This window comes from Myotis myotis, unplaced genomic scaffold (genome assembly GCF_014108235.1).
Source record: "Myotis myotis isolate mMyoMyo1 unplaced genomic scaffold, mMyoMyo1.p scaffold_m19_p_1, whole genome shotgun sequence".
In the NCBI taxonomy this organism is placed as follows: domain Eukaryota; kingdom Metazoa; phylum Chordata; class Mammalia; order Chiroptera; family Vespertilionidae; genus Myotis; species Myotis myotis.
The window spans coordinates 222,981,337-223,121,026 of record NW_023416313.1 but is presented as its reverse complement, the minus strand read 5'-3'; the positions used below and the strand labels follow the sequence as shown (position 1 = coordinate 223,121,026).

Sequence of the window (139,690 nt, the reverse complement as noted above, 5' to 3'; positions counted from 1 at the left end):
CCCTTGTGGGGTTCAGGCCCCCAGTGGGCACTCCTTCCTCTCCCTCCCTCCTGGCCTTCCTCCCTCTGTGTCCTGCCCTCTGGTCCCTGACCTCAGCTTTTAGTTGCCTCAAGTGTCATAAGTAATGGTTATCTAGGTGGTTGAATAATAAATGTTACTTGCAAATTTGTCATCCTTTCTCTAAAAAGATTTTTTAAAAACCCACTAAAATTAGTATCTTCCTCAGGGACTAAACACCACATTCATTCAATCAAAGACAATGTCCTCAAATCGAAGGGGGTGCGTGCCCCCCAGGAGACAGTTATTGTCGTCACAGCTGGAGGGGAGCTGTGCGTCTGGTGGACAGAGGCTGGGGGGCTGCTAAGCATCCTGCAAGGGACCGGCTGGCCTTCCCACAAGGACGGGCCCCAGGTGTCCACAGCGCCGGCGGGAAACCCTGGTCGGACACCGAAGCCCCGCATGCTCTGCAGCGCCCCCCTTCGGGGACCATCTGGGGGAAAGGTTTGCCTCTGCTGAGTCTGGAAACCCGTGCCGGCAGGAGAAGCCTCCGCATGCACGGCCGTTCTCCCAGGAAACACGTCCGTCTCCGCGTCGGAGGCTCAGGCCTCGGGGCCCAGAGGTGCAGATAGGGCTCCCATCCCCTCCAGCAGCTGTCTGCGTGGCGTGGGCCCCGGATGAGGGAGCTGCTCACGGTTCCGGGTCCCGGGCAGAATGGATGGTGTGAAGCCTGGAGAACCCGACGGCTGGTGCTGCCACCAGGAGGGGTCTGGGCTCTGGTGGAGGAGACAGAGTCCGCCTCCCACCTGCACCCACTTCACTCACCAGGTGAGACAGCGGAAACGCAAATGCGCTATTTGCATGCGTTGCTTCTCTCTCAGAGGCCTCGGGCAGATTTGCAAGTTAAATGCACCTGTTACAGCTGCACCAGGTAGGCAACCACCTTCCTTACTGAGTGGCCAGCTGCCACCTAGCAGAGCTCCTAAGGACTATCCCACTGACTTATAATGCAGTGGAATGTACTAGAACTAGAGGCCCGATGCACGAAATTCGTGCAAGCATAGTCTTCCCCCGCTGCCAGCACTGGCTTCCCTCTGGCGCCTGGGATCCGGGCTCCCCTCACAGCCCCGGCTTCATCTGGTAGGATGTCCGGTCTACTTAGCATATTACACTTTTATTATTATAGATATGATATGATATGATAGTGATGGACAATGTAATTAATATAAGTATTTTTTTTTTATCTTCTTCTATAGTCTGATAGCTTGTTCCACTCTAAATGTGGACGCTCATGCACACGCAGGGTGGCCAGATAAGATGCAGGACACACGACGTTTGAATTTCAGATCAACAATGAATCATTTTTCTGTCGATGTCCCATGCAATATTTGGGAATGTTTATGCCAAAAAAGTATTGTTTGGGTCTAAACCTCAAATGCAACTGGGCACGCTATGTGTTTGTTTGTCACATCTGGCGGCCCTGTGCACACACCTCTCGCACATTCCTGCACGTGCCTTCACAGGCACACACCGTGCACACGGACACGCTCAGCACAGGAAGAGCTGCGTGTCCAGCCGTGGAGCCAGCACCTGCCCGTGCACAGGAGACATCTCATCCCCCGCTGTTGTCCAGCACATTGGGTCCCCAAGTGCCTCAGGGTTCCGTCTACACCCCCAGGGCCTGGGGTTGCTTCCTGGGGCCCGTTCCTCCCCAGTTCCTCTGGGAACCCGCCATGGCTGGCGGCCTGGTCGGGAAGCAGAGGCCTGGACCACGGCTTCCCCTTGGCCCAGCCGGCCGCAGCCCCCCTGTCCCCGGGGCCTGTCTGTCCCCCACAGCGTCTCTGTTGCCAGCTGGCCGGCTGGTGGCCTTCCTCCGAGCAGGCCTCTTCCCTCCGGCTCCCCGGCTGCTCATATCCTGGTTTACGGCCCCCCTGGCAGCGCGAGGGCCTGCAGGCGGAATGTTCTGAGGTTTTTATTGGCATCTCCGTCAAGATGGGGCGGGGGTCCTTGGGGCCTTCCGGAGACGATTTATTGGGGCCGGCCCTCCAGACGGCCCCCCAGACGCCCCCGACGGCCCCAGACGGCCGGCCGCGATTTCCAGGGGAATCTGGTTTCTCCGGCCGCGGCCTGTGTTTGGCTTGGCAGCGCCTCCGGCCTTCTCGCTGCTCACCTCGCGGGCCCGAGCGGCCTCTGGGTGGAGGCGGTGGCGGGGAGCCGTCCCCCACGGCCGCAGGGACACAAACGCGCTTTGTGTCTGTGGAGCAGGTGGAGAGGAGAGAGCTCGGCCCTCGGTGCTCAGGGGACCCTCCGGAGCTGGAGGACGTTAAAACGCAAATAAAAACCACGCCACGCCGGCTGCACCTTGGGAACCTGCGCTCGCTCGCTGGTGAGACTGAACGGCTGCCTCTCAATTACCGCCAACTCCTCGGGACCCGGGGAAGGGCAGGTGGGATTAATACTCTGCAGCGGGGCTTAAAGTTAAAAAACCAGCGGGGGCTAAGTTCACTCTCAGCGCAGAGCAACTCGGGGCAGGGGTGGCCCCGGCGCCTGAGGCCGAGAAGGAAGAGGCCCCCCCCGGGGCCCCTGCAGCCCCTTCTCCGTTGGGCTGGCCCCCACACCACACCAACATCCACCCTTTTTACAAATGTATGGTTTTTATTCATTTTTAGAGAGAGGAAGAGAGAGGGGAGAGGGGGAGAAACATCAATGATGAGAGAGAACCATGGATCAGCTGCCTCCTGCACGCCCCGCACTGGGGATGGAGCCGCAACCCAGGCCTGTGCCCTGACCAGGGACACGGCGACCTCTTGGTTCATAGGTCAACACTCAGCCACTGAGGCACGCGCAGGGCCATCCATCCTATTCGTAATCAAAGACTCAAGGGGAGTATTATGGACTGCATGGTGTCGCTCAGACCCATATGCTGAAGCCCTGACTCCGCCCCCCTCGCCCCCCCACCCCATCCCAGCCCCGCCCGGAGTGTGACTGCATTTGCAGATGGGGTTTGTAAAGAGGTGATTACGTTACAATGAGGTCACTAGGGCAGCTCCGAGTCAGTATGACTGGGGTCCTTATAAGCAGAGATTAGCACACACAGCAAGAAGGAAGACCCGGAGAGAAGCAGGAGGAGGCGGCCTGCTGCCAGCCGGGGAGAGGCCTCAGAAGAAACCAGCCCCGCCGACACCCTCATTTTGGGCTTCCGGCCTCCCGCGCTGTGGGGAAGATAAATGTCTGCTGTGTACGCCCCTGGCCCACGGTGCTCTGTGCTTGGCCCCCACGGACTAACACAGTCAACAACAAGGAGTAGCTCGCAGACCAGCCGGCGTGGCTCAGGGGTTGAACGCCGACCTATGAACCAGGAGGTTCGATTCCCGTTCAGGGCACATGCCTGGGTTTCAGGCTCGATTCCCAGTAGGGGGCGTGCAGGAGGCAGCTGATCAATGATTCTCATCACTGATGTTTCTATCTCTCTCTCCCTCTCCCTTCCTCTCTCTGAAATCAATAAAAAATATATATATTTTAAAAATAATATTTTTTTTAAAAGCAGCTCCCAGAGAGAACCCTACTTTTATTTGTTATGCGTGACAGAGTTGAGGGGGCCTCCGGTCCCTGGGGCGCCGGGTGGTGCCTCCCCCACAGTCTTGCAGGTCCTCTGAGCTGTCCTTGCTTTCGTCCTTCATTCACTCGTGGTTTGGGTGCCCCGAGAAGTGGACCCCGAGACTTGGGTGTAACTGGCTTGTTGGGAGGTGGCTTGTGAAGCAGGAGAGGGAGTAGGGAAGGAGACATGCCCAAAGGGCGAGTGACTGTTGTGGGCATGGAAGCTCAGTCCTGCTGGGACCCTCGGGGACAGACACACTTAGGAGCAGCCCTCAGAACTGCCCGCCAAGGGGCAGGAGGCGGGGCTGTCCTTCCAGCCGCCCCCCCCCCCTCACTATTGAGGGCTGCCCTGTGTGTTTGCCCCAGGGTGACCCGGCTGAGAGGTGGCCAGCCCAGAGACAGGGGAGGTGGCCTCCGGGGGCAGCCCAGGTCCTCCTGGGGTGGCCGAGGGCCGGGGTGGGGCCTCTGCTCACCTACTGACTCGCTCGGGCTCCCCTGTCTCCCCGACCCCGGGGCCTCTGTGCTGGTCGAATCCGAGGCCTGGCCCCTCTCGCCTCCCGGCTCCTCGCGATGGACCTGCTGCGGCTCCTTCTCACCCCGACCTTTCCCTCCGACCTTGTTCCCGCACCAACGCCTGGGCCTGGGCCAGGTTGTTTCCCCAGCTGCCCGCGCTCCTCCTCGGACGGATCCCCTCTGCCGTGGGACGTCCCACTCCCCGATGCCCTGTGACGCCGCGTGTCTCCGTGAGGCTGTGCGGCTGTCCCGGACCTGCCCTCAGAGAGGTAACCTGTTCCCTCTGTATTTGGGGAGCACCTACCGGCAGCAGACACTAGTGCCTGCTTGGTGCCCAGCGACGTGCCAGGTGGTTACGTTAAAATGCCTCTGCCCTCGAGGGTCCCAGTCTGGTGGCGAGGGCCAGCTCTGCCCCAATCCCTCTGCAAACGCGGGCCCGCCCAGCCCAGCCCACACCGCCTTCGGAAAGTCTAGACCTGCGCCGGCCCCCGTCGGGCAGGCTCCCGTGGGGTGTTATGTCCCGAGTCCTCACAGAAGGTGCCGTGGACTGGGCCGCAGCCTGTGGCAGCCACCTCTACGGGCCCCCTTGAACCGTCTCCTCCCGCCCCTCACCCCTGCATCCGGGCTCACCTCCCGATAAACCGCTCACTCCAGCCTGCATGTCCGCTCTGCTTTCAGAGAATCCAGTTAAACCCCATCTCCGTGCCCCGTGCTGGGCGTGGCAGGGTGTGGGCAGCCCTGATGCCCCTGCTGTGCCCGCTTCGTGGGGGAGGGGAAGTACCAGGGACCCCGGCTGCGGGCACCTGGCTAAGCTGTGCTCTTTGATCTGCCTATTTCAGTAATAACCCTGATTCTTAAAAATATGTTTTTATTGATTTCAGAGAGGAAGGGAGAGGGAGAGAGAGAAACACCAATGATGAGGGAGAATCATTGATCGGCTGCCTCCTGCACGCCCCCCACTGGGGATCGAGCCTGCAACCTGGGCATGTGCCCTGACCGGGAATCGAACTGGACCTCCTGGTTCCTAGGTCGATGCTCATCACTGGGCCACGCCGGCCGGCTTCATGCAATGTTTTAATTTTCTGACTCTCCTCCTCCCTCCTGTCTGCCGTCTCTTTCCGTCACGTGGTTCCAACCTCACTCCATCTGACTCAGGCTCTGGCAGTTTCTTCTCAGCGTGGGCGCAGCCTGTGCTCCTGCTGATACGCAGCCGGACACGTGGAGGCCCCTGACGCTGAACTCTGCCCGGAAATCTCAGAGCACTTCTGCAGGCGAGGGGCCGGCCTGTAACTGACAAACAGCACAGGGGCGGCAGCGGCTCTGCGTGTGTGACGAACGTCCCTCCACGAGAAATGAGAAGACGCTGACCCAGAAGAGACAGGCAGGTCGGCCCAGACGGGGCCAGCCAGCGGGGCTGGGATTGAGGTGGCCACGAGCAGGCCCATGGTGGCTGTATGTTCTGGGCCAGCCAGCGGGGCCGGGATTGAGGTGGCCGCGAGCAGGCCCATGGTGGCTGTATGTTCTGGGCCAGCCAGCGGGGCCGGGATCGGAGGTGGCCGTGAACAGGCCCATGGTGGCTGTATGCTCTGGGCCAGCCAGCGGGGCCGGGATTGAGGTGCCATGAACAGGCCCATGGTGGCTATATGTTCTGGGCCAGCCAGCGGGGCCGGGATTGAGGTGGCCGCGAGCAGGCCCATGGTGGCTGTATGTTCTGGGCCAGCCAGTGGGGCCGGGATTGAGGTGGCCGTGAGCAGGCCCATGGTGGCTGTATGCTCTGGGCCAGCCAGTGGGGCCGGAGTTGGAGGTGGCCGTGAGCAGGCCCATGGTGGCTGTATGTTCTGGGCCAGCCAGTGGGGCCAGAGTTGGAGGTGGCCACGAGCAGGCCCATGGTGGCTGTATGTTCTGGGCCAGCCAGTGGGGCCGGAGTTGGAGGTGGCCGCGAGCAGGCCCCCGTGGCCCTCTGTTCTGGGCCAGGCGTGCTGCACGCGCCTTGTGGGGGGCTTTCCGTGGATGTGGGGCAGACGCGCAGGGGCACTCTGAGCGCTTGACGAGCTGGTTGTGGTCATGGCTCGCCTTTCCATGAGGCTAACATCGCGGGGAGCGTCTGCTCTGGGCAGGCCCCGTGCTAAGGGCGGGACCACGGGACGACGGCCCGAGAGTGTCCGCTCCGGGGAACCCAGTCCCCTCTGTCCCTAGAAGGAGGTCTCTCCAAGCCCCTGCCAGCAACGTGTGCTCTGGGAACGACCGCTGAGTGTTTAACCTTGAACGCAGGGGCCTCATGGAAGGTACCTGCCCCGCTCTCTAAGATGCACGCACAGGAACAAACCAACCACGGTGCTCGCGGCTGCGCTCTGGCTGTCCTTTTCTCTGCTGGGGCGGCGGACCGAGTTTCTGAGGCGGTTTAGCAGCGGAGGTGGGGGCGGGGGGGCGGGGGGTTTGCTTTGCAGGGAACGGAACGCTCCCTCTGAAGCCCTTGTCTCGCTCCAGTGGGGGTATCTCTGGCTTCTGAGCAGATGTGCTGTGATCCCCGCGCCGGCCGGCCACCCCGGGCAGGACCCTCTGAGATGCGATAAGGGAGGCCCAGGGTCCCCCTGTGTCCAAGGGCTTGCGGGAGCTTCACAGGAAAACGAACTCTCACCTGAGGGCTCGCTGGCAGGAACGAAGCCCCTGGGGAGGGGACAGGGTCACCCCTTTCAGTCTCTTGGTTGCCTGCAATTAGGGGAGCAGGAGGCTCCACAATAGGATTCGTTGATCCAATGGCGCCTCTGGCGGTTTTTGCCCCGAGTCCACGAAACCCCCCTGTGCTGGGGGCCGGCTGCACTCCCCCTGCCCCGGCTTTCACAGCAGGCGGCGGGGGGGGCGGGGGGGCAGGGGGCGGGGCGGGGGGGAGAGACAGACAGGCACTGACCGTGGGCATCAAGCCTGGAAGTGACCCAGGGACGACCCAGGTGAGGGAATGCAGGGGGCTCCCAGGGTGGCCCAAGGCGAAGGCAGGACTCGGCCAGTCTGCCTGGGCCCAAGGCTCCCACTGCAAGAGGTCCGGGCAGGGGAGCGGGTCCCGCAGTCTCGCTGTCCCCGAAAGTGCCGGGGGCAGTGATGGCCTCCCAGCAGACCAGCGTCTCTGGTGGAAGGAGTCTGAGCCAGCCAATCCTTTCCACGTGACAAAGAAACTGAAGGGGGGGCGGGGGGGGAGCGGGCGTGGAGCATGGATTGCTCTGCAGCAAAGGGCAGAGAGGGACCCGCTGCTTTTAAAGGGCCCAGGGGTGGGGCCCAGGGTCCCTCTGAAAACCCGCTTCTCCCTTCGCTGCCTCTGTCCCCAGATCCGGCTTTTCAGGGCGGGGCTATGCCCCGCCTGCCTCTCACAGCTGCCCTGCCCTGTCTCAGACCCCGTCTCCCCTCCACCCAGACTGTGGGTCCCTGGTGCTTTCAGAGTCGGGGCTCACCCGTTCCTGTCTCACCTGGGCTGCGGGCTGACCCCTCACAGGCCCCGTTTCTCCCCCGGCCCCTGCAGACCGCACCCCACCCCAGCCGCCCGCCGGGAGAGTGGGGGGCTTGTGCAAGCAGAAGCTGATCACGCAAGCCCTGCTCAGACGCCTCCAGGGCTCAGGCCTAGAGTGTGGGATACCCGCCCCCCACACACACACACCCCGCTCCTGCTAAACTGTGTCCCCCTTCTCGTGGGGACACAGGTTAGCCCTAACACCTCTCACACCCACATGCACACCCGCCCCCCACTCGCCCGGGCCCAGAGCCCAGCGCTGCGGGCCGGGCGCAGTCTCCGGAGGCCCAGCTGAGAGCTGTCCTAATCCACCAGGAGAAAGGCTCCCCGCGTGTCTGCTCGGTTGCCATGGCTTTGCGGTTTGCGTCAGGCGCTGTCAGACTTGACAATGGGCTAGCGTGTTTATTTTTAGGCCTGGGTCACCGGCTCTTTTCATTCTGCCGCTGGGCTCGCCCCCGCTCCGGACTCCGGGGAGCTGGGCTCTGGGTGCCCGGGAAATGAATGGCTTGGGCAGGAAGCGGGGTCTGGGGTGCTTGGAGCGGGACACTGTGTCCCCGAGCGAGAAGCCTCGTGCCTGTGGGGCTCCGTCCATGTCTTGGCAGAGCACGGGGATGGCAGCTGGGCTTGGCCCAGACGTGGGTGCAGCCATGCCCATGTGGCAAGGCTGGCACCATGGGAGGGCAGGTGGGCAGGGTGGACCTGCTGCGGGTGGTGGGAGGATGTCCACGTGGTCAGTGGCATGTGGTGAGGGGGACAGGGAGCAGGTGGCCACTTGGACAGAGAACACGGGAGGCCCAAGGTGGGCAGCGAGGGTGGGTGGGAAGAGACCATCAATGAACTTGAATGCATTCAATGGGGTGGTGAGGGCCTGGGGGTGTGCGGGAACGTCTGGAGGAGGTTGATGGGGGAAAGGAGGACCTATTGGTACTTGCAGCGACAAAGAGAGTTTTAAGGTGGGCAGCAGGCACTGAGTGGAGGCAGCAAGGCGCTCTCAGGGGCTAACCAGAGGGGCATTCAGACACGAGGCCCTCATACTCCGGACGAGGTACAAGTCAGGCAGGAGCGCAGCTGCACCCAGGCTCCGAGCTGAGCCCCGCCTCCTGGCGCTGTTTGCATTAGGAGCGGATGGTACTTGTCGTGGGGGCCGCTGTGTGCTGCTGGGTGCCAACCTCCCCGCCTCTGCCCACGAGGTGCCCACGATGCTCCCTCCGCAGGTGCAACAACTGAAAATATCCCCAGACGTTGCCAAAGGTCCCGGGCAAAAGGGCAGTGTGTCCCTGGTGGAGGCTTAGCGGGACCGGAGGCTGAGTAGGCGTGGGGTGTGGGGGGCAGACTCAGGTGCTGCAGATAAACAAAGACCAGTCATTGGGACAGACGGCAGCTCCTCGGCTTGCCGCACGCGGGGCGGGGCCTGTGGTGGCCGGCAACAGACGTCCGTTCCGGCTAACATGCCCCAAGGGAGGCAGAGGAAGGGGACAGGGGAGGAAGGGGACAGTCCTCAAAACCAGCAAGAGGCTGGGCGATGTGGCTTGGGAGTGGGCAGTGCCGCGGCAGCCTCAGTTTCCCGGCCTGTACAATGGGACGGTTCCTAGAGGGGCTGCAGGGATTGGGGAGTTGGGACTCATGCCTGCCACCTGGCATGTGAGGGTGAGACCAGCCACTACAGCTACGCCTGGTGTTTGATCTTCATGACATCCCTGTCCCTGGCCTCCACGTCTGCCCACCCCCTCGCCCCCGGCCCCGCACGTCAGCCATCCCCAGGCAACGCCGGGTCTTTCTGATGCCGAGCCTTTCACAGCCGCGCCAGCTGAAGAAACTGCCACGGAACTTGTTTCAAGTTCTGATGATGTTTCTTTCCTGTTCAGATGCCGAGGGGGCCCCACACGAAGTTGCGGTCCCCGGGAATCCGGAGAGGGGGCCGCTGCCACGGGATGTGATGAGCAAGGGACGGCCTTGGAGAGGGGGACAGGCCGGGGCCGGGGCAGAGAAAGCAGCCCTCACCCGCCACTCACCACTCGGAGACAGCGACACACACCACCGCTGCCTCTCGGCTGCTTTGAGCTTGGAAGAGAGGAAAATCCAGGCCAAGGGGTAAGTCATGGAGAGAGCAGCTCAGAGCGCTCCCAGGAGCTTGCCACGGCGGGGCAGGGGGAGGAGGGGTGCGCCAGGGGCCTGCCCAGCAGAGGCAAGAGCGTGAATGTCCGGCCAGTCCTGGGGCCGGGAGGCTGCGGACAGCTCCCTGGCGCTTCTTCCTCACCTCCTGGAAGCCAGGGGTGAGGACGGAATAACAGGCTTCTCAGGACAGACGGACTCGGGAAGGGAAGGCAGCGTGAGTGACAGGCGCCTCCGTCCCGGGGGAGGCAGGGGCCTGCACCGGCTGTTGAGTTTGCGTCCTCATGAGGCTGGACCCCAAACTGTTATGCAGAGAGTAGTCCCTGCGGGCGAGTAGACATGTGTGCCCTCCTTCAGCAGCAATTTCCATTTCCTGAGGAGCTGACCCCATCAACCTCCCCACCCTTCCCACCTCTGCGGGCAACAGCCCGGCCTCAGGTGGGCCCAGGACAACGCCCACCGCTGGTCACCTGGGGCGGCCCCAGCACGGCGGGCAGAGGGGAGCCAGCCCTTGACCACAGCTCGTTTCATGCTCACAGGAAACTGGGGGTTAGGTTTCTGATGCTGTGGTAAGAAACTACCACCTGTTTGGTGGCTTGAAATAACATGGATTTGTTATCTTAAGTTTGAGAGGTTAAAAGTCTAAAAGTGGGACTAAAATCAAGGTACAGTAGAGCTGTGCTCCCTCAGGAGGCGCTAGGGGCAGCCATTCCTGGCCTTTTCTAGCTTCCAGAGGCCATGGGCATCTGTTGGCCTGTGGTCCCTCCCAGCAATGGGGATAACGGGATGGATGGAAGGATGGATGATAGATGGGTGGGTGGGTGGGTGGATGGATGGGTGGATGGATGGGTGGGGGGTTGCATGATGGATTGATGGATGGATGGATGGATAGATAAATGGATGTATAGATGGGTGGATAAATGGATGTATGGATGGGTGGATAAATGGATGTATGGATGGGTGGATAAATGGATGGATGGATGGATGGGTGGATGGGTGGGTGGATGCATGATGGATTAATGGATTAAGGGTGGGTAGGTGGGTGGATAGACTGACAGATGGTAGAAATCCAGAAGGTCTTCTGTCTCCTCTAGGTTCCCATCTCCATGCCTGAGACTCTTGTGAAGCCTCTCTCTGTCCCACCCCCATTCCCTAGAGCTGCCATTTTTTTCTACCTCCATCAACACCAGGATGCTTTGGCTTCGTGGGGGAGAGCCTATTCTCTCTCTTTTTACTTTCTCTCAAAGGCACTACTTTTATTTATTTATTTTTTTATAATATATTTTTTATTGATTAAGATATTACATATGTGTCCTTGTCCCCACGTTACCCTCTCCCCCCCGCCCCCGCTCATGCCCTCACCCCCCCGTTGTCCGTGTCCATTGGCTAGGCCTATATGCTTGCATATAAGTCCTTTGGTTGATCTTTCCCCCTTACCCCTACCCTCCCCTACCTTCCCTCCAAGGCCCGACAGTCCAATCAATGCCTCTCCGTCTCTGGATCAGTCCTTGTTCATCAGTTTATGTTGTTCATTATATTCCACAAATGAGTGAGATCCTGTGGTATTTATCCGCTCTCCAGTTCCATCCATGCTGTGGCAAATGGTAAGAGTTCCTTTTTCTTCTTCCTCTTCTTAAAGAATACCTTTCAGCATTTCATATAATGCTGGTTTGGTGGTGATGAACTCCTTTAGCTTTTTCTTATCCGTGAAGCTCTTTATCTGACCTTCTATTCTGAATGATAGCTTTGCTGGATAAAGTAATCTTGGTTGCAGGTTCTTGCTACTCATCACTTTGAATATTTCTTGCCAGTCTCTTCTGGCCTGCATGGTTTCTGTTGAGAAATCAGCTGACAGTCGTATGGGTACTCCCTTGTAGGTAACTGACTGTCTTTCTCTTGCTGCTTTTAAGATTCTCTCTTTGTCCTTTGCTCTTGGCATTTTAATTATGATGTGTCTTGGTGTGGTCCTCTTTGGATTCCTTTTGTTTGGGGTTCTCTGCGCTTCCTGGACTTGTAAGTCCATTTCTTTCACCAGGTAGGGGAAGTTTTCTGTCATTATTTCTTCAAAAAGGTTTTCAATATCTTGCCCTCTCTCTCCTTCTGGTACCCCTATAATTCTGATGTTGGTACGCTTGAAGTTGTCCCAGAGGTTCCTTACACTATCTTCATATTTTTGGAATCTCTTTTCTTTTTTCTTTTTCGGTTGGGTATTTTTTGTTTCTTTGTATTTCAAATCTTTGACTTGATTCTTGGGATCCTCTTGTCTGCTGTTGGATCTCTGTAAATTATTCTTTATTTCAGTCAGTGTATGCTTAATTTCTAGTTGGTCCTTTTTCATGTCCTCCATGGTCTCACTATACTTATTGAGGGATTCATTAAATTTATCGGCGGTTTCCATAAAATTCTTGAAAAACCTTATAAACGTGGCCTTGAACTCTATATCCAGTCGTTTGCTTTCCTCCATTTCTGCCATTTGTGACCTGTTTCTTTGTCTCCGCATTTTGGCTGCTTCCCTGTGTTGATAGAGTGGCCCTGCGCGCCAGGTGTCCTGTAGGGCCCAGTGGCTCAGCCTCCCCAGTTATCTGGGGTGGACACTCTTGGTGCACTCTTGGTGCCTTGGTTGTTGTAGGATCACTGGGAGGAATTGACCTCCAGGCCAATTGGCTGTGAGAATCAGCTGTGTCTGAAGTGGGAGAGCTTCTGTGCTGAAGACACCCTTCTGGGGCAAGACTTGCTTCAGTGGGGCTTTGGTGCTCACTGAGTCTGCTCCCTGAGTGTGTCCCTTATGGATCTGAGGAATTGCAATCTGGATGGTCCCACTCTGACCACTGGGTACAGTGGCTCCTGGATCTAAGGAGGTGCTAATTCAGCCTCTGCCTGAGGCCACACAGCAGGAGCCACGAAGAGGCTCAGCTGTGAAGCAATGCAAGCTGCTGCGGGGCCTTGGGCCTTCTCTTGGAAGTTCCGGGTCTGCCTGGTTCGGCTGCAGTTAGGTACATTCACATGCAAAAGCCTCTGCCGCAGCCTGGGTGGGGCGGGGTCTCAGGGAATCAAAGGGCGGAGAAAGCAGCTATGGCCGATTCTCTGCCCGGAGTCGCGCGTCTCGGAGTCGCGCGTCTCAGTGTCCCATTAGTGGCTGCAAGCACCTCTGAGGGAAAGCCGCACTCAAGTTCGCCCGCTGCCCGAGAGTCCGCTCCTCCCCGTATGAGTCCTGGGTCCCCAGAGACTTCCCAGAACCGGAGTTCAGAGCAGTCAGGAGCTTGTGATTCAAAAAAACAGCCGCGTCCTCAGGTGCCACCCCCTTTCCGCCCGCGCGCGCGAGCCGCCGTACCTCTGCACTTCACCTCCGCAGCGCCTCTCAGCGTGCTTTTCTTTCCTTCTAGTTGTAGAATTTACACTCAGCCAGCCTTCCTGTTGTTCTGGGTGATGTCCACTCTGTCCTTTAGGGTATTTTTCAATTGTTGTGGAACGGCAATTTCCCGGTGTTTATCTATGCCGCCATCTTAGTTTCTCTCCTTTTCTTTCTTTTTTTAAAATTAAATCTTTATTGTTCAGATTATTAAAGTTGTTCCTCTTCCCCCCCCCCATAGGTCCCCTCTACCCAGCTCCCACCCCACCCTCTGCCCTTACCCCACCCCCACTGTCCTCATCCATAGATGTACGATTTTTGTCCAGTCTCTTCCCACACCCCCCCACACCTCTTTACCCCCCAAGAATAGTCAGTCCACTCCCTTTCAATGCCCCTGATTCTAATTATAATCACCAGTTTATTCTGTTCATCAGATTATTTATTCACTTGATTTTTAGATTCACTTGTTGATAAATGTGTATTTGTTGTTCATAATTTGTATCTTTACCTTCTTCTTCTTCTTCCTCTTCTTAAAGGATACCTTTCAGCATTTCATATAATACTGGTTTGGTGGTGATGAACTCCTTTAGCTTTTTCTTATCCGTGAAGCTCTTTATCTGACCTTCAATTCTGAATGATAGCTTTGCTGGGTAAAGTAATCTTGGTTGTAGGTTCTTGGTATTCATCACTTTGAATATTTCTTGCCAGTCTCTTCTGGCCTGCATGGTTTCTGTTGAGAAATCAGCTGACAGTCGTATGGGTACTCCCTTGTAGGTAACTGCCTTTCTTTCTCTTGCTGCTTTTAAGATTCTCTCTTTGTCTTTTGCTCTTGGCATTTTAATTATGATGTGTCTTGGTGTGGTCCTCTTTGGATTCCTTTTGTTTGGGGTTCTCTGCGCTTCCTGGACTTGTAAGTCTATTTCTTTCACCAGGTAGGGTAAGTTTTCTGTCATTATTACTTCAAATAGGTTTTCAATATCTTGCTCTCTGTCATCTTCTGGCACCCCCATAATTCGGATGTTGATACGCTTGAAGTTGTCCCAGAGGCTCCTTACACTATCTTCATATTTTTGGATTCTTTTTTCTTTTTGTTTTTCCGGTTGGGTGTTTTTTGCTTCTTCGTATTTCAAATCTTTGACTTGATTCTTACGATCCTCTAGCCTGCTGTTGGAACTCTATATAATATTCTTTATTTCAGTCAGTGTATGCTTAATTTCTAGTTTGTCCTTTTTCATATCCTCGAGGGTCTCACTAGATTTCTTGAGAGTCTCACTAAATTATTGGCAGTTTCTAGAAAATTCTTGAAAAACCTTATAAGAGTGGTTTTGAACTCTATATCCATTAGTTTGCCTTCCTCCATTTCTGTCATTTGTGACCTGTTTCTTTGTCTCCACATTTTTTATGCTTCCCTGTGTTGATAGAGTGGCTTTCTGTGCTAGGTGTCCTATAGGGCCCAGTGGCTCAGCCTCCCCAGTTACCTGAGGTGGACACTCTTGGTACACCCCTTTGTGGGCTTTGTGCACAGTTTTGTTGTAGTTAAGCCTTGATTGTTGTTGGTATCACTGGGAGGAATTGACCTCCAGGCCAATTGGCTGTGAGAATCAGCTGTGTCTGCAGTGGGAGAACTTCTGTGCTGGAGACACCCTTCTGGGGCAAGACTTGCTTCAGTGGGGCTTTGGTGCTCACTGAGTCTGCCCCCTGAGTGTGTACCTTATGGATCTGAGGAGCTGTAATCTGGATGGTCCCACTCTGACCACTGGGTACACTGGCTCTTGGATCTCTAAGGAGGTGCTAGCCTCTGCCTGAGGCTACCCAGCAGGAGCTATGGAGAGATCTGCAGATTCCTCTTCTTTGTTTGGGGTTTGGAGGTGCCTAGATGAGGCCCAGCTGTGAAGCAATGCAAGCTGCTCTGGGGCCTTGGGCCTTCTTTTGGAAGTTCTGGGTCTGTCTGGCCCAGCTGCAGTTTGTTAGGTAATTTTCAGATTGCAAAGGACCAGGCCTTTCATATGTAAAAGCCTCTGTGCACAGGTTGGGTGGGGCGGGGTCTCAGGGAATCAACAGGGTGGAGCAAACAGCTATGGCTGCTCCTCAGTCTTACCCTAAGAGGCCCCGCATCTCAGCATCCCGGTAATCGCTGCAAGCACCTCTGAGAGAAAGCTGCCCTCGAGTTCTAACCCATGCCAGACAGTCCAGTTTCTTCCCGTATGAGTCTGGGTCCCCAGAAACTCATCCAGAACTGGAGTTCAGAGCAGTCGGGAGCTTGAGACTCCCTCCTGATTGAAAAAGACAACCGTGTCCTCAGTTGCCAGCCCTTTCCACATGCGCCCCCATACCTCTGCACTTTACTTCTGCACCTCCTCTGAGTCTCAGTGTGCTTTTCTCTTTCCTTCTAGTTGTAGAATTTCCACTCAGCCAGCCTTCCTGTGGTTCTGGATGATGTCCGTTTTGTCTTTTAGTTGTATTTTTGAAGTGGTTGTGCGAGGCAGCAATTTCCGGTGTTTACCTATGCTGCCATCTTGGTTTTTTCCTATTCTCTCTTTTTATAAAAATACTAGAGGCCCAATGCACGAAATTTGTGCAAGAGTATGCCCTCACAGCCCTGGCTTTGACCAGAAGGTCATCCAGACAGTTGTTCCGCTGTTCGGCTGTTTGGTCTATTTCAGTGGTTGTCAACCTGTGGGTTGTGACCCCTTTGGGGGTCGAACGACCCTTTCACAGGGGTCGCCTAAGACCATCGGAAAACACATATATAATTACATATTGTTTTTGTGATTAATCACTATGTTTTAATTATGTTCAATTTGTAACAATGAAATTGGGGGTCACCACAACATGAGGAACTGTATTAAAGGGTCGCGGCATTAGGAAGGTTGAGAACCACTGGTCTATTTGTATATTACGCTTTTTATATTATACACTAGAGGCCAGGTGCATGAAAATTCATGCACTGGAGGGGGGTCCCTCAGCCTGGCCTGCCCCCTCTCACAGTCTGGGAGCCCTCAGGGGCGGGAGGCGACCTGGTGATCAGGGGAAGGCAACACCCTATCACACCTCTGCTGCTGCCACTGCCGGCAGCACAAGCCTCGGCCGGCCCTGGTTACCTGAGCCTCGGGCGGCCTTGGGAGGTTGGGGGGCTGAGGGGACTGGGGGACTCCTGAGGCAGGCGCATGGTGGGGCTGAGGGGATTGGGCACCGCAATCTTGTGTCTGTGGGTGCTGCCATCTTTGAGGGCGTGGCAGTCAATTAGCATATTCCCTCCTTATTGGCTGTGGGTGCTGCCATCTTTGCGATGGCATGAGGGTCAATTAGCATATTCCCTCTTTATTAGATAGGATATTTGTATTGATTTCAGAGAGGCAGGGAGAGGTAAAGGGAGATAGAAACATCAATGATGAGAGAGAATCATTTATGGCTGCCTCCTGCACGCCCCCTACTGGGGATCGAGCCCACAACCGGGCATATGCCCTGACTGGGAATCGAACCCTGACCTCCTGGCCCACAGGTTGATGCTCCACCACTGAGCCACACTGGCCAGGCGAGAGCCTATTCTCTTTACAAACCTCCTGCAGAAACAGCCTCCTCCAGTTATGAGAAAAGCATGTTGTTTAATCACCAGTGATGCCGGCTACTAACCTGTAACAAAGAGGTTAGCTCTGCTTTTCTTTGTTGGTACAATGGAGAGCATGAAATATTTAGCAGCCCTGAAATGCGGAACAGATGGGGAAGATACCACCGTTCAGGGCCTGTCCCTCTCTCCCACCTTCCAGCGGCAGCCAGAACCAGGCGGCCCTTTAGGACAATTTACGGGCTGGAAGGCAGCCAGGGGCTGCTTGCCCAGAGGCCTCGGGTCCCCGCCCAGCCCTGCTAACCCTGCTGGGCTGTTCATGGAAGAGGATGAAGTTACAGTCCGCCTGCACACTGGACAGGCCGCCGTAGAGCCAGACGCGACGCTGGGTGGGTTCAAGCCCTGGCCAGCTTTACGTAGTCACCTGTGTTTGGAGAGTGTTTTTCCACGAGCGCTGAGCGTGTCATGGAATTCCCACCTACGAAGCCCAGAAGCTGGGAAAATCAGCCCGGAGTACATTTTGGTTTGGTTCTGTGCTATGCAACCTTGGGCAAGTCTGCAAGCTCTCTGAGCGCGCTGGGAGAGTCATTGTGAAGCCTGAGTGGGATCATGGCTCACAGGCCTGAGATCAGGTGCTCAAACTGATCTCAGACCAGGTGGGTAGGTGACCAGGCGTTGGATGACAGGCCCACTGAGAAGGGATGGCATGCCTCCCCGCGGAATTTTAGACACTTTGAACTGAAAGGCATCCTGGGGTTTTTTAGACCAGGGGTGGGGAACCTTTTTTCTGCCCAGGGCCATTTGGATATTATCACGTCATTTGCGGGCCATACATAACTATCAACTTAAAAATCAGCCTGCTATCTTGGCCAAACATTTAATTAACTCACTCCTAGTGCCTTGGCAGGGCCAGACGAAATGATTTCTTGGGCCTTGTATGGCCCGTGGGCAGGACACCCTCCACCCCTGATTTCGACCAAAGGTGGCAAAGTGAGGGCCTGTGGGCCACATCCAGCCTGCACACACACACACACACACACACACACACACACACACACACACACACGGTTCACACACACATACACGGTTCACAGTTCACACACACACACACGGTTCACACACACATACACGGTTCACAGTTCACACACACACACACATGGTTCACACACACATACACGGTTCACAGTTCACACACACACACGGTTCACACACACATACACGGTTCACAGTTCACACACACACACACACAGTTCACACACACATACACGGTTCACAGTTCACACACACACACACGGTTCACACACACATACACGGTTCACAGTTCACACACACACACACACACACACACACACGGTTCACACGGGTATTTCTTAAGTATTCAAAGTAGTTGCCAATTGAAAAAAATCTTTGACATTAACATGTAAACTCCTGCACCATCTCAAAACCATGAGACTCAGGAACCCATGGGCGCACACCGGCATGGCAACGACCGCAGCCTCCGTCACGGTATCTTCTGTGGTGCGGCCTCTCAGTGGGGACCTGACCCCAGAGCAGTGTGTTTCCTGTCTGGGTTCTGGACGCATGTGGACTTATGGGCCCACCAGGAGAGCAATCCCATCACTGTTATTGATAAAGGAACGAAGGCTAAGGACTCCCAGTGCACCCTGCCCCCACTACCGGGTAGACATCACCAAGGGACCACGGAGCTCGGAGCTCACCTGCAGCCTCAGAGTCCTTCTTAACCCAGCGCTCAGGCAGCCCCTCAGGCAGCCCCACAGGCAGCCTCCTGGGGCCTTGGGCTTTTGTTCAAGGTCCCCTTACTCAGCCTGTTAACCCCGAGACCCTGTTCTCTCTTCTGCATCTAACAGTCTCTGGAATCAGGAGCAATAACACCTTTAATGTCTATTGTAAGAACCAAATGGAAGAGCAGGTGGGCGAGCCCAGCAAACTGTGGCTGCTGCATTAGTAAGCCTGGGACCACTACCCACCAGACACGGGGCTCCCTCCCCGCCTTCCCCTGTCCTGCATCCGTGCGGTTGGATGCTTCGCGTAGCTTGTGGGAGGTGTTCTGGCAACCTTGACGGCGCATTTCGTGTTTGGGCCTGGGCGTCTGGTCAGGGATGGGCATGCCTGTCAGCAACAACGTGATTGTAAGAAGATGTGTCTTTAATTAAATGCAATCTCTCTCTTCATAGCCCCCGCACACTGACCCCTCCCTGACCCCAAAGGCCAGGCTTGTGCGTCCTCAGATGCTGACTCTGACCGCTCCACCCCCGCCCCGAAGGGCCCACCGAATGCGTGTTAACCCACACGGCAGTGTTGTTCTTTTCACGCCCAGCTTTGAAAAGGAGACCACAGTCCACTCTCCCTTCCTTGCCCAGAGTAATCCTCAAATTATGCACAATATCCGGGACAGAGAAAGGGCCTCAAATGGAATGTTCTGGTTTCTGAAGAGCTGACTCTCAGTCTGAGAGTCGCAGAGGGCTCCCCAGGGATGTGCCCCACTACTCTGAGGGGTCCCAGTCTAATGACCCCTGTAGTTCAGTCGCAAAGGCTGGCCAGAGAGCCACACGCGTGTGACCATGTGGGTCTGTGCGTCTGTGTGTGGTTTGCATGTGTGGCAATTGTGTGTGGTGTGTGCCTGTAGCTGTATGTATCACTGGTGTCTCTGTGTGGTGTGTGTCTGTATGTGTGCATCTATGTGTGTGTTTGCTGTGTGTATGCTATGTGCATGCATGCATGCATTCAGGAGCATACAGGGTACATGTGTGAGAGTGTGCATGTGTCTGTGATGTGTGTCTGTGTGCGGGGTGTGTGGTGAGTAGGTGTGGTGTATATGTGCAAGCATGTGCATGTGTCTGTGGTGTGTAGCGTGTGTCTGTGCATGTGCGCCTCACCCATGGCCCAGCGTGAAGGGTTAAACACGGGCTGGGTCCTGAGGTCCCTGGGCGCTGCCCGCTGCGCCGCTCTCTCCACGGGTTCCTCTGCTTGTGGGGACGATGGCTGAAGAGGAGGGGTGCCGCTGGTGGAGATCTCCAAAGTGACTCCCATCCCAGCTCCCCACCTGACAGAGAGGGGATGGGAGGTCAGAGAGGGGCTCGAGTTACCCCAAAGCTAGTGGGTGGCCATCCCTGGGGCCCACACCAATTCCTCCGATGCCTGGTCCATTGTGCTTTCTCCCTGGTCCCCTTCAGGGCGGTCAGGGCCAGCCTGCCAGGGAGCTGGTCTTATAGAAGGACCTGCTGGGATCGGGTACCTGCTGGGATCCTGGCTGGGGTTGGGGACTGGTGGGGTCGGGGATCTGCTGGGATCAGGGACCTGCCAGGATTGGGAAGCTGCTGGGATTGGGGAGCTGCTGGGATCGGGCACCTGCTGGGATCAGGGACCTGGCACGGGAGCTCCCAATAATTGGGCATTTACTGTGTGCCAAGTCCTGTGCCCACCCCGTGCGCATGCTGTTCATCTGTCCTCACCACCACCGCCCTCCAAGGGAAGCATCGTTCAGGATTGGAGACCTTCCCAAGGTCAAGTACCTCGGAGATGCAAGGTGGTTGGGAGCAAACACAGAGGAGGCTGACCCCACACCTGCTCCAAGAACAGGTTCATCCCAGTTTTACAGAAATCCTCACCCAAGAACATGTTTATTGATTCTAGAGAGAGAGGAAGGGACCGAGCGAGAGCAAGAGTGAGAGACAGAGAGAGGGCAACATCGTGCCCAGACCGGGGACTGAACCCACAACCCAGGTATGTGCCCTGACCAGGAATCAAACCCGCAGCCTCTTGGTGCCCGGGACGACACTCCAACCAACAGAGCCACACTCTAGGGCAAACTCCTCCCCACTTTTATTTTATTTTTTAAAAATATATTTTATTGATTTTTTCACAGAGAGGAAGGGAGAGGGATAGAGAGTTAGAAATATCAATGAGGGAGAAACATCGATCAGCTGCCTCCTGCACACCCCCTACTGGAGATGTGCCCACAACCAAGGTACATGCCCTTGACTGGAATCAAACCTGGGACCTTTCAGTCCGTAGGCTGATGCTCTATCCACTGAGCCAAACCGGTTAGGGCTCCTCCCCACTTTTAAAGAAGCAAGTTAAGGACAAAGAGAACCCTTACATTTTTTCTAAGGCCACAAAACAATTTAAAAAATAAAATTTTTATTGAGAGTATGTTAGAAAAGTGCAAAAAGAGCACCACCTTTCCATAGACCCTTAACCCAGCCTCCTCCAGTGTTCACATCACACGACCATTGGACACTTGTCCAAACCACCAAGTGCTACGGGGACGATAAGGAAACCACAGACTCCGTTTACCTGTCATGGGGTTTTCCGCTAACCTCCTCTTACTGTTCCAGGGTGTGACCAGGGCACCACACTGCGCCCAGCTTTTCATTTTATTTTATAACTAGAAGCCTGGTGCCCAAAATTCGTGCATGGGGGAAGGGGGTCCCTTCATCCAAGCCTGTGCCCTCTCCAATCTGGGACCCCTCTCACAATCCAGGACCGCTAACTCATAACTGCGCACCTGCCTGCCTGATTGCCCCTAACTGGCTCCCCTGCCAGCCTGGTCACCCCCAACTGCTCCCCGCTACCGGCCTGGTCGCCCCACGCAGCCTGCTGCTCAGTCTTTTGGTTGTCCCTTACTAACCCCCCTCCCAGCCTTGTGGCCCCACTCAGCCTGTTCGGTCGTCCATTCGGTTGTTTCGGATGTGACGGCCCCTGGTTCTTTATATATATAGATTTTACGTTTCTTTCTGTCATCCCATCACCTCCTTCCAAGGCCAAAGGGACCGCAATTATTCGCACATGCCCAGGGCGGGAAGCGTCTGCACGTGAGCGAGGACAATTTGGAGCAATTTCCCTGGATGCCCATCGGGAGGGGCGGCCTCCTGGTGGGACTGGCAGCTGAAGGCCATGCAAAGGGCCGGGTGCTGGGAGCAGGGCCTGGGTGCTGGGAGCAGGTCTGGGGGGCACGCAGCGTGCGGTGCCAGGGGGACCCAGCAAAGGAGCCCGAGGGGAAAGCAGGGGAGAAAGGTCACACAGGGCGGTGGGTGCCAGGGCTGGCAGGCATGACAGGAGGGGCCGCAGGGCCAAGGAGCTGAACCAGGCTCGCACCAAGGGGTTTCCGCGAGAAATGATGAATCTCTCCCATTAAGCACGTCATGGCCGGGCTTGAAGTCGCAGATGAAAACAAAGGTAAGATAATTACTTCCATAACACGCCTGGCTGTGAAAAACCACATCCGCATAAAAGTGTGTTAATCTCCCAGCCAGGAGTGGGCAGGAGGGCTCCATGAAGGTGTGCAAACTGCGCCCGTGTGTGTGTGTGTGTGTGTGTGTGTGTGTATGTGTGTATGTGTGTGTGTGTGTGTAACGTCACAGTGGGCTGGGTTCCCAAAAAGGTGTGACATTAAAACAAGGGAGAGACTGAGTCTAGTTTCCCCCGAGACCAGGTTTTAACACCAAAGGTCCTGACCCCAGATTCAAGGCCTCTGCTGTGGAAGTAACACAGACACCACGATTGGTTATTATACACTAGGGGCCCATGCACTGGGCGGGGGGGGAGGGGTCCCTCAGCCCAGCCTGCCCCCTCTCACATACTGGGAGCCCTCAGGGGATGTCCTAGTGACGGCTTAGGCCCGCTCCCTGCTCCCCTTGGGGATAGGGCCTAAGCCGCAGTCTGGCCTCCCTTTGTGGGAGGTGACCGGGCTGATCAGGGGAAGGAACCAGCCCCATCACCCCGCTGCTGCAGCCACTGCCAGTCACCGCAGCCAGCAAGGTGTTTTCATCAACACGGACTCCAGTCCCTTCACCATGAAAAAATGACAACTTTCTTTAGGCATTTTCAAGATGTGTCTTTCATATAATAATAATTTCTTTATTATTGTTTTTATCCTCACCTGAGGATATGTTTCCATTGATTTTTAGAGAATGTGGAAGAGAAAGGGAAAGAGAGAGAAACATCAAAGTGAGAGGAACACTTTGATTGGTTGCCTCCTGCATGAGCCCTGACCTGGGCCCCGGCCAGGGAGGAGCCTGAACCTAGGTACATGCCTTTGGCCAGAATTGAACTCAGACCCTGCCATCAGCAGGCCAAGGCATTATCCACTGAGCCAAACTGGCTAGGGCAGGATATGACATTTCTTAGCCCTCCAGCAGCACACCTTCGTTTTTTTTTCACCAGGAGTGTGGTGAAAAACCCTAGATCACCTTTTTGGATTCTTATTACCCAAGTTACTAAGAATATTACCAGTGGTATACAGGAAGCTTAACCAATGAGCGGTCAGAAAAGGTGTTTTCTCTGTAGTTCACACCAATCGCTGGCTTGCCCCCCTCCCCCACCCTCACCCATGCCTGACACCTTGGCCAGAGGTGTCAGGCCTGGGCAGGGGACCCCCATCTCCCTCTGATCGCCGGCTCGGCCCCCCGCCCAGGCCTGACGCCTCTCGCCGAGGCATTAGGCCTGGGCAGGGGACCCCCAGATCCCTCTGATTGCCGGCTCCACCAACTACCCAGGCCTGATGCCTCTGGCCCAGGCTTCAGGCCTGGGCAGGGGACCCTCATCTCCCCCCCAACCACTGGCTTCTAGGCGGCTTCTGGGGCTTCTGGGGCCGGCCTGTGGCCCAGGATGGTGGCACGCGCTGGTGACTGCACTGTCCCTCCCTGCCTGCAGTATGCAAATTCGCTGCCATCTTTGTTGGCGATTAATTTGCATATCACGCTGATTAGCCGATGGGAGGCGTAGCGAAGGTACGGTCAATTACCATGTTTGTCTATTATTAGATAGGATGATGCACACGCACTTTCACATTACACAGATGAAGGTTTTCTAAAATCAGCTAAATGGGCCCGGCCAGTGTGGTTCAGTGGTTGAGCATCAACCTATGAACCAGGAGGTCACGGTTTGATTCCTGGTCAGGGCACATGCCCAGGTTGCAGGCTAGATCCCCAGTGTGGGGCGTGCAGGAGGCAGCTGATCAATGATTCTCATCATTGATGTGTCTATCTCCCTCTCCCTCTCCCTTCCTCTCTTTGAAATCAAATGACAGATTAGGAACTGGATTGTGTGCATTGCTAAAATGATGGCAGGTTTTTTCGGTTTGAGGGGAATAAATATGCAATAGGCAGCCTTTCTGTTTCCAATCCCGCTCCTCACAGAAAGGGGTCTGAACAGAAGTGCACCCCTTGGGCCTCCGTCTCCGATTCTGGACATAATTGTCCTTTTCGTGATGAGCCAGGCCATTGCTAGGAGCCTGCCGTCCCGAGGGGCGGGCACTGGTTCCCGGGCCCGTCTCTCAGGCCTCTCCTCGCATGTGGTGACAGTGTCCCCGGTCCCCTGGTTCTAACCGCATCCCCTCGGCCTGCAGCGGCCGGAAGCTGTGGGCGGGGACACCGGATCCCAGCCCTCAGACTCCTTAGTGAAACCAAGGGTCTTAGTGGCCTGTGGCCTCCTGCTACCCACCCTGGCTCTGTCTGGGGCCATCTCTCTACTCAGAGCGCATCCGGAATTTTCAAAATCTGCTTGGCTTGCCCCTTACCCTCCCAACCCCCCCGCGTCCCCCCTCCCTCCCCAGACTGCGACCCAGGAGGCCTGGGCGATGCTGGCCTGGCTGTTGAAGATGCTTCCCAGGCGATGCTGATGGTCACGTGGGGTCCCGGGAGGCTGCGGCCCTGAGTCCAGCCTTTGCACAGACCGGGCACTGGTTGGGCCCCGGAAGGAGGCCAGCGTCTAAAATCCAGCGGCCCAGTCGCGTGTCCTCGCTCTCCTCCCACCTCCTCGGGCAAACCCCTTCCCTTACGTCCGAAAAAATAATTTCCAAGCCACACATGTCATAGACCAAAATAGAGATTTTTATTTCCAAACGTAGAGCAGATATGTTTTCAAAAACATGAAGCAACGACGAAAACCTCCAGCCGCCTTTGAGAGCACCGACTTCCGACGTGGAAGCGGCGAGGGGGGCCGGGGCGAGCACTTCCGCGGGGCTTTACGGCGCAGCTGGGGAGAAGCTTGGGGTCCCCGTCCCCCCCGCGCGAGTGGGGGAGGCAGGGCTCCGCGGGCTGTGGACGGGATGCGAACCCAGATAACACACACGGTTCCAGGACGGCCACTGGCTGCGGCTCGGCGTGCCTTCCCAGAAGCTGAACGTATGGCAAATGCGTGTTTTACAGTCACAAGTAGCATGTCGGCGGGGGTATGGTCCCTGTGTGCGCTGCTTACATATTAGAACATTTCAGACAACGAAGTTAATTTGCTTTTGAAGTCAAAACCCACTTACCTAGTTTACACACACACACACACACACACACACGTGTACACAGTGCACACACACACACAGACACGCGCGCCTTCCTCTGTCACTTCTCTGCCAATGAACCTTCTAAAACAGGCACAGCCATGGTCTCTGGAGAGAGAGGAGGGAGTCAGAGCTGCCCCCAGCAGTGCTCGCCCAGCCCACTCTGCACCCCGCCCCCCCAGCCCTGCGAGGGTGGCCTGTGCCTCCAGGGGAAGGTAAGCACCGGCCTCCACCCACTGAGCAGAGGAGACGCCTGCTGTGGCCCAGCCCGGGCTGCAGAGGCTGCGCCTGGAGCACCCTCCGCCAATCAGGACAGACGGACCGGGTCAGACCCCACGTCCGCAGGGCCAGCGGCGTTGTGCCCTCAGCCCCAGCGTCCTCATCTCAGACACGGAGGAAAGGAACACCCACCGGAGCGTGTGGGGATTGAGGCCAACGAGGCGTGTGAGCCGCAGCACCACACGGAAGGCTGTTTCTGAGGCCGCCGCCCCCTCCGCCCCTGCCCGCGCGCCCGGGTCCACACCTCCCCTTACCCCACAGACCCCCCGGTCCCGCGGGTCCTTCCCACTCAGAGCCCAGCAAACCGGGCGGGAGCCGGAGACGGCTCAGCAGGTGACCAGCAGCCTGGACCGTGGACCATGCTCACCTGTGTTTCTCTCCCCTTCTCTCCCCTCTTTCTCTCCCTCTCTCCTTCTCTCTCTGTCGCCCTCTCTCCTCCCCGCCCCCCCCCCCCCCACAGCTGGGCTGAGCAGGGACACTCCCCTCTTCCTCCTCCTCTCCCTCTTTCTCTCCCTCTTTCTCTCCCTCTCTCTCTCCTTCTCTCTCTGTCGTCCTCCCCCCCCCCCCCAACAGCTGGGCTGAGCAGGGACACTCCCCTCTTCCCGCCCGGCACAGTAAGGCCCTTTGCGGCTCTTGTTCAGGAAGCCAGACGTCATGAAAACCCTGATTGTCTCACGCACTCTGCGCAGAAGAGATTACACTTAGAGCACTAGTAAGTGGTTGTTCGATCCCATTACAACTGCATTTATATAAAGTAATGAAAATATCAGGTCTCCTTTTTAGAAAAAGTTATGCAAACAAGCAGACTAAGGCATCATCATCAAAGTTTACAAAATATACAGACACTCCCGCCCGCCAGCCCACACGCTCCACACGGAAGCACCACGTTCCCGCTCAAAGCCCTTGCTTCTGGAAGTTACTGACAAGGCGGGCGGGGGGCCTGCTCCTGGCCGTCCTGGGCAGGGTGCCCCCTGGGGGCGGGGTGCACCCTGGGGGCGGGGTGACCTTGCCCCCTTGCTGTGTGCCCACAGGCAGGTAGGTCACTGCCCCTCTCTGGGCCTCAGCCTTCTCCCTGTGAAGGGGGAGGGGCAGTGGAGACACTGAAGGCCCTGCCAGCTCGGACCGTCTAGGGTGGACGCACAGGGCCCCCTGCACCCGGCGTGGCTGCTGGACTGAGGTCTGGGTGGCGCAGCCCTGACCCAGCAGAGGGTCGCCCGCGGGCGGCTTCTCCCTGCGGCGAAGCGGGCTTTCTGCTGGGGGCCCGGCACGGTTCCCAGCAGCACCGCCTTCCCGCGCCCGAATGTCCGGTTCCTTTTGGTTCTGGGACCCCGGGTCCAGCGGCGAGAGCTGTGCCCAGGCCGGGCCTGGCGAGAAAGGGAGGCCAGTGTGCCGGGCGGAGGCGGGGGGCATCGCACGGGGCCAGGGCTCCGGCGCCTCAGTTTCCCCCGGCTTCCGGGGCTTCCAGGGTCTGTCACGCCTTCTGGCTCCACAGCCCCGAGGAGCTGCCCTGGGCCTGCGGGTAACTGAGCAGACCGGCTCGATGGGTAAAGCGCGGGCGCTGGGCATCTCTGAGAAAGGAAAGCTTCGTGTTGATTTAGGGAAAACACGATCCAGTTATAGCGCTCAGGAGCCCCCGGAGTCCCCGGGGAGGAAGGGGCCTGTTTCCGGCCTCGGGGCCCAGCAGAGAGAGGGCCGGCCCTCCCAGATGGTGGGGGGGCCGCGGCCCAGGCCTGGCGGAGGGCCAGGTGTGGCGCCCGGAGCTGGCTCCCTTTCAGGGGCACGTGGGGGCACTCTTGGTCCCGAGGATCTGCCTCTGTCCAGAGCCCCTCCAGGGAGGAGGAGGGAGAGCCTTTCCGGCGGCTGAGCCGCAAGGCTGACCCCTCACCTCTGTCTGGGGCCCTCACTTCCTAGTGTGACGGGCTCCCCTCCACTCCAGGGGGGACAGGACCAGCTCAGCCCAAGAGTGACGGGGGGCGGGGGGCATCTTCCCTCACGGGAGGCGGCTGCTCACAGGGCGCACCCCTCGCTCCACGGAGATCTTAGCCCTGAGGTCTCTCCCTGAACAGGACACGCAGGCGCCATGGAACTGCGACTCTCGCCCTGGTCCGTGCCATCGGGGCCCGCGGCGCCCCATCGGCCTGCCCCTTGGTCCTTCCCGGGCTGCTCTTCCAGGCCCCGCCCTCCCTGGAGGTCACTCTTCACTGCCCTCGCTGGGCCTGCCAGTGAGCGCCCCCATTTCTGCTTCTGTCCAGTTGAAAATGAGACAAGCATGTCCTCCGTCATGGTGCCTAACACAGGAGCCACTGGGCCTGAGCGGGCCCGTCCGAACGCCAAGCAGAGGCCTCAGTAGCCCTGGGCTGGGGGTGGGCTTCTGGGTAGGAGGTCACCCCGAGCGACATGCTGCGTTTCCAGGGCTGACGGCAGACCCCCAGTCCAGGGCAGCCCTTTCCCCACCCCGAACAGATCCTCCCCCGAAACCGTCCGCACGAGCCTGCACATGCAGCGCACAGAGTCCTGTACGTCGGTGCTGGTCCCGCCCAGCGCACGTGCAGCATAAATAGACAGACAACACCGTAGAAAAAGTCGTTCTGTGCTGGGAGCACCCGCACAGTCTTTGTCCCGGCAGCTCTGCCGTCCACCTGCCCATGTCCAGCGTCCCCGTGTCCTGAGGAGGCCGGAGGAGAAAGTCACCGGTGAGCCCCGCGGCTAGGTGGGCGGGGGGCCGCTGTAGCGGAGCATGAGCCTGAAGGAGCGGGCGAAGTTGTTGGCCAGTGTGCAGCTGCGGGCCTCCTCGCCCACGGGGAGCAGGAGCAGCAGCAGCAGCAGCAGCAGCAGCAGGAGCAGCTGCAGGGGCAGCGCCACGCAGCACACCCTCCGGAGGAAGCCGCCGGGTCCTCGCCGCGGCCGGGCCTGCGGACAGAGCAGGTGTGAATGGGCGGGGTGCTAAGAGCAGGTGTGAATGGGCGGGGAGGACGCCGGGGGAAGCAGTGGGCCTGGGCCACCTCTCTGACCGCACGGCCTCAGTCTTCCCATCTGTGAAGTGGGCCCAATGTCAGTGTTGCCAGAAACGAAGATCTCTCGTTTTCTCAAACCATTGGAGGCATGAGAGGAAGAACAAGCACATAGAGTTACGGGCTCTGCCAGTTACTATGTGAATCTTTGCCTGGCTGTGAGTCCTAGGCGTGACTCTTGAGAAGGTCACTCAACTTCTCTAAACTTCAAGTCTCTCAACTATAAAAAGGGGTAATAATGATACCTACCCAGCAGAGCTGTTGTGAGAAATAAATGAGACAGGGCCTGCAACATAGTGGGTACTTAAAACTACTGTCATTATTATTATGGTGCATCACTAATATCATCATCTACACCAGTCACCGCCACCATCACCATTAGCTTCATATCATCATCATCACCACCGCCATGTTCATCATCATGTGTGTCAACTTCACTTTATCCTTCTCCTTCACCACCATCTTCATCATCAACGCCATCCATCCTACAGAAGGACACCCCAAATCCTAGAGGGGCTGGCCGGTTGTGCCTCCACGGGAGTGCAGGGCCAAGAGCTGGCCGCTCAGGGAAGTGGAGGCCCCACGGTCATGAGGCAGCACGTGCAGGGCCGGCCCAGCTCGCGGACACCTGGCTGACTAGGATCCGCGGCAGAGGCTGTCACACACTGGCGAGGTGACCCTCGGCGAGTTAGCAACTTCTCTGAGCATCTGTTTCCTTCTCTGAAAAATTGGGATAAAACAGTGATGCCCATCCCCCATTTGCCGGGTTGTGGTGAGGACTCAACGTATATTTGCACACCAATTAAAAGGTAAATAAGCTCTTAGTAGCAGTACTATTATTGTAGAATATATCTGTTGGCTCCTTGTAGAACCAAAAGTTCGCTCTCCAGGACACCAGAAGCTATAATCAAGTGATGATGATGATGATGATGATGGTGAGAATTATGAGGATGGTAGTAATGATGATGATGATGATGATGGTGGTGGTGATGGTGGTGAGGACGGTAGTGACGATGATGGTGATGGTGATGCTGATAGTGGTGAGGATGATGATGGTGATGATAGTGGTGCTGGTGGTGATGATGGTGGTGGTGATGGTAAGTATGATGAGGATGGTAGTGATGATGATGATGTTGATGGTGATGATGGTGGTGGTAGTGATGGTGGTGGTGATGATGATAGTGGTGAGGATGATGATGGTGGTGGTAATGATGATAATGGTGAGGATGATGATGATGGAGGTGGTGATGATGAGGGCTGTGGTAACGGGCAGGAAACAAAACTCTTTCCTGTGAACTTGAACCACAGGCTGGAGCTACCGGAGGTTGGCCGTCTACGTTTACACACTCAGCGTGGTCCACACAGAAACAAAACGAAACACAAGCCGCAAGCAGAGATTTTAATGTAAAGAAATCTCGGGTGGCCAGTGTCCTGGGGTGGAGAGAAGCCAATTCACATCCTCACGGGAAGAACTTGATTGAAATCAGACACCCCAATTTGGGAGATGTGAGAATGCGAAAAATTAGGAGCCTTAAAACTATAAAATGTGGTCAAATAAGCCACCCTTGGGCCCTCCGCATCTGAATCTACATCCCACTGAGCCAGACTACATCCCAGAGCCACAGTCGCAAACGCTCTCCCTGCCCGCAGGCTGGCGCACAGGCCGACCCGTTCACCCAGGCAAGCGAAGCACCGAAGAACCTGGTCCCTCAGCTCACGGTTTGCCTGGGGTAGGACGCCCCCCCGCCCCCCGGGCCCCCCCCCGACCCCCCCGGCCCGGGCCAGGGCAGAACTCAGCTGACTCACGGCCCCGCTGTAACTTGAAAAGCAATTACATTTCATGTGTCTGGACGCTGCAGCCAAACTTCTCGTGGCTGAGCTGGCAAGTGTGTGGGCAGCTGTGAATTTAATAAATCTTAATTATTCTGTTTATACAAACAAGCAGGCTGCAGCCCTGGACGCAGCGGGGGCCTCCGATGGCCTGGCACTCGGAGAGAAAAAAGGTGCGAAAGCAACTGCTCATAAATCATTCGCTTCGGGGCAGGTTTCCCTTCCCTTCGGGATACAAATAATACGCGCAACGTTTCTAAGTTGGCAAGGTGACAGCCTCTGAAGACAGCGCCGGGTCCTCCCTGCCAGGCTGCGTGTGCATGTGTGCACGTGCTCACACACCCTCACGCACGCACGTGCGCACACGCCGGCCAGCAACGGGAGCACCAGAGCCAAACCACAGGGAGGCCCCCCGACAGAAGTGTCACTGACCCCTTTGTTCACAGAAAGTGAAGCAGGGGCGGTGTCTGCAGGAGTCTCCTGGGCCCACATTTACATGGCAATTAAGAACCTACTATGTGTTCGACTAGTGTGGCTCAGTGGTTAAGCATCAACCCATGAACCAGGAGGTCAAGGTTCGATTCTCGGTCAGGGTACATGCTGGGGTTGCTGGCTCGATTCCCAGTAGGGGGCGTGTGGGAGGCAGCCAATCAATGATTCTCTCTCAATCATTCCTCTCTCTGAAATCAATAAAAGCTTAAAAAAAAAAGAACCTACTATGTGCTGGTGGTTACAAGAAATTTTCCCATCATGAGCTCGGTGGACCCTCCTTTTTTTCCACTGGAAAACGGGGTAAGTGCTCTCCAAGGATCACACACCCGACTCCGGTAACGAGCACACAGCTGTGAAGGAAGCAGCTTGAGCTCCCCCTGGCAACTTGCTGGAAGTGCAGGCTCCAGGCCACCCGAGACCTCCTGAACCCGAAGCTCTGGGGGAGGGACCCAAACGCTGCATAAACAAGCTGCCATGGAAATGAGCCCCGAAGGCTCCCGCATATGGGCCCCCGGTGCTCACTGCTCCATGGTGGGCTGAGACCTGTCGGCCAGGCCAGCCAGCGCCAGATTCAAACATTCACACAGCCGCTTGTTTTAATGTCGCCCAGGGCAGCAGATTTGGGGGGCCATTTAGAGCCTGCCTGCTTTGCATATCCCATGAAACTGTGCCCCACATCTGCCAGTCATAGATAAAAACAACAACCCTGCAGCTATAAAGACCCCTAGGCCGTGCCCGGCTGGCGTGGCTCAGTGGTTGAGTGTCAACCTATGAACCCAGAGGTCAGTTTCGATTCCCAGGCAGGGCACATGCCCGAGTTGTGGGCTCGATCCCCAGTGTGGGGTGAGCAGGAGGTAGCCGATCCATGATTCTTTCTCATCATTGATGTTTCCATCTCTCTCTCCCTCTCCCTTCCTCTCTGAAATCAATAAAAATATATTTGTAACCAGACCCCAAGCCGCTGCTGCCTTTCGAAGCTGCCTGACCCAGAGCCTGGCCGCTGTGCTCAGCAGACCAGCTGGACACGTGCACCCCCTCCCCCCACCCTCTCCGCCCGGCCAGCACGCACAGCCGGCCAGCGCAGGGCTTCGTTCCGCATTCGCTGGGTCTCAAGTGCCTTCAGCAGTGCTCGGGACAAAGTCAGCGCTCAGCAAATGCGTGTGACACGAATAAGTGAATGAAGGAGGAGAGAGCAGATAAACACAGGCTGCGCACACTATCCTGACCACAGGTGGCGGGGCACCCGAGCCGCGCTGGAGGCTGGAGTCGGCCACCAAGAGGCCCCTTCACGGAAATGTTTAGCGAGCACTTACGGGAGCGCGGCCCCAGGGGCCCCAGACATGGCTCCCCGCGGACCCCCGCCCGGGAGCTGGATAGATGAGGACTCCCACCCAGCGAGGGGCTTAGTGTGTGAGCGCTAGAGGCAGCCTAGAGGCCTGGCCCCATGTCCCCCGTGTCCCCCTAGGAGCCACCAGGCTGGACACTGGTCCTTCCCCAAGCCCCTCCCTGCCTCTCTGTTTCATAAGGAGGCTATTTGTTACCCTAAACTGGGGGCGGGGGAGGGGCCTTGCTCTGTAAAGAACTCCTACAGACTGCATTCCGTGACCTTCAAAACCAGGCCAGCGTTAACAGTTCCATTTTACAGATGGGGACAGTGAGCCCCAAGAGGCGAAGCAACTTGTTCCAGGCCACAGTGCTGAGCAGCATGGGGCCCAGAGCACAAGCTCGGCCTCATGATGGTCCCACCCAGTCCGGGCGACACCCCCTCTTCCAAAGCAGGAAGACCTGAGCACCCTCGGGAGACTGAGGAGACGCCCCGTGTGCAAAGCATCCAGACACAGGCTCCGTGACACGCGGCCTCGAGGACCCAGAGCTCTCGGAGCAGCAGGCCGGAGGCTCGTCCCCTGGGCCAGGCTTGGCAGGAACCCACCTGCTCCCCTGGGAAAGGCGCCTGGGACATGGGGTACAGCCGGCTTCCTAGAAGCGGGCCCACCAGGCCCAGGCGCTTTCTTGGCGGATGTGAGAGGTGAAGACGGCTTTGGAGGCAGAGGCTCCTGCACAGCCTCCAACCCCGCCCCCTCCCTGCAGAGAGTGGGGGTGAGGGTGCCCTGGGGTGGCCGGACGTCCCCTAAACACCCGGCCAGCAGTTATCACACTGCCCGCACACAGTGGCTGCCAGGGGGTGGCATCTGGAGTAACAGTACTTGTTATCATGATGATCTCCGCCGTTATTGTTATTGCTTTGACCTGTACGCCCACGGGAGTGTCCCTGAGCGCACCTCGGGGGACCTAAGTGGTAACACCTGCCTGGTCCAATATGAAAGGCACCCCCCTTCCTCTCCTGTCCCCCACTGAGCCCCAAAACCTGTCTACCCTTCAGGTGGCCACGTAGCCCAGTTCAGAAGGGCCCGGGCTGACCCCTGCTGTCCCAGCAGGATTATTAAGAGCATCCTTGTTCCCTTGTCACCTCGTCCTGGGGGGGGGGGGGAGACTCTAGGGTCCCTGCCACCCTGTGCCTGTCACAGCTCAGGCCACTCTGCTCCCCCAGGGCTTCTGAGAGTGAGGGCCTGGGGCCCAGCACGGGCAGCCCAGAGCTGGTCCTGCATCAATGTTCACTCCTCACAGAACCTTCCAGGAGGCCCAGGAGGCCCAGCCCAGCCCCCGGCCCACCCACCCTCCCGCGTGGGGAGCAGATGGCGGGCGCCATACCTTCTGGAATCCAGCGGGCTGCCCTGCAGAACTCTGCGTCTGTTATTTTAGGGAAGGAGAGGAAAAGGGAAAAAAAGTTAAGTGAGTGAAACTTAAATCCCAGCAGAGCCCATAATGGAATATTCATTTTGTCAGGGGAGCGTTTCTTTAAAACTCCCGGTCATCTGGACAGGCTGAGCCAGCAGGTGATTCGATTTAATGAGCTTTTTAACGCACTCCGGGCCCAGGTGGGACTGTCTGGGACGCCTGGGCGAGGCTGGCGGCAGGGCCACCGGCTGGGGCTGGGCTGACACCTAGTGGCCGATTCAGCCACTGTGGGGCCAGCAAAGGGGGCGCGTCAGAGGTGGGGTCCGGGGTCCGAGGGCAGCCGGGACCCTCAGAAACATCTCAGCCGCCCCCTGCTCTGCTCAGCTCAGCTCAGCTCCAAGCCTGTCTCCTCACCGCTGGTGCTCAGGGAATCCTAGCAGTCCTCCCCACAGGGCTGCTGCGAGCCGTCGCACGTCGTCACGGCTCTGGTGAAGCTATCAGTGCTCCTCCAGAGGAGACGCGGGGCTGCAGCGGGAAGATGCTCGCTCGCTCGGAGTCCCAGGGCGGGTGGTGCCGGCGCCGCCGGGCCCAGGCCTCCCCCGCTGGTGTGTGCCAGTGCGGCTCTGCGCTCACAAGCCCCGGGACTGCGGGCGAGTGTGAATTCTCAGGGTGTCAGTGCCCCTCGGGGGACTGCAGACACAATTCCCTGGGCAGAGGCTGCTGGGAGGACTGACAGGATGATGGCGTAAAGCAGTGGTTCTCAACCTGGGCTGCACATTAGAATCCCCTGGGCATCTTTTTAAAATCCTGATTTCTGGGCCTCATCCTCCGGAAATTCTGTTTCTTTGTGATGGGGTGGGGCCACAACATGAGGAACAAAGAAACAGAATTTCCGGAGGATTGCCGGGAGCCGGTCCATGCTTGCTGTTTCAAGGGACCTGGCATATATGGCATACTGTTCTTAATATGTTTGCTCACCTTCTTGGCACTATGTGTTTTAACCAAGGTCTCTGAGAAAGGTTGTTTCCCCAGGTAGGGATTTTCCCCTGAAGTTAGGGAGGGAATAAAACCTCTCAACTAAGTGCCAGGCGGGTAATTAATCACTTTAACTATGAACAATCATGCTTAAGCTACATAATGGAGATAAGAAACGCCCTAACCTTTGTAATAGAGATTGATAGGATTGAATCAACTGGTATAAATACAGTTGTAACTAGACAGCAAGAGTCAGAACTTAGAACACAGACAGAACTGAGAACACAGAACTTAGAACACAGAACTTAGAATACAGAGCTTAGAACACAGAACTAAGAAGACAGAACCTACACAGAACCTAGAGACAGAAGAACTTCGCTGGAGAGAACATGGCAAAAGATCCTGGACTGAACCTGACTACAGAAATTGGCAAGAGAACCTGACTAGAACCTGGTGACTGAACCTGGCTGGAGAACCTGGACAGAACCTGGCTGGAGAACCTAGCCAGGGAATATGGCTACAGAACCTGCCTGGAGAACCTAGCAAGAGAACATGGCCACAGAACCTGGCTGGAGATCCTAACCAGAACTTCGCTGGAGATGCTGACCAGAACTTGGCTAGAGATCCTGGCTAGGCTGCTGATCAACTGAACGCTGTCTCCGTGTCATTCCTTCTTTGCTGACTCCGTCCACACCTTTGGGGACCCCTGGACCTGCTGGGGTTGAACCCCAGCAGAGGATGAGGCCCAGAAATCAGGATTTTTGAAAGATTCCCAGGGGATTCTCATGTGCAGCCAAGGTTGAGAACCGCTGGCGTAAAGGTTGCAGCTCACGAGGCAGCACAGCGCTGCTCAGACCTTAACTGTGAGGTCACGGTCACGGCTGCTGTTACTGGAGCCGGCCTCACAGGGTGGCCTCACAGGGTGAATGAATGGCATCTTGCCATCCAGCGCCCGGGACCTGGGAGTCTCCTCCCTCCCTCCCACCGCGCGGTCCCCTCAGTCTGGTCCCTGGAGGCACAGGGCGGGTGGATGTGGCCCAGGTTTCCCCGGTGAGCGTGGCTCGGCCGCAGTCCCACCCCCAGGCTGGGACCTGCCCGCCTGCACCCACCAGCAGTTGCCCGGAGTCCTTGAGCTTGGACTTGTACAGCATCCAGCGGTAGCGCAGGTCCTCCAGCTCCTCCGAGGCGCCCCTCGCCGGCCCCAGACGGAGGAGGTCCTCGAAGAGATGCTGGCCTTCAGGGACCCGAGCCTCCAGCTCCTGCGGGGAAAGGACCACGTCAAGGGCACCTTCCAATGGCCCAGACGCTCGCCTGGCCGGCAAGGAGCAGCCAATCGCATTCCACTTGGGCTGACAGAGCCATTGAATGAGAATCCTACTGGGGAAAGCGGGCTTCTCCTAAAATGCTTCAGCCAGACTCTGCCATTGCTGTCTGCCGCGTAGCAGAGCGGGCGCCTGCAGGACAGGGTCAGCACTGCTGGCCGTCCGGTCACCTCCCGCCCTCACATTCGCGTCACCGCCATCAAAGCTGCCACTGCGGACCCCCTTCCTTCAGCCTAGGCCTGGCAGAGTGATGTCCAAACAGGGATTTTCCTCCCAAATCTACCGCTGTGTCCCGCAGGGGGGCCCCTTCGGTCCGCGGGGTCCCTGGGAAGCGGTGTGAATGTGGGGCTCCGGGCGGGAATCCCAGGAGCCGGGGTCCGCGTCTGCCTATCTCCTCAGAGCCTCGGGGATGTGAGCTCTCCACAGACAGGAGGGTCCACCGGGGGAACCCCAGGCCGTCTCTGATCTGGATGGAACTGGGGGGGCGGGGGGGGGGGCGGCAGGAAGAGAGAGGAGTGACTGAGCAGGAGGAAGGGGCGGGCGGGAAGGACTGCCTGCCATGGTCAACCAGGCCATCGGCCCAAACCGCTCACAACTAGGAAAGAGGGCCGCACATCCAAAACATCTGAAAGGCATTACAGGCGCAGGACGGTGCCGGGGAAAATGACAGAAATGGGAGGTTTGATGACAAAAATTAAAATAAAGGCGCTAAAGAGCCAGCAAGGAGCCCATGGGGCTACAACCAGGCCAAGGAAAAACCAGGGAAGGCGGCCCAGCGTGCAGGCTGCTTTGCCAACAGGCCGCTGGCCAGGCTGGAGGGACCGCGGTGAAAGCGCAGGCTGCGGGCAGCCCCTCGGGGCCGTGGAGGGAAAGGTCAGAGTCGGGGCCCCGCGGCGGTGGAGGCCCGGCGACCAGTCCCTCTTCCGCGGGGACGCCCGAGGCCCGTAACTCAGGTCCAGAAGGTACGTGCCCAGATTAGACAGGGGGCGTGAGAGGGACAGAAGCAAAAAATCCCCAGGAACCAAGCAAGGCGTAGCGGCTAACTCCACGCGGGAGCGAAAGAGAAAGATTTGTGGTGGGAGACTGCCAGCCGAGCCCGCCCGAACCGCCGGCCCTCAGAGCCAGGAGCGAAACGGAGCTGCTGCGTGGAGCCCCCGGCTGCGGGAGGCTCTGTGTGTAGCCAGGGCTCGGAGACCCCGCAGCGGCGACTGGGGCATGTTTCCTCAGCCGGGCAGGACGGGGCAGGCTGAACAGAGGATGAATGCTTCTCCTGAAATGCTTCAGCCAGACAAGCTCAACGACCATTACGCACGCACAGGCAAGGACAGCTCACGACGAGGTACGTGCTCCTTGTTTTGAAGAGCTCCCTAGGGCCCTGGCTGGTTTGGCTCAGGGGAGAGCCGATCGCCTGTGGACGGAAGAGTCCCGGGTTCGATTCCAGTCGGGGGCATGTACCTTGGTTGCAGGCTTGATCCCTGGCCCTGGTCGGAGAGCGCGTGTGGAGGCCACCAATCGACATGTATGTCTCACATCAGTGTTTCTCTCCGTCTCTCCCTCTCCTTACCTCTTTCTCGAAAAGTCAGTAGAAAAATGCCCTGGGGGAGGCTTCACAAAAATAAATAAGTAAGTAATCTCAGTGGGAAAAAAGGAAGGGCTCCGTCGTGGCAAACACTGCCGGCCCGGCTGGCGCGGCCCCGAGGGGGAGCCTCAACCTGTGAACCTGGAAATCACGGTTTGATTCCTGGTCAGGGCACGTGTCCAGGTTTCAGCTCCATACCCAGTAGGGGGCGTGCACGAGGCAGCCGATCGATGGTTCTCTCTCATCACTGATGTTTCTCTCTCCCTTCCTCTGGAATCAATGGGAATTTTTTTTTGAACCATCCATGGTGCCGCCCCTCAGAAAGGGGCCTTTCCTGGCACGCACCTGCAGCTTCGTCTCTCTGGCCCTGGCGGCCTCGGCCGTGGCGGTTCTCATGGCGATGACTCTCACCAGCTTGGCGTTCTCCACCTGCAGCCACCGCTCGAAGTCACCCAGGAGCTGGGGGAAGCCCTCGGGGCCGCCTCCTGCTTCCTGGCGCGGGTCTGCCTGCCGGAGTGACAGCGAGGCCAAAGCATCAGCGGGGAACCCAGCTTTCCGGCCTCGTGTCCTGGGATCCCACCGGGCGGAGGGCGGGCACGAGGATGCCCACGGGGATGCGAGAGGCCTGGGGGCAAGGAGTGTCTGCTCAGCGTGGCCGCAGTGTGGAGGGTCCGGGACATTCCTCGGCCCCCGGCCCCCCTGTGGCAGCCCCACCACCCGACCAGGACGCTGGTAGGCTGGGTTACCCGCCGGCCCTTTGCCCCCGCGGCTCTGCGGCCGGAGTGGGCTCTCTCCTGCCGTCACTCGGCTGAGCCCTCCCTTGTGCACCCAGTGGCTTCTCACACGCCTCGATGTGGCCCAAGGCCTCGGGGCGGCTCTGCCTGTCTGCGGCTCGTCCCACCTGCCCGTTCTCCAGCCCGAGCGCTCAGACCTGCCTGGCACCTGGCCCTGCACTTTCTTGGGGTTTTGCACACATGCCTCCTCTGCAAGGAACAACCCCGCCCCCCGCCCCCCCTCCCCCCACTCCCTGCCTCCATGGTCCCCTCGCATTTTCCTCTGGGAGGGCTGCCCTGGCCCAGCCCCGGGTCACGGCCTCTCTGCAGGCCCCACAGCCCATGGCCCCTCTGCCATCGCACCCCGCTTTCTGGAAACCCCGATTTCATGGCCTGTGGTTCCCACTGCCTCATCTCTCACGGGGTGCTCCGAGGGGCTTGCAGACAGCAGGCTCGGGGCCCCCAGACCTCCTGAGTCAGAGCCCGCATGGTAAGCAGCGATCAGGTGCAGGCACAGCGGGCATGGCCCTGCGCTGGGCTCCAGGCTCTGCTGGGGGGAAGGGTTTCTGGGTGGTTCCCAGCTGGGTCCCAGCCCCGGCACAGCTCCGAGCGGTAACACCCCATCAGTGCCTCGCGGGCGGAGAACAGGATGGATGGGGTGACGCTGGCTTTGAAGAGTGAGTTTCTCTTCACTGCGCTAGCTTCTCGCCAATGCGCTGCCTTTTGTGAAGGCATCTGGGGGACAGGACGGCTGATACAGGGCAGGGAGCTTAGTTCTTTCTACAAAATACAACTCACGGCACCAAAACCTGCCCACCCTCTGTGGTTTCAGTTTGCAGCCTGGGCTCGGTGGGAAGCGCTGACCCCTGGCCTCTCCTCCCTGCGGGGGACGGTGTTTCTGAGGGGCGAGGGCGTGTCTGTCCAGGGGAGCCCGGGGCCTTCCCCAGGGCCTGGGTCTGGGGTCTCTGAGTCCGTCTGTCCAGTGGCCTGAGGGACGCCTGTGACACGCAGGGCCGGCTGACCGAGACCGGATGGGGCCCACTCCCGAGCGAAGCCTGTGGCCCCGGTTGGGGGGCTTTGCCGGAGATCCTCCCCCGCCCCCATCACTGGCCTGGGATCTGGCCCCTCCTCCTGGAAGCCCTGCCAGACTCACCTGCCGGTGCCGCCTGGAGAGGGGCCCCGTGGGGGTGAGGACAAAGCCCCTCTTCGGGATGTTGTTGGTGAAAATCGGGGTCTTCCCGGAGTCCACGTCCAGCCTCTGCAGCTGCCGGTTTCTGATGAGGCTGAGGAAACAAACCAGCCGTCAACGCCGGACCCGGGAGGGGACTCACCTACTGAGACCCCTCACAGTGATGGGGGAGCAGGTGCCCAGTGATGGGGGTGCTGAGACCCCTCACGGTGACAGGGTGGGTGCAGGTGCCCAGTGATGGGGGTGCTGAGACCCCCTCACAGTGATGGGGGTGGGGTGCAGGTGCCCAGTGATGGGGGTGCTGAGACCCCTTCACGGTGATGGGGGTGGGGTGCAGGTGCCCAGTGATGGGGGTGCTGAGACCCCTTCACGGTGATGGGGGTGGGGTGCAGGTGCCCAGTGATGAGGGTGCTGAGACCCCCTCACGGTGACGGGGTGGGGTGCAGGTGCCCGGTGATGGGGGTGCGGCCCGAGCCCGGGGCGGGGGGGGGCGGGCTGGAGGCTCACTCCCAGCTGGGGCAGCTCCCTGCTCTTCTGGACCTCCAGAATGCCAGCTGGGCCAGCTGGGAGATGCCCAGGCCCCTGGTGCCACGCCTGCCACAGGCAGAACCCCGGCCCCTGTCCCACGGCACCACTGAGCTCCGCGCTGTGGGGAGGGGTGCTGTCCCAGACCAGGCCGAGGGCCAGGAGGCCCCTCACCTCAGCAGGCTTTGCTCCAGCAGCCTCAGGGCCCGCCACGCCCCCGCCAGCTCCGCCAGCTCCTCCTGGACCTCGGCAGCCCCTTCCGGGGAGGACTTTTCCATCACCAGCCGGCCGTGCGCTTCGACCAGGGGCAGCTGGGCCTCCTTCTCGGGGAATTCCGCCAGCAGCCCCTGTGTACACACACACACACACACACACACAGTAAGTCCTGGCGGTCTCCGCTCCCAGTGTGGGTGCTTTGGCCTCCCGACCTGCCTGGGGGGTGCACCATCTCCGCAGGGAAAGCCATCTCACCTGGACTTCGGCCTCGCGGGCCTGGGCATCCCAGGGGCCCGTGTCCCCCAGGTAGGACTCCAGCTTCTGCGTGACCACGGCCACCCACTGCTGCAGCTGCAGGAGCTCGTGGCTGAAGGCGCAGTGCTCCCGTGTGCTCCGCTGGCTGCCGTCCACCAGGTCCTGCGGCACAGCCGGGGCCAGGGCGCCTGAGTGCTGGCTGAGGCCGAGACCTGGGCCCCCAGGCCTGCCCGGGCCCCGGGGTGTGCTCCCCTTTAGGGCCCCCGACCCAGCAGGGACCAGGGCGCGGGTCCGCCCTCTACATGGTGCAAGGCATGGGCCCGGAAGACAGCTTCTGGCGAAAAGGGCTTGGAGCCTGTCTCGCTTTCCCGCTCAGAGTCTGGGGCAACCGGATCTCCTGTCCACCCCATGTGGGTGCATCGGCACAGCCACTTGTGAAAATGGTGGGTCCACAGCTCCTACCCGGAACATGGCAGCCCTGGGACGCGACCCTTTCACCCCTGGGTACACACCCAGCAAAGCGAACACTCTTCACCAAGAGGAATTGTGGGAAGCCGCCCATTGCCTTCACTGGCAGAGAGGTGTGAACAAGGAGCCGGGAGGCTGGTGACCCTTGAGCCCTGGCAAAGGTCAGGGCTATGAACCCACTGTTTAGTCGAAACAATGGTAGCTGAAGCAACTTCCCCACCAGACAGTCATATAAATCCTCACTGATAAGATAGTCTGCCTGTTACTGGAACTTGCCTGCCTAAGGGCTATAGGTAGACGCCAAACTGAATAAAAAGATGGCGAGGCCTGAGCCCATTACTGGCTGTGGGCATGAAAGCTGAAGTTTGCTGCCTGGCCGGCATGGCTCCGTGGTTGAGCATCGACCCAGGAACCAGGAGGTCACGTTTTGATTCCCTGTCAGGACACACACCCGTGTTGCGGGCTCGATCCCCAGTAGGGGCCGTGCAGGAGGCAGCCGATGGATGATTCTCGCTCATCATTGATGTTTCTCTCCCTCCCTCCCTCTCCCTTCCTCTCGCTGAAATCAATAAAAACACGTGTTTTTTTCATTATAAAGCTGAAGTTTGCTGCGTCTATGGGCTCTGTGGCACCTAAAGGGGTGGGGTCAGTGGTTCTTATTTCCCTACGCCCCCTGCCTCAACCTGGGGACCAGTAGCTGCTAACTTAGTAAATGGAGTGAAATGAATCCATCTAGACCTCAGCCCTCATGCAGACCGGGGGCCTAGATGGGTAGGGCTGTATTTCCCAAATCTCAGGGGGGTTTGGGTTGCCCTGCTGGTGACGGGGTGGGTGCCAGCAGAGACAGTGGGAATGTGGGGCGTGGAGGGTCCTCTCAGGCCCTGCCCACACCCACGTTTATTGCGGCCTGAGCTTAGAATCTGCCTCCAGTTACCACACAAACACGAAGAGACGTTGGGAGCTTTAACGACCATATGGACTGCGCGGGAATGCGCTGCTCCGTAAGCGGATGGAGGACCGCACATGGGGTTGTTCGCCTCCCAGAAAACCTCGCGGCTGGAGGCACCGGAGGCCGCCCCCTGGGGAGGGCGCACTGCCCGCCTCCTCCCGCCTTGGTGTGGCCACTGCGGCCACTTACATTTTGAAAGACACTATTTTTTCTAATAATTACGTTCCTTTTATTTACATTTCCTACTGTAGAAAGGGCATTATATTAAAGTGTTAAGTGGTGTGGCTGCTGACACTATCTGTGAGTCTCAGGACTGCGAGGAGGCTGTTAGGAACACTTGTTATTAATGAGCGCATGTCAGCCGTAGGGTGGGGAACCCTCAGACTTTTCCTGAGTGAGGCAGCCTGAGGGCCGGCTGTGCGCTCCTGGGGCCCAGGTGACAAATGCAGACCCGGGGCTCCATCTGCATGGGGGTCAGGGGGTGGCTGCAGCCCGCATGCATTGGAACGTGTCCTCAGGGGGATGTTGAAGGACCTCAATCCCCACTCCCACCGCTCACAAGGGAGTCAGCCCTCCGTAGCACCAGAATGACCCAGGCGGCCACTAGAGGGCACTGCAGGCACGGCGCCAGGCCACCAGGTGCACCTTTCAACCTCACCCTAGGGCAGCAAACGTGTGGGCCACTGCCCGCTGGGCTTCGGGGAGCACCTGCACGGTGCCCTGCTCTTTGGCCCCGGCCCAGGCGGAATTGTACGTTTACTTGTTGGCTGCCCACTCTGTCCATCTACCCCCTGGAACGTCACCCGGGAGAACAGGGGCCTTGCCCGCTGGCTCAGCTGCCCTTGCCTAGGGCCCTGATCACTGCCTGGCATACAGGAGGCGCTCAATGATGGTCTGATGAGTAGGTGAGGGAGGGAAGAAGGACAAGAGAAAGGAAAAGAAGCACTGGCAGGAGGGAGGAAGAAGAGGGGAGGCTCGGGGAGGGTCAGGTCCAGGCCGGTGTCTGCACGGCCCTTACCTCCAGGGACCGCTGCAGGGCCTGGCAGTCGGCGGAAAGCTGGTCCATTCTGTGCTGGTGGTTGGGGTTCCCCTGGATGAAAGGCCTGGTGGCCTCCACCTGCACGCCCAGGTCCAGCCCCTCTTCCTGCAGCCCCTGCAGCACAGGAAGCAATGAGGGGGCTGACCTTCCTGCCTCTCGCAGGGGTGCTGATCAGGGTGGGGGGACTCTGAGTGGGACGCGGTGGAGGGTCTCAGAGGGTGGGGCTCCCCAACTCCTGCGGCTGCACCTCATGGCCATCTGGTGGCCCACTCTCAGGACCGGTGAGAGTTTTAATGCGATGGAAATATTCTGAGGCACCATGAGAATACAAACTCCCATCTGGACTCTCACTGGCGGCCAGCCCGCGTTATGAAGAATCCACCCCAGCTCTGGCTGGAAAGCCCCACACGCACCACTTGTAACACCTTCCCAAGAGCACTCGCAACTTGCACATGAGCTGTGCTTGGGTTCAAAGGTACTCGTTAGGAGCCAGCAGCTCCTCACCCAGCGACAGTGGTCACCAGCGCCGAGGGACGACCCCGTGTGGTTCAGAACGTTCCCTCTCAGAGCCAGTAGGTTTATTTAACTGGGGGCCTCTGCACTCACAGGAACACTTAGCAAAGCAACTTTAAAAACACGGCCAGTGTGGGACTTTGGAACCGCGGAGTAAGCAGAAAGGCAGCTTATCGTCTTGGAAGCTGGAGAGTCAGCAGTCTGGAGGCGCTGAGGGCCCTGCGAGGCCAGGAACCCCCAGGAAATCAGCCGAGGTGAAAGGTCAGGGTGCAGCGAGGGTCTAGTGTGCGGCTGGGGCCGGCGCTGCTTGGCCGGTTTCTAAGGAGGGGCTGCCTCCTGGTGCTCGGAGCACCTGAAGAGGCGACCCAAGCCCCGCAGACCCCTCACCTGCAGCCTCGACAGCTGGGCCTGTTTCCCAGGAAGGTCCCGCTGAAGCCCATTCTCGGCTCGGGCCCTGGTCTGGAGGTCCGAGAGCGTCCTCTGCAAGGGCTCGATGGCAGCCCCGAAGTCTTTGTGCTGAGCAAGCAGGCTCTGGGGACACAGAACGGGCAGCACAAAGTGGGGCACTTTCCTCCCAGCCCAGCTGCTTTCTCCGGGGCCGCTCACACTCACTCAGGCGGCGCCGCCTCCAAGAAGCCTTCCCAGAGCTCGAGGGGGCTGAGCGCCCTCCCCAGGGTCACCATAGCGCCCTCACACACAGCTCTGCCCACCGCACAGAGGTCGGCAGACTACATCTCTACCCACACCCTAGTCCCCCCAGAGGTCTGTTTGTTAATAAAGTTTTACTGGGACACAGCCATGCCCACTCCTTTGCAGCTGCTCTCTTGCCGCAGTGGCAGAGTTGAGAGCTGCAGCAGAGAGCGTCTGCCTTGCAAACCCTAGAATGTTCGTTACTGGGGTCAGTGAGATCACAGATGTGCAGTTCTCAGCATGTGCCCGGCCCTGTCAGTGCCTCACAGACCACAGTTATCACCACCATCTCACCATCACCATCATCACCATCATCATCACCACCATCACCTTTATCACCAACATCATCACCATCATCACCATCACCATCATCACCACCACCACCACCACCACCATCACCACCATGACCATCATCACCATCATCACCATCATCACCATCATCATCATCATCATCATCATCACCATCACCATCACCATCATCACTATCATCACCATCATCACCATCATCACCATCATCAGCATCATCATCATCATCACCATCATCACCATCATCACCATCACCATCATCATCATCATCATCACCATCACCATCATCACCATCATCACCATCATCACCATCATCAGCATCATCACCATCATCATCATCATCACCATCATCACCATCATCAGCATCATCACCATCACCATTACCATCATCACCATCATCATCACCATCACCATCATCACCATCACCATTACCATCATCACCATCATCATCACCATCACCATCATCACCATCACCATTACCATCATCACCATCACCATTACCATCATCACCATCATCATCACCATCACCATCATCACCATCAGAGGCGCAGCAAACATGTGCAGAGAGAATAACCTGTCTGCAGCGTGCCACATTGCATCTGTGATTCAGTGCAGTCATTTGGAAACGTGTCCCTAATAAGAACAGCTTCCAGTTCACCAGGTGTCAAAAGCTCACATTTTTTCCTGCATTTTCTCATTGGACACCCCAGTCCCTGCGGAAGGCAGTTCAGTGACTGCAGTGCAGCGAGGGGACCGGAGGGCAGGATCAGGGGCAGAGAGGCGGCCATAGACTAATCAGAACAACCACACAATCATCCCCCCCAGTCGATAGACGAGGAGCCCTAGGTTGGGGCAAAGGGATGTGCGCGGGGCGCACAGTGCACGTGCTGGGGCTCAGGTCCGAACGCGGCTGCCGCCGGGAAGGGTGGCCGCCCTCGGCGCTCACCTGCAGCTTGCTTTTCCTCTGCAGGAGGCTGTTGTGGAGCAGGTCCCTGTCCCGCACGGAGCTCGTCACCTGCTCCAGGAGGGCCGTGGCTCTGTCCTGGCCGAAGACACTGCCCAGCAGGTCTGTCTTCAGCGGCAGCATGGTCAGCTGCTGCTTCAGGCGGGAGCTCTCGGCCAGGGCCGCCTGCAGAGACAGGCTGTGTCAGCCACGGGCAGGGCGGGCAGCGGAGCCGGGCACCCGCGCCGGGAGCGCACCTGTTTGCTGCGACCGCCCGGGCTCTGAGGCAGCAGCAAACCGAAGAAACAGGCCGGCAGGAATGAGCGAGGGAGGCCTGAATTTCAGGGTCAACTGGGTTCCTCTCACCCCACACACCCATCTTATTATCAAAGCTGAGCACCCTCATCAGCAGATGCTCAGCAAGTATCTATAATAATAAAAGCGTAATATGCAGATCGACCCAATGCCGAACAGTGGAATGTCCATCTGGACGACTTCACTATGACACCCACCTGCGCCAGGCCAGCCAAGGCAGGTGCGATGCGACTGGTCACGGGCCTGGCCATCGCCCCATGATTGCCCTGCAGAGGAGGCCCAAGCCACCAGCCAGCAGGGCGATTGATCAATTGGGGGGCTCCACGATTGCCCCAAAGAGGGAGGCCCAGCACGGAGCCCCAGCCAGGTGGGCAGAGCCTACCTCTTTAGGGCAATCCATCGCGGGGCTCCTGGACTGTGAGAGGGCACAGGCTGGGCTGAGGGAACCCCGCCCCCAGTGCACAAATTTCGTGCACTAGACCTCTAGTTTGTAACATAGAGTAAGCTGTCACCCGACCTGCATGTTTTGGAAATCTGTCTCTCCATTCCCACTGCCACTGTCCTCACTGCAGCCAAACCCAACCAAACCAGTCTGATCCTCTACCCAGTGATTCCTTCACCAACACCTGGGCCACCCCCAGGTGGTCTGGAGGACATTCTGAGGGGGCTAAGGGCCTATGGGAGCACAACCAGGGGGAATTCAGGACGGCTCCCCAGAGGAGGTGGCACCTGAATGGAGTCCTGATACATAGGAGCTCACCAGGCAGAGAGGACCTAATGGGACTCAGAGGCCTCCTTGTAATGGGCAGCTGCTCCCACACAGCCTGACCTCTGCCCAGCCTCCTCCTCCAGGAAGCCTGCCCTGACCACATTCCCAGCTACACTCACTCTTCCTGCCCTAAGCCCTTGCCAAGCCTCAGGCTCCTGCTGATTAGCCAGTTGTTTGGGGTAAGGCCCAGAGTCCTAGAGGCCAGGGGCCTTGTTGTCAGCAGGCCAGCGTCCTTCCATTTTTACCTGAGGATGTTACTGAGACACTGAGCGAGGCACAGGGCTGGGACAGGGAGAACAAAGCCCAACCCAGGCAGGTAATTGCAAGCCAGGCTGACAGTGAGTGTTTTCCTAAAGTTTCAACTGAGTGGGTGTTCAGGGCAGGAGTGGATTTCCTGGGTGGGGAAATCCTGGAAGGCTCCTCAGAGGAGGCAGCTCTCACAACCTCCCTGGAAGGGCCACGGGAGTCTCTGGAGGGAGAGCAGCATAAACATGGCTGACACATAAACACGCGTGCGTATCCTGCGGATGAGGGCATGCGCTTTGTGATCGACCACCCAGAGGTCAGGCCTCAGGAGGTAGGGGTCACCTGCACCCCCTTTTCACCAAACCCAGACATAACAGCACAGGGTTCAGCATGCAGGCTGGGGAGCTATGACCATGAATTGGACTATATCCTAGCTGGGAGGCCTTGGGCAGTTCTGAGCCTCAGTCTCCTCATCTGTAAAGTAGGGGTGCTCACACCCCAGCTCGTGGGGTTGTCATGAGGCCTAAACGAGACGATGCCTATGGAGCCCTTAGCGTGCAGGACCCACTGCGGACACACAAGGAAAGTCAGCCCTTCTCAGCTGCAGCATTTAACCAGCGGCCCTGGGTTGAATTGTGTCCGCCCCCAAAGGTTTGGAGAAGTCCAACCCTCCCCCACCTCAGACTGTGGCCTTCCTGGGAGGGGGGTCTGGGTGGAGGTAGCGGGTAGAAGGGGGTCACCCAGGCACCAGATCTGCCTCTGAACAGGACCTTTGTCTCCCGTGTTGGTATGTCCTGGGCACACGGGACTCCTGTGCCAGACCCGGGCCAGTGAGCTCCGCCCAGATGTCAGAGGGCCCCGGAACACGCCCGCCCTGCGAGGGTGACAGGTGCCGCACTTGGCTGGTGGCCGCCGGCTTCATGACCAGCCCTCCCTCTTACCTCGATCTGCGGCAGGAAGGTGTGGATGGAGGGCAGGTCAGGCAGGCTGGCCGTGACGTCCAGGAGCCGCTGGGCCAGCTCCCGCCACAGCTGCAGATCCTGCAGAGGCCGCTGGAAACGCCGCCACAGCTCCACGCCCGCGGCATTGCGCAGCCGGGCGCTCTGCCCTTTCATGCTGCGAGGGCCGAGGAGGGAAGCCAGGCGGGAGAGACGGTCAGTCCAGGAGTGCGCTCCGCCCCGACCCCAGGGAGCCCGGCCTGCCTTGCTCCCTGGGCTGCTGCCCGGGCGGTCCCTCTCCTATGGCACCGGCTGCTGGGGCGTCTGCACCGCAGAGGCCTCGCCCGCTGGATAACAGTGCCCTCGAAACAAGGCAGCCCTGGCACAGGCTTGCAGCCCTCCCCTCGGCCACTGCCCGGTGGCCCCAGCGCCCGTGTAACTGCACAGGGAGACGGGATGGAAGCGGGGAACGAGCCACTTCGCACGGAGGAAGCCAGCGCCGGCCTCTTTTGGGGAGTGAAATGTAAAATACTACATTTTAGTATAGTGACCGGCCTGGCTCAGTGGCTGAGTGTCCACCTATGAACCGGGAGGTCACGCCTTGATTCCTGGTCAGGGCACAGGCCCGGGTTGCGGGCTCCATCCCCAGTAGGGGGTGTGCAGGAGGCAGCCGATCAATGATTCTCTGTCATTATTGATGTTTCTCTCTCTCCCTCTCCCTTCCTCTCTGAAATCAATAAAATGTATTTATTTAACAAAAAGGGACCATGACCAAACAGAGCAGGCTTACCCCCTGGACGGCCGGGCGCTGAGAGGTGCGAGAAGTACGCATGTTACCAGGTTGCAAGAGAAAGCAGCCCGCCTCCTGGAAGCGGCCTCAGATGGGGAGGGAGGGCCCCGAGTCCCGCCCCCGGCCCCCAGCCTCGCCCTCGGCCCCCAGTCCCGCCCCGGCCCCCACAGCCCCCACACCTCTGGAACTCCTGGATGGCCTCGACGACGCTGTCGGGGAGCTGCTGCAGGTCGTGGGGGAAGGCGATGAGCTCCCTCAGCTGGGCCTGCAGCCGGTCCACCCGGGGCTCCTCTGTGGCCAGCGCCGCCCGTGTCGCCTGCGGCACAAACGCCCCCCAAGGGGGTGGTGAGTTCCGGGACAGGACAGGGTGTGTGCTCAGGGCGGTGAGCATGGCTGGTGGGAGGGGGCCCGGGGGAAACTGCTCCCGCACCTCCCCACCGCGCCTCTCGCCAAGCTGGTCTTTCTCATGATATCACCGCCCCCAGCGTTGTCACAAACGCCAGCACCTAACAGCACAGGTGCCATCCCTCGGAACACTGACGCCGTGCTGCGTGCTCTGGGCGCCTCATTCACTTGAGCCTCTCACGGATTCGGGAGGGCAAGTCTCCGTGTCCCCATTTCATATGCAAGGAACCTCGTCTAAGAGTTTTATTTTTTTGTTAATCCTCACCCGAGGATATTTTTCCATTGATTTTTTTTTTAAGGGAGAGTGGAAGAGAGGAAAAGACAGAGAGAAGCATCGATGTGAGAGAAACACATTGATTGGTTGCCTCCTGCATGAGCCCTGACCAGGGCCCGGGCCAGGGAGGAGCCTGCAACTGAGGTACGTGCCCTTGACCGGAATCGAACCAAGGACCCTTCATTCCCCAGGCTGGTGCTCTATCCACTGAGACACACCGGCCAGGGCTCTAAGCACTTCTTGTTTTCCGGAGTGCGTAAGGAACCATGGGGGAGGGCTGTTACCAGCACCCCAGTTCCGCCTTTGAGATGAAAGTCATTCTCCCGAAGGCATCTCGTTGGCAAGGAGAGGAACCAGGGCTTGAACCCAGCAGTGTGATCCCAAAGCCCTCGCCCCTAACCACTGACCACCCCTCCACCTGGGGCCAGGCGGCCAGTGCTAACGGGAGACAACTCCCTGTGCACGCAGTTGGCCATCGCAGTGGCACGGGGCTTAGATGAGGGGGAGTGGGCCCTGGAGGACGTGTGCCTCGTGCCTACCCCCAGGAGCAGAGTTCCGCCTACGGGCGAGCATTAGGGGGAGAGAACACAGGACAGTGGCGAGTGGACGGGGCCTGGGCGGGCGGGTTGCTTTCAGACAGTTCCCCGAACGGAACTGACGCTGAGCGAACCCGTTGAGTCAATATTACCAACAGGAATGGGGAGGTGTTTACCTTTATTTTAAAAATCTCTCTGTCCACAAGTCAGGCCTCCTGTGCATGGGGGTGTGTGTGTGTGGGGGGGGGCTCTGATTGGACATCACGTCTAAGTTGGAACCCACGCCCACCCTCCCCAGGGTGGGCATGTCTGCTTGTCTCCCAGACCCCCTGTGGGTTGGTCACCATCTCTAACTGGGAGCTTTTCCTCTGACCTAGCACTCTGCTCCGTGCTCAGGAGGCCCACCCACATCCACCTCCAGGCAGGGACGTGCGGGCCCGGAGACAATGCGCCTCTGGTCTCAGTTACCCGCGGACTCATCACAGGATCCTAGGATGGTGGGGACAAAAAAATCCCTCCAGGCCTCAGTCTACTCTCCTGGCAAATGGGTGCAAACACCCAACGTGGGGTAACACCCCAAGATCCAGGAGAAGCGGAGTGTGTTTAGGGCTCACCGTGATCCTCCCACCGCGAGGGTAAGCTCCAAGGGGCGACACCCAAGCCGCCTGGACCGCGTGGCTTACCGAGTAGAGTCTCCAGCGGGCCACCAGCTCGTCCTCGGTGCCCGCCTTCGCCGCGGGCTGCAGGCCCTCCTCCGCCAGCCGCCGCAGGTCCTTCCGGAACTCTCCCAGCTCGGCCTCCAGCTGCGCCCTCTGCTGCTCAAAGGCGCCCGTGGACGCCAGCAGCCCGCGCAGCCGCCCCTCCTCCTCCTCACGGAGGCCGCGGAGCTTCTCCAGGACTCTCCGCATCTCCTCCAGTTCCCGGGTGATCTTCTCGGCACCCAGAGGAGAGGTGTTCCGGATGACCCCCTCCGCCTGCGCCTCCAGCCGCCTCAGAGACTCCTCGCCCCTGGGGACGTCCTTGGCGATGTCCTGGGAGGCGGGGGGCGCGGGAGAGAGAAAGCCACTGAGGCCCAGAGCCCGGTGAGAGCCGGCGGCACCGGTCCACGGGGGACTGTCGGCCGCAGTGGCCCTGGCGCACACCGTGAGGCTGCCACTCCCCACCCACCTCCTTCCCAGTCACCTCAAAGCCCAGGAGCGCTTCGTCTCGGGGGGGCCCCGTCTTTAACACCCCGGACATTGGCTAGTCTGCTGTCTAACAGGCAGAGCCGGCTCAGCAGAGCCTTCGGCCGCAGCCGCGTGGGGCCAGGCAGAACCCCACGACCCCATGTGGTTGCAATCAAGTTTCTTTTTAAAATAAATGGTCATTGGCTTTTAATCTTTAAAAACTTGTTCTACAAACACCTTTAAATCTATCTTATTTGAAATTGCCTTTAAAATGAAGTCTACAGGCCTTAGGTGTCACTGTCCAGAGTTTTGAGAAATATACATGCTCATGTAGTCCACCTTGTTATCAAGACATACAGCATCTCTAACATCCTGGGAGATTCTAGAACTTATTTGAAATCATAGGAGACGTTATCTATTGGAACTGGCTTCTTTCACTCAGCATAATGCTTTTTCAGATTCTTCCATGCTGCATTTCAGTACTTCATGCCTTCTAATTGTAATATTCCTCCATATAAATATAAAGAGTAATATGCAAATTGACAGAATAACCAGAACGACCGCTCAACCAGTCGCTATGAGGCTCACTGACCACCTCTTGGTCCCTCCCCCGGCCAGTAGGCTCCAATCGCCCAATGGCAAACAGGGAACTGGGGCCGGGGGCAGGGGGAGAGTAGGCGGTGGGGGGCAGGGCCAGCTGCCGGGGAAGATGGCCCCGATCACAGGCCAGGCCTAGGGACTATACCCACACATGAATTTTGTGCGCTGGGCCTCTAGTATATATATATGATATTACATTTATTCAATGCCCTACTGACACGGATCCGAGTTGTGTCCATCTGGGCTACCCTGACAGGCCCCGTGCGAGACCCCTGGTCTAGGGAGACCACCCTGCCGTGGCCCTGGGCTTCCAAATGCTCTGCTGGCTCAGGAGTTTCCATGAGGCGGCCGAGGCCCCAAACATTCGCCACCAGATTCCACGCTTCTCCTCGCGTGGGACCTGTGGGCGTGGAGGTCTGCACCTCCCTTGGCCCCGGCTCCCCGTGACATAAACGTGAACCTGTGCGGGCTCCCTGGCGGCCCTCGGTGGACACAGCCCAGTTACCTGCAGCGCCGAGAGCCGGCGGCCAGCGGGCAGCGAGCAGCTCCGCCCCACGCAGCCGTTCACCTTCGCCACCACCGCCTGCAGCCACAGCTGCAGCTCGTCCATGTCCGCCTGGAAGCGCTCATGCTCCTGGGTCACCTGCTCCAGCAGGTCCACTCGGTCCTGGGGAGGGGAGAGGACTGCCATGAGGGAAGCCTGGCCGCCTGGCCTTGGGGCCTGTGTGTGTGTGCGTGTATGTGTGTGCGCGTGCATGTAGAGGGTCTGGGATTCTGGGATATGTCAGCCCTTTTGCTGGAAATAAAGAAGTCCCAGACACCCTTCTCTATCTTTTTTAAAATATATTTTTATTGATCTCAGAGAGGAAGGGAGAGGGAGAGAGAGAGAGAGAGAAACATAAATGATGAGAGAGTATCATTGATCGGCTCCCTTCTGCACACCCCCCACTGGGGATCGAGCTCACAACCCGGACATGTGCCCTGACTGGGGATCTAACCGTGACCTCCTGGTTCATAGGTCAACACTCAACCACTGAGCCACACCGGCCGGGCTCTTTTTCTCATCTTCTTAGACCCAAGCATTCGGGGCTGGGCCTGTCCCGGGAACAGCACTCAGTCGGGGGCCTGGTAACAGCAACTGCTGCCCCAGACACTCACCCGAGCGTCCCCGCGGCGCCAGAGCTGCTCCAGGAACAGCACGGACAGTATCAGCTCCCCGAACCCTCCCAGCCACCCATCCCATGGCAGTACTGCTAACCCAGTCCGACCGACAGGGAAACTGAGGCCCAGAGAGGTGAAAGGCTGTCCCAGGTCATCGCCTGCCGGGAAAGCACCGAGGGGCAAGCCCAGGCGGTAAGGCTGGTCCTGGGGTTTCCGCCCGTGACAATGGCGTGTGCCCCATTTCCTCCCAAGGACGGGGAGGGCAGTTCTACCTTCTGATAGTCCCACTGAAGTTCAGCCCACACGGGGGACAAGACGGTCGTCTGAGGGGGACTGACCTTTGGGAAAATAACCATGTTCCTGACAGAAGACCTACTGTGCGCCCAGGAACTCGGTTTTTCCAAAACACACCTCTGATCACGGCACCATCTCTTTAAACCCCTCCCTGGCTCCCTCCTGCCCCCAGGCTCAGGTCCAAGTGCCACAGCCTGGAGGTCAAGGGCAGATGCGGTCCCCATCCTGGGCTGGAGAGCCCACTGCTGCGACTGGAACCCTGGCCCGCCTCGAGCCTCCCCATCGGTGTGGTGTGTTAACAGTACCCGCCTCACTGGGTGCCGTGGACTGAACGTCAGAGCCGCAGCTCCCGCAAGCAGCACCGGCAGCCGCGAGCGCGAAGTGACGGAGCACCGCTGGCCGGCACCGCTGGCTGCTCTGCGGGGCTACCCTGCAGCCCCCCTTCTCTGAAGAATCGCCCGCTGCCCGGGCTCAGTGAACAGCCTTCCCTGCTGTGGCTCCTGCTGGGGGACCGAGGCCCCCACAGACAGGCTGCCCTCGTGGGTTAGCCCCGGGGGCAGCTCAGGGCAGCCATGTGAACGCTTCCCCAGCGGCAGGAAGAGTGCAGGGGGCATGCCTGCAGCGGGGTTTTCCACGGGGGAGCGAGGGGGTTTCCATTTCAAAAGCAGGTAAAAGCGCCTGAGGGCCGGCCGGCCTGGGCAAGCATAACCTTCACCACAGCCACCAAACCCGCCGTCACGCCCACGTCCAGCTGCGAGGCCACCCGGCTCGCACAGGGCCTTGGAGCCAGGACTCACAGGGCCCGTGTCGGGCTCCCCGTCACAGCTCTAGACCAGGCGTTGGCCAACGGCAGACGGTTTGCTTCACCGCCCCGTGGTTTCTGTCGCAGCTACTCCACCTCCCAGGCGCTGCTCCTGCCCTAGCAGCTCAGAGCAGCCCCAGGCACCACACCAAGGTGGGGTATCTTCTGGTAAAACCAAAATTTTTACTTCATATTTATACATGTCATGGAATATTCTGGTTTTTATTTTCCCTGCAATCATTCAAAAATGTAAAAACTGCCCTAACCGGTTTGGCTAAGTGGATAGAGCGTCGGCCTGCGGACTGAAAGGTCCCAGGTTCCATTCCGGTCAAGGGCATGTACCTGGGTTGTGGGCACATCCCCAGTAGGGGGTGTGCAGGAGGCAGCTGATCGATATTTCTCTCTAATCGATGTTTCTAACTCTATCCCTCTCCCTTCCTCTCTGTAAAAAATCAATAAAATATATTTTAAAAAATGTAAAAACCACTTTTCGCTCACAGGCCAGGCGAAATCAAGAGGTGGGCTGGATCCGGCCCGAGGGCCGGGGTTTGCCGAGCTGAGCTCTCGGCCAGGGGGCCAGCCCTGCCCAGCAGCAGGTACGAATCAAAGTCAGACGTTCTCAGCTGGGAAGTGTGGACAGACAGACTCAGATGCTTTCCTGCTGCTGCACACGGCTTGAGAGGCTGCTTGTAAATGCAGAAACACCGATCCATTCCTTCAAACCTTCGCTACCACCATTGCAAGGAGAAAATGCCCCCATTTTAGAGACGGGGAAACCAAGGCACAGGGCCACGCCTTCAGCGGAGAGCTGAGAACCCTCTAACGGAAGCCAGGCTCGCAGCTTCAACAGCTCACGCGCAGACGGGAACACGCTGCTCAAACGCCAAAGGGGACTAGCGACAGCCGCTCCTTCGCGCTGCCCTGCGGCTGCCCCTTCACGGGCCATCTGCCTCCATCCAGGCTTCCTCCTCCCGCAGGAAAGGCTCGTTTATGAGACAAAGCGGCTCGGGAAGAATGCGCAGGGGTCAGTGCGGGTCGGCTCTGACGGTTACAGATGCTGTAATGAGGCAACTTCTCCAATGAGCGTGCGGCTGGCTGGCGTGCGAGTGTGTGTGTGTGTGTGTGTGTGTGTGTGAGATGAGGTGCTGGCACCTGGGACAGAGTAAATAAAGCCTCGGGGAGAGGCCCCGGACAGGACCGCGGCCAAGCAGGGCAGCCATCCAGGCGAGCTCCGTGCCAGGCGGAGCGAGCAGAGAGCACGGTCCAGCCGCCGCCGGGCCCCACGGGGGAGGATGACAGGGTGACAAATGGGAGAGTGCGCAGCCTTCGCTCGTTAGACCAAACAGTGAAGCCACCTGCGGCTGGCAGAGCTGTCAGGGTGTCAAAACCCAACCAGCCAACCAGGGCGGCGCGGACGCAGCTGGGCACGGGCTGCGCGGACGATGTGATTCCTGCCCAGATGCCGGACGAACGCCCCTGTGAGACAGGAAGCAGGGGAAGAGGATGCCGCCATGGCCCTGGCCCTTCAGGAAATGGAACCGCCCGACTAAAACCCCTCAGCGAAATAAACACGCAGGACCCCACCGGCTACCAGCCTGCTCTCTCCTCGCTGAGGGCAGTGCTCCTGCTCACCCCCCGCACCCCGCGACCAGGCGTCCTCATCAAGAATCTCCCTCCAGCCCAGCCAGTGTGGCTCACTGGTTGAGTGTCGGTCTATGAACCATCGGTCAGTAGGTCAACCACACACATTAAGCACCACCTGTGTATGCAGCACGGAGTGACACTGGGTGTACGGATGGTAGACAACGGGTCGATGGGTGGGTGGGTGGTGGAGGGATAGTTGGATGGGTAGACAGAAGATTGGCAGGGGGGTAGTTAGGTAGTGAGTGGGTAGATGAGCAGATGGGTGACAGGTAGTGAGTGAGTAGGTAGGTGGGTGAAGGGGTCAAGAGTGGTGGGCAGTCATAGTGGAGAGATGGATGAGTGAGCGGGTGGGTGAAGAGGTGGGCGGGTTGATGAGTAGGTAGCTGGCTGGGAGGGGGAGTAAGTGGTTGTCAAGACGAATAGGAGATTAGTTAGGTTGGTGGTGAGCAATGAGAAAAGAGATGTATGGGAGGGTGGGTACTTGCATAGATGGCTGGGCAGGTACGTGGAGGAATGAGGTAGTGAATGGGGGGACAGTGAAAGGGAGATTTGGCAGTGCAGTGGGGACATAAGTGGGCGAGTGGACAGGGAGGTGGAGAGATGGATGAATGCCGGTGGGTGGGTGCTGGTGGGTGGGGAGTCGATGGGTGGCTGGATGGTTACTTAGCAAATGGTGGGGTAGACGAGATGGGAAAATGGCGGGAGGGTAGACAGCCCACTGCTCCCCCACCTGGGCTCTGGCCTTCACGGCCTCGTACTCTGCCTTCATCCTCTTCTGGGCGTCCTCGTCCACGCTGGGGTCCCCGATCCTGTGGAACAGGGAGGCCGCCTCCTCCAGCAGCCGGTCCAGGAGCATGGCCTGGTGGCCCACGTCGTGCAGCAGCACCTGGGCCTGGCCCAGCTGCCACTGCTTCTCCTTCAGGCCCAGCTGCAGCTCCACGGGCGGCGCCAGCGCCACCGTCATCCTCTGGAACCAGCGGTAGAACTCGTCGCGGGCCAGGAGGTACTCGCTCCAGTGCAGCCACACCCACTCGATGCGGCTGTGGGCGCAGAGACACGGGTCGTGACCAGCCGCTCAGCTGGCTCCGGGGATGAGGGGCTGTGGGAGGGGACAGGGGGACGCCCTCTCGGGGCCTCGGCGCCGCCTGGGCAGCTCACACTCGGACACTCGGATTCCAGGCCTCTGTTCAGTCCTGCCGGCCCGGACCCTGTGTCTACGGGGTAAGCTCCCAGGGGCTAAGGGTCAGGGTGGCTCAGTCCCAGATCCGCTCTGAGACCCGCAGCCTTGCTAATGCGGCTTATGGGGCCTTAGCTACCAGCACCCCAAATTCCAGCCCTAAACCCCACTAACAGACACCAAAATGCCGCCGGGAGTGTGTCTGATCATTTGCAGGGTGCAGCAGTATCTGTGGGCTTGTCACCCCACAGTGGGGACAGAAGTTGAGGGCCTGCGTGTGGGTTCCAGGGACGCCATAAACTTGCTGCACAACCCTGCCTCCTCACTCGCCTCAGTTTCCCCAACTATAACATGGATGTGGCACTGTCTGTGCGGTCATATCGAGCCACTTGGGAATTCCAAGTGACAAGGGATGAAAAGCAAAAGTGAAAGTTCCCCCAGCTCACTTAGCATCCTGGTTTTAAGATGGTGCTTGGCCGGCATGGCTCAGGGGCTAAACGTTGACCTGTGAACCAGGAAGTCACAGTTCGATTCCCAGTCAGGGCACATGCCCGGGTTGTGGGCTCGATCCCCAGTGTGAGGCCTGCAGGAGGCAGCTGATCAATGATTCTCTCTCATCTCTCTCTCTGTCCCTCTCCCTTCCTCTCTGAAATCAATAAAAAATATATTAAACAAAAATGATGGTGCACCCGTTTGCTGAAGGCCTACTGTGTGCTTTGCTATCTCCCCCTTCCATCCTCCTGACAGCCTTCAAGGAACATCTGATTATACCCACTGTCTAGATGAGAAGCCTGAGGCTCAGAGAAGTCAAGTAACTTTCCCAAGGCCATACAGCAAGCAGCCGCCAGAGTGGGAGGCCCCCCTCTGTCCAACCCCCATCCGCCCGGCCTGGCTCCCCACAGGCCGAGAAGCTGGGCTAAAAGGCTAGCAGGAGACAGCCTCCCTCCCTCCTCCGGGGCCATTCTCCCATTCGGGGCCATTCCCTTCTGCTGGCGATGGGCACATGACAAGTCAAACCAGAATTAATTGTTGGCAAAACAAGCTGGGCTCCCACCGTCTATTCTCATCGTTAAGCTTGAATATAATTAGAACGAGGCAGGCAGGGCTGGCTAACATCCCAAGAGAACGCCCCGTTCCCAGCGAGCCCGGCACTGAAGGAATGTCCCTTGGGCGGGGGTGCCAGGCCAGGGTGGCAGTGGGCAAGCAGGGTTGGGGCAACGGCAGACAAAGCCCGCCAGGTCCCCGGCGGCCCTACCTGTGACAGTGAATCATGTAGGTGACCGTCTCCTCCCACTGGGCCTTGATGTCCCTTAGCCGCGCCAGGACCGCGGGCTTCTGGTCCTCGGGGCAGCAGGCCAGGAGCGCCTCGGCCGCCTGCAGCACCAGGTCCACCTTCACGCGCCCCTCCGGCTCCAGCTGGCATATTTTCTGTCGTGGGCACAAAAGCCAGTTTTCAGGGGTTAAACAGAGTGCGAGCGGGCAGAGCCACAGCCGGCGTGTGATGGAGGAGCCTGGACGCTGAGCCCGGAGGTGCTGGGGTTCGAACAGTGGCCCCCGCACCTTCTCCGGGGCCCGGGGCAGCCTGCGGCAGCTCTGAGGGTGGGCGCAGGAGCGAGGGTTATGTAGGAAGCGGTCAGCTTGTAACGGAAATGGTTACTGAATTTCCCAGGGCAAACAGAGCAGCGGGAGGAGGGGAGAGGGTACAAGAATGAAGAACTCTGTACATGACCAGCAGCACATTTTCCAGGAAGATCTGCCCGCCATGACTAGACAGAGGGAGGTGGAGACAACTAAAAAAAAAAGGCCTCAGCCCGTATTTTTAAATAACCCAATAGGGACAATAAGACCGAGGCGACATGGGGGGAGGGGGACTGTTAACCCCATAGTGCTCCACCGATGAGGAACTGGGGAGGGAATCACACCGCAAAGATAAACAGCCTGTGATGGCGGCTCTGAGTGCGCCTGCTCAACCAGACACCGCTCTTGCAAGACCGCATTAAAGGTCTCGTGTTCGCCATACGTCATGGCTCCGGGCCCGCTATTTGAATTCGGACAGGTGAGCGTCTCTCGCAGGTGAGCACGGAAGGACAAACTGTCTGATGCCCTGAGTTCCCTCCCTTCCTCGCGTGGCCCGTTCCTTGCTGTGTGAACTCAGACAAGTTTCATGATCTCCCCGGACTTGGTGTTACCATCTGTAAAATGGGGATGTCCAGAGTACTTAGCTCTCAAATTCTCTTTTCAGAATTAAACGACAAAGTACGTGTCACCGTGTGAAGCTGTGAGACTGTGCTTCGCGGGTCTATGTGGGGAGCGGAGCTGACCTAGGGCCCCCGCCAAGGCTCCAGAATCATCTGAATTTGCACCAAAGCCTCGCCCCTCAGCTGCTCCCACCAGGGACCAGGCAGGAATGCTGAGGGAGGCCCGTTCCTGGGGAACAGCGGGCTCCAGTGAGGGGTGTCTGGTTCAGGATGACCCACGGCCTTGCCAAACCCCCTCAGAACGGTAAGGCAGTCTGAGTCGCTCCCCCTCCCCTGGACTCAGGCCGGACCTGCATTGGACGGGCCTCCTCCCTCCCAGCCTCTCGGGCTCCGGCCCCAAGAGCATCCTGCAGGTAATCTCACCCCGGCTTGGGCTGCTTGGAGGACCAAGTCTAACAGACAACGTGCTAGCTATTGTCACTATTAACCGTGATCATTCTAGTTCTTTGGCAACTAAAGCTTGGCCCAAGTCCAAGGCCACTCCCTGGTACTCCCGCTCCAGGCCTTGACCTGGGAGATGGCGGCTCTGCCCCAGGGCTCCAGGGAGCACAGCCACAGGGAGCGCGTCAGCACTGGCCTGGCTCACAGCACACTCGCCAGGGCTGACTGCTCACTGAGATCATCGTCTCCTTACCTTCGAGTCTGCATGTACCTAAAGCTCCCGCCCTCCCCAGCTGATGTGCATGAAGGGGGCTGGCAGTCACGTTCACAGGCTGATGTCCTCGGGGGCTGGCTGTCTCTGACTCTCCCTGTGGGTGCGGTGGGGGAGGAGGCCCACGGGTAGCTGTGTGATCCCAGGCAGGTCTCTCGACCACTCTGGGCCGCCCTTTCTCACCCTGAGATAACCATCCCTGCTTTGTCTACCTCACTGGGGCACTGCACTGGGCACATCTGTGGGCACTGTGCTGGGCACTGCGCTGGGCACAGCTCTGGGCACTGCGCTGGGCACAGCTGTGGGCACTGTGCTGGGCACTGCACTGGGTACAGTTGTGGGGTCTATGCTGGGTACAGCTGTGGGCACTGCTCTGGGTACAGCTGTGAGCACTGCTCTGGGTACAGCTGTGGGCACTGCTCTGGGTACAGCTGTGAGCACTGCTCTGGGTACAGTTGTGGGGTCTGTGCTGTGTACAGCTGTGGGCACTGCTCTGGGTACAGCTGTGGGCACTGTGCTGGGTACAGCTGTGGGCACTGTGCTGGGTACAGCTGTGGGCACTGCACTGGGCACTGGAGTCCAGGAGGAACAAACATGGCAGTGCCTGCAGGCTGGGGGGTCTGCAGACAGGAGCACAGAGGCTGTAGAAGGGCCAGGAGATACCATGTATTGTTGGAGCTCCACGGAGGGGCGGGGGGTCCAAGAGGGCTTCCTGAGCAGGCGGCACTGGCACGGAGCCTCCGTGATGGGCAGGCGGTTGAGATGGGGCCTGAACAAAGGTGAAGCCAGCAGGGCACGCACAGAGCGTTTAGGGACAGAGCGTCCGGCTTTGGGAAGCCAGGCCCCAGGAAATGCTGGCACCCCCTGACCAGAGGGCCCGGGGCCGGCTGGGAGGCACCTGGCTGCGCAGGCCCAAGGGCAGGTGAGGAGGCTGGGAGCAGACGGAGAGATGAGCCGGGGACCTAGGAGCTGCTCCCGAGGCCCCAGGTGGCAGGACGGTCCGCGTGCCTGCACCCTGCACCAGGGCCACAGAAACAACGCCTCGGTGGGCGGCTCCGCCGCGGGCCCTGCACCGTGCCAGGCACGCCAGGCATCCTTCCCCTCGACCCTCCCCCTCCTGCAAGGCAGCACCTCGCCCCTTCCCGGGAGCACGCCGAAGCCCGCAGCTCAGAAAACTCCCCAGGGTGCCACCGCCATAGCCAGGACTCAAACCCAGGCCTGGGCCCCGGACTCAGGCTCTCAGCCTCTGTGTCCTGCTTCCGGGACCAACAGCCTCTCGGGCTCCCACCCAGACGCCTCACCTGCATGAGGGTCCTGGAAGCTCAGCCCACGAGGGCCGAGGGGTTCTCCCGTTTCACTGATGGAGAACCAGGTCGTGGGAGGGCACGGGGCTCGCTCCCGGCCACACACCTCAGAACTGAATGGACGCGCACCTCCCGGCCACCCAGCCGGCGGGCCCTGGGCTGGGCACCACCGAGCTGGTGGAGGGGCCCCAGGGAGACGCTAGACGCCGGGGGAGGTCCCGGAGCCGGAGGCGAAGAAGGCACCAGCCACTGGCTTTCACCAGACCACAGGAGTGAGTGTTTTTTTTATTGCAAAGTCGGTTTTGAAATGTCAAAGCACATCGCAGATCAGCGCCCCTGAGCCCGTGGGAGAGCACGTGAGCTGGGGGGAGAGCCCCTGGGCACACCCAGGACGAGGCCCGCTCCCAGGCTCCAGGTCAGGTTCTGACCCCCCCACCCCCCAATGGAAGCGCTCCCTCGGCCTCCAGGGCCACTCACCCTGGCCTCGCCAATGGCTCTTCCTGAGAACCATGGCTTCCCTGAGGCCAGACCACCAGCCAGGTCATGACCTGCTGCAAAAGGTGCAGGTTCCAAAGGGACCAGGCTGAGACAGTGAGTGCACCACCAGGCGGTGGTGTCTGCAGGCAGAATCCCAGGGGCGGGGGGCAGAGGGGGGCTCAGGAGAGATGCGGGCAGGGAGTGTTTCATTTCACACCCACACCTGCACCCAAACCAAAGGTGTGCCAAGTAGAGGCAGCAGCACAGACAAAGGTGTAGTGATAGGCAGTTTAGGAGGTTTTCTGCCGACAGGAGGAGGCAGTGCTTGTAAGGTGGGGTTTTGGGGATGGGGGTGGGGGCAGGGCGTGAGGCTGGAAAATAGGGCTGTGCAGACAGTGAGTGACTTTCCAGGTGACATTGGTATTTTTTCGGTGGGCAATGGGGAGCCACGGATGGTTGTAGAGGAGAAGAATAACATCACCAGATCCTTGCTACGGATGGATGTTCCTCATTCGTGCTTGTGTGGCCGCCCAGACCATGTGCACACCTGTGCCCTGTTACACTGTGAACCTGAGCACAGGGCCTGCCTCACCCACCTCCCCTGCCCAGGTGTCCGCACTCAGCCCTGGATTCAAGCCTCAACCAGATCAACGCCTCGGATTTGGGCCCGTCACTGTGTCTATGAATGCGTCTCACTATTGAAAAGTACGAACAATAAAACCACCCTCACAGGGCTTTTGTGAAATGAAACTGGAGCCCGGATAGTGCAGCCGTGAGCACAGTGGGTGTTGAATGAGCCTCAGCTCCCCGCTCCCAGTGCCCCCGGGAATAATCGTCCGATCATGAGGAGCCTGCCGTCTGAGGAGGGAAGGGGCTCTGGGCTGCCAACTCTTCTCCCTCAGTCCCCGACCTTCCAAACCTCCAACCCACTGCCCCTCTGTTACAGAAGAAGGTCGAGGGCCTCGGCTGGTATTCCAGGCTGCCACCCTCTTACCCCGCCCCCTCTGCACCACCATACGCCCTGAGCCCTGCTTGGTGCATGGGGGAAGGGGGACCAGGCCCTGGAGAAGCCAAAGGAGTCACTCTCATGGGGCACAGCCCCTCCCCAGGCCCCGAAGGCCAACCTGGGCCCTCCCAGATCTGGCCACAGGGAGGAGGGGAGCCAGGGCTGGGCCAGCTGGGCTGGGGACCCACCTGGCTGTGCGTGCCCTGCTAGGCCAGGAGGGCCAGAGGGGGGCTCTGGACCCTTACCCTGAAAGTGGCCCAAGGAGCGGAAGCAGTAGGTCCCCTGGTGCATCTCAGAAATGCCACCCTCCGGGATCAGAGCCTGCACTTAAACCCCAGTCCCCGGGAGACTGAACACCGGAGTCTGAGGAACACAGGCGAGTCCCCCCACCCCGTGACAGTCCCCGTAAACCTGGGGCTGAGCTGGAGGGATCCCGGCCCAGCCACAGGGCGAGGCCAGGCCTCTGCCTACCTCGGTCTCCCGCAGCCGGGCCTCCAGGGCGGCCCGGGGCCCCTGGGTGTTGTCATTGATCTGCAGCCGCTCCTGCACCGCCTTCATCCACTCCCGGGCGTCCTCCACGCTGCCCTCGAAGCCCTCCTGGGGCTGTTGAGTCATGGCACCTGCGGGCTGGAGGCAGGACCAGGTGAGATGGGGCAGGTGGGCGGGACGCAGGGGGCCCAGGGCAGGTGGGTGGGGGGCAAGGCAGGCAGGTGGGTGGGACACAGGGGGCCCAGGGCAGGTGGGTGGGGGGCCCAGGGCAGGCAGATGGGGGCCCAGGGCAGGTGGGTGGGGGACCCAGGGCAGGCAAATGGGGGGCCCAGGATAGGCAGATCGGGGCCCAGGGCAGGCAGATGGGGGGCCCAGGACAGGCAGATGGGGGCCCAGGGCAGGCAGATGGGGGGCCCAGGACAGGCAGATGAGGGGCCCAGGGCAGGTGGATGGTGGCCGAGAGGGTGGGGGAGACTGTGCCTATGGACAGGTCCACCCCACCCCTGTGCTCAGACAGGGGGGCATAGTCCGGGTGATTATGTTTGTCAAAGAGCCAAGGCCTGGAGACAGGCAGGAACGGCGCACAGGCCTGGCTCTCCTGTCGGGGAGCCCGACAGCGGGCCCAGGGCGCCCGGGAGGCGGGGACTCTCTCTGGCCTCTCAGCCTCCCTGCTCAGGGCTCACCGACCTGGGGACACAGGGGACCGCCCTCTGACCCTCAAACACAGTGGCCTGAGGTGTCAGCAACAGATAATGAATCTTGATCTGAATGAATCAAAAGCCTCAATTTCAGAAACCACTTTTGGCATCAGCCACGCTGACACTCGCCCCTGAAAGTAACATGCCAGGCGGGACGGCCTGTTAGCCCCGGGCCTCGCCGAGCCACACACCACCTGCCCTGGCCGGCCGCCGCTGACACCAGCTGCCTGGGAGGCCTGCCTGCTGGTAGGTGTCCGGCCTAACCAGCCCCTCTCTGCACTGCCCGCCCTCCCTCACCCTCCCCTCCGCTGTGGGTGAAGTCTCTTTCTCTAAACCCCTCCAAGCGCTGGCAAAACTCCCCTGGATGCCAGTCCTTGTTGTCTGTGTATGGGAACTCCAAGCTACTTTGGATTAAAATTCTTTAAATCTGCATTTTAGGTAAAGCATGTGTCTAGCTTAATCTCTAGTCTCCCATAATGCCTTGCCTTCAGAGTAAGCCTCCAGCGAATGTCGTTGAAATAGCCCAGAACTGGTATAAAGTTTCCTGCACCCGAAACCGGCCACAGCATTAGTTAAAATGGCAAAACAAGACAAAGCAAAACTAGAACAATCCAGCCGCCCGATACCGGGGGCGGCGTAAGCAGAGAAGTGCTCTACCCGTGGGCTTTGGAACGCTGTGCAGCCAGCGGAAGGATGTGCTGCAGGTGAATTTGCGATGGAGAATCCTTAGCGTCAAACGACAGCACCAAACCGAGACAAGACGGCACATGTCGTGGTCACAGCGCTACAGCCAATACAAGCAAAACAGAACCACCACCGCATACAGACGGTAGAGACAGGTTGGGAGGCCTTGCCGTTGGCGTGCTCATGGGCCGGGCCTGCGTGAGGGGCGTGGGCAGGAGGGCGAGGCCCCGCCCCTGTGCCCCCAGCCTCTCCCTGGCACGGTGTCTGGAGGCCCCTTGGGGAAGGACAGTTGTCTGTGGTGGATGGAGCCACAGCTGGAAGGTTCTGTTTCCTTATTTTCCTCTTAGGCACTCTGTGAATCTTCCAGAACGGGCAGCCATTGCTTAACAAACAAACTGCTCTTAACGTCGGCTGAGCTGTTTGCCGGCCCTTTCTTCGCAGCCACCAGTGGGCTGTGCAACAGGCGTGGACTGGACTCTGGGCACCCTCCCTGGGGCCCTGCACGGGGCGGACTCTGCCCTCGAACCGCGTGGAAGGGTGCCTGCGGCGAGGGGGAGCGGGTGCCCAGGGAGAGCCCACGCACCCCCACCCCCCACCCTTCAGGGCTCAGCCTCCCAACCAGGCTTCCTTTCGGAGGCTTGGGTTTCTTCTCACAATTTAATTCGCTCCCCGCAGCCACGCCCAGGCTGTGAATGCTCCTGGGAAAAGCGTCTAACGTGGTGCCTGAGGCTTTCACCTCTCATCCAGGGGGTGGCTTGATCGGCTTCCAAAAGCTCCGCTTTCATTTGTGTAAAACGAGACCTGGGAGAGCGGAGACAGGCTCCCAGGTTTCAGCCGCCAGGCGATGGGAAGCTCTAGTTACCAAGAGGCAGGGGGTTTGACGGCCCTCCCAGCGGGATGCCCGGGCCCCTGAGGCCTGGAGGTTTGGGGACCCCGAGGTACATCAAATGGGTGCGGTGGGGCTTGGGCGGGCCTCCGACCCACGGATCAGCCCCGCGGACGGGCCTAACCCCCTGGGGTGTGGTGAGGTGGCGGCAGAGTTCAGAGGCCGGCTTTGTTCCTGCTCCCACAAACCCCTCCCTTCCAACTCAACGAAACCCAGGATGCGGCAGGTGCTCCCAGCTGGCCTCCACCACGGCCACGGCCACGGCAGCAAATGCGGCAGCGCCCCTGCCTGGAGATGCCCCGAGGGAAAGTGCACGTGGAACAGGGTGGGGGCTGCGGTGGGTGAGCTAGACGCCGGTGGGGGCTGTGAATGGAGTGGGCTGGGCTCTTAACCTTTCCTGTGGGCTCCTCAGAACAAAGGCTTGGGAGGCGGAGAATAAAACGCGGGGGGTTACAGGGGAAACCGATGCTACAGCAGTTACCGCAACCGCCAATGGAACTCCTGCGGCCCCTCCACACACTTCTTCATGAACGCGTTCCATCGCCAGACCTGTCCACGGGGCGCTATTGAAACAGGCTTTCTCTCTAAACGCACATCCACTCGCCCACTTCAGTGATCTGTGGCAGCGTGGTCCACCCACTGGCCCCCGGGCCCCAGCGTGACCCGTTTCCAGCCCCTCACCACCAAGCCCAGGCCTCCTCACCAGTCGGCACAGCCAGCACCGGGCACGACCTCTGTCCCCTCTGCTGAGAGCACGCTCCCTCCCCAAAGCCTCGCCATCCCGGTGCCAGTGGGCGAAGTGACCGGCGCTTTGGGAATGTCAACTACAGAAACCAACGAGCAAAGCAAACGCTGTGCAGTACGAGGCCGAGGGGGCGGAGGGGCCTCCTAAAATCAGACAGGAGAGGAGAGGACCCTGGCCTTGGAGCAGGCGCCGCGGCCTCTCTGGGCCTCCGTTTCCCCTCTTTCCCCTGTGAGTGTGGACCAGGGCATCTGAGGAAGGGACCGCTGAGGCTGTGGCTTGAGATCTGTGAGCCAGGCCGCGCCTGGCCCTGAGCTGGGCCGGGGAGTGGCCTCCGCCCTCAGCTGTCAGCCTGATCTGGCCGGGCCCCTCGCTCCCCGGGGCGCCCCTCCTCCACCAGCGCGGACCAGCACCGGCCCCTCCAAGGCAGGCCCAGAGCCTTCCGGGCGCTGCCCAGGGACCTTCACATCAGCCGGGCTGCTCTGTTTTTGTTTAGCGTCGGACAATACATATTTTTAGACTTTGCAGGCCACATGCAGTCTCTGTTGCACATTGTTTGATTTTACAGCATATTTTTGCTTTAAAAATGCAAGACCCGTTCCACATTCACTGGCTGTTTACTAGTAAAACAGACGGCCAGCCCATGTGGCCTGTGGCTGTCCCTTGCCACCCTCGCTTTCGTGGTCCAAGGCTGCAGCCAGCGGCCGCCAGGAGCCACCGTGGCCGGCGGGCGGCAGGGGTAGCTGGCGGAGGGTAGATGTCAAGGCCAGAAGGACCTAGGATTGGTCCTGGGAGCCCCGGCCCAACCATTTTGGCAAAAAAAAAAAAAAATGTGCTTCAGGATTTAAAAAAACACAAACTTTCCATCTCCAGGTCCCAGAAGCAGCTCTGGGTGCGGCTGCGGGCGTGCCGCTGGGCAGAGGCCACAGCCCTTTCTGGTGCCAGCTGGCGTGGGCCTGGGAGGAGGCAGTTAGCACGGAAACGGCCTGGTTCCCAGCATCGGTGTGGTTATCGCGAAGGACAGCCGGGCGCACAAGGACTTTATTTTCCCGGATGCAAGGTTGGGCCAGGGCAGGCGGTGGCACGGTCACGACAAAGAACATCCTCAGGTTGAACCTGGATCAAAGCCATTGGTCAAAAACAGGACCTTTGTAATACTTTCAACAATAAAGATTTATTTTTAAAAAAGCCACTGATCGGCCTGTGAGACTGACCGGTCCACAGAAGGTGGGCGACACCCGGGGGCACCGCTGGGGACACGCTTCCCCAGGAACGGACTGTGAGGCCGAGAAGCTTCCAGAATCTGAGTCATCAGCTCAGCAGGGGGAGAGTTTAATTCTTTTCCATTATTTAATATGTTTTTTTAATTGATTTCAGAGAGGAAGAGAGAGGGAGAGAGACAGAGAAACATCAATGATGAGAGAGAAACGTTGATCGGCTGCCTCCTGCACACCCCCTACTGGGGACCGAGCCCGCAACCTGGGCCTGTGCCCTGACCGGGAATGGAACCATGACCTCCTGGCTCATGGGCCAACGCTCAACCACTGAGCCACACCGGGTGGGCAGGAGCGTTTAATCTGAGTCATAGGGAAGGTTCAGGGTGAATAAAGCGGTAGAAATGTCATTTTTTAAAAGCGTGTGGTGGACGGAAAGGTGCTGGAGAAGGCGACATGGACGTAAACCAAAGAGCCAGCCAGGGGAGAGGCGGCCCTGGCATTGCCCCTTCAGTCCTGGGCGTCTGAGAGGCAGGTCATGGTCGCGGTCCTGCAGGAGGCAGCAGGGGGAGCAGGGAGGCTGAGCAGGGTCAGCGGGGGGACCCCAGAGCTTCCTCCCCCACCTGCTCCTTCCTCTCAGGACGCTGCGGGCATCGCGGGGCACCTGCTCAGGACAGGGCTGCCCTCACCTTCCCCATCGCAGGCACGGACGCCAAGACTGAGTGACCGGCCGGGGACGCAGAGCTGTGGCAGCATTAAGGCTTGAACCTGGCTCTGTCGGATTCCAGCGCCTGAGGTGGTCTCACTGACCACACTGGCTCCAAAGGCAGGTCCGACTCCATCACCCATCAGAGCGCCGAGCAGGCCTGGGAGGACTGGCCAGGGTCGCACCCCGAGGGAACCCGCTCTGAGTCCAGCTGTGAGCCAGGGGCACTGGAGCTGCCAGGGGAGGAAAGGGGACCAGGATCGGCCCCTCCCCCACCCTGGTCCTGGGGGATGGTGCTGGGGGGAGGAGGGACGACGGGAGGAGGTGGCATTACCAGACCCCGCAGGGCTGGGGGCCGCGGAGCAGGCCCCAGGCCCCAAAGGAGAGCGGCCCCAGGCGGGGAGGACAGGCTGTCGCTGTGGGAGAAACCCCTGGGCCGGCAGGGAGCCTGGCTCTGAGCCCAGGGGCTGCCCCTCCTGTGCCCGGGGCAGAGCACAGGGCAGGAAGAGTGGCTGTGAGGCCCCAGCCAGGCCGGCCCAGGCTGTCCGTCTCGAAACTGCGAAGGAAGCAGCTCCTTTTGCCCTGATTTGGGGCCCCCTGAGCCGCCGGCTGAGCTGCAGCTTGGTCTCCGGGGAACCAGCCTTTGCAGGAAAAACCACAGGATCTGGCACCGACAGGAATCTCCTGGCACTGCCCACCAGCCGGATCAGCCATGACTGCCAACTGGGGCTCAGAACTCTGTATCCTGGGAGTGGGCTGGCATGAACCCCCCCTTCTCCTTCCTGGGCCTGTGAAGGAGGTGCAGGCGGAGGTCCATAGTGGGTCTGCGGTGCCACCAGGAAGGGGCAGACACCCCATAAGGGCCAGGATGGAGCAGCCCCCACCTCGATCCCTCCGACACATTCCCGGGAAATGTGCAGACCCCAGACCACCACTGCCATCCGGTGATCCCGGCCCCCCAAGAATCCTGCTCAGACTTAACCACACTCAGCAGGGACACCCCTACAATATGTCCCCAAAACCCTTCCAAGCAGAGACGGGGTGGAAGTCGGGTTCCCAGAGTGGCTGCCATGTGGCCGGTATCACCATGTTATAAAAATGGCCGCGGCCCTGACTTGTTTGGCACAGTGGATGGAGCGTCGGCCTGGGGACTAAAAGGTCCCAGGTTCGATTCCGGTCAAAGGCATGTACCTTGGTTGCGGGCACATCTTCAGTGGGGAGTGTGCAGGAGGCAGCTGATCGATGTTTCTCTCTTATTGATGTGTCTGACTCTCTATCTCTCTCCCTTCCTCTCTGTAAAAAATCAATAAAATATATATTTTTTTAAAAAATGGCCGCAAGCCTGCCCGAAGTGGTGGATCCAGGACTCGCCGGAATAATCGTAACTGCCAACGTGTCCCTGGCAGCCTGTGTGCCTGGCTCCGTGATAAAGAGTTACCGCCCCCTGTAGAGGCCCAGCGGGATGCTTAGTCCCATCCCTCCTTTAGAGCTGAGAACGCTGAGGACCAACCATAGGTATCCACAGAGGATGGTGAGGGGCGGGGCCGGGACTTGACCTCGGGGTGGCCTGAGTCCAGAGGCTTTGCTCTTCAATACCACAGTGCGACCTGGCTTCCACGCCCTGCCTGTACCCCCCAGAGCCCACGGAGAGCTGCCCATGCGTGCGGGAGCCTGGGGCAGCCAGCCCTCCACAGTCACCTCCGTCCGTGCTTCTAGTTCCAGCAGCCGTCTCCTGGACATGCATGGGGCCTCCGCTTACACATCTAGCATTGGAAACAATACAGAGGCCCCAGCTGCCCACACGGGGCCTGGCCGCTCGGCCCTGTGCCAGCCCTGCTACCCACGGGCATTTGGTTCTGGGACCCAGAAGCCTTTAGGAGTCAGACCTGAGTCAACTCCCGCTCCCACAGCAGGCCGTGACCGCCTGGCGTGCCTGCTCCCCCAGCCTGGCCCGGGGCCCTCACCCAGACTGAGCCGGAGGCCAGGCCCGGTGTCCTCCCATCCCGTGACTCACGCCTGCGCTGCCACACAGTTTCCATCCCCCGTTCCCACTGCTCCTCCGGGCACAGATGGAATGTCAGGGACTGCGTGCGGCTGGTTTGCACCCAGCGCTCGTCCCAGTGGCTGCTGGGGCCGCGTGTGTTTACTTGTCACGGACAAGGTTCTGGAGAAGCGCCGCTCGGAGCACCGCACAGGCCGCAGGAGGGTCCCGGGAGCTCTCTGTCCAGGGCGTTTGCAGCGGTTCTGAGAGCAGGGAGCGCAGAGGGAAGGAGGGAGTCTCTGCAGCGTCCTAACACCTTATTCTATGTCACAGCCTCCACGGGAGCTGAGCCCAGGCGGAATAATTCGGGGCTCTCCCGCCTGAGAGGTAACCCCAGGCTGTGCCAAAGCCACCCCAACAGCAGGGCGGCTCCCCCACCCTCTGCCATTGGCTGTGAACGGATATGCAGGAGCCCTGCACGGGGCTGGGAGGGCCCCTACCATCCAGCCACAGAGGGGATGGGCCGGCGGCTGCTTTCCTGACACGTGCTGAGGGCGGCTTGCCATCAGCTCTCCATCACCGATAAGTGGGGTTTGGCCGTGAAAACCAGCTCTCTCTCTGGTCCAGCGACTCCCCCGTATACCTTGGCTATAAAGCAGCATTTCCCATTGCTCTGACATCCCCATCCAAGCTCTCCTTCACTGATAAATGGGGTGTGGCCTAGCGACTCCCCCGTATGCCTTGGCTATAAAATGGCATTGCCATCGCTCTCAAATCCGCTAAACCCAAGCTCTCCATCAAAAGGCCGAGTCTGGAAGACAAGATTTCCGCTCTGTAAATGCTGTCCTTAGCACTGCATCGCCAAATAAATATACCTCTGGGAGGGAGAGAAGGCACAGGACAACTAAGAGAGAGGGGGTGGGGGGGGAGGTGGAAGGGGAGGGGAACAGAGGCTAGACTGCCCAGAGAGGAGAGGCGATCAAAGGCGGGTGCTTGGCTCCAGGGCTCCCAGCCGTGGTTCTGAGGGAGCCTGGCCACAGGGTCAGAGCCGGCCGCTGGCAGCATGGCTGCCAGGGAAGGAGGGTCCTATAGTCTGGGGGGCAGGGTCTGGCCATTGGTTGCAGGTCAGAGGGCCCTGGACAGGACATCGGGGAATGGGTCTGGGCCTCGAGACACTGATCACCTTGGACCACAGGCGAGAGGCTGGGCAGGGGGAGCAGGCACCCGCCGGCCTCAGCTTCTTCAGAACAGCGAGCGTCGCGTCGGTGCTGGGGTCTCGCACTGCAGGTCACACCCCAGCCCCACACTCAGCAGCCACAGCAGCCCCTGCACCCCAGGTTCCTGCACAGCTGCCCCATGTGGCCGGTGACAAGGCCCCTCCCTGAGACCACCTGGCCCGATATGGCTGAGCCTCCGGGATGTCAGCAGCCTTCCTGCGCCTGCCCTCGCCTTCCTGCCCAGGTGACCACAGCAGTGTCCCCACGGCATGGCAGAGCCTCACTGGCCCTGGGGATCACAGGTGCCTCCCGCCTTCTCTCAGGAGGAATCGTCCCCACAGGCATCAGTCAGACCGAACCCACCAGACCTGCCTGGCCGCCTGGCCACGCCTCCCTCCGAGCCAGCACCCTCTCCCTGCACTGTCTGGGCCGCAGCCCAAGGCAGCAGGTTTGACCACACACACCTCACCACACTCCTCCTGTGTCCCCTGCATGCAAAGCCCATGTGAGCAGGACTTTCAGAGAAAATGCTGGCTGCACAGGAACCCACCCTCGGAACCGCTCTCCTCACGGAGGGCCTCAGCATGAGGGCCGTCTCCGATGAAACGATGAAACGTCTTTCCTCTCAGAGCACTGCCCCAAGCACGGGCCTTTTCCTGTGCTGTTGGCTTTCATTAGAGGAAACAGTCAAGACTTCTCACAGAACTCCTGTTCTCCAGAGAAATCCCTCAGGCCCTGGAGAAACCGTGGCTGGATGACAAAGCCAACACTCACCAGTGGTCGGCAAATTGCGGCTCGGCAAACCGCGGCTCGCGAGCCACATGAGGCTCTTTGGCCCCTTGAGTGTGGCTCTTCCACACAATACTGGCTCTTCCACAAAATACCGACTTCTGCGCATGGGCCACGAAGTTTCAATCGCACTGTACGTGTGCGCCTGCACGTGGTATTTTGTGGAAGAGCCACACTCAAGGGGCCAAAGAGCCGCATGTGGCTCGTGAGCCGTGGTTTGCCGACCACGGGGCTAGACGCTTAGGGTCTGAGTGTTGCCTCCCCAGCTAGTTCTGCCTGGTAAGTCCTCCCGCACCCCACCCTCCTCACCAAGACATCACCCTGTCTCCTTTCAAGATCCAGTTACAGCCACTCGAGGGGGACTTCCCAGTTCCAGCCACCAACAGAAACAGCCCCTCCCTTCCTTGGGTCCCCTGGGGCCCTGTGTAGCATGCTTACTAATCTCGTTACATGGATTTCCCCGCATTCTCCCCACAACAACCATAGGAGGTAGGTACAAGCATCGGTCCCCTCTCACAGGGAGAACACGGGGGGCTCAGGGGGGCACGGTGAGGTCAGCAAGCACAGGCAGGCGGGCCCAGCTCCTCGACCGCCCTGTCTGGACGTCACTCTTCCTATTTGCTGGCACAAACCAGTGCATTCTCTGAAGGAGGCCAGCCAGGTTCCTCTCAGTGACTGGTGGGCTGCAGGGGGGTGGCCTTCACTTTTAACAGCATATGGAGGCATCACTGAAAAACAGTAAGTGCACTCAAATTGTACAAACTGACAAGTTTGACATCTATACGCCCCTAAAAGCCTCACCCCGATCAATATAGAGAACATATACATCACCCCAAAATTTCCTGACCCCATTCTAATCCCTCCCGCCTGCCCACACCCCGTCCCAGCACCTGCGGGGGTGCTCACTGTCCCTAGAGGCGAGTCTGCACTTTCGGGGGTGGGGGGGGTGGTTTACACAAATGGGAGGCACAGTACGGACTCCTTCCTGGTCCGGCTTCTTCCGCTCAGCACGACTGCTCTGAGACTCAGCCACGCTGCTGCCTGTGTCAGTGGGTCCTTCCTTTCCGTGGCTGAGAAACACTCCACGGCTAGGAAACCACGTGTTTCTTCACTACCCACTGGTGGGCAGTGTGCGGCTACTGCAAACAAAGCTGCTCTGCCCGCTGTGTGCGGACATAAGCTCTCACTTCTCTTGCAGAAGCACCTGGGAGCGGAGCGGCAGGATCATCCGGAGGCGTGTTTACATTTTTAAGAAACTGCCACAAAGCCGCCACACCTCTTTACGTGGCCACCAGCGCGTGGGAGCTCCGTTCCACACATGCCCCTGCGCCCAGTGTTTAATCCTAGCCCGTCGCATCTGGGCGGCCATAGCTCACTGTGGGTTCAGCTGGCGGTCCCAGGTGGGGCAGCGCCCCATGGACTCCGCGGGTGTAACTTCAGGGCACCTGACTGGGCTCCGGGCTCTGCGCCAAGCACGCCCAGGCCCTGCCTACTTGAAGGCTATTGGTGGGCTCAGCTCCAGCTCATTCCAGGCTCCTCCTACTTGAAGGCTATTGGTGGGCTCAGCTCCAGCCACCCCAGGCTCCTCCTACTTGAAGGCTATTGGTGGGCTCAGCTCCAGCCACCCCAGGCTCCTCCTACTTGAAGGCTATTGGTGGGCTCAGCTCCAGCCCACCCCAGGCTCCGCCTACTTGAAGGCTATTGGTGGGCTCAGCTCCAGCTCATTCCAGGCTCCGCCTACTCAAAGGCTATTGGTGGGCTCAGCTCCAGCTCATTCCAGGCTCCGCCTACTCAAAGGCTATTGGTGGGCTCAGCTCCAGCTCATTCCAGGCTCCGCCTACTCAAAGGCTATTGGTGGGCTCAACTCAAGCCCACTGGCTGGAGGCTAAAGGACTGAGGGGCTGAGTGACAGGGACACGTGCAAGCGGCAGGAGCCTGCTCTAATTCCAAGGGCTGCCAGAGGACTCCTTGAACAGGCGGAGGGTTCTCTGAGGACAAACGAGGCACCCTGAGCCAACAGCCAAGAGCCTGTAAGAACAGATAAATGAATGGAGTCCCGTGTGAGTGTGTGTGTGTGTGTGTGTGTGTGTGTGTGCATGTGGTGTGTGTGGCGGGGGGGAGGGGGGGGCTCTCTGAGCTCCCAAAGAGCGCTCCCTGTTAGCAAGGGGCATGCACACTGCCAAGGAACCCTGCTCTATCAATGCGCAGGACTGCAGCGATCACCTTCCGTTCTGGCAACTTAAAGCAACTGCACCGTGTCACCATGTTCCCACATGCCAGAGCCCTGGGCTATAATAAGCAACACGGGGCCACAGCACCTGGAGTAAAGGCTACACCCTTCCAACTTACAGTGCTCTGGAGCAAATGTCCCACAGGGAGGTGCCACTGAAGCTCAGCGATGTGAAATAATTTTCCAAAGCATGCAGAGCTGGGACTGAATCTCGGGCAGCCTGTACCTGGACACAGGTGGTCAGCACCCATGGTCCACGGGGTAGGGCGGGCTGAGGAGCTAAAGGAGCAGTAAGGTCATTGCCCTGCTGGATGGCGGATGCCGTTACCTCACCTGACCCGGAAGGCAACTACAGTGGCTGCCCCACAGCTCAGCCTGACAGTCTTCGATGCTGCCCAGGGCACATGCTGACATTCGGGCCAGTGTTCACACGTGGCCCGGCCCACACAGCTGTGTTTTGCCATCCGCCCACTTGCACCTGCAGCCCTGTGACTATTGTGGATGTTTGTCTTCCCATTAGGCTGGCGCCCCGGGGCGGAGGCTGTGTCTCATCTGCTGTGTGTACCCCTGCCTGGAGCACAGCAGGTGTGGAGGAGGACGATGCTGCTCACTAACTGAGCACAATATCAACGTTCTTGGAGAGGCTGGGCTGGCTCTCACCGGGCCGGGCCGGGCCGGGCCGGGTGGGGAGTGGCTGGAACTGCCCAGCTGTGAGACTGGCTCCGATCTCAGGCCGCCGGACTGGGCCTCACGGGAGATGGGACACCCCAAGGAGCAATGAAGGTTCTACGCCCTGAGGGGAGTCTCAGCGTGTCACAGTTGGACCACTGCTTAGGAATCCTTCCATCTAGCTGTGCCATTTTACAGATGTGGAGACTGAGGCTTAGAGAAGGAAAGAGACCCACCCAACCCCTTGTAGCGGCTCAGTGTCAAGCATGTGGCCAGGATGCCTTTGGCATAAGGACATCCTGTGCCTCGGATGGGGAGGAATATACTTCTGCAAAGCGACCCACAGATAGCCAGCCACCATATTTACGAACAACTCATTTTCAGCAAGGGCGCCGAGACAACTGAATGGGGAGAAACAGTCTTTTCAACCAACGGTGCTGGGACAACCGGACATCCATATGCAAAACCGAGGCCAGCCCTCCCAGTCACTGAGCATGTATGAGGGGCCAGTCAATATACCCCTCCCTCTGCAGGCACCCATTACCCCACCTGACCCGTAAGGCCACTTTGAAGGTTGGCGTCACTGTCGCCATCGCAGAGATAAAATAACTTGACTTTAAAATTTCAGAGCTGGTCCCCGTTACTGCCGAGAGGGGATTGAACTCGGGACGACTGGACCCAGAGCCGCAGACGACCCAGTTGCTTCTAGCCAGATGCTTCAGAGAACCCGACACCATCCCAAGTCCAACTGGTCTTACAGGCATCACATGCCGGGCAAGAAAGTTTCCCATCAAGCGATGGAACAGAGACAAAAAGAGAGCAGAGTGTGGTCTGACAGGATGGACCAAACGCTGGCGTGGGGGTGGGGGGAGCGGCCTCCAAAGACGGCATTGGCCACGGCACTGGCCACGGCATTGGCCACGGCATTGGCCACGGGAGGCCCATTGCCTCTGGGCAGCCTCGGAGGAAGCTGAGCTGAGCGAGGCCCCCGGAAGCAGCCAAGTACCCTCGGCCCAGTCCCGGCCCAGGATGCTGGCTGCGCTTGGTGTCTGGAATCCGTGTGAGATGCTACGCAGTTCCACGCAGCTGCCTTTGCCGAGTTAATAATACAAACACCTTTCATACTCGGCAGACAGGCGTTACCACTCACGTCCACTTTACAGAGGGGGACGCTGAGGCTAGAGAAGTGTCACAGCCTGCTCAGGGCCCCAGAGCTCATGGTGGGGAGACAAGGAGCCAAATCTCAGACCGTGTGACTTCAACACAGATGTGCCCGGGGCTGAGCCAGGCGCGGGGCTGCGGTGACCACGCTCATGGTCTGCGTGACCCTAAATGAGGTCGCTATGGTGTGCCATGGAGAGACACGCCCCAGGCTCTGGGAGCCCAGGGAACGGAGCAGTGATGCTGACCAGGGGGCCCAGGGAGGGGCTCACAGAAGAAGAGGGGACACCCCGGCTGAGAGGCAAAGGATGAGCAGGGCCTGGCTAAGAGGAGAAGTGGGAAAGAGTATGACAAGCGGACCGACCGGCATGAGCAAAAGGGAAAGTGCCCTACCACCCACCAAGGCAGAGGTGACGGCGCCACCTTGCAGGCGGGGAAACCGAGGCTCAGAGGGGTCCACTCTGCTGCCCGGCCTCGGGACCAAGCCGGCCCGTGTGGCCCAGCCCTGTGCCATGCTGCCAAACGGCCAGTGAAATGAGGAAGCCGGTCAGGAAGGCAAAAGAAGGGGTTCCTTTCTGAGTCAGAACAGGATTTCCCATCACACACCCGACTGGCTGCAGGGACAGGGGGTGGGGGTGAACCCCAGTGGCTCAGACTGACGAGGAGCCGGGCCAGGCAGCCCCCCACAGTGTGTCTGACAGGGCGAGGAGCCCACGGGGCATGCACGGCCCGGGGCGACTGCAGATGGGCCCGGCGGCGCCTCCCCAGGAGGTCTCTTGGGTGCGTGGCTCAGAGGGAGTCAGGACGGACAGGGACACCCATCCCAGCTGCAGGGGCCCTGGGCCTGGGGTTCCGGGAACTGAGGCTGAGAAACCCCAGCTCCCTGGCCTTCTCCCCTTCGTGCCCTCATTCCACCAGAGGAAGGGGGTGGCCTCCAAAGCCAGTGCACAGGCAGAGCCGGGCGGGGCTCCCCTCCCCCCGGGAAGCACACCAGGTGATCCCTGCCCTTCCGGAGCCTGGGAGACGCTCGCGTCCTTTATGACAGATCCTGTTCCAACACCTTCTCCGCACCAGGCGCTCGGCAGAGCTGGAGAGCAGGGCGATGAATGACACGGCCAGGTCCCGCGCTCCCGGGGACTCGGCGCCTCCATCTCCCATCCCCTTCAGGGGGTGGGCCCAGCACTAGGGGCCTGCTCAGCAAGCTGGTCTCCCCGCCACCCCGGGCTCCACAACATGGCACTGCTCACCCTGCCACCGCCTGGAACCCATTGGCCCACAGTGTCCCACGGCAGCACCCCCGAAATGCACCTTTAAATCGTCTCTGGGGCCCAGGGCTTACACTGCCCTTCTGACCACGTGTGTGTGTGGCCAGACCGGCATGAGGGCCCCACGAGCCCCGGAAACGACATGTGGGCCCCGGCCCCTGGGCAGGCCTGCGGGCCTCCTCAGCTTCCCACGGGCGACTGTGGTGTGAGTCACTAACATTTATTTCTCCTGGTGAATGACCCAGAACACTCCACGGGGAGGACGTCACCAGCTGTCCTCCGCCCTTCCCATTGGCCAGACAGTTATGTGGCATTTGTCCTGCTGCTGCTGCTGCTGCTCTCTCAGCCCTAGAACAAAGGCAAATAGGTCACTTCTTTGTAACAGCGAGCAAGCCCTGGGCCCCTCCGGCCTGGCCCACTCTTGTTATGATGCCCAACGGTATTTCTGACCCGGAGATGCCATTTTCCTCGGCCCTGCGTGTTCCTTCCGTATCCGCAGCAGCCTTCTTCCCAGCCCTTCTCCACAAAGCTCCAGCTGCCTGCTGTACCGAGAAAGACCAGGGAATCAACCAGACCTCCGGGCTGGGCCCAGCAGGGCAGGGCTCCCTCCTGGGGCGTCACTGCCTGGACCCCCACCCTCACCCACAGTTGCAGAGGCCTGCCTTTTTGGGGACCCTTCCTACGAGCTGCTGGGGCTCGGGAGCAGCCCGCTGAGCAGGTTCAGAGCTCGGTCAGCTGCTGAACATCCAGGCGGCTGTAGCCAAGTGGATATGGCTCCCCGGACTTCACTCTCCCATCTGCAAAATGGGGCCACAATAACATGACCTTCTCACCCCGGTCTGAGCATTCAGCGAGTGCTGTCGGTAATCGCTTAGTAAAGTAGGCGTCATTGAAGTGTTTAAAATAAATAAACTGCAAACGTGACCCTTCCGAGAGGAAAACAAAGATGTGATGGGACAGCCAGGGGAAAGGAAATGGTGAGGAAGAGCTGGTGATATCCATTCCGTGGAACATTCTGGGCCGTTGACAATGAGAAGTGTGGTATTCACACCGTGGACTAATGCTGTGGCTGACAAAAACATGTTTTTACAGTGTGTGGCAAAAGTCCGTGCACACGGGGCCGGCCCTTTCCCGGGAAGGATGGGAGGCTGAGGATGTTAGGCTGAGAAGCTGCATGGGCTCGCCACCACCACTCCCACCTGCAGCTGTGGTGCGAGAGCAGGGACCACGTGGACAGGATCAGCATGGCTGTGCGCCAATCACTCCATTTACCAAAGCATGCAGCGTGTGGCCAGCGGGCTCTAGCTTGCCAGTCCCTGCTGTGCAAATTATACAGAAACTGTCAAGAAGATGGAGATCGAAGAATCTGGAAGAGTTCTCCTCGAGCAGTGGAACCATGGGTATGTTTTTAACATTTCAATTTCCTTAAGGTGCAGGTTTTTTTTAAAAATTAAAGGACTTGAACATTATATACATTCTAATAAATTAAGAGATTTCACAGTCCTATTAGACTTTCAAACTAAGTTAAAATGAGTATAATTAGTATTAATAAGCCCCGGTGTTCATTTTGTACAGAAAAAGTAGAGACTTTGAAGTATGGCCAGTAGGGAAAGAACCTGGCTTCTCCATCTACTGGCTGTGCAGCCTTGCGAAAGTTCATTACCCTCTCTGTTCCTTGTTTGCAAAGTGAGGCTAGCAATGACACCAACAAGCAGGCACAGTCCTAGCACTGAGCCTGGGGCACAGTGGGCCCTGAATGCAAAGACCCACAGGGACCCACCTGGGCCAGATCCTGCTGCCGCCCGGCCACGTCCTCCCCAGACGTCATCACCAGGACCCGGACAGACTAGCAGCCCAGCCCGCTTTACTTTCCGGCTGAGGAAAGCGCCGGCCCTCCGCTCTGTGCGCGTGGCTCTCAGTTTGGCTTATAAAATGACAGAACAATTTGAGCCTCGCTGTTCAGTTAGTAAAAGGCACCACAGCCAAGGAAGACCGGGTTCATTCCACACGGAAGTTCTCGGAGGGAGGGGTGCCTGTGGCTGGACTCACTGGGGAGACAGACCCCCCAGCCCATCAGGGCCAATCCACGCCCGGCCCCGGAAGCCCAGGCACCAGGGTTCGTGGACTCCTCCCCCAGGACATCGGCCAGTCTTGCAGGAGGCAGAGCGACCCGAATCCTCTTTTTTTGGCAGAAAGGGGTATTTAAGGGGTCAGGGTCAAAGGCCTTTCTGACTTAAACCCTCCAGTGTTCCCCAGCCCCCACCCAAGAAAGTCCACAGTGCTTAGTGGGACCACTGAAGTCCTTCCTCATCCATCTCTCAGCTCCACCTCCCACCATTCCCACCGCCTCGCCTGCAGCAGGAGCTCCCCCTCCCTGCTCCTCTTTGCCTGGCTACACTCACCATCAGCTCTGGCATCACCACCTCCAGGAAGCCCTTCAGGATTTTTCAGGGGGTAGCCAGCCCCTGGGAACTAACATTGCTAAGTGCGACCTGCTAAGTGCGCACGGGTGTCAGGCATTGTGTTAGGTGTTTACACACACCAGCTAATGGAGGCCTGCAGCCACTGTTCAGTAGGAATGTTTGTCTTCTTTTTATAGATAAAGGGATCCAGGTTCAGAGCTGGTTAAGTAAACTGCCCAAGGTCACACTGCGGGTGATCCTGCTCATTCTCCCCAACAGCCCCGCAGCGGGGCCCAGAGGGTTAAAATCATCCCCAGGTGCTGGAGGGCGAGGTGCTGTCCCTGAGCTGTCTGGAAAGTCTGTCCCTGTATCACCAACCCCTGTTGGCCATCACGTATCCGGAAGCCTTGCAGCAGCCGGGGACCTTGCCTCCAGGAACCGGCCCTCCCTGGAGTCCAAGGTCGCTGGCTCACGGGCTGCGCAGACTGCAGTCGGCACATGCCCGGTCCTGCCTGGGCTTGGAGACGCCAGCTTTACGAGGTGACTGTGAGCACGAAGGCACCTGGCCTGGCCGGACTTGTGTCCTGTGGTCTCTGGGGTGGGACCACGAAGGTGTTGCCAGCACAGGTGAGGGATGGCTTTGTGGACTCAGGGGTGCCGCCCTCACTCCCAGCCTCAGCACCAGCGCAGTGGGCACCGGGCAGCAGGGAGGAGCGCCCCTGGGGCTCTGGGAGGGCCGTGTTTCCCAAACCCAAGGCCGCGTCCCCTCCTGCGGGAGACTGTGCTGGGCTGAGCCCCCGTCAGTCCCGTGGACAGTACTCCACTTGTGCGGCGCTTGGAAGCTGACCAAGCCTTGTCACCCCATTATCTCCCTGGACCCCCTCTCTGACAGCCACCCCTTTCCCCTGAGGTTCCCGGGCCTCCCCAACAGTCCCCAGGAGAGCCCGCCCCGAGGTCACCCACCCTGCGGGGGAGGGGCAGTCACATGTGAGCCTGTCCTTTGTACCCCAGCCAGCGGGCTGTGGGCGGCAGACACACGGGGCTTCCCACGCCAGGCACGGAACACACTGGACTTTCCAACTGTTTTCTCCTCCTCGCACACAATGCGGGCTTTGATGGGTTTCCCTGAAGGGACCGCGGGCTCACATGCTGGGCATGGACGGCGAAGGCCCGCCCCGCTGACCACCCTCCCGCAGGGCGGCCGCCAGTCACGGTCACTGCCCATCCCACGGCCTGGCGCACAGTAGGGCCTCGGCAAGGAGTTGGTCAGTGAATGAATGAGTGAATCTCCGCTGTATGTGCTCAGTCATTCATTCCTTCAAGAACCCCTCAGTGTAGGGCCCACGGGGGACAGTCAGTCACACCCACTTGCACCTGCACGTCCTCTCCCCAGTCCCCCCCAACGCCACCCTCTCGCACTCACAGGCGGGGGCTGGGTGTCCAGCATTCCTCAGGGGACCGAGAGGGAGATGCTCCAGGGGACAGAGGGGTGACAGACCGGTGAGTCCGATGCCAGCATGTATTCCGTGTGCTGGCTGAGTCTCCCCAGGAGTGCGAGGGTGCAGAGGGCACTGGCTGGCCCCCCTCCCCTGTCGCCGCCCAATCACAGCCGCTGCAGCGCTGATCCCTCCACTGAGTCCCTCGGCTGAGCCTCTCTCCCGGGCCTCAGGTGGCCCAAGGTCAGGCTTCCTCCCAGCCTCGCCCTGGGCATCCAGAGGGAGGCCCATCACAGGCACCAAACCAACAGGGCTGAGCCCAAGCAACAGGCAACGAATTATGACATTTCAGCCCATTTCACAGAAGGGAAGACCAACGCATAAAACTGGTCAGGAACTCACCTCCAGTAATTGTTTCCCAAGACTCTGATGATCCCATTTTTTTCAAAAGCAGCACCCTGAATCCTGTTTTCTAGAACCTTCTAGAGCCTTCCGCAGTGGCCCTGCGGAGACCGACTCCTCAGACGTTCTCTCCCGAGGGGACTCTGGAAAACTCCTCCCGGGGCCGGGGCTTCTAACCAGAGCCCCACGCGGAGCAACGAAGCTCCCACTCAGCTCTTCACCGAAAACCCTCAGCCCAGAGACTCCCCACGCCGCGGGGGTCTGTGAGGTCCCCCAATGATGCTGGTCTCCCCAAGACTGTGAAGCAAGCATGGGGAGTTACAAGAGCCCGGCTCCAATGGGAAGGATGCCAGCGATTAATTAACACCACCCGCACCCCCGCCCCCGCCCGGAAGCACCGAGGTGACGTAGGCGCCATCTCCCACGGGTCCCCCACAAGGGCCTCACCCGGAAAGCGGTCTTTGGAGCCGCACGGGCTCCAGCTCTGCCATCTATCGTGACCTGTGGCCTTGGACAAGCTCCCTAACTTCTTGGCCTCCTTGAAGCAAGTGCCAGATAAGATCTGTGCGGCCCTGGATGAAGGATGCAGCCTCACCCTCCAGCTCTTCACGTAGCGAGGGGAGAGGAAACAGCCAGCCACGGAGCGCGTGCCATGCGCCAGGCATGGGCCGCGTCCCCACCGGTGGCTCCCCTGAGAGGGTGGGTACCGCAGGTATTGCCTCTACAGATGAAGGAACTGAGGCTCAGAGAGGCTCCGCCCCTGCCACGCTCCCCCAGCCCGCACGGCAAGTTTCCTTCCTGCCGGTTCCGCCCCCCTCTGCCCACAGACGGTGACCACTTGCTGAATGAATGAACGAATGAACACTGGGTTCGAACGCAACCAGCAGACAGACCAGACCTGTTGCAGTGACTTGCTCAAATCTGCAAGGCCCACAGAGAGGGCTTCTAGAACAGGGGCCGCAGCCAGGGATGAAAATGACCTGAGGTTCGAACTCCAGGGTCCACAGAAAAGGCTCACTGGACGCAGCCACACCCGGCTGCTCGCGAGGGACGATGCAAGAACTGAGTTACTGCCACGCGGGCGGGACCACCCATCGAGCCAGAAATACTCACTACCTGTCCCTCTGCAGAGAAAAAGGCTGATGACAGGGGGACCTATAACCTGATAGGTAGAGCACCTGAATTAACCTGAAAGGAACCATATTATTTTAAATCGTAGAACACATACACTTATGTGAATAGGGGATTAAGTTTCTTCTATGTGAATAGAGAACTAATTTTTCTTAGTTTCATTTTCAAGGCCTGTGCAAAGCGATTGAGGGGGTGACTCAGCTGTGAATCCAGCAAGTAGAACCGATAAGTATGGTCAGGCCGACCCACCAGGAGTCAAAACACCATCTTGTCCACATCATCTCATCGCCTGATGACAAGGACAATAGCTGACGTCCGTTCCCCCCTCACCCTGGCCCCCTCCCCTTCATAGTCCTGCCCCTGCACCTGCTGGAAGGCGGGGCTTGATGCTTGTGAGCGCCCTGTCTTCTTGATGGGCTGGCCTCAAGAAACGCCTCATATGACTCAACCCTGCCTTCGTGACCGGACACAGCGACAGGCAGCCCGAGCCCACCCGGGGTTTCCCGGTAACAGTAACCTCTGTGCCAGAAGTTCCAGGGACCAAAGGGACACACCGCACCCCAACCGTCTATCAGCACAGCATGCCTCCAGGCCTGGGAATCCAGAAGGTTCCACGCTATTCCTTTCGGCAAACAGGTCACAAGCCTGGTATCCAGGACGGCTGAGCGGGCGGGTTCCCAGACGCGGGCGCTGTGTCTTCAGCAGGTCTGCCCGCAGCTTTCCTTATGTACAGACTTCAGGTGGCGTCTGCCATTAGCTGTCTCCCCTGCACTGGCAGGGCTTTCAGAGCCGCCTCCCTCGGCCTCCGAGACGGTATCGGGATCCTGGATTGGGTCCCACCCTCCCCAGGGGCCACGGTGTGAGTCCCGAGGGAAGAGACGGACCTCCCACGAGCACTCAGGAAGCAGGCACCCGGCCAGCTCTCCGGGGATAATGGGCCACCCGACACAGGACGCACAAGCCAGGGGGCCCGGCAGGGTCTGTGCGCTGGAGCTGTGCTTCCGTTTCCCTTCTGGGAGTTTAAGATCCAGGCAGCCCAGCCAGTGTGGCTCAGTGGTTGAGCGTCGACCTATGAACCAGGAGGTCACAGTTCAATTCCTGGTCGGGGCACATGCCCGGGTTGCCGGCTTAATCCCCAGTGTGGGGCGTGCAGGAGGCAGCCGATCAATGAGTCTCTCTTATCATTGATGTTTCTGTGTCTCCCTCTCCCTTTCTCTCTGAAATCAATAAAAAATTTAAAAAAGAAAAAGGAGGATGGAGAGGAAGACAGAGAGGGAGTTCCTGTCCCTCTAGACCAGTGGTTCTCAACCTTCCTAACGCCGCGACCCTTTAATACAGTTCCTCATGTTGTGGTGACCCCAACCATAAAATTATTTTCGTTGCTACTTCATAACTGTACTTTTGCTACTGTTATGAATCATAATGTAAATACCTGATATGCACGATGTATTTTCATTGTTACAAATTGAACATAATGAAAGCATAGTGATTAATCACAAAAACAATATGTAATTATATATGTGTTTTCCGATGGTCTCAGGCGACCCCTGTGAAAGGGTTGTTCGACCCCAAAGGGGTCTCGACCCCCAGGTTGAGAACCGCTGCTCTAGACCTTGAGCTTGTGCCACACATTCGTCCATCAATTGCTAGTGGCCCCGGCCACACTCAGAGACGTGGCCTGGTTTAAGCCCCGCCCTGCACGGAGGAGACCCCGGGGCTCAGGGCTGGGAGCAGGACTAGGGCTGGTGGGTGACACGGACTTCCAACAGTCGCCTAGAAAAGAAGAAAGTCGCACTGGCCGTCAGGCACGGCGGGGGCCTACGGGGGACAAGCGTGATCACGGTGTGGGGGCCGCACCCTGTACACCCCAACAGAAGAGTCCTCCGGAGGGGACAGGCTGGCCTTCACCCCCTGGATCCGCAGGAGCACAGGCCTGCGCCGGGGCTGACTCACCCGCCCTTGTGCCGGGTCCAGCTGCTGGTGGTGGGGCAGGGGCAGGCGGAGGTGCCACATGGTCACCAGTCCCCTCCCAGCCAGGGAGCGGCGCAGGAGCGCAGGGAGTGGAGCGCCAGCCTTGTGGGCCAACCGCCCACGTGGGGCTGGGAACTCCTTGCACATCTGTGATCACATCTGCTCCTCCCAGTGACTGCGGGGGAGTGTGACGGCCCCGCTGAACCGCGGAGGTGGCTGGGCCCATGGGGGTTATGTGACTTGTCCAGATCGTAGCTCGGTGTCAGAACCAGGGTCCCAGCACACCCGTGTGACCCCACCATCGGGGCTGCCGGCCCCACACCGGGAGCAGAGAGGAGGTCAGCCGAACTAGATGGTCTCAGGGGCCTTTGCACAGGAAGACGGGTGACTACCTGAAACACCAGCGGCCCCTGAGCTCCTGCGGCTGTGCAGGGGCAGCTCTCACCGCTGGGTGAGGCTGGTGGCACAGGTCCCCCCACCTTACAGAGAAGGGGGCTGAGGCCCAGAGAAACTGTGCCCCCCGGCAAAATTAGAGGGTCCTTCCTGGGCCCTCCAGCCCTACCAGCTCCCCTTTTGCTGAGTCATCGTCCCCAGGATGGTCAGTCTGTTGAAAGCACCCACCTCACCCACCTGACACCTCCCCCCAGCCCCCTGGCGGGGCAGGGACGCGCCTCGGGTGTCCTCCCTCCTTCCTGTCCTGTCCGTGGTGAAGGAATGCGGTTGCCCAAGGCTGGCAGCTTCTGGGCAGAAGAGCCAGGTCCCGGCCACAAACATGTGCCTCTCTGGCTCCCAAACCCAAGTGGCCGCAGCCAGGAGCTGGGTGACTAACCCCAGCCTCCCGTGGGGGCAGACATGGGAACCACGGGGCTCCCCGCCTCCTCTAAGGAGCATAGCCACAGGCAAAGCCTGGGGCACCCCCCCTCCTTCCTCCCCCTCCCCCCAACCCCAATGCGGGTGGTTTTACCCAGAAGGAAGTGAGGGCAAGAGACACCACGAGATGGAATGTTTGAAAAATCGGTTCTAAAATTATTTCTGAGCAAAGTTGAGTTTGCAATCAGCAAACAGACAAATGAGCAAATGAAGTAGGCCGGGTCCCCTCGCCGCCTGGTCCTGAGAAAAGGAATTTAACCCGGCAAGCCCCCTGGCTCACGTCCATCCTCCACCTGCCGGCCTGTGGCCACCACGTTCCCACAGCCAGTGAGCCAGCCCCGGGCAGGTTCCCGGGCGGGTTCCTCGGGACCCAGTGCGAGAAGGGTGGGGACGGGGACGGGTGGGGTGCTCCAGGGTGGGTCGGCTCTGACACCGGGCATTCCTGAGCCCATGTGACACTGGCCACACAGGAAGGGTTTCCTCTGGGGAGCACCACTGGGGGCTGTGAAGATGCCTGGTGAGGGGGCGGAGTTTCTAGGCTGACTCACATCCTGCCCAGCGAGGCCCGTGTGGGTTGGTGTCACCTGCAGGGACTCTAGGTCAGGGACTCTGAGTTCAGTTCCCAGCTCCGCTGAGCAGCACCTGACAGCAGGCGACTTAAGCTCTGTCACCTGGAGGCATCGGGCATGCCTCCCCGAGGAGCTGGGAGCATAAACAGAAAACTCGGGGAACGCTAAGCTATGCCTGCATCCAGTCAATGCCAAACAGATGCCAGCTGTCAGGATAAACTGGGCAAGAAATCTTAGCCCGGCCAGTGTGGCTCAGGGGTTGAGCATCAACCTAAGAACCAGGAGGTCACGGTTCGATTCCTGGTCAGGGCACAGGCCTGGGTTGTGGGCTCAATCCCCAGTGTGGGACGTGCAGGAGGCAGCTGATCAATGGTTCTCTTATCATTGATGTTTCTATCTCTCTTCATGAATGAAATCAATAAAAATATATTTTAAAAAAATCTCAGACGGCACCTGGTCCACCGCATTCGTGCACACATCCATTCATGCATCCATTCATTTGTTCACGCATCCATTCTCTCCTTCTGAGTATGTGTGAGTAGCGACGATGCAGGGCTACGGGGACAGAGAACCCTGCCCTCCTGAAGAGAAGGGCAGCAGCGGGGAGGCCCGGGAGGGGAGCGCTCTTTAGGCCGAGGGGAGAGCGAGAGGCAGGCCCGAGTGGGAAGAGCAAGCGGGTGCGTGGGAAAGAGAACCAAAGCCAGACATGAGTCCCTGAGCGGCCCAGAGATGTGGTCTGAGCCGCAGAGGGAGGGGACGCTGAGCCCCCAGCTCCGAGCCCACCGCTCCCCTCTGTGCCCTGGGCTCCGTAGGACCTGCTGTCCGCTTCCTGCAGGGGTGCCCGAGCACCAGCAGCCCTAACGTTGGAAACACGCCCCTGTGAAGTGTACAGCCTTTCGATGAGACAATAACACTGATGGTGATAAAAGCACCGCTTGCTGGCTGGGGCGTGAGGATGCATAATCCCGTATCTCCGCCCTCAAGGTCACGGTCTCGTGGGGAATCAGAGCGAAACTGAAAATTCAGTGTCATATGTCCAGTGCAGTGGGCGCAGGAAAGCACCTGGCACCAATCCTACCGGCGGCTAAGGAGGGCTTCACGGAGGAGGCGTCGCGCAGGCAGTGTTGGTGGGAGCAGCAGGGAGGGCCGTGGCAGAGGTAAGAGCTGGCGCACAGGCCTGGAGGTGGCAAAGACCAGGAGGAGTCCGGGGCCTGGGGATGGGCACCGGGAGGTAGCCCAGGTGGTAGAAAGCATGAAATGCCCATCACGCAGGCAGGGGCTTGGGCCTTAACCCTGAGCCAAGCGGAGCCACTGGGACAGATGGCGGGGAGTCACCTGCTGCTCACGCGGCCTGGCCCCTCCTGGGGGCCGGGCATGGGGCACCTATTTCCAGGCTGTGGTTCGGGGACCAGAGATCATCAGACTTCCAGGCACCTCAGCCCTAACTCACCCTCCCATTTTAAAGGGCCAGCCCAGGTGAAGGTCAGGGGCGGCTGTGACACGGCGGGCTCCTCCCATCGCCACAGAAGGGCCAGGCTCTTTGAAACAACAAGGAAAGAGGCTCCCCAGTGAGTCAGCAGCTGTATTATTTCAGCAAATGCCACTTGGGAGGGGCTCGGCCCTTTCAGATCTCACATAAGACGCTTGGATTCATTGGCGTTTAACCAGCGGCAGCGGCTCACCCTCCAGACTCCATCCGCTCCCTGGTGCGGCCAGGTGGCCTGAGCCTGGGCCAGCCTCGCCGTTTCACCGTGCAACAGCCCAGTGGCGCTCTCCCGTGAGTGCGGGGGTGTGTGTGGGGGTGGCCGTGACGGAAGAGGTACTGGCCCGGGGGCCAGAAGACAGGGCTCAAATCCCAGGGGAGGCACCTGAGAGACCCAGGCCAGTCATTTCTGCTTGAGGCGACTCAGTGTCCTCACAGGGAAAGCCAGAGGCCCCGGCAAGAGAATCTCAAAGGCTCCATGGTTCTGACATTTTTATCCTCCACTGCAGCTGCCACTTCTACATACTTCTTTATATATATATATAATCTTTTTTATTGATTTCAGAGAAGGAGAGAAAGAGAAACATCAATGATGAGAGAGAACCACTGATCGGCTGCCTCCTGCATGCCCCCTACTGAGGATCAAGCCCACAACCAGGACAAGTGCCCTGACTGGGAATCGAACCTGGACCCTTCAGTCCACAGGCCAATGCTCTATCCACTGAGCCAAACCAGCCAGGGCTAAATACTTCTTGAACACGGCACACACAGCCCCGCCAGATACACGCAGGCACACACAGGCACACGCAGGCACACGCAGCCCCACCAGGTACACGCAGGCACACACAGGCACACACAGGCACACGCAGCCCCACCAGGTACACACAGGCACACACAGGCACACGCAGGCACACACAGCCCCGCCAGATACACGCAGGCACACGCAGCCCCACCAGGTACACGCAGGCACACACAGGCACACCCAGCCCCACCAGGTACACGCAGGCACACACAGGCACACGCAGCCCCGCCAGATACACGCAGGCACACGCAGCCCCACCAGGTACACGCAGGCACACACAGGCACACGCAGCCCCACCAGGTACACGCAGGCACACACAGGCACACGCAGCCCCACCAGGTACACGCAGGCACACACAGGCACACGCAGCCCCACCAGGTACACGCAGGCACACACAGGCACACACAGGCACACGCAGCCCCACCAGGTACACGCAGGCACACGCAGGCACACGCAGCCCCACCAGGCACACGCAGGCACACACAGGCACACGCAGGCACACGCACAGCAGTTGCTTCCTAGTCTCAGGAAGCTCCCACTTGTGCAAAGTTCTCTCCCATCAGGTTCTCGCCCAGGGCCTGCAGGGGGCATCAGGCACCCAGCAGGCAGATGGGAGCTGGTCACAGCGCTGCGGCCCCAGGGCTGCACTGCCCAGGTGAGCACACGTGCCCAGGTGAGCACCCGGGCGGGGACAACGGCTGCCTCCGTGCCCACCTCACAGCAGCAAAACCCCACCTGACGCACCCGTACTGGGACACCCAGCTCTGCACCTGGGACGGGCCCCTCTGCGGAGGGCGGGCGGAAGGACACGGGATTCTGGCAAAGAGAAGGTGGCCAGGAAGGGAATGGAGCCCCAATGAGATGGGTTCCCCCTGAACCCCCTCCCTCTCCCCATGCACGGCTGCCCCTGCACAGAGTCAGCTCAGGCCAGGAGGGAAGCGAGCACTCGGAGCCCCCCCCCGCTCCCCGCCTCCCCAGCTGACGGCTGGGGGACACCACCCTGTTACCCTCAACTTCCCCTTGTCCCGGTGCCGCAGGCCGGGCTGAGCCTCAGGAGCTGCAGCTTCTGGGGAGTGAAGGGTGTGAGCCCGCACAGCTCACTTTAAACGCTTCCCGTTTCTCAGTTCCCCTCTGGGGGACCGTCCTCTCCAGCACTGACAGGCGGGGACTGGGAAAGGCACTTACCCGCTCTGAGCCTGGCATCCCCCCGGAGCACGGGCGCCGCCATCCCCCGGCACTAAGGCGCTCTGCTAACATGCGTGCACCGAGCCTGCCCCGCAAAGGGTAGGAGCCGGCCGGTGCCCAGGCTCCCGTGGGAAGGGCGATTCCCGGCTCTGCATACACCTCCTGTCAGGACGTCCTGCTCATGTGTGCTCTGAGGTGCGCGGCCACCACAGGCCGCCGCTCCTGACTTTTACAGTCACAGCGATCACATCAGGTGAGTCGCAGGCGGCTCAGCCCCTCCTGCCTGTCCCCAGGAGCCCGTGGCCCCGCACAGCAGTGGCCCAGGTGCACTGGGCCATGTCCTGATGAGCCTCACGCCGGGGTGGAGCCCAGAGGCACTGTCTTCCCTCCTCACGCGCCTAATGCTGTCCTTGGCCAGGCCCGTCCCTCGCCATACACCGCCAGGCTGGTCCCGGCCTGAGGCTCCTCCCAGCTCAAACAGGCCAGAAAGGTCTGATTCAGAAGAAAAATCATTAGGCTGAGACTTCAAAAACATCCTGAGAAGCTGAGCTCCCAAGTGCTAACGTCTGCTTGTGGGATTACTTCTCCAAATGAAACATCTCGAGGCTGCGCTACCACAGGATTTGTGGGTTTGCGTCTTTAAATCCAGCACATTAATGCCGGAACCGTGGGTGGAGTCTGATGTTCTAAGAGAGCTCTGTGGAAAGGGCCCATGCCATCTTTTCACTTATTTGTATGTAAGATTTGATCAATACAAAGGGATGTACACAATGTTTCTATACATCATATGTAATGGGATATATGCAATGTTTATATACACTATATATAATGTCTATATGTTACACATGTTTATATATTATATGTAATGTTTATATATAATGTATAGTATATATAATCTATAGCATATACATTATATGTGCAATGTTTATATACTCTCTATGTAATGTTTTATATGATATATTATATATAATGTTCACATATAATATACATTATATATAATGTATAATACATACATAATATGCAATATTTATAGACATCGTATATAATAGAATGTATGCAATGTCCATATACAGTATATATAACTAGTGGCCCAATGCATGAATTCACGCACATTGAAAGGAAATTAATTAGAAGAAATATTTTAATATCACTATTTGCCCTTTCTCTATATAGACGTGTCAACCAAATTCACGATCGACAATGACAGATAGAAACACACGTGTGTGATTGGTGCCAGTGAGAGCTTTGTATGTATCGCACATGCGCAAGTCAACTTAGCCTTTTATAGATATAGAACAAACTTGCTTAATTAGACCCGCTTTCTGATTTAGCTAAACTTTTTCCAGTCCAGTAAAAACCCCAACTTCTCTTTCAGGTAATTGTCAGCAACACAGCAGTAAATAGCAACACAAAGCAAATTATTATTGTAGATCACGCAAGAAGAACAAAGGGTAAAATATTTACCTGCAGCCGTGTTTGGCTCTATTCTGTGCAGTGAGAAAACCTAGTCATTTTCAAGGTCCACCATTTCTTACTTCTGTTCAGTCGGGTCAAGTTTCTAGGCATTCTAAATCTCTGTTTTCCGGCTAATGAAAAGAAAACAGGATTCCACCGAGTCTCCTAGCTACCTACTCCAGGACTTCTGTGAGGATCAGATGAGATGAGGCACAGGAAAATGCTTCACAGACATTTGGTTACAGTGTGAGATGTTTCCACCTGGCTATAGAGCAAGCCGTGTTCCTGGGCTGAAGAAACTCCAAGGAGGCTAGTTGTTGCTATGGAGAGGAAGCCGGGCATTGCTACGTGTTGTCATTACCCAGAGGGAGGGAAGGACACTTAGCATATTAGCCTTTTATATAAATAGGTGGGTTATATACAATGTTTCATACATCATATATAATGTGTATATATAAAGTTCCTATTTGTAAATGATGAATCATAAAGATATTTGAAAATAAGGCCCATGCACCCATCACCCAAAGACGCAGCATAATGGATCCAGGGACATGGGCCAGGCCTCCCCCATCCTGTACCCTCCCACCCACCGGACAGCCCGCACTGCACTGTCAGTCCCTTACACTTTTTTTTAAGCTGCTTAAATGTGTGAAACAAGCTCTACGTGCAGAGGTGCATAAAACAGGTGTGCTCACGGATAATTACAAGGTGAATATCTTAGGAACCGCCCCCGCCCCTCCCAATGCCAACCCCTCCCCCCGCTGGTGACAGCTGACTTTTTGTAGGGCCACCCCCTCCCTGCTTTTGCCACCATCTACTTCTCATGTACGCATCCTTGAGCAACTCGGTTGCAATGCTTTGAGCTTCATCGCGTCCCTAGAGCAGCTCTCTGCTGCATCCTTGCAAGCATTTTGGAGATGCTGGGACCCCCCTCACCAATCTCAGCCCAGAGGCGCAGGCTGCCCCACGCTGTTACAATTCCACTGGGAGGGTCAGCAACGGCAAACACCACGAGCACGCCTCCGTGGCGTGTCCCTGCCACGCGGGGCATTCTGCTGGGCGCCGGCCCCAGCTGTCTCACGGATCCTCTGGGCAGCACACAGCGAGGTGTTGGGGCCGCTGATCTCTACTTTAGAGATGACAACATCGAGGCTTCAGCTGCCAGGACTGGCCCCCATCTGCTTCCTAGCTGCTCACCCCCAGGAACCTCATCCCTGGGTCCTGAAGCAGAGATCCGCAGGGGTGGGCCTGGTGGGGGCGTCAGCAGACACGGCCCCAACTTCCACCGCTCCGCCCAGGGTCCTCTCTTGGTGGCTCTCGGGCTACTTTCCGATGTTTTGGGGGAAAGAATCTTTGGCACCCACGTTTCCCAGCAGATGTCAGCGTGTTCCTGATGACCAGGCCCCTGCCTCGTCAGTACTGCTCGCCCCACGATGAAGGTATAGCACCGTGCGTGCACGGTCTGGGGCGGCCTGTGTGGTGCAATGCAGAGCCCCAAGTTCAAATCCTGCCACCACTCCTGCCCCTGAATCGCTCTCCTCCTCTGTACATGGGCCGCGACGGCAGCCCTGCAGCTCAGGATCACGGGTGAGGAGGAAAGGCTGCGAAGGAGCCACAGACACACCGTATCGCTGTCCCTCTGTCCCGCTGCCCCGTCTGCCAGGGTCAGGGACCAGCTCTCAGGGCTGGAAGGCTCCAAGGCGGGTGACTCAAGGCCACTCACCCACCTTTAAAATAACAGTTTTTAAAGTGATTTTTAGAGAAGGGGGAGGGGGATCGATCGGCTGCCTCCTACACGTGCCCTGACGAGGGATTGAACCCACAACCTGGGCATGTGCCCTGATAGGGAATTGAACCCACCACCGCTCGGTACACTGGTTGACACTCCAACCAACTGAGCCACACTGGCCAGGCAAGGCCACCGCCTTCTGACAGACATGGGGGGACATCAAGGCAGAGAGCAAAGGGCAGAGTTGAAGGGGGAGCTCAGGTGTCCCACACCGGCCTTCACCCCCAACGGTGGCCCCTGCTGGCATGTGCTGGGCCTGACACCATCCATACACAGGCTGGGGGGGTGTCTCCTTCAAGGGCACCCTATGGGGTGCCGGCACTGTCCCCCAAGGAGGAAAGGAACACCCGGACCAGGCGCTCTGCCTTGGCCACCCCCTCCAACAGCGGGTGACCAGGGAGGCCCCGCTGCCCTCCAGGCTCCCGGGAGCTCCCAGGGGCTTTGGAGGGGCACCGACCTCCCAGTCTTGCCTCCCCAGAGGGAAGTCACCTGCAGCCAAGCCAGGGTCTCCCCGCACCCCACCCCAGGTTTCCTTATCAGCAGGTAGAGGGCCCGCCCAGCACAGACAAGGCCACCACTGGAGAGAACATGCAAAGCAGCCGGCCACAGAGCTGTTCCCATGGCGATGGAAGCTCTCACTCCCCCTGAGGGTGGTGCCTGCCAGGCCACGGCCAGCCCGCACCTGAGGCAGAGCCTGAACTCAGCCCTCAGTGCCAGCAGTAAGTCCCCAGCACTTCCCCTCCCACCCCCAGGAGGACTTGTGCCCGAAATAAGCCTCCCGGCCCCCCAGCCCTGGCCCCCTCCCCACTCCAGCTGCCCTCAGAAGGGCCTCTGGCTGAAAACGGGCTCTCGGGGCGCAGGCGTGGCACAGCTGTGCTGTTGGCTGCCCAGCGGTCCTGCCTGAGGAATGTGCAGCCCCACACGTGTCAGGGAGCCCCGCTGGGGCACGGTTACAGGAAACGGAGCAAAACCGCCTGTTGGCACCGGCGCCCTCCCGCCTTCCAGCTCCCCAGCCCTGGGGCCTGTTGGCTGCCGGCTGGCTGTGTGGGAGGCAGGGCCCAGCCCCTCCAGAGAGTCGGTTTCGTTCTTGGCTGTGTGGCTCTGGGCAAATCACTCCCCCTCTCTGGGCCTGCGTCCTCTCCTTCCAGTGGTTGAAGGGGCTGTCCTGCCATGTGGCACGCTCCCTTTTCTGGGAGGACATCACCCCCCCCCCCACACACACACACACACACACACACACGGTCTCCTCCTGCCCTCACTGGAGGGGGGGACACATCCCCTGGGCGTGTCAGGCTCCCCGCTGGCTGCCAAGTGCGCGGGAAGGACACTGGCCCTTCAGAGGGTCCCGGGCAGCCTTGGGCCAGAGCTTCAGGGCCAACGCGATAAAATAGTAACGTTCGTTATCTCTCCACCCTCATCCCCGGCTCTGGAGTTTGGAAGCTGGGCTGCCCCTGGCACTCAGGGCTCCTGGTGAGACCACAGGGCCAGATCCGCCAGGGCCCCTGTTGCGAGTCCAGATGTGGAAACCCTAAGGGGGGTCAGCATCCATTTGGGGGGTCCTTCCGGCCGCCCGGGAGATCTTCGGCCTCCCCCTCCCTCCTCCTTTAGAATGGTGGCGGCGAGGCTCAGAGAGGTGAGCGGCTTGCCCTGCGCTGCACAGCAGGAGGGGAGTGGATGAAACGGAGCCTGCGGGTGCGACTTCCCCTCCCCACCGCGCGGGCTGCGGGCTGCGGGCTCGGGCTCCGGGCTCCGGGCTCGGGCTCCGGGCACTGCGGAGCGGCTCGCGGGAGCGCGTGTTCCCGCCGCGGCTACTGCCCAGGCCCGGCGCCCGCGAGCCGCGGTGAAAGGTCCGCTCCCCGGGCGGAGGCAGAGCGGACGCTGCCCGGGCTCAGGGGCTTTTTCTCGGGGCCAAGCCTCCGGGCGGGAGCGGAAGGACCGGGGATTTCGCAGGCGGCGGGGAACGGCGGGTTTAAACTAAAAATACCCGCCCGCCAGCAGCTGTCACGCCAGGCGCCCGCCCCCGCCCCCGCCGGGCGCGCTTCCCCGGGGCCCCTCGGCTTTCGGGGACCCCGATCCCTGGGGGGCGCGTCAGGCTGCGCGGGGGCTGCGGCCCCGACCCCCCGGCCCCCGCCTGGCCTCCGGCCGGACCCCACTTACCCGTGGAGCGGGGCGCAGGAGCGGGGCGCGCCGGCAGGTCGCGGAGCCGCCGGCAGATCGCGGAGCCGCCCTCCTCCTCCCAGCGTCCCGGGCTGCTCCGGGCGGGGCGGGCGGGGCGGGGCCGGGGAGGGGCCCGGACACTGGCCCCCGCCCCGCCCCGTCCCCCGGAGCTCCGGACGCGGGAGCCGCCCGGGGCCCCGCCTGCCGGGCCGGGCGGGAGAGGACCGCCCCGCTCCGCGCGCTCGGGACGCCCGGGTGTGCGAGCCCAGCCCGGCCGGCGCCCTCCGACCCCGGGCGCAGGGAGCGCGGGCGCTCACCCCACCCCGACCCGCGCCCAAGGCTGCCTCTCCCGCCCGAGCCGCCCAGCCCGGCCCGCTGCCACGCCCACCCGGGTCTCTTCTTCGGGAAGGCGCGGAGCTGTCCGTCCCGGGAAAGTTGAATCCGGGGAGGGAACTCCTCCGCGCGTGCAGCTCGGAGCGAAGACGGGGGGCGGCGGGGGAGAGGGGGCCCGGGGGAGGCTGGCAGGATTGCCCGCTCCGAGCCGAGGTGGGGGCGAAGGCATGGGCACCCCTTCCGCCGGCGCGAACCCCAGGTGACAACTACCCGCCAGCCTGACAGTGGGGCGCGCACCAGGCCCTCCCCCCTCAGTCCCGGGGCGGCCACGCGCGGGACCTCGGGGAGTCCCCGGGATGCCAAGGAGCGGAGGCGTCTGGGGATGCGCCACCAGGAATGCGAATCCCACGCCGAGTCAGAACCTCCCACAAACCCAAGGCCCAAGAGGCGCCTGCCTCCCCGGCTCCCCGCGCCCCTCCCCCAGCAGACACCCCACACCAGTGCGCTAGCTCCATGCAGCGACCTGACCTCGCTGACATGCAGGCCTTATCAGCCGGGCCTGGCCCTTTGCCCTGCCCTCCGCCCCAGCCCCGACCTGCGCCCGGCAATGGCAGGTCTGCAGGTTGGCTCCGCCTCCTGGGGATGGGAGGACGGCCCCGGAGGAGGGAGAACTGTGTGCCAGATTCAGCGGTGGCCACGCCCATTTCGCAGGTGGGGGCAGGAGACTGGGCTTGAGGACTTAAGTGGAGGGCCCAGATCCAGCGTTTCCCATTGTGCTTCTCAGTGAGGCTGGCAGGCCCCACCGAGGTGTGTGGAATACATCAGAGTAGAAATCACTGTCCTAAAAGAAAGATTGAATTGTAAAACAGGACCAGACAGTGATGGTGTGTGTGTGTGTGTGTGTGTGTGTGTGTGTGTCCTTTCCACGTTGGGGGAAGGCAGAAGGAGGCCAAAGCCTGGAGTTAGCACCGGGTAGACCTGAGTTAAAATGCCAATTTCGGCCGGACCTCCTAACCTAGAACCCATTATTAAGGTATCATTACTCCAGGGCCATAGGTGATGTACACGAAGGGCCTCTCCCACCCTTGCCCTTGACCAGTTCTAGGTCTGGCACGCTTGGGAGTAAAGAGCTCGAGCTCTGGTGTCAAACTGCTGGAGTTTGCAGCTTGGGGCTCATGACTCAGCCTCGGCTTCCTCTTCTGTTAAATGGGTCTAATAATAGGCACCTGTCGTGAATGGTGGTGTGCCTGGTATTGTGAGCTGTTCTGGGTACAGCGCCATCCCTGCAGTTCCTGGCACACAGCCAGCTATTCAGTCTTTCACCAGGCATTTCCTGAGCACCTACTACGTGCTAGTCCCTGAGAATGTGGCAGAGGCTGCCACCCGGGGAGGTCACAGTGTCCAAGGGCCGGAGCCCGCACAGGCTAGTGCTGGTGCACAGAGATGAGCTGTCACTCACTGCGCATGCGGCCCAGAGCACGGGTTCCCGAGCTGAGTCTCACATTCGAGGCCCAGCCCCGCAGCTTACCTGCGTGAGCCTTAGCAAGCCACACGGCCTCTTGGAGCCTCGGTTTTCCCATCCAGCAAATGGGGCCAGCAATAATATTTCATAGGTGGGAATACACGTGATAAAAGTATTGTGTAAGTCACAAAATAACATGCAGATGCTCATAGCTTTATTATTATCTTTAGTTTTACAAGGCTTGATGCCTCTCAGAACACTTTCCCATTGTTTTTCTTAAGTCTGACGTAGAAACAGGACCTTATTTTTTGTCAGTTACATGGCAGCCTTTTGCCACTCCAAGACAGTCCATACAGAAGTGTGTGTGGGGGGGGGGGGGCGGGGGGGTGAGGGAGCAGCGCAGGAGAATGGGGGAGTCCTAATGAGGAAGCCCATAAAACCGTCAGTTCCTCTTCCGCATTGCCCGCCGCTACAGAAACGAGTGGAAACGAACACTCAGTCTGGAAGAAAATGCTGGCCCAGGGCGGGGAGAGCCCCTCTGCCGTCTGGACTGAGCACAGGAAACCCCACCCCAAGGCCTCCCCTCAGAAGTGGCCCAGAGAGGGAACCGCAAGGAGGCCCTGAAATTAGGCTGCTCGGAAATTCTGACTCACTTGGCAGTGGGAGCTGTTTGTGCAACACACCAAAGTTCTCCCGAAAAGCAGGATTTTTACTACTCCCGCTCTCCCCACGTCTGTTCCCGCGGCCCGCAGCCCCAGCACCGCGTGCAGGGCAGCGGGCCAGTTTCATGAGCCTGGGGAGTGCCCAGGCCTGCTTCGCCTCTGTGGCCGGCAGCCAGTCGGGAGGGGTTTGATTTTGCAAGCCTGGTTTCAGTTGTTTGCGGTCAGTCTCCCCAGAAGGATCAGAACAAAAACTGGATTTGCGCCACTGGACTCCAGCCTCTTGTAGTACAGACGGGTAAACTGAGGCACGAGGGCAGGAAGGAGGGACCCTGCGCAGAGTGCCGGGGTGGTAACTGGTGGCCCCACTGCTCTGCAGGGGACGGCTTCCCTTAGAGAGGGCCACATAAGTGCCACTGGCTGGCCGGGAATGAAAATCTCACCCAGGGCCCATTCCTGGGTGCCCGTTTGAGAAGCGCTGGCCTGTCCTGACTGGTTTGGCTCAGTGGATGGAGCGTCAGCTTGCAGACTGAAGGGTCCCAGGTTCGATTCCAGTCGGGGCATGTACCTTGGTTGCGGGCACATTCCCAGTGGGAGATGTGCAGGAGGCAGCTGATCGGTGTTTCTCTCTCTTCGATGTTTCTAACTCTCTACTCCTCTCTGTAAAAAAAATCAATTATATATATATATATATTTTGTTTTGTTTTGTTTTGTTTTGTTTTGTTTAAAAAAGCAGGTGAAAAGCCCTGGCCTGAGCTGGAGACTGGCTCTCACCTGGCCCTGCTCTTAGCTTCTTTCTTGCTTTCCTTTCTGCCACTTCTCCAGGTGTCAGTCTGTCCTCTCCCACTCAGCCCACCATGTGCTTGTAGGATGCCCAAGGCACCGGCCTGGTTCCTGAGCACATCTGGATGGGTGGGCTTCCCCACCAGCAGCGGCCACCCAGCACCCCTGCCACCCAGCACCCGAGCCGGCAGCGGCCACCCAGCCCTGACCCAGCACCCCTGCCGCCCAGCACCCGAGCCGGCAGTGGCCACCCAGCCCTGACCCAGCACCCCTGCCGGCAGCACCCGAGCCGGCAGCGGCCACCCAGCCCTGACCCAGCACCCCTGCCGGCAGCACCCGAGCCGGCACCCCCGCTGGATGGCGAGGGGTCAGCTCCACCCTGAGCTTGGGGACCAGAGGAGTCCAGACTATTCCTCCCTCTCCTTCCCTCTCCCTTCCTCTCTGAAATCCATAAAAAATGTATTTTTTAAAAAACACCAACAGAGTGATATAAGCGGAATCATAAAGCCTGCATCCTTTGGGACGGGCCGTGTCCACCCAGCATGACTCACGGGAGAGGCCCGGCTGTGCGTGTGCTGAGCTCACGCCTCTTTATTGCGGAGTGAGCCCCAGCGCGGACAGAGCGCGGTTTACCCATTCGCTTGCTGAAGGACGGCGGCTGCTCACAGCTCCGGGCTACTTTCTTACGTTGATGAGCATGTGGTGCAGGTTTCTGTGTCGGTGTGAGTTTTCGCCCCGTAGAGCATCCATGCACACACCACGCCAGGATTCTTACCTGCTTACTCACAGTGACGGGCACACCCCAAGGATGTGAGTGTCGGGGAACTGCCCGGGGCCGGCCACGCGTTTGGGAGTCCAGCCAAAGCAAACTACATGGTTCCTACCATCAGGGACGCGCAGTCCCCTGGGGAAGCATCAGCGAGACGGAAACCCTGCAATAGCAAGTCGTCGAAGGCCAGCGTGACTTGGAGGAGTCCAGAGAGGAGCGAGGCGTGGACTCCAGTGTCTGGGGAAAGGCGTGAAAGGCGAGATGTAGCTACATTTTGATGGATGGGGAGCAATAATATTTAACATTTATTAAAGGGTTACGAGTGCCGAGTGCTGTCCTAAGCCTTTACTTATCTTAACCCATTTGCTCCTCATCACCACCTTCCGGTTGAAGGTAGTTATGATCTAATTTTACAAATGAGGGAACAGAGAGGGTCATAGCTGGCCCACCGCCACACAGCTGTCACCTGACTGACCCAGGCACTTGGCCTCGGCCCGCACCCTGGCCTGTGCATCCTGGGTGGCAGGCAGCACGTGGAGGGCCACCTTCTGGTCACGATGGATCCAGCCTGCTTCTGAGGCTCGGTTTTACACAGAGCTACACGGAACCCCGGATGGTGGGCTCTGGCTTCATGCACGTGATGAGTTCTTTACGGTCAAGGTTATGGTGAGAAATTAAAATACTTGCAAAGAACGGCACCAGCTTTAGTGACAGGCGAGACATCTGGGGTGTGTGTGTGTGTGTGTGTGTGCATGTGTGCATGTGTGTGTGCATGTGTATGTGTGTGTGTGGTGTGTGTGCATGTGTGTGTGTGCATGTGTATGTGTGCGTGGTGTGGTGTGTGTGTGGTGTGTGTATGTGCGCGCGCATGTGTGTGTGGTGTGTGTATGTGTTTGTGCATGTGCGTGTGTGTGTGTGTGTGTGTGTGTGCATGCATGTGCAGCAGGGCGGCGCCCTCGGGGAGGCTGGTGCCTGCGGCGGCGGCAGCAAGCAGCAGAGCTGCAGAGATGAAGCCCGAGGCTGCGGAGCCACACAGAGAACAGATGCGGTTTCTGTTCTCCGAACTGTGCTGGGCGCGCCAGCGACGTCACACCCACGCTCGGCTGCTTCCGCGGTTACGGTCACTACACCCGTGCGCTGGGCCGGCTCTCCGCGCGGCCATGGCTGCGGCCCGTCCCTCCCCCCCCCCCCCCCCCCCCCCGCTGCCTCATACGGGCGGAAGCAGCAGCGTTTTAGGAACCCGGCTGATCTGTTTTGATGCCTAAATGCAGCCGTGACAACGTCAGAGCTGCCAGCCCGGCTGGGGTGGCAGGGAGAGGCTCCTGGTCTCTCTGGGCGGTGTGCCCCGCGGGTGGAGCTGGGGGGGCCATGGCCCCGCCCCGTGGCTCCAGGTCTGGGGGGGCGCTTCCTGCCCTGCCCCCGGGGAGCTGTCCTGAGCATCAGGGGATGAGCGCGCCACCGGCTGGCCACTGCGTGCAGATGTGTGCGGCCAGGGAAAGGAAACCTCAGTCACTCCAGTTCACGGGGACCTGCGGGCGGAGGCCTCAGCAGGCTGCGGGCTGTAGGAAGGCTTCCCGCGAAGGGGAGAGACCTGGTCTTGTGCCCCGGATCCTGGCCTGAAACCCGCAGGCGTGTTGGGCCGGCTCTCAGTGGACCCCGTCCGCCCTGTGATAGCACTAGAGCAGTGATGGCGAACCTGTGACACGCGTGTCAGAGGTGACACGCGAACTCATTTTTTTGGTTGATTTTTCTTTGTTAAATAGCACTTAAATATATAAAATAAATATCAAAAATGTAAGTCTTTGTTTTACTATGGTTGCAAATATCAAAACATTTCTATATGTGACACGGCACCAGAGTTAAGTTAGGGTTTTCCAAAATGCTGACACGCCGAGCTCAAAAGGTTCGCCATCACTGCATTAGCGGGTGACAGGCAGTGTGCCCGGGAAGCCGGGGGAGGCCGGGAGCCCCTGGCAGGCTGGGGCAGCGGAACCCAGGCGGGCTCGGCTCTTTGGGGAAGCCCCTCCTTGGGGTGCAGCTGCCCCTGCTATTGGAGCGGCAGGGCTTGCGTCCAGGGGGGCCCTGCGCCGTGGGCGCTGCAGGTCTGGGTGACAAGTCCTGGCCGCAGACGCTGAGGGAGCAGAGGCCGCTGCACCGCAGGAGCCTCCCCGACAAGGCCCTAGACTCGCTGCAAACAGTGGGCCAGACACAGGCGGCCGGAACGCTGCCCAGGGTGCCTGCGGCAGGACCTGGCTGGAGCCGCAGCCCCGGCCGGAGACCTTAAAGAGCTTGAATCCCAGGGGCCTTCTTTCATGTCGTGGGGTTGGTGTGCCGAGGAACACGGCAGGTGCCATCAGGGCACCTCCTGGTGAAGAGGCAGCCCCGGGCGGGCGGGCGGAAGCCGCGCACATCGTGCCCTGGTGTCTAAGGTCCTTGCTAGTCGGTGCCCTGGGGTTACCTCTGCTCATCGGTCCAGGCTGTTTCCACATCCGAACGGAAATGTTTGCTTGTTGGTGTCAGTGGTGAATCTGAGCAAAAGGACAGGGCCGTCTGCTCAGTGTACAGACTCTAAGGCCCCTGCAGCAAGGGTGCGCGCGCACACACACACACACACACACACAGCAGCCGGAAGACACTTTACCAATGCACTGGGCCACTCGAGCGGTCCCGGGGCCCTGACTGCACCAGCCCACAGCCACGCACCTGGACCGCCACAGCCCGGAGACAGGGCCCTGCCCGGCCCCTGTGGCTTCTCTCCTGGGAGCTCTGGCCGCCCCATCCTGCCCCTCAGTCACTGGTCCGTCCTCCCCTGACCGCGCACATTCCCAGGGCTCGTTTTCTTCTTTTTCTTGCTCTTCTTGCCCAAACCCTTTGATCACTAGGGTCAGACCTGTAGATGCAATGATCTGACTACTTCGCCCCACCCCACCCCCACCCCCGGTTCAGCGATAACGTGGTGACTCAGGTGCCTCCAATTCCTCGGAACTCAGAATGCCCCAGAGTAAACGCCGCCTCGCCCCTCCCAGCCCCTCCCGCCTGCCCTGCCTCTGCAGGACCACAGTGGCTACGCCAGGAACCCGGGACAAGCTCGAGTCCCTCCCTCTTCTTCCCGGCCCCTCCCCGCACCCAGCCAGTTGCCAAATGCTGAGGACCCGACCTCGTGGTCCGGAACTCCTGTGCCACGCCAGCCAGGCCAGCAACGGCGGGACCTCAGCCTCCTGACTGGCCTCCCTGTGGGTCTCGCAGCCTCTGGTTCATCCTCAAGAACCGGCAGCATGCACTCCTGCGACCCCCCTCATCCCACAGGCGCCTTCCCAAGGCCTCGGCACTGGCCATGTGCCTGCCGCACCCACGCAGGGCCTCTGCCCTGGCTGCTTCCTCCAGCCCCACAGCCCTTCCCTTTAAACCTCCGGTTAAAGGGCCACCCCCACCGGGCTGTCCCTGCTGCCCTCCCCCAAGTGCTGACTGCTGAACTCCGAGCCCCACCCCGCCCTCTCCAGTGCTAGGGACATCCTTGCATCTGTCCCTGTCCCTGTCATGGCGGAGGCTCTTGGGAGGGGGGTCTCACCCACTCCGCACCGAGCTGGTGGGTGCTCCGTGGGCCAGTGTCGTGCCCTCCCACGGCCAAGGCAGAGGCAGTCCCTGCAGCTTGGGGTTTCTGAGATACTGTCCTGCCTGGTCACCATGTGATGTGCCCTCCGTTCAAGAATGACGTACTGAGCCCTGGCCGGGTGGTTGGAGCGTTGACCATACACCAGAAGGTTGTGGGTTCGACCCCCAGTCAGGGCGCATACAGGAGGCAACTGATAGATGTTTCTCACATCTATGTTTCTCTCTCTCAAATCAGTAATATATCCTTGGGAGGATAAGAAAAAGAATTATGCACTGAGAGCATGCTAAGTGCCGGGTATAGCGCTCAGGGCCACACGCAAAAAAGAATTCAGTTGCACTAGAAGCTGGGGGAGGGGGGCATAAAAGTGAAACGATGATACATACAGCCCCCCCAAGGGCTCGGTCCCCAACAGCTGTGAACAGGACTGGCTAGAGCCTTTAACTCCCCAGCTGCGCGCATCGGGACAGCGCGGCTCTATGGGTGGCGTCTCCGGGCCTAATGTCAGCCGAGCTCTCTCAAGCCCAACACGTGGCTCACGCCGCCTAGAAAGACCCAGCTTCACGCAGCGTCACTCAGTCCCGCCCACGGGATTATCTCTAGGGGCTTACCAGGGGCTCACAGGAAGTCCGTCACAGAAGCAGAGTCGAGCTGTCGGCGTGAGGAGGGGAGAAGGCATCCCTCTGGCTTATTTCGCTTCGCCCCTTGAGGCCACGCGTGTGCATACCTGTGGTCGCAGCCTGACTCCCCTCCGGAGCCCGTGGAACGCAACCCCTCCGTGGTGACTCGACATCACTCCCCGAGGCTCCAAGCCCGAGGGATAGTGTCTGTGAGAGCTGGTGGCCCTGCTTCAACAAATGCTCCCAGAATGCTGCTTTTCAACAAAACCCCAGAATGTTGGCTTCTTCATTTTTAAAATCTCTTATTAGCCTGTTAGTCACTGCTTTTCCTGCTCTTAGTGTTAAACTTTTACTGCTTCTAATCTGTTCTGGCTGTGACATTAGAAAACGAAGCATTAGCCATTCCCCAAAGTAAGATCAGCCCTGACTGGTTTGGCTCAGTGGATAGAGTGTCGGCCTGCAGCCTCAAGGGTCCCAGGTTCGATTCCGGTCTAGGCCATGTACCTTGGTTGCGGGCACATCCCCAGTAGGGGGTGTGCAGGAGGCAGCTGATCGATGTTTCTCTCTCATTGATGTTTCTAACTCTCTATTCCTCTCCCTTCCTCTCTGTAAAAAATCAATAAAAATAAATAAATAAATAATTAGTCAAAACAAAACAAAAAACAAAAACAAAAGTAAGATCAGGCCCTGGATGAGAACTGAGTCTCACTCTCTGCTCCCCGATCTTGACAGGGACAGAAATCTGTGGGCTCTCACGAGCAAACCGCCCCCCCCCAGCCCCTCCCCCGCCTTCCCCAAGGGAAGCAGGCCAGCGCCCCCTACCTGCCGTGCAGGGTAAGGCAGGCTCATGATGAAATGCTCCAAGTTTCTCAAGACAACCCTTTGAGCTACGGCATAAGCAAAGCCCTTCAAGTAAGAGGATGCCGGCCTGGGCCTGTCCCCGGCGGCCAGGCGGCCAGCGGTGCGTGGGGCTGGGGCCGCAGCTGCGCGGTATGAAGAGGCACCAGTGGGACTATCTTGCCAACTGACTGACACCCACTCAGCTGCGCGGACAGGGCGGGCTAGACGGGAAAATGCCATATCCCCATGTGTCCCGGGGGAGGCCTGTCCGGTGGCACCTTCTCGTCAAGGCTTTTAATACCAAATCCCTTGGTCACCAGTTTAGCAGGTGAGGTCTATGCAAAGCGACCCCTTTGACTTTTTTTTTTTTTTTTTTAAACAGAGTATAATTGGTTTATCAGTCTTCTTTAAAACTCGGAACTCAGGCTCACTGAAATTTGGTAACCGCTAACTATATCTCAAGAGGCACACTTTCAAAAAATTTAAAGTTAGAATTAACAAATGGAATTTTTCAGGCCATAAAAGCAGAAAAATATTTAAAACCCTCTATTTTTTTTTCCTGTAAAAGAAAATGAACAGCATAGGTCTCCTCCAATTTCCAGCCTCCCCTCCCCCCATCCCCCACTCCACGTGAGACGGGCGGGTTCCGTCCTGCGGGATGGGCTGTGGCAGAGGCTGGTGCCAGATTCCCAGGAGAGCAAGGTGTCACTCTGAAGCCATTAAATTACTAAGCTCAAAGGTGGAAGCCCCACGGGAATTCTGACTCATCATAAAGAGTATTTAAGGCCTTGGCAATACATCTTAGCACTCATTCAAAGAAAAATAATGAAGTTGCCTCACTGTTGGCCTGGCTGCAAACCCGGCGATTATCAGAAGGAGCCATAAACTTCTGCTAACAGATAGTCTCCCCAGCGGCCTGCCAGCAGCGCTGCCTCCGCCCGCGTCCTCGGCGCTTTCTCAGAAGCTGCTGGGCTGTAGGAACAGCTCGTTACGGCAGCTCTCTGCTGCCAGAAACAGGAACACATCCTGCCAAGCACCCCAGTCTCAGCCACGCAGCCCGGTCGGAAACGCGAGCCCTCCTCCTCTCACCTGCCGCCCGGCCTGGGCACGTTCGTGACCACCCTGGACTCCCAGTGTGCCTTGCAGAGGTGACTTGGGCTGTTTCCCTCAGAATAAAATAAGGTCCCGACAGACAGAGCCCAGCAGAGGCCTGGAGCTGGGCCTCCATGCAAAACAGACGCGAGGGGACGAAGGAAAGGGAAGCTCGCAGACACGGAACCTGCGGTGTCCGTTGTTCTCAGGTTGAAAGTGTCCTCTTAGCTCCGAGGCGTAACAGCCCACGTGCGCCTGATGCACCCACGGCCGCGCCGGTTTCATTTCCGTGGGACCTGGGGCGAGGGGAGGACTGAGCGTAGGACTTCAAGGAGCGGACGGAGCAACGCAGCTCCCGGAGGAACCAGAGCGCTCATGTCTGTGCCCTCCTCCAACACCGCAACGCGAACCTAATTTGGGGACCAAAATACCCGAGAACCTTTATGCCAGGGTTAGGGGTGAGGTCCGAATGGTGCAGGCGCACAAGGCCTGTCTCAAGAGCAACACGGCTGCTGCTGCTGCCCGTGCAAGACTATGGTTTTGGGGTGAATATTTGGGAGCAGAGTGCAAATCGATCGGCTCCTTAAACTCGGCAGCCCTTAGGGAAAGACGCCTCAAAATAACTGTTGGCAGAAATCACACATTTTTCACAAACCAAGGAAGACAGAGGGAGGAAAATTCCACGGAGAATCAAGAACTCCTGAGCATTCAGGGACGCGAACCCGGGCTCACGTCACATGTCTACACTTCACCTCCCGGCGCTGGATCCGGTTCCGCTGTGGGCTCGGGGCTTTTCCTAAGTGCTTCTCCGGAGAATCCGTTTCCACCGCATCTCCCCCTCTGGTTCTAGGCTGAGCAACCCCACTGACAGCACACGGCTTCCCTTCCCTTACAGAGGGAGCCGGCACGAGCCTTCCTGCTGGTCTCTCAGCAGGGCCCACTGACGGAGGCCACTCCCAGGGCCAGAGGAGTTTTTACAAAAACAGCTGCCTGTGTCAGCAGAGGGAGTGAGACCCAGCAGGCATTTCTATCTTTGCCTTAGGGATTAGCAGATTCCCGGGGCGGGCGGCCTTGCTCTCCGGGGCAGGTGGGGAGTCGGCCCATCCAGGGCTGCAGTGAGGCTCTGAAGGTCCTGACAACAGCGAGGTGCCCCAGGGCTTCAGGTTCCCGCTGCAACTGTGGGTCCCAAATGCCAGCTCAGCTCGGGAATGTGTGCGGCCCTCCCCCTTGTGCAGCCCATGCAGCTACCTTTGTCTTAAAATGACGCTTTACAGAACGCTGCGCCAGCTCGGACGCAGCCGCTTCTTATCGCACGTCCTGTGCGCAGACACGCTGTGCGGAGGAAGCATGGCCAGCGCCGACGCCAGGGCGCAGAGCACACGCGCCCAGAGGCCACAGAAAGCGTCATCGCAGGCTGTGGCCGCGTCCTCCCGTGCGGCTGGTATCTGGGAAGACACCATCACAAACTGGCAAGGCTTGTAACTATGGCTCCATGTGAATTTGCTTTTGGAGAAGTGGTAAAGGAGAAATTTTACCAAATATAGTACAGCCTTATCTATAAATAAGTGCAGGAAAGGAAAACATGTTTGGGATGCCTGAGTCAGCACATTTGCATGCCTTATTTTTGTTTGGGGTCTGATTATATCCCTTGACCACGCCAGGGTTCTCCAGAGCTTCTGTGTGTTTCCTCCTCTCCCCGGCAATGCCCACGGGGAAAGATCAGCACCGGATAAAGATTAGTGACTTACGTGTTCAAAACACCCACATGTTTGAGCACAAGTGCGGATTTCTGGCAACTGTTTGAAGAGTAGTTTGTATCATGTTTTTGTTATAGAATTCCTAAAGAGAAATCTCAACACTAAAATGCCAAATCATACATGAGTGATGCTTTCAAAGAAATATTTTGAATACTATTTTCTCTGCTTTTAAAAATCAGTGATGTTTGGAGCCAATACTCCAAGAGTGGCTTTAACTCAAAGATAGAAATGACTTTGTTCAACATTTTATATTTTCGCTTCCTTTGTTCCATGTGGGGAGCCGCACGGCCATGGCATACTCAGCCCCAGGGCGCCTTATGTGCCATGCCAGCTCAGCCTGGTTCAGTGACCCTGAGGGGGTGGGGGTGGGGGGTGTAGTGAAAGGATGGAGAAAAGACAGACAAGAGAATGAAAGCTGGGTCTCGGTGGGATGCTGCTCCCTGATGAGACAGCGCCAGCGCCAGCGCCCACAAGCCATGTCTTTTATAGCAGATGCCACGAGGCACAGTAGGGGCGTGATGTTTACAGCATTCTCGTGAGTTCCAACCCCACTCAACTACATGCACCTGAGCTCTAGCACAAGGCACGTGGGGCCACGTGTTCGGACCACAGGTTCAAGCTCACAGCTATAGCCGTTGGCTATGATGGTGCTGGGAGGGCCCTGCCCTCCAGCTGGGACTTGCCCGTGGCAGTGAGAGGACCCTGTCCTTTCATTAGTCCAAGGCTTGAACCTGGCCAAAACACCGTAACCGCGCCCCACAGTGGACAAGACAGTGTGTTGACATCTAAGGTCCATAACAGATGGCGCGCGAAACACGAGAAAACCCGTGAGCGGTAGGCAATGTGTTAACACCCGGCAGCGGAAAAGACAACCACCCTTGCGAAGCCAGTATTACACTCCCGGTAAGGGATAGCAGTACACAAAAGCCGGAGTACATGGTTTAGGGCAGGCAATAAACAATGTACATTTTCAGGAGCAAATCGCCAATATTTATTTTAAAAACCCTACACATCTTACTATAATACAAGCATGAGTGAAAGTTAGGTGGTTTGGGAAACAATATATTCTCTACTGTTAAATGCACCACATGCTGGACTTCGGTTCTGCTTCTGCATCGGCCGTTTCCTGTGTATTTCCGTTCCTGGTGCCAGTGCCTCTGATTTACCTGGAATCATCAAAGGAGGGAGGGGTGGGGGGGATCCTTTAAGAAGCTGATCAACTTTGGGTCCCACATTGGAAACTACCAAACATCAATCCCCGACGGGTCACTGAGGGGCACTTCTGAGTAAGGTCGTGTGTGGGAGGCCCCCTGCCAGGGAGGCGCCATGGCTCCCCTTTAAGTCATGTCCACTGAACCCAAGGCGTGGGCACAGCCTTACCTTGGGGCATTTCTGACCAAAAGGTGAGAATGCCTTCAGCTCAACTCTTCAAAGCCGAGGTGCCCTGGAATGGGTTTTTATTATGTAAATCCAGTCAAGCACCAGGAATACCTCCCTTGAGTTTTGGTGAAACCTCCTGCTATTTTGGGGAACTGGGGCTATAAAATAAACACGCTGCTTCGGGGCTGGGTCTCTCCGCCAGAAGAGAACAGAAGTCACCCAGACCAGCTCCTCCCTCTATTTCTGTGTCTGTCTTTTCATTTCTCTAATCCCCAAAGCGCCTCCTACTTAAAAGAACCGGTTCTCGCTCTTTCTCTGCTCCCCCACCCCGACCCGTGCTGGATGCGGAGAAGGGAGCCCCCCGACATAGTCTTGAGTTTATTTTCACTTTATCAGGCTCAAGTTTCACACTGAAGGAAGAGCTGGAAGGTTCCCTTGCTGACAGCACCTGTACTTACTTTCTGAATTCGGGCACCTCCAAAGCATAAACAGGTCACCCCCAGACACAACTTTTTAAAAACCAGTCCTTTGTAGCAGTACTTAGTGTCCAACAGAAGCCACTCCGTCTGTTAAACAATATCTCGACTGCAAAGCTTCTCTCACTGTTGGTGGATAGATGATGACACGGACAGTCACCATCGCCGTGGCAACAGTGCCCGGGACTATCAGAGGAACATTGCACATGGCCGGCTGGCGCTCGAGCAGCCATGCCTCAGCTTCCTCCGGGGTTTGCTTTTCCTGCAAGTCTGGTGTGCCCTCGGGTACCGCCAACCCAGCGCGGCTCCAAGACTGCAGACCACGCGGCGACCTGCCCTCCGCGACTCCCACCCGCAGGAGCGCAGACTCAAACCGCGGGCCCGGGCGCGAAATCCGCCCCCATCTAATGCCACGGAGGCCGGAGGAGGCGACGGGCCCTCCTTCCTGTACTCCGCACCCCCACGTGGCCGCGCACCTGCGTCTCACAGCCCCGCTCGCTCCGCGCCGCGCACGCACCTGCTCACAAAACGTTAGTCCAACGAGCCAGTTCCCGTCTCCGTTGCCCATTCAACGGGGAGGAAGGTCAGCGAACCCCAAACCCCGGTGGGGTCATCAGACGAGAGCGCTTTACAAACTTCTAAAATAAAAGGGTTTTCTTTTTTTTCTTTAGAGAAATAAACGAGAGCCAGAGGCCGGAGCCAGCGGGCCGGGTCTGGACCTGCCCCCCCACGTGGGCGGCGGGGCCAGGAGAGCTGGGACGTGTGGCCAGGCCCGATGACGCAACCCCGGGCAGGCCTGTCCGCCAGTGCCCGGCCCGGCTTCCGCCAAGAACGGCCGCATTCGGTCGCGGCCTTAGGGAGGCACCGGAGCCGCTCACCAAGGCTGGGAAAGGTGCACTAGGCCTCCTCCAGCCCAGTTACCGCCTGCCACGGAGGAACCCGCCAGCCGCGTTGCCGTAGCAACTCAACCACTACTTGAACCGGAACCGGAACCTTCCTCTGGCAGTGACCCCTTCCCGGCGTTCCGCAGGGCGGCGAAACCCCGCCCCGAGCCTTTCCCAGTCTTCCGGCCCATCCCAGCAGGCCCCTCGACCCTCCCGGGTCGCCTCTCTCTGCCGCGGAGCGTGATCCTGATGGACATCCACTCTCTCCAATCAGCTGGCAAAGCGGCTGCCGAGGGCCAATGAGAAGGCTGTAGGATGCGGCTCAGGCGTAAGGACCACCTTCACCCTGTCGGGGCGGGGCGAGTGACGGGATTGGAAGACTCGAGTAGTTATAAGCCAGCCTTCTCCAATCACGGAGCGCTGCTCGGCGCCGGCTCAATGAGGGCCCTCGGGGGGCGGGCCGGGCCTCGGCGGGGCGGGGCAAGGCTCCGGGTGGCGAGCCGAGGTCCCCGGCATAGAGCGTTCCGGCGGGCGTGCGGGATGAGTGGGTCCCTGGGCCGGGCGGCGGCGGCTCTGCTCCGCTGGGGGCGCGGCGCGGGCGGCGGCGGGCTGCGGGGCCCGGGCGTGCGGGCGGCGGGCTCCGACGGCGGCGGCGGCTCGGCGGAGCGGCTGGACGCGATGGTGAAGAAGGACAAGGTGGTGGTCTTCCTCAAGGGCACGCCGGAGCAGCCCCAGTGCGGCTTCAGCAACGCGGTGGTGCAGATCCTGCGGCTGCACGGCGTCAGCGACTACGCGGCCTACAACGTGCTGGACGACCCCCAGCTCCGGCAAGGTCAGGGCCGCGGGGCGCGGGGTGGGGGGTCGGTCGGGGGTGGGAGCGGGGTTAGGGCGCGGGGTCCTGTTGCCTTAGGGCCTGGGTGGGGCCGGGAGTGACTTGAACCCGGTGAGGATCTGGGCTCGGGCACTGTTGCCACCTTGGGCGGCGGGGAGAGTCCCCGCGGCTCACGATCCTCACGCGGAGCTGAAATCGGCGTTTCGGGGCGAGTTCTCAGGCTGCGCCCCAGGAGAGTGGTCAGCGGCCGGACCCCGGCTCTGCAGGCGGGGCGGTGGGAGGGGGTGGGGGAGGGAGAGAGTAAGCGCCTGGGAGCTGGGCACTGTGTGTGTGTGTGGGGGGGGGGGGGGGTCCTTGGAGGACGCCGGCCTGTCGGGTGGGTGGAGAAGGAGCTGGGCGGTGGGCGGTGGGGCCGAAGTCGCTGTCCTGGGCAGTGGGGTCCGCCCGAGGCTGGGCTCTCGGGCTTCCAGGCTCAGGGTATCAGGGACCATCCTGTGTTGTTGCCTCCGCGTTTGGGCTGGTGTGGGAGAAAGGGCATGCCGTCGGGGCAGGGAGGGTGTGGGGGCCAGGGCTTGGGAGGCAGCAGTAACAAGCAGTGACCCAGCGCACTCCAGAAGTCCGATAAGGCGGCGTCCGTGTGTGTGCGTGTGTGTGTGTGTGTGTGTGTGTGTGTGCGTGCGCGTGCGCCCTCCGCGGGAGATGAGAGTGTAAGATAGTTCCCTCACTTTGGGGCAATGACTGTCAGCACCTAGTCGAGTTGAGGGTGCACACTGCTGCGGGCCGGCCCTTCACTCCCGAGTCTATAGCCTCTATTCCTCTGAAAAGGGCCTGAGAGTAAACACATTCGTCTTCATGGACTGTGCGGTCTCTGTGGCAGCCATTCAGCTCGCTGTTGCAGCGTGAAAGCAGTCAGGAGAATGCATACATGAATAAGCATGGCCAAGCTCCAGTAAAACTTTATTTACAAGAACAGGAAGTGGACCAGGTTTGGCCCAAAGGTGTAGAGCAGAGGCCGACCGTTCCAGCCTGCCCTTTAAAGCTGCAAAATCATTGTCCCTGGCCCTGGGGGAGCTTAATCCATCTTCATACTAAGTCTGAGGCGTAGAGTTATTCCCATGTTATAGGTCAGGAAACGGGCTAAGAGAGCAGCAGGTTTAGGTGAGGCCGCGGGTCCACGCTGGCAGGCCGCAGGCTGCTGACCCGCAGGCCGATGGCTGCTGTTCGCTCTGCCCCGCACTTCGCTTCCCCTCCATCGAGGGTCTCCGCTACCCCTGGCGCCCTTCCCGAGGTCAGGGAAGCTGGAGAAATAGGTGACAGGACTTGTCCAAGTCCCAGAGCCAAGGAAGTGGCAGCGTGGGAATTACCTGCATCGGACTCCGAAGCTCCCTTAGTGAAACCTACAGGAAAAGAGGGCTGGTTATGGTCCCTTAACACTTACTGCCAAACCAGGAACGAAGGTCCTGAAATGTGATGGATTTGAAAAGTCCCTTTCGAAAGCTCTGGAAGGGAGTCATCCAGTGCATGTGGGTCCGTCCCCCCCCCCTACCCCCCGGGCTTGGTGCTTGGAGTGTTAACTTTGGGGGAGCAGTCGGTGTATATGAGACAGCTTCCTAACGCCCGATTCCTAATGTTACCCGGTTACGTTGCTTTGCCGTCGACACTTTCTGTCCCACATCGAATCACTGTCAACTGTTTATAAAATGTGATTGTCATTACAATCCATTCTTGGGTATAATTGTTGAGTTTTCAAGAGTTTAGCTTTGATTCTGAGTATTCCAAGTGGTGTTTGTAAGCACTATTGCTGTAAATTGCAGTTTTTGAAAATTGAGGTGTGAGAGAACGTAGCCACCTTTAAACAGTTCACTGTGCCCGATGGGACTGTAGCTCTCAGTTGGTGGGCAATGGCCTTTATCATTGGACGTCTCACTTCACTGCAGCAGCCGCGGCCGCAAGAACTGTTAAAACATGCAGCCCTGACTGTGTAGTCAGGGGCACTGACCTCTGCTCCCTTAGATGTCAGATAAAAAATGACAACAACCTGAAACCTTCATTTCGTGTTGACCAGTGTCATCCTAATAAATTTAATTTTAAAAAAAGTAAATAAAAAAATGACAACAGCCAATACAATAGCCATTTGGTGTGAATGAATCAAGTTTATACCATTTTTTTGTTAGATGGGCAAAAAATGTAAAATACCTTTTGGTGTGCCGCAGAATTGTAGTCATTAGTTTACGTGTGCATGAGATGAAAAAGGTTGGAAATTGCTGCTCTATAGGAATCGGGTAGTCCTTAAATATTTACACTTGTAATCGGACTTTTTATGTTTTTTAAGGAAGATGCCAAAGCTTTCAGCTGCCCATCACACTCGTTAATCTAAACACTAAAGCAGCAGGAAAGGTGGGTTATGATGAACTGTCAGCCAGTGGGCACCGTGGCTGCTCCCACAGGGTTTGCAAGGAGTCAGTTCCCTCGCCCCTGGCTCCGTGCCGGGTGCTCAGGGGGTTGGAAAGCCCGCTTGTTTGGTGGTCTGGGCGGTGGGATGGGTCCTGGTGGCGCAGCCTTCTCTTCCCTTACAGTCGGGACCTGTGGTCGGCAACATAATGTCTAATGAATGCGACAGGCCTAGTGCTTTGGTCCTCGTGGTTCTCAAACATGCTCCATGGAACCAAAACCTGCCTGTTCCTCAGCAGTGTGTCTTCTGGGTTAGATGTGTGGTTTGGGGGACCCGCAGACGGCCAGTTTATTTTCATTTTTGGTGTGTTTCAAAAACTGTAGGCACTCACCTAAAGAACCAATAGATATGTATTATCATGGAAAGCTCAATACAGTGTATTAATAATTTAAAAAACCCAGATATATCACACGCATAAATGGATCACGTACATAAATGTACAAGACATTTAAGAAAGTTTAGAAGAATTAAAAAGAAGTTCATACTTACTTTAAACATGTCTTAATTCCCACACCCACCCTGTCATCATAACAGTAAAAGAAGATTTGTAACTGGCATCGCTGTAAAATAAGGACATTCTGGTCTTCATGGAGTTTGCCCTTTGTCAGTCACCCCATACCTCTTAGCTGAGGTATTCATTTTTTTTTTTGACACCCAGAGTGACTTAGAAGTATGCTTTGCAGTTGCTAAGAGAATAGATCTTAGACGTTCTCATCACATACATACACAAAACACTGTAACTGTGTGTGGTGATAGATGTTAGACTCACTGTGTGACCAGTGTCTGCGAACATCATGTTGTGCATCTGGAACTATGATAACATCACAGGTCAGCTGTGCCCCAGCAAGAAGAGTTCAGGGAAAAAGAGTGTGCTTGGCGGGGCTGTGACGGGGCAGGCATTTCTTCCAGCGCGTCTGGGAGAGAAAGATAAGGCCTCGGCCGCCTGGGCCTCCGCTGTGCTGCCATTTAGGGCGAGTTGCTGTTTTTTAGACGGCAGTGATAGAACTCAAACTGGTCATTTTATTTGGAAAGTAAATGTTTGATAATAAATGATAGGGCATCTAGAACCAGTTCTTGTGTTTTTATTTTGTTTGCAAAATCTGTTGACCTTTCTGCTTTGTTTATTTTGTGCTCATTTTGGCCATTTAAAAATAACTGCCTATCTATGTAAGTATGAAAATATCACATATACTCTGTAGTGATTTTTATGTCATGCTTTTGACCATCCTCTGCTTTAACATAATCAACACAGAAGTTTATTGCCTAGATATGTTTTCAAAAGAATATTTCATCTCAATATCTATACTAATAAAAGGGTAATATGCTAATTAGATGGGACATCTTCTGGACGTCCTTCCGGACAAAGCCATGGTGACCGGGCTGAGGCAGAGGCAGTTAGGGATGATCAGGCCAGCAGGGGAGAGCAGTTAGGGGTGACCAGGCCAGCAGGGGAGAGCAGTTAGGGGCGATCATGCCAGCAGGGGAACAGTTAGGGGCATCAGGCAGGCAGGCAGAGTGGTTAGGGGCAATCAGTCAGGCAGGCAGGTGAGCCGTTAGGAGTCAGGGGTCTTGGATTGCGAGGGGTATGATGTCTGACTGCTGGCAGTTGGACATCCCCCAAGGGGTCCCAGATTGGAGAGGGTGCAGGCCGGGCTGGGGGACTGCCCTCCCAACCCCCGCATGCACAAATTTCATGCACCGGGCCTCTAGTCTATATATAAAGCTTAAGCGACCGAATGGCCAGTTGCAGTGAGGCGCACTGACCACCACGGGGCAGAGACTCAATGCAGGAGCTGCCCCCTGGTGGTCAGTGTGCTCCCACAGCAGGAGCACTGCTCAGCTGACTGACCAGCAACAGACTCCGGGCTCAGGGCTGGCCAGTGCAGCTGCGGTGGTGCGGGCTACCTACCCATGGAGTTGTGGCGAGGCCCTGCCCCACTGCTGCATCCCTTGGGGGATGTCGGACTGCCGGTTTCTGCCCGATCCCCAGGCCGAATAATGGTGAGGATGAACGGGAAAGGAATGGGTTTTTCTGTCTCAGGGTTGAAACCACATTTCCTTCTTACTTTGTCATAACCGTCTCCTTGGGCTCAGAACAGAACGGTCGCTGGCTGCGCTGTCTCCTGGCACGTGCGCTGCAGGTCCCTGTCTCACCGCCAGTGGCCCTCGCCTGGCCCGCCCTCCCTCAGCTCACCCTGTGAGTCTGCGGAGCCCAGCGCCCGCCCGGAGCGAGCGCCCCCCTGGCTGCACAGGACAGGGCTCGCCTGCAGCCATGGGCAAGGGCGTTTCTCTGGGTCAAAGGTTAACAAAGGAAAAGCAGTGCCTAAGGTCTGAGCGGAAGTGGCTGGTGACATTCACTAACCGGACAGGCCCAGGTGGGGCCGGCCTCACTCAGCAATGTCACCACGAGGGCTCCGTGGCCAGCCCTCCTCTTGGGAATGAAGTTGTGGCATTGCTTCTAGGTCGTGGGTATCTTGTGTGACGTCCACAGCCGACCCGGTTCCCTGGTGATAACCCAGCCTGTGCCAGGGGTTTCGTGGGAGCCTCCCTCCTGTCCCATCACAGCTGGAGGGGAGGGGCCCAGCGAGAGGTTCAGCGACCACCTGAGGCCTCACACTTGGTCCTGGGCAGGGTTGGGTTTAAGCGGCGGCCGTTGCTCTCCTCAGCGAGCACTTGTCCCCGAGCTGGGGGGGCGGGGAGGCGCCGGTCTGCCAGGGGCGGGTAGAAGCGTTGCCTGTGGACAGTTCAGCTCTGCCGTTTCCATGACACACTGTGCTTTCCCCACAGGCATTAAAGACTATTCCAACTGGCCCACCATCCCGCAGGTGTTCCTCAACGGCGAGTTTGTGGGGGGCTGTGACATCCTCCTGCAGATGCACCAGAACGGGGACCTGGTGGAGGAACTGAAAAAGCTGGGCATCCGCTCCGCCCTCCTAGACGAAAAGCAAGACCAGGACTCAAAGTGAGGGCCGGCCTCCGCGCAGGGGCCGCCAGGAGCCTCGCCGCGTGCGCTGCTCAGGCGCCGACCCTCCCGCCCTCCGGGAGCAGCGGTGGTTTGTGTGTCTGGTGTGTGGGCTGAGGGTGTGAACTTCATTATAACCACTGCACTGTCATCGCCGGGCGTCGAATTTTCCTGTTGCTGTAAGCAGACTTCTTCTCATAGCCATTTGCTGTTTGCCTGACTCAGGAGGAAGACGACGAGCTTTTGGGTCATGATTCATGAATCCCCTGCCAGTGTGTCCGTCTGCAAAGATAACGTACCCCCCAACGTTTTGTAACGTGCTCTTTAAGAAAAATGATGGGCAAGGGAGAGAACACGATAACCGAGGGGTAGTTTTTCAAAATAAACCGCGAGGGGTACGGCGTGTGAGTGTTCATTCCGAGTAGCGGTGGTCTGGTTTCAGTCTGTTCCTGCTGCAGTAACCACACAGCCCGGGGCTTACAGACCAGACGCCGCTCCCCAGCTCTGCAGGCTGCGCGTCGGGGATCGTGGCTCGGCGGGTCCGGTGTCGGGGGCCTGCTTCTGGCTCCCGGCCCTCCACCCCCTGTGCCCTCTCTAGGAAGCTCCTGGGTCCCTTTATTAGGGCGCTAATCCCACTGTGAGGCTCCCCCTTCATCGCCCAGTCACTGCCCTAAGGCCCCACCTCCTAACACCCACACTTTGGGGGTCAGGCAAAGGCATAGGAATTCCGCAGGGACACACGTTCAATTCAGAGCAGTCGATCAGGGTGTTTAGTTCCTGTGATCTTTTGATTTTAGAAATTAAGTGTGATTTTCACACCCTTCTATTAAATCTTTTAAAAAGGGCTATCATTTTCCAGGGGGAGGACGTTGTGACTGTGGGAAGGCCAGGTGGGGGCTGGGCGGACTGGCCAGAAGCACCTGTGAGGCTGGAGGGGCAGCCCCGCCTGCTCACCAGCCCGGGGCCTGGCAGGTGTCCACAGTGAAACGGGAGAGGCAGGGATGTCCTCCGAAGGCGGGATCTGATGAGCACTTTATTTCCAAAAAAGACGCGTCATGGGAGTCAGAGCAGCGGTCTTCAGTATCTCTAAGGCTCCCAGTGCATCTGCGTCTCTGTACCTGTCCGCCCGCCCCCCCGCCCCCACCCTGCTTCCAGATGCCAGGCTGGGGCCCGGTTGGGGCTGGGGCTGTGGGTGGGGCTGGGGCCAGGGCCAGGCCGGGATAGGGCCTGGGCTGGAGGTGCCTTGCAGTGGGTCCCGGGGGAACCCCACTGTGGCTGGCAGGCCTTCCTCCCCAGAGGCAGAGGAGGGGCGTGGTTTAGCGGAGGGCAAACGTGACGGCCAGGCTGTTCATTTCCCCGCGATCTCCAGGCCTGCTCTGCGGTGGCTGCTGCGTGCCCTTGCAGGCTCTGAACTTGCCCTTGCGGGGACAGACCTGGCGGCCCTCTGCCCTCTGCCCTCTCCGCTCCTGCCGCCATCTCTCCCCCGAGGCTTTGGGGTTCCCAAAGGAAAGGAAAGCAAGTGGCAGCCCCACCCCACTCCTCTGGGGACTGTCCTGTCAGAGTGGAGGACGCCCCCCAGTGATCAGCTCAGCACTTCCGGGGAAGGACAGCAGGTGATTCTCCGGGACGGCTGTCATTCATGCGTGCACTTCGTGTCGGCTGTAGGGGGAGCACTCCCAGGGGCCTCGGGGAGGCGGGGGCTCCCCAGGGAGAGCCGCTGTGTTACAGGTGACGGGGAGGCGGGGGCTCCCCAGGAGAGCCGCTGTGTTACAGGTGACGGGGAGGCGGGGGCTCCCCAGGGAGAGCCGCTGTGTTACAGGTGACGGGGAGGCGGGGGCTCCCCAGGGAGAGCCGCTGTGTTACAGGTGACGGGGAGGTGGGGGCTCCCCAGGGAGAGCCGCTGTGTTACAGGTGACGCCAGGGCACCGGGAGGGAGGCTTGGCGCCCAGGATCTCCCCGGCCACTGCCACTTGGCGCCCAGCCAAGGTCTCGGCCTTGCCCTTTGCACAGAACACCGTCAGCAAGTCACTGGATGCCGTCCCCGCGTGGACGCCAGGCCGCGGCCCCCGGGGCTGCAGATCGTCCCTTTCCTCCACAGCTGGTGCAGTCGGGCCTTTGCCATCATTTTGCGTCCTTTGCCTCTTTCTTAGATCTGCCTTTATGCCCTCGGGTCCATCTGAAAAAGGAAACGGCAAGAACTTACCAGCGGGGGCACGAGAGCATCAGAAACCTCCCTGCACTAAGGACCCGGCGGCTCGGCCAGGGACGGACTGGACTCGAGCCCGTGCGTCGTCGATGGCCCAGTGGCCAGAGAGCTCGGAGCTCAAGGACTCGGCTCTGCGGCTGGGCTTCTCTCCGGGAGTCGATGAATGCTGTCCCGTGTGCCCAACAGTCCCCACCACGCAGAGCACTGGCGTGCTGTCCAGGTCAGGCGAGGGGTTTGAATGGCGTGCACGGTGAGAATTCAGGACACGGAGCAGCAGCCCCGGGGCCGTGTCACACATGGTCTGCTCACACTCAGGGTCTGGGCCCATGGTGACGTATCGGGGCCCTGTCACACCTCCAAGTGCCCTGTTATCAGACCCCTTAGAAATAGAAGTTGCCCTGGCCAGTTTGGTTCAGTGCATAGAGCGTCGGCCTGCAGACTGAAGGGTCCTGGGTTCGATTCTGGCCAAGGGCAGGTACCCCGGTTGCAGGCTCCAGCCCGGCCCCTGGTCGGATTGGGTGCGGGAAGCAGCCAATCAATGTGTCTCTCTCACACCCATGTTTCTCTCTCTCTGCTCTCCCCATCCCTCCCACTCCTAAGAATCAATGAAAAAATATCCTCCAGTGAGAAGTAACAAAAAAAGAAATAGAAGAAGTTATTTTGGGAGCTGAAACATTCGTACGATTCCAGATCGTTTCTGTTCCATAAGCGTTCCTTACGGAAGTTTCATCACACGCCTATAAGCTCCGAGTCGGGAGGTGACCCAGGGCAGAGGTCTGTAAGCAGCCTCGGGTTCATGTCACTGGCCTGTCGCATTCACCCGCGTGCTGTCGGGGACATCGCTGTCCTGTGGTTTTACAGCTGCACAGCTCGCCCGAGGGCATGCTGGTGATTTAGAAACTGGCTACTGAGGGAGAAGTGTGTCCTGTGGGTCGGGCCTGTTACTGTGACAGGAACGACCCGGGTGCGGCAGGGTTTTGCCGAAGGGAGTTTAAACCCGAGGGGAGCGGCAGGGAAAGTGAATTCGGTGCGAGGTCATGGAAATAGCTGACTTGATTTATTAGAAACTTTCATTTTCCACTTGAGGATTGTTTAGTAAATCTCAAAAATGGCCAGAGTGATTCCTAAGAGCTCTGGTAGCACCTGGAGGGGTGGGAGGCTGGTCGTGGGGGAGAGCTGTTCAAGCCCAGGCTGGAGAGCTCAGGGCCCACACAGAGGCCTGGCCTGGGGCCTTGTCCCGGGAGATGTCCTGAGGAGCCCACCACCTCCCCCTCTCCGCCCCCCAGTCACTATAGCAGTTTGGCCTCGGGGGCTGGAGAGTGAGAAGCTGAGTAAACAGCACCCACACAGCTGGCCGCCACCGCAGTGCCTGGACCCCAGGGCTCAGGGCTCCCTGGGTTGGCCGCACGTGGGGGTTGTGTTGTCACACCTTGGCTGGCCCATGGGGGAGGGTTATGCAGCCCCTGCTGGTCTCCAATGGACGCCACCCTGTGCACCTCTTACCTTCCTTTTTGAAAAGGCTGTGGGTTCCTCTGAGGTGGTCTTGGGGACCCCGACATTGGAAGGATCTCCAGGCGGCTGGGCTTTGAGCCCCAACACCCTCCTCTGGGAGGGACCACGTCTAGTTAACTTGCAAACCCACCAGCACCCGGCCAGCCTCATGGCCCAGGGACCCATGGCCCTCTGGACGCCCTCTCGCTCCTTTCGGTCGGGACTGAACATGAAAGACTTTCCCAAGGACACGGAATGACCAGGGAAACAGCACGGAGACGGGTGATGGCGCAGGTGCGCACCTGGACTCGCTAACCACAGAGCCTGCCTTCCCCCGGCCCCGCCCCCGCCCCCGCCCCAGAGCCCACCTGGGTCGACCCTTTGCAGACAGAGACATTGCAAGCCCCTATCCCCGCTCCCTGGAGCCAGTCTCGGAGCTGGGGTTTCCGTCTGGGCTCCAGCCTCCCCTGGCTCTCATGTCCCTGGGCTGGACTCCGACCCCTGTGCCAGGCACAGGGCGCCCTGCGGGGGCGGGGGACTGTGGGGTGGCGCGGGGCAGGCTGCTCCTCTTCCTCATCGTCTGTTTAACCAGCTGTTTATGTTTGAAGACGCCCCTGTGTGGACTGAGGTCGGCAGAGCTGCTCACAGAAACCTGCTCTGAAGCAGGGACTGGGGCTGGGCTCCCCCGAAACTAAGACCCCAACGCAAACCGCTGCGCACCAGACAGCTGTGCCCTTGCTCTTGCACCTGCGTCTGGGGAATTGGCCTGAGTATCAGCTACTGCGGACGGGCCCCCACACTCACCTGGGCCTTTTTGAAAAGTTTTGTTAATTTAAACTTTAAAAAGTTTGCTTAATTTTTTTAAAGTGTTGTACATTAATGGAATACTCAAATATATTAACTATACAGTACAACCATCTTAAATATATTTTGCCGTTAATTTAAAAGCTTACCAATGAGAGCACTGAGGCAGAGAGAAGGGACACCGAGCTAAAAAAATAAATAAATAGTGAGAGAATTGGCATATCAGCCCAGGCAAGCGGCCCTGAGGCCAACCATGACCCTAGCTGCTACCCTATTAATTCAGTTACACATATGGGTTATAGGCCATAACTACTTAGGAGTACCTAAAGCAAGTGTGTGTGTGTGTGTGTGTGTGTGTGTGTGTGTGTGAGAGAGAGAGAGAGAGAGGGGGTATGGACATCCTTTGCCAGAATAACTTCCAAAAGGGCAGAAACCGTGTCTGTCTGAATAGCTGCTCAGTACATATTTATTGCATAATAAACAGCCATCTTTGTTTTGTTTTAAGTGGATAAAGCCCTGGCCTGTTCCTCAATGTAACTCCAAACAGTAAGACGTCAAGTTAGGCTTTTCTGCGTCTTTGTGCTGCTATTTTCCAGTTGCTTTGGTTTTGCTGCCACAGTGTCAGACCACACGCAGCCAGCAGGTGGCGCTGTTGCTCTGGGGCTGAGCACCTCCACGTGAGGGTGCCTCCCCCAGGCTCCCCTCCCGTCACAACCTGAGTGAACCCTCCCTGTGTGTTTGTCACCAGGCAGCACAATCCTATCAGAAATGCCCAGCGTGCTTCAAGTCCATTTCCCCCTTTAACCGGCTAGAACTGGGTGGTTCTGTCCTCTCTGGCTGAGAGCCGTCCAGGGGTCCCGGGTAAGGGGGGTGAGAGAGCTGGGGGGTTCAGGGGTGGGGAGGATGGAGAGGAAGGAATTGAGAGGTGAAAGACCAGGATCTTAATCCTGGCTGACACTTCTCTCGGACAAACCAGCTCTCTGAGCCTCAGTGTCCTCATCTGTCAAATGGGTATAATCCTCGTGCCTCCTGCCAGGAAGAAGTCAGACACAGGTAATGAGGAGATGTTAATTTGCTGCTCTACATGGGAAACCAACAATAGCAAAGGCAGAGACAGGGTTCATAGCTGAGGCAGGAGAGGCGGAAGGGAGAGAGTCAACTTCATTCTCTCTTAGGTGAGATGCCAGGTCACCTGAGAGCGCAGTCCGAGTTGTTCATGGGTCTCCAAACACCTGGGGGCTGCCTCTGCCATACTCAGGGTGGCGTCCCTGCGTCTGTGTCCGACTCCCGTGTTGCAGGTTGGCACCATTTTCCTTATGGGGCGTGCCCAGGTCCTTCCTCCCTGGGTGGCCACGAGGCTTGAAGAACAGGCGTGACATGTGGTGTGCTGGAACATGGGACATGTCACGTGTGTATTGCATGCTACGACGATCAGTCTTGTGTAAACCCACCTTCACCCAGTTGCTCACACCAGACACCCGTTCCTTCCTCCAGTGCAGACGGGCCTGCTGGCACCTGCCCGAGGTCTCGTCTCTGGTTCTCTTATCTCCACCCATCACCGTGTCCCTGCCGCCTGACGCGCCTGCGCCAGCCCCACGCTGAGAGGGCCGCACACCGCTACCACCTGGATGCACCGCCTCTAGGGTCCGGCTGAAAAAACGTTCACTTAAACGCCTTCTCGGCCTAAGTCTAGGTGCAGGCAGAGGGACGCGTGGTGACAAAAATACCCGAGTCTGTCATCCTTGGACAGCCTCTGATGTCTGACCCAGCTCTCATCCCCCAAGGGGGGTTGCTAACGTCCCTCCCTAGAGCAGCCCCTGTGAGGGTGAAGGGAGACATTCACCTCAAATTCCGGGCAGAGCGCCTCTCGTCCTTCCCATCCTCCTTTCCCGAACTTTTCTCGGATAGTCTTTCCAGCACCGTTTTCCTCATGAATTTCAGACTCATTTGTCAACAGATGCTCTTTTTAGCTTTTGCAATGCCACCTACAGAGATTCGGGCACTGGCACGTCGCTGTGATTTCAGCCGCCCCCAGCTCGCAGAACCAGGCTCCCTGTGGCGGAGCTGTTTCCTCGTCCGTCTGCCTTCCCTCCCCAGGGCCGGGCTGGCTGACCTCGCCTCTGCGGGCACCTGCGGGGCCAGGAGCGCCTCCGGACCTCTCCGCCAGCCTGGGCGGCGCCGGGGTTTCCGCTTCTCCTTCGGACGTGCAGGGGTTTTGACCTTTTCTGTAAAAGGGCTGATAGTTTTGGCTCTGGCCACATGGTCTGTATGGCAACTCCTCACCCTGCTGCTGAGAGGAGCCACAGCCATTTTTAATTTGTGGGGAGCGGCTACAGCGTTTGGACAGGTTCAAGCCTTGGACTGATGAGCGGGCACAGTCCTCTCATGGCCACGTGCAAGTCCAGCTTGGAGGGCAGGGCCCTCCCAGCACAATTATAGCCAACAGCTGTGGTTGTGAGCTTGAACCTGTGGTCTGAACACGTGGCCCCACTGGCTGAGTGATGTGGGCTTGATAGAGTTCAGGTGCATGTAGTTGAGTAGGATTGAAACCCAGAAGAATGTTGTAAACATCTTGACCACGCCCTTACTTTGCCTCGTGGAATCTGCTATAAAATAAAGACATGGCTTGTAGTCCGTGACGCTGTCTCTCCATCAGAGAGGACAGCGTCCCACCCAGACCCAGCTTTCTTCTCTTGTCTGACTCTTCTCAATCCTTCACCGCCCCCTCTCAGGCTCACCGAACCTGGCTGAGCTGGCCCGGCACATAAGGCGCCCAACGTGGGCCTGAGTATGCTATGGCCGTGCCGGCTCGCCACATTAATTTTTTTATGAACCACCACAGGTTTCATAGGGGCTGCAGCACGGTCCATCCCCACCAGCAGCGAGGGCACAAGGTTCCGATTCCTCTCGTCCTCACTTGTTATTTCCTGTTTTGCTTCTGTTTTGCCTTAGGAGCAGCCCTCCTACCGAGCGGAGGCGCCATCTGTGTGGTGTGACGGGCATTTCCCTCAGGCTTAGAGCGTCTCTTCACGTGCTTATGCCCATTTGTAGATCTTTGGGAAAATGTCTACTCAAGTCCTTCACCCATTGTTAAATTGTTTTGTTGTTGTTCTTGTTAAGGGTTATACAACTTTCTTAAATGTTAAAACGAAACAAAAGAAGAAGAGTATTTTGTGACGCGAGAAAATTACCTGCCATCCAATGGTCGTGTCCATAAATGACATTTCATTGGCGCCGGGCACTCATTGGCTCACAGTTTGTCTGCGGCCCCTTCACTGCAGTGGCAGAGACGCCCCCCCCCCCCACACACACACACACATTCCTGCGACAGAGACCGCGTGTTCTGCAAATCCCAGGTATTTTACGTTGATTCCATTTTTACAGAAAAACCCGTTACTCCTGGGCCAGGGTGGAAGGGGGTAGGAAAAAGCCTTCCAGGCCCAAAGGAGGGGTGTGTTTGCCTCCTACAGACAGAGGGGGGCAGCAGAGAGCTGCGTGCTGGAGCGGTTCCGCGCTGGTCCAGCTGCCAGAGTCCCAGAATGATTCTGCCCGGGGCTCTGGGCCCAGCTGCTCTGTGGCTGAAACCGGGGCCACGCACTCACCCTAACGCGCTCAGGGGAGGCCGCGAGGCGGGCTTTACAGACGCAAAGCTGAAAGGAACCACCCAGGAGTGCCTGACGTACAAGCTCCGAGCGGAAAAAGTGGCTCACAGCGGGAAGTTATGCCCAAGGCCTGTAGCTTCCTTTTGTTAAAAAACCCCAACATTTATTGTTGAGAATAGTACAGGTTACCCCTCTGTTCCCCCACTGCCCTCTTCACAAGGTTCCGCCCTGCCCTAGGCCTTCACCACTCTGTTTACAGTCTTCTATGCACATCAGTTCTTTGGTTAATCTCCCCCTCCCACCCCCTCGGCAAAGGTCGATCTTTGTCTTCACGGAGCCTGCCCATTGTCTTTGTGCGTCTGGGATTACACATCTTTGAAATGTCAGAGGGATCGTCTTTCCCAGACCCCTCAGGGCGCACCCTCCCTCCAGAGCAGGGTCATCTCGTTCCCCACAGACCATCTGTGCTGTTAACTTCCTGCCCCCTTCGATGCCGAAGAATGGGTCTCTCCATGTTGCCTTTTACCCAACCCCAGAGACTTCCCCACTTTGCTCTCTTCGGCTCCTCATTACCACAGATGGGCTTCTCGTAACCCTCCCCACACCTCCTCCTGTCATTCTAGTGTATAAAACCAGCCAAGCTGCCCTTCTCCGCAGCATTTTCTCCCTCACAGTCTGTTACTGGCACTTGGAACCTGACACGGCCCAGATCCCAGGGGGACCCCAGCGAGGCTTCACACGCCTCCTGGAGCTGAGCACGGTATTACCGTTCCGTGGTGGTCTGTGGACGCTCCCCCCAGCCCAGCAGAAAGCAAGGGCAGGCTAAGCCAGTGGGTCCTCCTCGCATGGGTCCCCCTCCCTGGACTGGAGTCCAGCAGCGCAGGAGGATCGGAGTCAGGGAGAGCACTGTAGACCTGAGTCCGAGGCCCAGCCCTGCTGGGCATGTGGCCGTGTGCCGTGGGGGTCACACACCCCCTCTGAGCCGTAGCTGCCACCTCCTGGGGTTGCCCAAAGACCCATGAAGATGGATCTGGAGGGTCTGTCAGTGTCCGTGGCTCTGCAGGGGCTCCTGGGCAGGCCACACGGGACCCGGAGGCCATGTGATCAAAGCCCCTTTCTCAGCCCACGGAGCCAAGGCGGGGAAGAGAACCCAGAAAATGCCCGCCGGTCTCCGATGCTCCTCTGGCTCTGGATCCTCCCCCTGCTGCCCTCACAGAGGCCTCCCACTTCCTGTGGAATGAGCTGGAAGGATGACTCACTAACAAACAGATGTCCCTGGTCAGAGGTGATTGTAAACATCATTCACAAAGGAGGTCAATTAGAACGTCCCCCATGGACCCGGGCCCAGGCCTCCGTGCTCTGCCCGTCCCCCCCGGACCCAGGCCTCCGTGCTCTGCCCGTCCCCCCCGGACCCAGGCCTCGGTGCCCTGCCCGTCCCCCATCCCCCACAGACCCGGACCCAGGCCTCGGTGTCCTGCCCGTCCCCCCCGGACCCAGGCCTCGGTGCCCTGCCCACCGGCCAAGCAGGACGTCGCTCTTGACGAAGAGGCGTGTGGCTCGCAGGTCAAACACTTTGAGAAGTCGCCTCTCCTCCGTCAGGGAGGCCAACCTGGGTTTGGTAGAAATCTTCTAAAATGCCAAGCCCTGGTTCTTAAGCCACTTTTCCTTAGAACCAAATAAAATGTAGTTATTGATTGATGGACTGATTCATCCATTCATTCATTCATTCATTCATTCAACAAATAGATGTAATCTACTCATCTCTTCCGAGTTTGGGCTGCAATCTCACCTTCTCCATGAGGTTTCCCCACCCGCCTGTTTAGTGCTGCAAACCTGCCCCCCAACACTTCTGATCCCCCCGTTCCCTGCCCTCATTTCTTATGCCACAGATCTATCACCTTCTGACAGAAAAATAATGTGCTTATTGATGACACTATGTTTCCTGTTTCCCTTCTAGAAGTTAAGTCCCACGCTGCCAGGGATCTTCATGTGCAGCTGAACCTAAACGCTAGGACACTGCCTGGCTAGTGGCAGGTGATCAAGGAGCCATGTTTAATGGCTGAATGACAAGCCTTGGGCTTGAGCATTCGTGTCAGAGAGAAGATGGTGCCACAGGCCAGCGACAGGAAGAGGAAGGGAAGTCATGTTTACTGAGTGCTCTCTCAGGGCTGAGCCCTTTCCTAAGACTGTCATTTAATCTTCACAGTGACCTACAGGCTAAGAGATGGTTCTATTTTCACATAAGGAAATGGCTGGCTGGAGAGGTTAGGGTATTTGCCTTCAGGTCACCCAGCCCATAAGTGAGAGGTGGACCCGGACTGCAAACCCAGGGCTGTCTAAAGCTGCTTGCATGACAGCCCAGGCAAAGGAAAGGAAATGCCCGGGGCTTCAGGGAGGACATCCTGGAGGAGGTGGTAGCCACCCCCCCCTTGAAGATGGGACACAGGATGGACAGGCAGAGACGGGGAGCAGGAGCTGGTATTCGCCATGGAGAAGAGGGTGAGCTGCCAGCCAGAGAGGGGGTTGCCCAGGGCGGGAGCAGCAGCCAGGGCCCAGGCCACCTGGGAAGGACAGTCATGGTCAAGAAGGTTGGAAAGGCAGATGGGGTCAGGCGCCAGGTGAGACTCTGGCTCAAAGCCACCATTTTCATTTCCAATTTGCAAAGCTTTCGTATATGCTATTGAAAGACGCGCCATGCTCTCAGAACCTTTAAAATAGCCAGAAATCAGCATTTCTCTGCTTCTCATCCTGTCAAATGAGGCAGTTTCAAGATGCACTGAAATAGAACAGTTATTTTTCCAGTCTTATGGGCCAAGAGGTTATAAAAAGCCAGCCCGTTCAGCTAAAAGTTCAGCTGTTGCCCAAACCATCAAACCCTCACTGGTGTGGCTCAGAGGTTAGAGAGTCGGCCTGCGGGCGGAAGGGTCCTAGGTTCAATTCCGGTCAAGGGCACATGCCCGGGTTGTGGGCTCGATCCCCAGTGTGGGGCGTGCAGGAGGCAGCCGATCAATGGTTCTCTCCCATCATTGATGTTTCTCTCCCTCTCTCCCTCTCCCTTCCTCTCTGAAGTCAATAAAATAAAAATATTTTGTAAAAGACTACTGTAAGGAATGCCTCCTCGGAGCTAGACATTTCGCAGCTGTGATGCGTGATTCAAGTGCCCGCGGCAGGCGGCATGGGCCCTTCTACGGGTGAGGCTCAAGGAGACGAGGTCCTTTCCCAAAGCCACAGGGGGAGTGGGGGCAGAGGCGGCATCTTCGGCCTCTTCTGCGCCTGAGGAAGTGCACGCCACAGTCTCCCAAACGCGGCTGCAGTGCCCTCTGCGGAGAATCACGCATTTCCCGTGCTTGTGGGGAGCCCTGGAAGTGGTCCCGGGAGCTCAGCCGGATCCATTCGGCCGGGACCTCCCACAGAGCTGCAGCCGAGGGGAGCCGGGAACCTGTGCTCTGTCAGCACTCACGATGGACGGTGACAGCTTGCGAGAGCTCCTGCCCAGGGAAGCGTCGCTTACAAGACGAGAAACGTGCGCGCAGCTTGCCCTGCCAACGCGGGCAGCCTTCCCATCACTCACGCCTCCGCCTCGAGCGAGGTGCTGGCTCAGCTCCAGGACCTCGATGATGAACGAGGCACACAGTGGGCGCCCTCGGAGCTCCCACTGGGCATCGCGGTGCAGCTCCCTCCAGGCAGCGGAGCAGCCTCGAAAGGCACTCCGAGGGAGAAACAGAAGATGAAGAAAGTCAGCGGCTTGGAAAGTGCCCCCAGCAGCCCTGATGCTGAGCCATCCCTCCAAGCGGCCAGTCGGGTTAGCGGGAGGGTTTGAGTTTCATCCCCAGCTCCCCTCTGAGAACAGCATCAGTTCCTGGGCCAGGATCTTTCCAGCCACTGCAGGGACTCGCCGAGGCAAGCCAGTCTCCTCACCGTGTGGACACGTGGCTTGGGGCTCCCCAGCCCTAAGAGGCTCCCCTACAGACCGTTCCTCCCGGTGCCGCACGTTGTTGTGGTTTCAGGGCTCAATAAGCAACACCTCTCTCTCTTCCCCAGGGTGAGTCCAGCAGATGGAGAACAAAATATCATCTCTAAGCAGTAGTGTATTGGCTAGTTTTATTCGTTTTCTGCTGTGTAACAACCCCCAAAAGCTCAGTTGCTTATGACAACAGTCCTTTGTAACTGGGCACCTGGCCCGCCCCCAGAGTCTGCTTACTGGGCAGGGTGATAGGGAGGGATCACCTCTGATGTCCGACATGTCCCTTCTATAAAGTGTGTGTTATGGCTTCCCGGCAACCAATTCCAGCGTGTCATCATTTCAAGAGTTTCATCAAAAGGTTGATGAGACTTGGGGACTCAACAGAGTTGAGTCACACATGTAGTCACCTGTTGGGAATGGCTAAAGGCATTTCCCCAAACCTGAATAGGAAATTGATTGTGGCTGCCAGATAGTTAAAGGGCATCTTAATCTACATGTTATTGCCTCCTACTGGCCAAACACCTGAACAGCCGTAGGCTAATTCCCCCATTCTGACAATGCTTCTTACCCTTTGAAGTGTATTATCTCCACCTTGCCTTAGGATAAATTGTGTTAATAAAAGCAAGGGTCCTAGACAAGCAGGGAGTCTTCAGTTCCTTTAGCTGAAGGTCTTCTGACCCCCAATGCCTTTCAAAATTATATCTCGTCTCCAGACTCTTCGTTAGTCTCTGGATTCCTATGTCATCTACGCACAGCCTTTTCCAGATTCCTGAACCCTTCTAGATGCTGGGACAAGAACCCCGGCACTGGCTCCGGCCGTTTATGTTGGTCTCTTTGTAAAACATTTTATTAATAGGTTAATATTTTGCTCCTGCATTTCTTTAAAATTTTATTTATTATAAAAAGTCCTCATTTATAAGACACAAAAGGCGGAGGGAAGGCTGGTTTTGAACACTCGTCTCTCGGTAAACCCCTTGAGGGCCTGGCAGAGGGCCCTGGCAGCCCAGCCATGCGGATCTTTCGTGTCTTTCCTCTATAGCTACTGATTTCTTCACATTGTCATTCCATCTTCTCTCTCCTTTTCAGCTGGAAGTGCCACCTAGAAATCCGTGTTCGTTTCTTAGGGCCACTGGGGGCTTAAAACAACAGAAATGGATTCTCCCCAGTTCAGGAGCCAGAAGTCCGAAATCAGGGTGTCGGCAGGGCCGCCCCCTCTGTGGCTCTCAGGAGGAGCACTTCCCGGCCTTTTCCAGCTCCTGACAATCCGCGATGTCCCTGGGCTTGGAGCCGCCATCATCCCAATGTGAGCAGTACCTACTCACAGGGTTGTTTGGGATGACGTGGGAGGTAATGAATACAAGAGCTGTGCCCAGGGTTGGCTGGACACAGGATAAAATTCTTAGCAGTATTAGCGGGGTTTTTTCCCTTTACTGATTTTTAAAGAGAGGAAAGGAGGATAGAAATATAGAAACATCGATGAGAGAGAAACACCATTGATCAGCTGCCTCCTGCATGCCCCCTACTGGGGATTGAGCTGCAACTAGGATGTGTGCCCTGACTGGGAATCGAACTGGTGACCTCTTGCTTCCCCGTCGATGCTCAGCGGCTGAGCCACACCCAGCGGCAGTATTAGTTGTTTTCATCTCTGTTGCGCTATCCTGTGGCCCCTCAGGCACAGGCCCTCTGAGGAGGCACTGGCTGCACGTTAAATGCTAGAGCTAAAGCAACAAGACTGACGCGGACGCGCCCAGAGACAGCTTTTGTTTCTGACAAGGGCAAGGGTATGGAGTCCATTAACGTTAATTTAATTACCCAGGAGTAATTAGGATGTTAATCTGGGTCACTCTTTCCTCTTGCTGTGCGAATCCACACAAAGAGTGAACTTTTCTAAGAAAAACTCAGAAACAAGACGAAACCTCCCACCAGTTGGGAACTGCCCTCCCGCCTGCCTCCGCCCCATCTCCGCCCCTCCAGCTCCCCCAGGAGGCGGGGCCCTGCGCTGGGTCTTGTCCCCAGGTGCCCGTCATCGTTTGTCAAAAGGCTTCTGTGTCCTTGCGCTTGGTTTTCATGGTTATTTTTTTTTAGTTTTATTCATTTCAAACGGGCCGTAGTTTGCCCACGGCTGGTGTAGACAATGACTTTGTCTCCCTAAAGGACACCCCTCAGACAGCGAGCCCCAGTCCTATGAAGACCCAGGACAGGTTTAGGCGCTGCTGGACTCTGTGCCTGGGGGAGCATGTTGGTCCCCAAGGTGACCTTGTTTTCCCCTCTACCTGAAGGGGGGGTCATCACACCTCCCCACGTCCCCGCAGAGGACAGGTCAACCTGGATAACGTCCCCAGCGGAACGTCAGCAGCATCTCACTCTCCAGGTGGTTCCAGACGCGTCACGGGCCTGCCTGGTGCTATTTTTACGATCGCCCAGTATTTCCATCCCTCCGTGGTCTGCGGGGACGGGAATGCTTCCAGTGACGCACGGGCAGAGCTCCGGAGCATGTTTGCGAAGCTCACCATCCGTCCTGCCTGCCCTACCCTTGAACCCTCCTCCCGAGGCCCAAGCCCCGCCTATTCGTAAAGGCCCCCTGACACCAGCCTCCCCCCTCCCCCCCCAGGAAGTGAGAGCCCCCTCTGAGCTTCCCTGGTTTGTCCGCACCTTAGGGAGGGCAGGGAGCTGTCCCTCTGGCGGTGCTGAAAGTTCTCCAAGGTCAGAAGGTCAGGCGGTCCTCTTGCAAGAGCATGGCAAGTAGGAAAAGCAGATGGTGCAGGAAAAGGGGGTGTCCTTGGGGGGTTGCGCTCTGGCCAGGTGACTTAATGAGCGAGGATGGAAAAAATGGATGGCATTCCCCCCCAGGCTCAGAATCCCACTGTCAGGAGTTGTGGGAGAAACAGCCCGGAGAGCTAGTGCGGAGGCAGGAGGAGGGGCACACAGGATCGACAGGTCCCTCCGTTTCTCCCAGTGGGACAGGCTGTCATGGAAATGTCTGTGGACAGAAGAGAGGAAGGAAAGGAGAGGAAGGCAGGGGATCAGGGAGGCAGGGACAGGCCAGGTGAGAGAGGAAGGGAAGGCGGGAGGTGGGAAGCAGAAAGGGAGGCGGTGGAACATAGGGCCATGGGACACCGGAGTGTCTGTGGCTGGACCCCGGGGCCAGGGCCTGACCTGCAGGGCGCAGAGGAGGCGGTGGGTGTGGTGGGGACGTGAGCAGAGCTTTTCTTCCCAACCTGAAACTCTGTCAACTCCCCACCCCCACCCCGGGCACCCCCGTTCTATTTTCCGTCTCTGGATTTGGCCGCTCTCGGCCCCTCAGTGAGTGGAATCACACAGCGTTTGCCTTTGTGTGACTGGGTTATTTCACTGCGCAGTGTCCTCAGGGCTGGTCCACGGTGTAGCAGGTGACAGAAGGTCCTCCTTTTAAAGGCGGAATAATATTCCACTGTGCATCTATGCCGCATGTGTTTACCCACTCGTTCATTCGTTTCTTAAAAAGATGTTTTATTGACTCTTAGAGGCAGAGGGAGGGAGAGGGAGAGAGAGAGAAGCATTGATCAGCTGCCTCCTGCTCACCCCTCCTGGGGGTGGAGCCTGCAACCCTGACCTGTGCCCTGACGGGGAATTGAGCCTGCAGCCCCTCAGTGCACAGGACAATGCCCCACCAACAGGGCCACACCGGCCTGGGCCGCCCACTCATGCTTAAGTTCTTAAATAACCTTTTTATTTTGGAATAATTTAGAGTTACAGAAAGTTGCAAATATAGTGGAGAGTCCCGCAGACTCCTGCCCCAGCCCCGCCCCGATGACATCTTACACTAACGAACACAGCAGGAGCGCCAGAGCTGAGCCCCACATCAGCACGTTGCCGGGAACTAAGCTTCATCTGACTTCAGAGGCCGCGGGCGGAGGAGCGCACGGCCGGGGCAGGTTTGCCTGTTGGGCTCTTCTCCCCGGGTCTGCTCAGGTGTGGACAGCAGCCCCCCCTTCCTTCCCAGCCCCACTTCCAAGAGAAGCACCCCGTCCCTCCAGTGGGTTCCCATGGAGGGCACTCAGGGCACCTTCCTCCTCAGCATTTCACGTTGAAAGCCCAGAGTCTGCCCGAGGAACGAGGAACGGTCGGGTCTCTTCAGGAACGAACGTCCCTGCTGTCCTTCTCTCGCGAAGGGGGGCCCTTCTCTTCGGGGCTGTGAGCCTGACTGGGGAACGCAGGCGCCTGGCTTCCTCGAACTCTCAGGGTGGCTGGCTGGGCCCTCCCTGTCTCCGAGCCTCAGTTTCCCGCTGGTGAAACGGGAGGTCTGCCGCAGAGCAGCCAATCCCAGCCTCTCCCCCACCGGCACCACCGAGGGGCCACATTTTGAAGGGTGCTGCCCGCCTGCCCGCGCCTGGTCCACAGCTTGGGGTTCGCGGGTTTTACTGAAGACATGCATGATGCCCATGGAGCTGCCGGCCAGAGTCCCAGCGAGCCGGGCGCATGTCCTTTCACGCCGCCGCTGGTGCGGCTCGTCCTGGCCGAGGCGCAGTGGCCCCGCTGGGATGTAAGGAGATTGCACACCGTTCCGGGCGCTCCCTCACCGCCCCGGGGACCGGGCCGCACCCCCACCATGTGGCAAGATGGGGCCCCAACACCAGCTGGGGGGCCGTGGGGGTGGAGACTGCAGACTTGGAGTCAGAGACTCGAGGGTGTGTGCGTGTGTGTGTGTGTGTGTGTGTGAGATGTCCAGCCTGCTGCTCACTCTGGGTGGTCATGGGCAGTGTGACAAAAGCCCACACGCTCCTTGCCACGCCCCCTTCAGAGGTGGACTCCGTCCGTCCGTCCCCTGGAGTGTGGGCTGCGGGGGAGACCCTGGTGTTGGGGACCCAGAGGCCTGCGGCTTCCCCCGGGCTCGCAGGTGGACCCCTGGCTTGCGCTGTGAGGACCCCCCGAGCAGCCTCTGGAGGAGCCACGGAGGGACTGAGGCTTCCTGCCAGTGACCTGAGGGTGCGCTCGCCACCCGGAAGGGAAGAGATGCGTTTCCTAACCAGCTTGGCAGCTGCTGGCAGCTGGACACTTGGCACATTTCCTCGCACGTCTGTAGAGGGCGTCCCACATGGGTCTCCCTGGGCTGAAACCGCGGTGCCAGGGGGCTGTGTCCTTCCCAGAGTCTGTGGGAGTGTGGCGGCATCAGCACCCACCAGTCTCACTGCCTCACCTCTGCCTTGGGGGAGGGGTGTCCCAGGTCTGGGTGCCCAGCGGGGAGGGCCCCTGCGGGAGGTGTGTTGGGGGAGGGAAGGAAGCAGGCGGGCAGAGACAAGAGCTGCTGCAGGATGCATTTCCTAGGGCGGCGCTCTAGAGCAAGCATGTCAAACTCAAAGGCCACCACGGGCCAAATAAAGAAGGTTTAAGTGAACGCGGGCCGCAAGAAAACAAATATTCATAGGAACATAGGTTTATTTTGATAGAGACATGCTGAATACAAAGGGCTAAAATAAATGAGTCATCGTTAACTTAAAACAGAACATTTTAATAAAAATTACTATTTTTTCTTAAACATTAACTTACCAGACACTGAATAACTCCACAAATTAATAAGCGTCATGGAAATAAACCTATTTTTCTTGTTCTCCGAAAGTGAAATATTTCCTGTTGCGCACACCAAACAAGTCAGTCCAAGACCAATGACGTGGCCGTCGGCTGCTGGAATACTCGCTGCTGGTGTCAGTGGAGAGAAATGGTGCGCCTGCGCGTGAGGGAGATGAATGCAACACGCTGATAGCAATCAGTCATTAGTGAACGTTGCAGTTCGTTAATAATTATGTATAACAGGATATTGTAAAAATTAAGTTACGAAATTTTTATTCAAACGTTTCTTGCAGACCGTTATATTGCCGGGGCCGCAAAAATATTCGTTGTGGGCCGCATGCTGCCCGTGGGCCGCAAGTTTGACATGCTTGCTCTAGAGCAGCGGTTCTCAACCTGTGGGTCGCGACCCCTTTGGCGGTCGAACGACCCTTTCACAGGGGTCGCCTAAGACCATCCTGCATATCAGATATTTACATGACGATTCATAGCAGTAGCAACATGACAGTTATGAAGTAGCAACGACAATAATTTTATGGTTGGGTCACAGCATGAGGAGCTGTATTTAAAGGGCCAGAAGGTTGAGAACCACTGCTCTAGAGGGCTCTTCGGAGCAGTCCTGAAGGGAGGCAGTAGCTGGGCCTTTGCAGCCCGCCTGGACTCTGCCTTGGGCCCCACGGCCCACACTGACCAGCTGCCACAGGCGAGAGGACACGACCTTGAGAAAGGCAGGTCCTTCTGGTAATTCCTGGGGAGTGACCCAGCCGTGAGCCATCAGCATCCAACGCTCCCAACAGCGGGGGGCTGAGGGCCTGGCCTGGAGGGGCCATGTCCGCACCTGCCCCGGGGGGTGGGGAGGAAGGGACTCAGGCGAGGCCCTCGGGTGGCCGGGGGCGGGGGGGCTGTGTGCCAGGTTTGGAAGAGCAAAGGGGAAAAGGGACTTCCAGTGAGGAAACAGCCTGTGTCACGGTGTGGAGCCCGAAAGAGCAGAAACGGTTCGAGTAAAGGTTTGTCATTCATGAAACCCACACGCTCCTGTCGTTTTTCATCCTGTTTGCCCGGGAAACGGGTGAGGGAACAACCAGAGGGGCCCAGCCCAGGCCAGTGGGCGAGGAGAGCTGGGCGGGACCCTGAAGGCGAGAAGAAATGACGTAGGAGAAAGGGGCAGGGCGGGCCTTCCGCGCGAGAGGGCACAGGTGATGGTGCCGGCACCCAGCAGTTTGGCGTTGCTGGAAGGGGGAGTGCACAGCAGGGGGTGGTGGGGGTTGGGCTGCCATGGGAGGCAGCGCCCGATCATAAAAGGCCCTGACTGTGGGGTGGAGGAGGTGGAGGCTTAGCCTCGAGATGACGGGGAGCTGCGGAAGGGCTGTCGCTGGCGAGGGTGCTGATCTGTGTTTGGCAGATGACTCCGGCAGCTGCCACTTGGGGCACAAGCACACCATCCATTCGTTCCAATGTCGAGGGTTTCTCTGTGCCAGGCGCGCTCTAGGAGCTGGGCAGAGGGCAGGCACAGAGTAGCCAGAACAAACTTAAAATCGCGTGGAGGGAGGCGGACAGCAAACACACACATGTGAAGTATCTCGGGGAGGCTGGGTGTCACAGAGAAAAAGAAATAACAGGACAGGGAGAGCCCGGCAGGTGTGTGGACAGTGTGTGTCCATTTAAAAAACGTTTTTATTGATTTTAGAGAGGAAGGGAGATGGAGAGGGAGAGAGAAACATGGATGTTTGAGGAACTTCGATTGGCTGCCTCCTTCACGCCCCCTATTGGGGATCGAGCCAGCAAGAGGGTGCCCTGCCCCCACCCCCAAACCAGCCACCTCTCTGTGCATGGATGATGCTCAACCAACAGAGCCACCGGCCAGGGCAGAGCGTGCCCATTGGAAGACGGGTGATGGTGGAGCTGAGAGAGGAGGCGAGCGAGTGAAGGAGGGCGGGGCAGGAGTGATGGGTCGCAGGGAAGAGTTTGGGCGGAGCAGCAGCAGGTGCACGGCCCGAGGGTGGGGACGCTGTGCTGTGCTTGACGGTGGCCTGGAGGCCTAGAGGACCAGGCAGAGGGGACAAAGGGAAAGCAGGGGAGCCGAGGTGAGAAAGGGAAGGGGCCGGTCGTCATCAGGACCTGGCTGTTAGCCTGAGCGAGATGGGAAGCCATTAGACGTTTCGCAGAGAAGTGACAGGATCTGACGTCAGCGTTAAAAGGGTCACCCTGGTTCCTGCCAGAAATTAAAGGGAAGAGGGGCAACGGCAAGTGCTGGGAATGAGTTAGGAGATGAGAGCGAGTCCCACGGGCGGAGGTGGGGGAGGAGCTGGGTGCAGGTCTAGCTGAAGGAGAGGTTGGGTGGGGCGTGATGGAGAGAGACAAGTCCAGGCAACCAGACTTTCTGTCTGAGCAGCTGGGATGGGGAGGGTGCCGGGGAGCAGACTGGGTGGAGGACAAGCAGAAGTGCGGCTGGAGCCGGTCACTTGGAGACACCATGGACTCCCCGTGGGGACGCGGCTATGAGAGTCCAGAGTTCAGAGGACGGGCTAGGCTGGAGTCCTGGGCATGCGGAGGCGGCTAAAGCCTCGAGTGGGAGAGGTTCCCAAAGAAGCCGGTGTGGGGAGAAGAGGTCCGAGCCTGTGTCCAGGGTGCTCCGATGTGAGCGGGCAGGGAGGCGAGGGAGGTGGGCAGGGAGGTGAGGGAGGGGCGGGGAGGGAGGCGAGGGAGGGGCGGCAGAGACCAAGAGGAGCAGTGTGGGTAGGAGGATCAGCAGGCCGAGTCCCGGGCGCTGGCAGTGCTTCTGAGAGGGGCGGCCTCCGGCTGAGGTGCTGCTGGCAGACGACAGGAAGACGTGGAAGGCGGTGGCACCCGGGTGGTTGCGGAGGTGGCGAGGCAGAGGCGTGGGTGGGAGCGGACTGGGCAGCACAAGCAGACACGGCTCCAGCGGTGGGTGCTGCCTTCTCCTAAAGGTCAGTGGCACAGATGATGGCGACATTGTTCCAGAATCTGTCCTGGTTTCTGTGCGTCGAGGGCTCGCTGGGCAGTTCTGGCCGGGGACTGTGGTGCAGTGGCTAGGGCCACAGGGGCGGGAGCCGGGCAGCTGGGGGATGACCAGGTCTCTCTCTTCCTCTTCTCCTCCTCCTCCTCCTCCTCCTCCTCCTCCTCCTCCTCCTCCTCCTCCTCCTCCTCCTCCTTCCTCTCTCTCTCTCTCTCTCTCTCTCCCCCCCCCACCCCATGAAGTCCCGCTCTCTCAGGAGGGGAGACAGTGCCCGTTTCCCACGCTGCACCGATGTGTGTTCGGGATGTGCACCCGATCACCGATCACCACAGATCCTGGACGGAGAGAGCCCTGGCCCCACCAGGAACCCATCTCCTCCCGTGTGAGCGGGAGGCCACAGAGGCTGCGGGGCTCGAGGGCACTTCCAGGATGCTCAGTCCCACATCTTTCTCAGAGGTGGGGAAACTGAGGCTGGGGAGCCGTGACTTGCCCAGGACCAGGGAGGGAGTGAGAGTGAGAAGCAGGCGGGGACAAGTGCCAGGCCCTGTGCCTCCAGGCCGGGTCCTTGCACGGAGCCCCCACATGCCCTGCCTCCCCCTGCCTCCCCGGGTTTCTTCATGGCTCCTGCAGGCCCAGGAAGCGAACCAGGTGCTGCAGCGTCAGCCTTGTTATTAGAAAGCCCGTCCTGCTCGCTCCTGGCGCGGGAGGAGGATGCGGCCTGTGTGGCAGGTGGCATGGCCCTTGCTTCCGTGATGGGGAGCGTGGGACCCTGGGAGCAGCAGAGCCAGCTGCTGCAGAACTGTCATCTCCTCATGGCGCTGGGATGGTGGGAGCCCCGGGCGGGCGGGCGAGCACCGTGGGTTTTGAATTTAAATAGAAAGGAGAGCGAAGCCAACAGAATCCGAGGGCATTTGAAAGGCGAGCACAGTGCCAAGCGCTTGCAGAGCACACCAATTAGAAACGACGATGGAGGGAGGCAGAAGCGAGGCGGCCAGAGCTGAGCCTGGAATAGACATTAATCATCCCGAACAAGGTGGCCATGGGGAGGGAGCTGGGTGCGAGGAGGGCTCTGCACAGCCCAGCTCAGGTGCTACCAGCCCCCATCTGTGCCCCTTCTTACATGAACCTTCGCATCAGGTCGTCTTATTTAGGATGGGCTCCTGGAAGTGAAATTACAGGATCAAAACACACAAACAGCCCTGCCGGCCTGGCTCAGTGAGGTCACGTTCGATTCCTGGACAGGGCACATGCCCAGGTTGCAGGCTCGATCCCCCGTGTGGGGCGTGCAGGAGGCAGCCGATCCATGATTCTCCGGCATCATGGATGTTTCTCTCTCTCCCTCCCTCTCCCTCCTCTCTGAAATCAATAGAAATATATACTAAAAGCACACACACAAGAACACACAAGAACACACACACTCATCTGAAGCTCCTCACGCACAGTTCGCGCTGCGGTCGGAGGACGCGCCCGCGGTCCCCTGCCCTCACCAGCAGAGAACACCTGGCTGCTTTGTAGGCACACGAGCCGCCTGGGACACCACCACAGGCTGGTCCGAGGAGACCCAGGGGTCCTACCTCCCGCCAACATCTGGAACATCCAGATGCAGACCAGGGTGGTGAGATGGGCGAAGGGCCTCTGTGGCCTCAGAGTCCGCCTCTGAGGTGCGAGGGGGAAGCGCCCGGGGTGCCCGCTGCCCTGGAGCCTGGGGGACGCCTCGCAGCGGCTTTGGGGGAAAGCCAGAGAGGCAGTGAGGGCTGCAGGACACAGGAGTCCATTTCCGTCGGGACTTCGCTCAGCACCCAGGTTAGGACCCTCCTTTAACACCAACCTGGGGCCTGGCTTCCACAAAGTTCTCTATGAAAACCACGTGATGCCGTACTGAGCTGACCTGGGCAGGACTCGTGGGTGACCGGTCCTGGGTCCTGGCTGCCACGGGGGCTCCAGAGCTGAGCGCCCACAGGCCGGAGAGGGGATGCCCACGGCATCTGAACCGGGGACCACAGGTCGGGCGTCGGAAGAGAAGGGCTAAGCAGGTGCACTAGGACAGGTGGCCCAGGTGAAGTCTGGAGATATTGCGCAATCACTTCAGCGCGGCATTTAGTGGGTGCCCCCAGAGGCCTGGGGCTCGGCCTCAGCTAGTTCTGGTGGCCCATAGGGTGTGAGGCACTGTCTCTGTCCCCAGGACTCTCCTTGGCAAGGTTTCCCTCAGTCTCTCCTGGGCCAGCTGTTTCTTTCTTTCTTGTTCTATCCTCACCTGAGGTTATTTTAGAGAGTGGACGAGAGAGGGAAAGACAGGGGAACATCGATGTGAAGGAGATGGGTTGCCTCTTGCACGTACCCTGACCAGGGCCCAGGAGGTGCGTGCCCTTGACCGGAATGGAACCCGGGACCCTTGGGTCTGCAGGCCGACACTGTGCACTGAGCCAAACCGGCCAGGGCCCAGCTGCTCCTTTTTAAGAGCAGGCTCTCTGCATGTATACGGGTGTCACCTAGTCAGCTGCGTCGGAGGGTGTTGGATAACAAGCCGAACTTCTCGCGGGGGTGGGGGTGGGGGCAGATGCCAGGGGCAGCAGCGCCCGCCCTGGCACAAGTTCTCAGAGTTGGGTCTTCCCCTTCCATCCTGGGCGGGGCTTACGAACCGGCAGCAGGGGATGGAGCAGAGGCCTCACCGTTCAGGGTGCGGCCTCTCACTGATCGCCCCGCCCTCCCCTGTCAGCTGGGAGCCGCCCCGCACCCGGGGGCTCAGGTGTGGACAGGTGCCGTTTCTCCACCGGCATGCCCATCTCCTGGGAGATCTGGGAAGACAGGCGTGGCCTGCTGGGGCAGGTGGGGGAGGCGTTGGGGGGTTCTTACTGGTAACTTACACCAACTTGCATCCAAGTCCATGCTTTCGTCTCTGTTTTGTTATCCTCACCGGAGGACATTTTTCCCCATTGATTTTTAGAGAGAGTGGAAGGGAGGAGGAGAGACAGAGAGAGAAACATCGACGTGAGAGAGACACATCGATCGGTTGCCTCCCACATGTGCCCGACCGGGCTGGGGATGGAACCTGCAACCGAGGTACCTGCCCTTGACTGGAATCGAACCTGCGATCCTTCAGTTGGCGGCCGACCCTCTAACCATGGAGCCACCGGCCAAGGCCACTCCCATGCTCTCACCATTGGTCTTCTTGGTCCTGGTGCCTCCAAACCCGGGCTCTCTGGGAGCCTCTGCTCATGGGGCTCACTCACATCCCCTGACTCCCCTCCCCCACTCCCTCACACCCTCCCCCTTATTACACACCGACCCACTCTGCTAAGGCTGCTCCCCAAGGTGCTGCAGCCTGCTCTGTCCTCGCCTGAGCTTCTGCTCACCTGTCCCTGTGGGCTCCCTGTCGCTGTCATTTCTGTGGGATCCTGTGGGCAGTCATCCTACCCGTCTCCCAGCACCTGCCCTGCTCCTAGGGCAGGGGGGGGGCAGGCAGAGCTGAAAGCCGCAGGGTGTGGGAGTGCCGGCGAGGAGGGAAGGGGATGCTCAGGCTCCGGGAGTGGGAGAGGAAAGGGGTGGGCAGGGGTGCAGTCTGTTTACTCTGGTGCTGGTTGGAGGAGGGAGGGGAGCAGCGGGCTGAGAAGGTTTGGACACGGAGCAGGAGGGAGCCAGCATCGGGGCTGTGCCCTGGCTGTGCAGGGCTGATGGGGCCCAGGGGCAGGCTGGGCCGTGAGGGAGGCGTACTCCACTGGCTCCTGGGGAGTTTGGAGCGAAAGGCAGGGTCCGGGAGCGATGCTGGGCGCAATTGCCAGCAAGCGCACGCTCCCACCCAGCGCTGCAGGGGCTGGAAATGGCTGTGGTAGTATTTCCTGGCTTCTCTGAAGAGCCCAGTGGGTGCTCACACATGCACACGCACACACTCATATGCATGCACATATTTGCACACATCCACGCGCACACACGTGTGTGCACACACCCTGCAGTGCAACCCTCCCCTGCAGAGCTGCCC

At 58.6% G+C, this 139,690-nt stretch overlaps 2 protein-coding genes, 1 long non-coding RNA gene and 1 other non-coding gene across 9 annotated transcripts; 1 reads left to right on the top strand and 3 right to left on the bottom strand.

Moving 5' to 3' along the window:
- Positions 1 to 25,924: 25,924 nt before the first annotated feature.
- SYNE3 (spectrin repeat containing nuclear envelope family member 3) lies at positions 25,925 to 94,312 on the bottom strand. Of its 6 annotated transcripts, none has more exons than XM_036317869.1 (18): positions 94,216 to 94,312; positions 62,304 to 62,459; positions 57,391 to 57,563; positions 55,689 to 55,998; positions 51,563 to 51,724; positions 49,975 to 50,322; positions 48,256 to 48,392; positions 47,290 to 47,464; positions 45,022 to 45,204; positions 43,467 to 43,610; positions 42,546 to 42,680; positions 40,111 to 40,272; positions 39,814 to 39,986; positions 39,079 to 39,208; positions 37,498 to 37,662; positions 35,361 to 35,510; positions 33,250 to 33,288; positions 25,925 to 28,117 (listed from the first exon to the last, which is right to left on the bottom strand). In XM_036317869.1, the coding sequence occupies exons 2-18, from the start codon at positions 62,445 to 62,447 to the stop codon at positions 27,914 to 27,916; spliced, it is 2,934 nt and encodes a 977-aa protein (XP_036173762.1). In that variant the 5' UTR covers positions 62,448 to 62,459; positions 94,216 to 94,312; the 3' UTR covers positions 25,925 to 27,913. The 6 variants fall into 6 exon arrangements, with proteins under 6 accessions (XP_036173762.1, XP_036173773.1, XP_036173784.1 ...); XM_036317880.1 differs by having other exon boundaries at positions 37,498 to 37,659; XM_036317891.1 differs by having other exon boundaries at positions 42,546 to 42,671.
- A 12,795-nt stretch (positions 94,313 to 107,107) lies between these two features.
- On the bottom strand, positions 107,108 to 109,040 carry LOC118660435. The gene is made up of 2 exons (XR_004968917.1): positions 108,514 to 109,040; positions 107,108 to 107,306 (listed from the first exon to the last, which is right to left on the bottom strand). It is a non-coding gene; the product is annotated as an uncharacterized LOC118660435 (long non-coding RNA).
- Positions 108,047 to 108,318, bottom strand: LOC118661782. The gene has a single exon (XR_004969471.1).
- Positions 109,041 to 109,405: 365 nt separating the features above from the next.
- Positions 109,406 to 115,547, top strand: GLRX5 (glutaredoxin 5). The gene is made up of 2 exons (XM_036317850.1): positions 109,406 to 109,712; positions 114,952 to 115,547. The coding sequence occupies exons 1-2, from the start codon at positions 109,421 to 109,423 to the stop codon at positions 115,128 to 115,130; spliced, it is 471 nt and encodes a 156-aa protein (XP_036173743.1). The 5' UTR covers positions 109,406 to 109,420; the 3' UTR covers positions 115,131 to 115,547.
- The last annotated feature ends 24,143 nt before the right edge of the window (positions 115,548 to 139,690 follow it).

What these genes read in the sequence shown, in the direction of transcription:
- SYNE3 (XM_036317869.1), bottom strand. Translation starts at nt 62,447, where the DNA reads ATGACTCAACAGCCCCAGGAGGGCTTCGAGGGCAGCGTGGAGGACGCC. An exon ending in CCCGGCTGCGGGAGACCGAG is followed by an intron (nt 57,564 to 62,303) that starts GTAGGCAGAGGC and finishes TGCCCACGACAG; the next exon opens with AAAATATGCCAGCTGGAGCC. An exon ending in CCGTGAAGGCCAGAGCCCAG is followed by an intron (nt 51,725 to 55,688) that starts GTGGGGGAGCAG and finishes TCCCCTCCCCAG; the next exon opens with GACCGAGTGGACCTGCTGGA.
- GLRX5 (XM_036317850.1), top strand. Translation starts at nt 109,421, where the DNA reads ATGAGTGGGTCCCTGGGCCGGGCGGCGGCGGCTCTGCTCCGCTGGGGG. An exon ending in CGACCCCCAGCTCCGGCAAG is followed by an intron (nt 109,713 to 114,951) that starts GTCAGGGCCGCG and finishes CTTTCCCCACAG; the next exon opens with GCATTAAAGACTATTCCAAC.